This window comes from Arachis hypogaea, chromosome 14, assembly GCF_003086295.3.
Source record: "Arachis hypogaea cultivar Tifrunner chromosome 14, arahy.Tifrunner.gnm2.J5K5, whole genome shotgun sequence".
Taxonomy (NCBI): Eukaryota; Viridiplantae; Streptophyta; class Magnoliopsida; order Fabales; family Fabaceae; genus Arachis; species Arachis hypogaea.
In genome coordinates, this window is record NC_092049.1 from 130,402,679 (window position 1) to 130,529,971 (window position 127,293).

Here is a 127,293-nt window from a genome sequence, read left to right on the forward strand (position 1 = left end):
AAGGAAATAAAATCCAGGCCTAAGCGGCTAAATCAAACTGTCCTTAACTGTGTGCTTGTGGCATGAAGGTCCAAGTGAAAAGCTTGAGACTGAGTGGTTAAAGTCGTGATCCAAAGAAAAAAGAGTGTGCTTAAGAACTCTGGACACCTCTAATTGGGGACTTTTGCAAATCTAAGTCACAATCTGAAAAGGTTCACCCAATTATGTGTCTGTGGCATTTATGTATCCGGTGGTAATACTGGAAGACAAAGTGCTTAGGGCCACAGCCAAGACTCATAAAGTAACTGTGTTTAAGAATCAACATACTAAACTAGGAGAATCAATAACACTATCTGAATTCTGAGTTCCTATGGATGCCAATCATTCTAAACTTCAAAGGAAAAAGTGAGATGCCAAAACTGTTCAGGAGCAAAAAGCTACTAGTCCCGCTCATCTAATTGGAGCTAAGTTTCATTGATATTTTGGAATTTATAGTATATTCTCTTCTTTTTATCCTATTTAATTTTCAGTCGCTTGGGGACAAGCAACAATTTAAGTTTGGTGTTGTGATGAGCAGATAATTTATACGCTTTTGGCACTGTTTTTAGGTATTTTTAGTAGGATCTAGCTACTTTTTAGGATATTTTTATTAGTTTTTATGCAAAATTCACATTTTTGGACTTTACTATGAGTTTGTGTATTTTTCTGTGATTTCAGATATTTTCTGGCTAAAATTGAGGGACCTGAGCAAAAATCTGATTCAGAGGCTGAAAAAGGACTGCAGATGCTATTGGACTCTGACCTCCCTACACTCGAAGTGGATTTTCTGGAGCTACAGAACTTCAAATGGCGCGCTCTCAATTGCGTTGGAAAGTAGACATCTAGGGCTTTCCAGAAATATATAATGGTTCATACTTTGCTCGAGTTTTGATGATGAAAACTGGCGTTCAAACGCCCATTCTCTGCCCTATTCTGAAGTTAAACGCCAGAAACAGGTTACAAGTTAGAGTTAAATGCCAGAAACAGGTTACAACCTGGCATTTAACTCCAAGAGAAGCCTCTACACGTGAAAGCTTCAATGCTCAGCCCAAGCACACACCAAGTGGGTCCGGAAGTGGATTTCTGCATCATTTACATATCTCTGTAAACCCTAGTAGCTAGTTCATTATAAATAGGACCTTTTACTATTGTATTGACATCCATCTTTGATCCGTTTTATGCGATCTTAGACCTTTATGGAGGCTGGCCATTCGGCCATGCCTGGACCTTCATCACTTATGTATTTTCAACGGTGGAGTTTCTACACACCATAGATTAAGGTGTGGAGCTCTGCTGTTCCTCAAGTATTAATGCAATTACTACTATTTTCTATTCAATTTAAGATTATTCTTATTCTAAGATATTCACTCGCACTTCAACCTAATGAATGTGATGATCCGTGACACTCATCATCATTCTCACCTATGAACGCGTGCCTGACAACCACTTCTGTTATATCTGCAATAGCTTGAGTGTGTATCTCTTGGATTCTTGGCTCATGCGTGTTGATTGCCTCTCCTGACAATAGAGCCTTCAATTCCTTGAGATCAAAGTCTTCGTGGTATAAGCTAGAATCCATTGGCAGCATTCTTGAGATCCGGAAAGTCTAAACCTTGTCTGTGGTATTCCGAGTAGGATCTGGGATGGGATGACTGTGACGAGCTTCAAACTCATGAGTGTTGGGCGTGTGACAGACGCAAAAGGATTATTGGATCCTATTCCAACACAAGTAAGAACCGACAGATGATTAGCCCTACGTAACCCGTAGTTGGACCATTTTCACTGAGAGGATGGGAGGTATCCATTGACGCCGGTGAAACCCAACATACAACTTGCCATGGAAAGGAGTATGACTGATTGGATGAAAGCAGTAGGAAAGCAGAGATTCAGAAGGATTGATGCACCTTCATACACTTATCTGAAATTTCCACCAATGAATTACATAAGAATCTCTATCTTATTTTATGTTTTATTTATCTTTTAATTATCAAACTCCATAATCAATTGAATCTGCCTGACTGAGATTTACATGATGACCATAGCTTGCATCAAGCCATCAATCTCCGTGGGATCGACCCTTACTCACGTAAGGTTTATTACTTGGACGACCCAGTGCACTTGCTGGTTAGTTGTGCGGAGTTGTTAGAGATCATGAACGCGCATACCAAATTGAGCGCCGTTGTTAGAGATCACAATTTCGTGCACCAATGGTTGCTGTATGTTATCACTCAACTTCATTTTCTGAAATGTAGAGTAAAATAAAATATTGGCACTACTTCCTGGGTCCAACAATATTTTGCGAACTATAAGGTCTTTTAGTTGAATAGAGATGACAACTGAGTCGTCTAAGTTGAGTTCAGTTGAATTGAAATCGGACGGTTGGAACGTCATTTCAGGGAAGTTGGGAAAAGTTTGATGATTGTTGATGGTTCTCTCTACAGCGAGCATAGTTTGGTAAGTGCGTTTGCAAGCAGAGCTTGATGCTCCACCACCAGCGAAGCCCCAGATATGCAATTCATCACACCTCCGGGTTGATTGGGCTAAGCTGTATGTGCTTTGTCCTTGCCCCAAGAAGATTGACCCGCAGGAGATAAGTCAGATGGATGTGTGTTCCGCTTTTGGATATAGTCGCTGATGTATTTGTCTAGATGTCCTTGCCGAGCTAAGCACTCGAGCAAGTCTTTGACTACAACACACTCATCAGTAGTGTTCCCGTGTTTCTGATGGAAAGAATAATACTTTGTTTCTTCCACATTCTTCATATCTTGGTAGGTTCTAACCTTCCGAGGAGGTTTGATTACTTTCGAATTCAGTATTTTCTTGATGATTTTCTCCCTTTTGGTGCTGAATTGGGTATAAGAATTGTAACGCGGTGTCAATCGAAAAGGTTTCTTATTATCCCGAGCTTTATCGTCATCCTTATTGGTTTGATTCTTCTCGGATTTTCGAGCTTTGTGCAGCTCTTCAATCTCCATTTGACCCTTGGCTTTCTTTCAAAACTCGGCCAAGGCTCTGGATTTGGCCAATATAATGGCCTCTTGAAACTTTTCCGGGTGGAGTCCACTCTTTATAGCATATAGGTGTACCTCAGGGTAAAATTTTGGGATGCTCATTACTACTTTGGTGAAGCGGGTGACATACTCCCTTAAGCTTTTGTGCTGTCCTTGCTTGATAGTGTTCACATAGTCGGAATCATGTAAATAGATGGAAGATGCAATGAATTGATCTTCGAATTGCTTAGCGATCTCCTGAAAGCGTGAAATTAAACCTGCAGGTAAAGATGAAAACTAATCAAGTGCAGGACCTTCTAAAAAAGTAGAAAAATAATGACATAAAATTGGATCAGAAGCACCGTTCACTATCATTATAGATCAAAATTTTTTGACCTATTTTTTCGGATCTCCCGTGCCATCGTAAGGAGTCAAAGTGACCGGTAATGCGAAGTTTCTAGACAGTTTGAAATTCATGACGTTGGCCGTGAATGGTCCAATAGCGTTGTCCAATTCGTCATCATCATCGTTTTGTTGATCTCTCTCTGGTTGTTGAGTTTCAGAGATGTCCGTTGAATTAGAATTTTCTTCATCGTCCTCTGGTTGCTCATTGTGATTATCATTATTTTCAATCCAAGCATTAGTTAATTCGGCTATTTGATTTGTCATTCATTGGTTTTCTTCTGCCATACACTGATTAGCTTATTGTAGTTTCGTTATCATCCGAAGAAGCTCGAATGGTGTAGGAGGAGACTTGTCAGCCATGAACATGTATGAAAGTTTTGGGACCTAAAGAAAGAAGGGTTTTTATTTCTAACCCCCACTGTAGGTGCCAATTGTTCTTGTGGAGGTTGGCCGCTGTATAGCTCATCCGCTGATGAGTATCTGTAAACTTTCTGTCAGGATGAGTTATATGTCAGCAATGAGAGAACAAGGGGATGGGTACCTGCAAAAAAGGCACTCCGACGCTCAAGTTAATAAATAAATAATAGGCTTTGCAAATTGTAATAATCTGAACAATCTTCTTACCATTTTCTTTATATCTGAAATGAAGAGTAACGTTTATGTTTGCGAGTAATGATGCTTTAAACGGAGAGTAATAGCATATCTGAGCGTTTTGGTACTTGTTTTGATGACTGTTATTGACAACCGATCTATAATATTTATAGTTGAATTATAATGTATAACCAATTTATAACAATAATATCAGTTACAAAAATTTATATCAAAATCTAATGTATAAAATTTTTATTTAGAATATATATTTAATATATAATTTTTTTGTCCCATTTTTATATAGTCGATCATATCTTTTGAGTTTTTTTTAGGCAATTGAAACTTTTCGGTATAATTTTAGTAGTAGTATATATACTAGAATGAGACCCGCGCGATGCGCGGGACGGTAAATTAATGATAGTATATAATAAATATTAAAAATTATTATGTTTTGTAGAATTAAATTAAATATGTGTAAACTAAAGTTAAATTTAAAAGGTGTTTTATTTAAAATAATTTGTAGTACACAAGATTTGGATGTTGGAGTTGTACAAAGTAACATTTTATTTGGTGGTATAATTTTTTCATTTGTTTTAGTTGATGGACTTAGTCTTCTTATGTGACGCTCATCCTCCTTTTTCTTTATTGGTTGTGGTTAGAGCTGTTGCTTTTTTCTTTCTGGCGTAGGTTCTTACAAAGACATGTTCTTTATGAATTGTTGAGTTGTATGTACTTTCTATTGTGTTGTTTGTTCCATCTTTGCATGTATGTTCTTCTTCCGAACATATCTTGAATTTGTATGATTTTTTTTTCCTTCATCTCTTGATGGGTATGTGATCTTCGTCTGATGATATTAGTGTTGGCGAAGTTGGTTCCTAATATCAATGAATAATTTAAATTAGAAATAAAAATGATGTCTTGAATAAGTAATTTTTTTTAGTATTACATATTTTATTTGTTGTAATGGGTGTTGAGATTTAGTGTTTTTGGTTGGAATAAATGTCTTGGTCACAGTGTATTGTTGAGAATCTTCTGTGAGATTAAAATAATTTACTTTGACTTCAAATATAAGTGTGAGGTTGCACAAATTTTTCAATTGAGGTGGTACTTCAATGTCATTACTTTGCTAGAGTGTCATTAGATTTGAAGCAGTTGTGCCTAACAATTTGTCGCTTCACCGTTAAATAGTACAAAAGTTGTTATAGTACTTTGATATGAAACTTTTAAGTGAATTTTAAACCTGATACGGCCGTTACAAATCTGATATCATAATTCGGCATTATATACAATAACTCGGCATTATGCACCATAACTCGGCACTTTATGTTATAACTCGGCGTTATACGTTACAATCAGACATTATCACTTATTAAAACCTATTAATTGCTCTTCAATTCAGATGATCAATAGAAACGTAACCAACCTATTTTATCTCACCTATAAAGGTATGATATTTTATCTTCAAAGGGGACATGGAATTCTCAATACTGACTTAAGCTTCGGAGTACCTTTGCAGGTACACTCTCCCCTTGTTTCTTGCTCAAAGCTCTACGCGATTGGACATCCCCTTGGAGTAAAGCTCGGATTACCATAAGCTCAAAGGTCGGCACCGAAGATAACAACTCGGCGTCGATTCCCAGAGACCGAGCTCTCCCTCCAGGTATCCATACAAGAACAACGACTCCCAAGGACCGAGCTCTCCCTTCAGGTATCCATACAAGAACAATTGGCGCCCACCGTGGGCCTCGAAATAAACACCCTTCTTTCTATAGGCCCCATTTCCTTCCAATGGCTTCAAACTTACCTGCACCTTTGTAAACAAAGGTCATATAGTAAATCATTAAGACCCAAAAAAGGCTGATCTATATCTGTTTTTCCGATCTATATCTGCTTTTTCGATCATTATCTGTCATCTCTGTATTTTTCAAATCATCTCTGATATATTTATTTGCCGATCTATATCTGTTTTTCTTTTGATCAATATTTGTCATCTCTATTTTCCAATTCATCTCTGGTATATTTATTTGCCGATCTATATCTGTTTATTTGATCAATATATGTCATCTTTATTTTTCAATTCATCTCTGGTATATCTATTTGCCGATCTATATCTATTTTTCCAATCTATATATGTCATCTCAACTTTTCAATTCATATCTAGTATATCTATTTGCCTATCTATATCTGTTTTTCCGATCAATATCTGTCATCTTTATTTTTCAATTCATCTCTGGTATACTTATTTGCCGATCTATATCTGTTTATCTTATCAATATATGTCATCTCTATTTTTCAATTCATCTCTGGTATATCTATTTTCCGATCTATATCTATTTTTCCGATCTATATCTGTCATCTCAACTTTTGAATTCATATCTAGTATATCTATTTGCCGATCTATATCTATTTTTCCGATCAATATCTGTCATCTTTATTTTTTAATTCATCTCTGGTATATCTATTTGCCGATCTATATCTGTTTATCCGATCTATATCTGTCATCTCTATTTTTTAATTCATACCTGGTATATCTATTTGCCGATCTATATCTGTTTTTCTGATCTATATCTATCACCTCTATTTTTCAACTTATATCTGTCATCTCTATTTTTCCGATCTATATTTGTTATCTCTATTTTTCAACTTATATTTGATATATCTATTTGCCGATTTACATCTGTTATCTCTATTTTTCAACTTATATCTGTCATCTCTATTTTTCCGTTCTATATTTGTCATCTCTATTTTTCAATTTATATCTGATATATCTATTTGCCGATCTACATCTGTTATCTCTATTTTTCTGATTTATATCTGTCATCTCTACTTTCTTATTTATATTTGTTATCTCTATTTGTCGATCTTTATCAGTTGTCTCTAGTTGCCAGTTTATATCTGATATCTCTATTTTCCGATCTATATCTGATTTTTAGATCTACATGTTATATCTATTTGCCGATTGTTCATACCCTGGGTCGAGCTATCCGACTTGGGATGATTGGAGACAAAGCGACCGACCTGTTTAGGTCAAGCGGACCGACTTCTTTACGAAGAACTCGGCCAAATCAACAGGAAAGCCCAAAAAGGGCCCAACTCAAGGAACAACAGCCCAATCCAAAGGCAGCCCAAGCCTATAGAGAGAGGGGCAGTTCCGTTGAAGATAAGCTGACCTCACCCAAAGATAAGATAAGATAAGATAAGATAACTAACTTATCTTATCTAAAAAGGTCACTCCACACCATTATAAATACACTGGAGCACCCAGGTATAACTCATACTCTGATTCTACATAACACCTGTTTAATACCCATGCTAACTTAAGCATCGGAGTCTCTTGCAGGTACCCCCCCACCCTTCGGTTACAGAGGATCAGCAGTACGTTCAAATCCCAACAAATCGGACGTACCAGCTCCGGTCATCATTCGCCGGCCAGACACGTCGGTTCCGACCAGCACAGAAGATCTCGTCCGGGATCGACCTACAAGTTTCAGGTAACCCTCGGAACATTGGCGCCGTTGCCGGGGACCTGGAAGTCATCCCATCACCATGGCGGACAACCATGGCAACGACCACGATTCAGATCTAGAAAATAGAACGCCACACAAAAATGCGGACACCCCACTAAAAGACACCCCGAAATCCAATGGAGACAAAAATTCAGCTAAACCGGGAGCAATAGAAGCTCTTCAGGATTGCTTGAAACAGCTTGAAGAGGAAACCCAACAACAACAAGAAACCGAAAAGGATCTACAAAGAGAAGTACGGCAACGTCGAGAATTGGAAGACAAATTACAGCAATTAGAAGCCGACCTCAAATTAAAAGCCCCTCGGATCACTCCTGAGGAAAGCTCACGCAAAGAACAGGATCCGTTCACCAGGGAGATCATGAAAACCAAAATTCCAAAAGACTTCAAACTCCCGGATATGATTTTGTACGACGGCACCACTGATCCCAACCATCACCTCAGCAATTTCAGAAGCAGAATGTACCTTACCGACGCCTCAGATGCCGTTCGCTGCAAAGCTTTTCCAACAACTCTCACAAAGACGGCGATCAGATGGTTCGACAACTTACCTCCCAAGTCCATCTCAAACTTCGACGACCTGGCCAGAAAGTTCCTAGCCAGATTCTCCATCCAGAAAGATAAAGCTAAGCATGCCCCCAGTCTACTAGGGATCAAGCAAGGAGATCGGGAGAGCCTCCGCAACTACATGGAAAGATTCAACAAAACATGCATGGACATACAAAGTTTATCCACAGAGGCCGCCATCATGGGACTCATCAGCGGCCTACGAGAGGGACCTTTCAGCCAATCTATATCAAAAAAGTACCCGACCTCCTTAGACGAAGTACAGGAATGGGCAGAAAAATACATCAACATAGAAGAAAACGCTCGGTTAGGAGAGACCTCAAAATCGGAGGCCTCCTACCGTGACAGAGATAAGGAATCTAAAAGAAAAGAAGATCGACAAGGGGAGAAAATAAAAAAATACCATAATTACACTCCCCTCAGAGCATCCCTAGTCGAAATATACAAAGAGGTCTGCCATACAGAAAAAATTCCCTCAGCATGGCCCCTCAAAGGCAAAAGGGGAGGAGGAAATCGGAAGGAATATTGTGAATATCATCGGGTCAGAGGACACGCTACCAACGAATGCTTCGACTTGAGAAATATCATAGAAAAATTGGTGAGGGAAGGAAAATTAGATCGATTCCTGGCCACCCGAGATGATGATCAAAGAAAGAGACGAAGGGATGAAGATACCGAACGAACAGAGCGATCACCTCGGACACCAGAAAGACATGTCCACATGATACATGGCGGATTTGCAGCAGGAGGGATCTCCAAATCCTCTCGCAAAAGGTATCTCAAAGAAGTATATCATGTCGAAGGAGAGGAGGAAGCACTCAACATCCCAGCGATAACATTCACTAAGGAGGATGCGTCCGGCGTCATCACAGGACATGACGATCCCATGGTTATCACCATCATATTAGCAAATGCCAACCTACACCGCACCTTAATAGACCAAGGGAGTTCTGCCGACATCTTATTCAAAACAGCCTTTGATAAACTCGGCTTAGAAGAAAAAGAACTTAAAGCATATCCAAACAGTCTGTTCGGGTTAGGAGATACCCCAGTTCAACCACTAGGATACATACCACTACATACAACCTTCAGAAAAGGGGACCAATCCAGGACCCTCAAAATAGACTACATCGTAGTCGATGTAAGTTCAGCTTACAATGCTCTCATAGGTCGGACAACACTCAACCAACTCGGAGTAATAGTCTCGACCCCACACCTATGTATGAAATTTCCAACTCCAAAAGGGATAGCCACGATAAAAGGAGAAGAGTTCCACACAATCGAGCTGGGCGGAGTTCAACGACGGGAAAATCTTCGCCCCCAACCAGAGGGCGAGATAGAAAAAATTCAGATCGGGGATACCTCGGAAAAAACAACTAATATCGGTACAATCCTCAAAGATGATTTAAAAGAATTGCTAATACAATTCTTACGAGATAACGTCGACCTCTTTGCATGGAAAGCCGCAGACATGCCAGGCATAGACCCTAAACTAATGTGTCATAAGTTGGCAATCTATCCAGGATCTCGACCGGTGCAGCAGAGATGAAGAAAGCTTGGGCCAGAGCGATCCCAGGCTGTGGAAGAGCAAGTACAGGCACTGCTGGAAGCCGGATTTATAAGAGAAGTCAAATACCCACTATGGCTAGCCAACGTCGTCTTGGTGAAAAAGTCGAATGGGAAGTGGCGAATGTGCACCGATTACACCGATCTCAACAAAGCTTGTCCAAAAGATCCATACCCACTCCCAAGTATTGACGCCCTGGTAGATGCTTCCTCTGGATATAAATATCTCTCGTTTATGGATGCATATTCGGGATACAACCAAATTCCCATGTATCCACCAGATCAAGAAAAGACCTCGTTTTTAACACCAAAAGCGAACTACTGTTACATCGTGATGCCCTTCGGTCTCAAGAACGCAGGAGCTACTTATCAAAGACTAATGAATAAAGTTTTCTCGGATCACATCGGAAAGATCATGGAGGTCTATGTGGACGACATGCTAATAAAAACACAAAGTGAAGAGATATTATTGTCCGACCTGGCTCAAGTATTCGACATCATAAGGAAGCATGACATGCAACTCAATCCCGCGAAATGCACCTTTGCAGTAGAAGCGGGCAAATTCTTAGGTTTCATGCTCACCCAAAGAGGAATTGAAGCCAATCCAGACAAATGTCAAGCCATACTCAACATGAAGAGCCCAACCTGTGTCAAAGAAGTACAGCAACTCAACGGGAGATTGGCCGCTCTATCCCAATTCTTAGCAGGAGCCGCGATAAGATCTCTTCCCTTCTATGCTACTTTAAGAAAGGGAAAACAGTTCGAATGGACAATAGAGTGCGAACAAGCCTTCCAGGACTTTAAGAAGTTCTTAGGACAGCCACCTATCCTATCCCGACCACGAGTAGGAGAACCACTCATATTATATCTCGCAGTGGGAAGCAGGGCAGTAGCATCAGCACTAGTCAGAGAAGACGAAAATGGACAACAACCCGTCTACTTCATTAGCAAAGCACTGCAGGGATACGAGCTGAACTATCAGAAAATAGAAAAATTTGCCTACACTCTCATTCTAATGTCTCGGCGACTCCGCCCTTACTTCCAGGCCCACACCATTAAAGTTCGAACTAACCAGCCCATAAAAGGAATATTGCAAAAAATAGATTTAGCGGGCAGAATTCTACAATTGGCAGTCGAGTTGTCAGAGTTTGACCTCCAATATGAAGCTCGGACGGCCATCAAATCACAGTATCTGGCCGACTTTATCGCAGAATTCACAGATGTCCTAGAAACCCCCACAGAATGGAATCTTTACGTGGACGGTTCTTCAAACAAAACTGGAAGCGGCGCAGGTGTAATAATAGAAAGCAACCAAGGAACCCAAGTTGAGCTCTCCCTCAAGCCGGGTTCCCGGCCTCAAACAACCAAGCGGAATATGAAGCATTATTAGCTAGTTTGAAACTGGCTAAAGAGGTCGGAGCTCAAAAACTCAACATTTACAGCGATTCACAAGTGGTCACATCACAAATAACAGGAAGCTACCAGGCCAAAGATCCCACCATGAAAAAGTATATGGATAAAACCAAGGAACAGCTCGGACAAATTGGGGAGTATAAAATCTGCCACATACCCCGCGAACAAAATGCCCGAGCTGATGCACTCTCAAAACTAGCCAGCACCAAACCAGGAGGCAACAATAGAAGCCCCATCCAGGAAACGTTGCAGAACCCGTCAATCTTGGAAGAGGAAAAAGTCCTGACGATAACAAGTCGGGACTAAGGATGGATAACCCCCATAATCAACTACCTCAAAACAGGAACGCTCCCCACAGAAGAAAAGGAGGCAAAGAGGTTAAAAAGGGAGGTACAGTACTACACCATCATAAACAACATCCTGTACAGAAGAGGAATATCAACACCTTTACTAAAATGCGTGCCGACCTCCAACACAAGGGAAGTGCTAGAAGAAATACACGGCGGCATTTGTGGCAATCATCTTGGAGCACGAGCTCTCGCCAAAAAAGTACTCCGGGCGGGATTTTATTGGCCAACTCTACAGAAAGAAGCTACAGAATTTATAAAGACATGTCCACCATGTCAGAAACATGCCAACTTTCACATCGCCCCGCCAGAAGAGCTCATCAGCGTGACCTCGCCTTGGGCGTTTGCAAAATGGGGACTCGATCTTCTCGGCCCCTTTCCACAGGGATCAGGACAAGTTAAATTCCTCATAGTAGGGGTAGATTACTTTACAAAGTGGATCGAGGCAGAGCCCCTAGCCAATGCCACCGCTCAAAGAAGCCAGAAATTCTTATACAGAAACATTGTCACGAGGTTCGGGGTTCCATATTCAATAACCACAGACAATGGCACTCAATTCACAGATGCAGGCTTCAGAAAACTAGTAGCCGACTTGAATATAAGGCACCAGTACACCTCCGTTGAACATCCACAAGCCAATGGACAGGCCGAAGCCGCTAACAAAGTCATACTGGCCGGATTAAAACGGAGATTACAAGATGCAAAGGGAGCCTGGGCAGAAGAGCTTCCACAGGTCCTATGGGCATATCGAACAATGCCACATTCCACCATGAAGGAATCTCCCTTCCGATTAGCATACGGAATAGAGGTGATGATTCCAGTAGAGATTGAGGAAGGGTCGCCTAGAGTAATTCACTACAATGAGGAAGCAAACTCCCAACTTCAGAGAGAAGAGCTCGACTTGTTACCCGAAATCCAGGAAAGAGCTCGGATCAGGGAAGAAGCTCTAAAGCGCCGAATGGCTTCCAAATATAATCAAAAGGTAGTGCCGAGAAGTTTCGCAGAGAATGATCTCATCCTAATCCGAAATGATATCGGAACAACTCGACCAGGAGAAGGAAAGCTGGCAGCAAACTGGAAAGGACCCTACCGAGTTGTAGAAGTACTTGGAAAGGGCTACTACAGATTGTCTGAACTCGATGGGCGAGAGCTTCCCAGGTCATGGCACGCCTGCAACCTAAGAAGGTACTACAGTTAGAAGAGATAAAAGATCTCATCATTGGATGCACTCTTTTTCCTGAAAAGGTTTTTTAATGAGGCACCAAGTTGAGACTCAGACAATCCCATATGTATATATTTGCACTTTTCCTTTAAATAAAATACATTTTAGATATCCTACAAAGATTTCAAGATGCATTAATCTGAAACATTCATCGTCCGATTATAAAGCAACAGATCGGCAGAAAGTGAAAAACAATTTCACTGCATGATCACGATAAAGACAAGTCGTCCGATAAAGGTGAAAACGCGATTCACCCAAAGGACGATCTAGAGATGACAACCACTTTCTACAAATCGGCAAAGATGAACACAGAATAATGTAAGAAGTTATCGAAAGTGATCTAAAAAAGAACCTGACGAGGTCTTACGGATCGCTAAAATAATAACTTAAAGACTGGTCGAAAGAAGTCGAACCAAGTCAACCCAAGTTATAAGTAAACCCTGGAAAGAGGTCTAGTCAACCCTATTAAAGAGGATTACTTTAACTTAGAAGGGCCCGACATAACAAAGTCAGCCCAAAATGAAAAGTTATCAAAGTAGTCCCTGAAAGAGATCTGACAAAGATCCAAGAAAGAGGACTACAAAAAATAACTTAAAGGAGACCGATATAACCAAGTCGGACTCCTACTACTGAAAAGTTATCAAAGTAGTCCCTGAAAGAGATCTGACAAAGATCCAAGAAAGAGGACTACAAAAAATAACTTAAAGGAGACCGATATAACCAAGTTGGACTCCTACTACTGAAAAGTTATCAAAGTAGTCCCTGAAAGAGATTTGACAAAGATCCAAGAAAGAGGACTATAAAAAATAACTTAAAGGAGACCGATATAACCAAGTCGGACTCCTACTACTGAAAAGTTATCAAAGTAGTCCCTGAAAGAGATCTGACAAAGATCCAAGAAAGAGGACTATAAAAAATAACTTAAAGGAGACCGATATAACCAAGTCGGACTCCTACTACTGAAAAGTTATCAAAGTAGTCCCTGAAAGAGATCTGACAAAGATCCAAGAAAGAGGACTACAAAACATAACTTAACGGAGACCGACATAACCAAGTCGGACTCCTACTACTAAAAAGTTATCAAAGTAATCCCTGAAAGAGACCTAACAAAGGTCCAAAAAAGAGGATTACAAAAATAACTTAGAAGGGGACCAACGCAAAGGAATCGGTCACAAATACAGAAAACCGAGAAACAAGTTGGACCTATACAATCACAGCCTCAAAGGATCCAAGATACAAGCAATAAAACAAAGTAATCCAAGGAGGTCGAGCAGCAAGATTTCGAACATCAATAACAAAAAAGATGTCAAGTCAAACAACTACTTTTACTTTATAAAGTTATAAGGCCTAGAAGGGCACCAAAACCTACCGTGAAGAGATAGCAAGTTACTTTTTATTTTTCAAAATAAAAAGTTGATAGATAAGCAACTAGGAAGCGTTAGCAAATAAATAAAAAAGTTCTAAAAGAGCCCACAAGCCGGGCCAACTACACAAATTTTCAAGAAGAGATCAGCAAGCATCAGGAGCCTTCTTGGCAGCATCAGGACAAGGAGAAGGAGGGCGAGTCTGGATCGGCACAGCATCCACAGTTCCATCCTCCCGATTCAGGATCTGGCAATCCGAGTCGGGCACAGCAGGAGGAACCAAAGAGGTCGGTACTTTGGTAGAGGACACAGGGGGAGGAACAACATCATCATCATCACCCTCATCATCAGGGACAATCTTGCCATCCCTGACAATATTATCCAGGCTAAAAAGGGTGAGGTCGGCCTCGGGAGCAATGACCTGAACTTGCTCCCTCAAGTTCTCATAAGCAGCAGTCACGCTGCCAACGAGATGACTTTGGAGCTCAGCATAATCTTCCCGAACACTGTCGAGCTCCCCCATCAGGCGCATCACCTCCCGATAAGATGAAACGTAACTCTCCTTGTGCATCAGGACTGCATCCTCAGCCAACCTCAAAGAAGCCGCCAGTGATTGAGAACTCGCCTCCTCGTTCTTCAAGTCCTTCTCCAGCTTGGCTACCTTTATCTCAAGTTCCTCCTTCAACTCTTTCATCCGATCAAACTCTTGTTTTGCCTCCTCCATAAATGCTTTAGTAGCGTGGAGAGGGAGATTCTGAGCAGTCCGATATAGGGAAGCCGACATATACACCATCTTCACGTGATTTCGGGCCATAAATTCCAAGTGATGGAGGATAGACACATCGTCCATGGAGAGAGCGCTGTAGGGACCGATTTGTTGATCCACAAATTCAATGGCATTAAAATCAGGAGCATCGAGGTCAAAGGGCTCAGCAGTCTTTTGTTTTTTATTGGGAGGAGCAACAGAAGGAGCAGCAGAGGTGGCATGAGGATCTACCAAACGAACTCGGGGTGTAGGGATTACCTTCTTCACCCCGGGGGAACTCTACACCGATGGCTTCTCGCGCGCTTGGGAGGATCCCTCCCCAGCCGCCTTGGCAGCAACATTTCTGGCAGCAGTCGCCCTCTGCGCCCTCTTAAAAGCTTTCATGGATTCACTATTCTTCATTGCCTCTGCAAATAAAACAGAAATCCAGTTACAAGTCGGACAAGTCGGAAAGACAGCTACAAGCAACATAAACAGATAATAAAGAAAACACAAAGATACCCAGTTCAATTTGAAGAAGAGAAAGATTGGTTAGAAATTTCTTTGTGTCAAGATGGGGAGGTTGACCCCAACGTTCTTCCAAGATAGTCACAAAGGGTCGCTCAGCATCATCCAACATCTCCCACGAATACCTGGAGACCCTCACGTCTTTTTGCCATTCCAAGGGAAAAGCAGGTTCATCATTCTCATCCAGGAAAAAGGGCCGAGCTTCTTCAACAGCTCGGACCTTGAAAAAGTAGTTTTTAAAATCACGGAACGACTCGTCAAACATGGAAAAAACCTTCTTTCCTTGGGTAGAACGAAAGGAGACCCAAGCTGACTTCTTTTTTACCACACCGGGCTTAGTCAAGACAAACAGATAGAAAAAGAGAGATTGGGAAGCAGGAATACCAAAACCATTGCACAACAATTGGAAAATTTTAATAAAATCCCAGGAATTAGGGTGAAGTTGAGAAGGGGCAACATTACAAGACCATAACAGGTCGGTTTCAAAACGGGTAAAAGGAAGAGTGATACCCAGCTGACCAAAGAAAAAATCATAAGCATAAAAGAAAGGGCGACCATCAACAACCCGAGTTGAAAAGCAGACTCTCTCATCAGAAGAGGGAGGGACAAGTTCATAGTTCTTCTCATCACCAGAATTACTACAGACACTATGAAACTGCCTAAGCTGAGCACAAAATTCAGTGTCAACCAGCGAGACACACATGAGAACCATGGAGTCCACCCAATCGGCCATACCCGCGGGAACCTAGGAAGGCATCTCTACAACGTTATTTCGGGAAGACATGAGGTCAACTAAATCCTACAAAAGAAAAGAAGAATAGATTACTTAAAAACATCTCGGACCGGGGGCAAAACATCTCAACGGGCGGATCAAAAAAAAAGGGAAAACCCCAAGACTCAAGACAAAAGTCTCGGGGCATCCCTGAGAGGCAGTAAACAAGCAAGGTCTTTTTAATTATTTATACAGCCTACATCCCAACACTCATCAAAACAAAGGAAGCAAAAGTGCAAAAGGTCCACCCTCCTACAGTTCATCAGGAAAAGCATTGCTCCTACAGTTTATCAGCGGAAAGCACTATTTCTACAGTTTATCAGAAATTCCAAAAAGGACCAAGCGGAAAAACAGCAAAGGCGCAAACTTTTTCAAAATCAAGCAAAAAACCATTCCCAAATATCATCCACGCCAAACAGAGATAGTTAAAAATACAACCTTTTTCCAAAACCAGATAAAAGCAACCTTCAAATAAAGGACGGAACAGAAACTGTTTTGGCAAAATTCAAAACAAAAACCAAAGGAAACGGAGCACTTGAAAGCAATTAATGAGGGTATTAAAACCCTCGCATATTCCCAAAGCGTTGATATAAAAGTGCGCGCTTTTAAAGAAAAACATTTCACATTCAAAAGGGCTCTACAAGGAAAGGAATTGACAAAATGCTTGAGTTCGCTTCGCTAGACCGAAGTCAAGGACTCGACCTCAACAAAAAGACGGAGCTCAAGCAGGGGCACTGTTCATACCCTGGGTCGAGCTATCCGACTTGGGATGATTGGAGACAAAACGACCGACCTGTTTAGGTCAAGCGGACCGACTTCTTTACGAAGAACTCGGCCAAATCGACAAGAAAGCCCAAAAAGGGCCCAACTCAAGGAACAACAGCCCAATCCAAAGGCAGCCCAAGCCTATAGAGAGAGGGGCGGTTCCGTTGAAGATAAGCTGACCTCACCCAAAGATAAGATAAGATAAGATAAGATAACTAACTTATCTTATCTAAAAAGGTCACTCCACACCATTATAAATGCACTGGAGCACCCAGGTATAACTCATACTCTGATTCTACATAACACCTGTTTAATACCCATGCTAACTACCTGCGATAGGACTAGACATGCATCATCCTTGTTTGAACCTTTGCATTTGGTTGTGTTTGCTTGTATTACTTCTCTGTGATTGTGTTGTTTGACTTGTTTGTATGTTGGTCTGGATCTCTTTCTTGAGCTATTAGATTGTGAATGTATTGAGGTGTTTAAGAATTGATGTTGTGATTGTTGAGGTTTAATTATGTGGTTGAGAAATAGTTAATATGAAAGTTTTGTGAATGGGATTTTGTTTTAAATTCGGAAATTTAGAAGAAAGTATTTAGTTATCTAAAGTAAAATTTAAAAGTATTTTCAGGGGTTGGTAAAAATATAGTTCTCTTAAATAAATGGATTATTTGCATTTTAATTTCTATTTTTACGGCATTTCCGTTCCCTACTGAGAACGTGTGGTTTGTTCTCACCCCAAAATCTTCCACTCTTTCAGTGACAAGCTTGAAGGTTCAATATGAAACTGCGGATGAGTAGTAGATTTACTTGTGATTCCTGTTATTTTTATAGAGTTCTCTCGCCCTTGTTGCTTTAAGTTTTATTTTATCTAGAGGGATAGGTATTGAATTTATTTGTATAGCACTTATTATTATTAATAATTATGTGATTAATATTATTTGAAAATCTTTGATATGTAATTTTAATTACTAAAAATAATTTTCTGGAATTTTCTATAAAACTGAAATGCGATATCGAACTAAAAGCTCAATATTAAATAGTTAATAAGGAAAACAGGTTAGTAATGCCTTACTTTTGTCACGATCATGACATGCTAAAAGTTAGGGTGTTACAACTTTACGTTATAACTCGGCGTTATACATTACAATCAGACATTATCACTTATTAAAACCTATTAATTGCTCTTCAATTCAGATGATCAATAGAAACGTAATCGACCTATTTTATCTCACCTATAAAGGTATGATATTTTATCTTCAAAGGGGACATGGAATTCTCAATACTGACTTAAGCTTCGGAGTGCCTTTACAGGTACACTCCCCCTTGTTTCTTGCTCAAAGCTCTACGCGATTGGACATCCCCTCGGAGTAAAGCTCGGATTATCATAAAGCTCAAAGGTCGGCACCGAAGATAACAACTCGGTGTCGATTCCCAGAGACCGAGCTCTCCCTCCAGGTATCCATACAAGAACATAACCTAAAATAAGTATTGAATTATTAACTGATAATTTGATAGATGGAATTGTGAAAAGTATATAGAGTTACTTTATTGTTGGATATTGTGGTGTTCGATTATATGTGCCACAAATGTAGTTGTCTCCTTTTTTATATGCTTTTTTTTGACACTTTTCATATTCAATATAGTTTCATCCAAATTTATCATCAATTTCATTTATTGTTGTTAAAATTGTGAAGATCTTTTCCTATTCCAATATTCAATGATCTATGCTAGGGAACCAAAAGGGTATTAGCCAAAAACCAGCCAAATATCTTTGGGTGAATCCAAAATCTCTACGAGTTAATATATATAGATGTTTCTTCTGCTAAGTATCAGAATGTTTCTTTTTCATACTAAATGGATGTTCTTTTATATTTTTTCAAATTTTTTTGTATTGCAAATGTGAATGTCTCTATTTCTTTAAAAATTTCATATTTTTTTTAAATTTTATAGATATTTAATTATTTTTGCTAAAATATAACTAGATATTTCTTTTGTTAAGTATTCGGATGTTTTTTTTCATATTAAATGAATATTTTTTTATAATTTTGTAATTGTGTAGTTTGCAGTCTCTTTAATCATCAAAACAGCACCTAATATCCCAAAACGCAGAAAACAACGTCTGCAACAAACCCCTAATTACAAACATGTATGTTAAATACAAAATAAAAACTCCATCATCCACCATCCTTCTCACTAACATTATAGCACCATCCACCTTTGAATCCATTCACTTCCCTCCCCACCTTGCTTACCACCCCAACGATCTCGTGCCCCGGAACAACCGGGTACCTAGTGATTCCCCATTCATTTTTGACGTAGTGAATGTCCGTGTGGCAAATCCCGCAGTACAAGATCTCTATGCTCACGTCATTAACACCGTTCTCCCTGCAAACAAACTAACTAAGCTACAAATCCAAATACATTCAAAGTATGTATTAAATATGTATATACCTTCTTTTGAAAGTGTAGGGGGTTATGTTGCCAGAAGAATCATGAGCAGCCCATCCAAAAACGGTTTGTGTGTGATTGGGTGTGGTCTCAGCCATGATCCAAGAATGAATTCCTGATCTACTTGTTTCTACTTTCTACTGATGATGTGGATTGGGTGTGGTCTCAGCCATGATCCAAGAATGAATTCCTGATCTACTTGTTTCTACTTTCTACTGATGATGTGGAGCAGCATTGGTGAGAGAAAAAAGTGTGTGTGATTGTTAGAGGTGGGTAGGTTAATGTGAGAGAGAAGACGAAGGCTTTTATAGGTTTTAATTAGGTTTACTTAATTAATTTTAAATTTTTTAAATTTTGAATTTAAAAAATTTAAAATTAATTATTAATATAAATTAATGTGGTTTTGTTTAGTTTTTGGCTGATAACCTATTGGTTCTATATACTTTTCCATATTCAATTTATGTTATCATTAGGTATATGGTATTTGAGTAAGTATGAATGTATGATGCATGTTGTGAGTTTTTTTTGTAATATCTGATCATCAGATTCCTATTACATGGCCATTAGATTTTGGATAGTTATTCGATTTCTAATCATTCTATTCTGAAAATTTGTGTTGACATTGTCTTGGTTTGGTATCTCCATTACTTTTTTTTATGTTGATCACTTATGTTTAGGATTTTTTTTATATTTGTTAAATTGAATAATTAAATAAATGAATTAATTTTTGAAAGACTTTTTAGTTATGAAATACCCATAAGCTAGTTGTGTGGATTCTTCAGTTTGTGAATTAATGTAGTTTTTTGTATTCGAAATTGTACTATTCGAATAATCACCTAAAATATTATAATATAATATGTTATATAAAATAAGATTGTGTTGTATTTGTCTCATTTAATGTATTATATAAAATATAATTCTTTGAACTAAGAAAAATAATATATTTAAATTTTTTGAAACAGATCGTTTCTTTGTATTCACTAACCATTATTGATGTGAGTGTCATAATTTTTGGCCTTTTATTTGTGTTGTAATTTTTTTATTTATCTGATTTGAAAGATTTCTCCACAACGTGACTTTCAGCTCAATGTTCCTAAAATTATTAGTATTTTATTAATAATTATATATATAAATGAAAAATAAATTGTTTGTATATTTTTTTACTCTTTAAGTATCAATTCCATTCCTCATATTTTTGTGGGTTTTTTTTTAACATCTACTTATTTTTCTTCTCTTAGTGCATGCAGTTTTCCAATGACATCTACAATAAAAAGAACAAAATTGTGTAGAAATTTTTTTGAATAAATTATTTTTAATAAGAATAATTAAAATAGTATAAAGTAAAATTACTTGGTAATATTTTTCTTTGACCTACTCTATCAGACAATGTCTCAAGTGATTCACATTCAAAATAGTGTTGGAGAATATTCAAAATTGGATCTTTAATTTCTTTCATAATAGTTGTGAGTAAAAAGTTTGCTTTCATTGTACCTTTAATTGGTCTATAGTCTATAATCCTTCTTTAAATAGTCTATGGATTTTTTTATAATATAGATTTTTCCTTCTTGTAACAAATATTTGAATTTGTTCATCATATTTTTTTTCACAATTACATAAAGAAGTGTTCCCTGCAATGTTAGTAAATCATAGTTAATAATTAATTAAAAAAATTGATTACATATATTTTTTTAAGTTATTAGAAAAGGAACAATGAATAGCATATTGAAAGAAATATAATTTTAACGATATTAAAATACAATTATATATAAAGTATTATAAAATAATATAAAAAGTATAAAAAATAAAAATAATTAAAGTATTTTTTTGATAAATTCAATTTAAAAATATAATAAATATGTTTATTTTGTACATTTTCATCTAATATAATCATTTCTAAATAAAGATGCTCCTCTTTATTTGTATGTGTTAATGTTTTTCATAGATGAACCATGCGAACTTTGATAAACCAATTGTCTGTTTGTTTAGTGATATTGTCTAAAGAATGATGCTCCATTGAGTAAGTTTGAGATATTGTGTAGTTCGAAAATAAATTTTTTGTGTTAAATTTGATGTTGCTTGAAAGAATAGTGATAAGAGACTAATATAAGTAGTTCAAATATTATGAAATTTGAATATTTGTAACGTAAAATTTATTTTGATTAATAATATTATTATGACATTTATAATATGGATATTTATTATATTTAATGAATTATTTATAAAAATTAATAAATTAATTATTGGAGTTATAAAATTTTTTATATTGTTTATAACTGTAAGATATAATAAATATAGAGATATGGATTCAATGTCTTTTTAGTTTACAAATTTAGTTAGGCACTATTAATTTTAAATTATTATTTTGTATTTTTCTGTTAATTTAGAAATAATAATTGATTTGATAAAAATTAAGTGGTTGATTCTAAAATTTTGTTAAGTCACTAAGGCAGCGTTTGGTTTGAGAGACATAGACACTGAGACATATGTTAATGTTGCAACTGTGAGAAGTGTTGAAGTTAGTCCCACATCAAAGAAAGCATGGAAGAGTTGGGAGTTTATAAGATGAGAGACCCATTTACTTGACACCTTAAGGTTTTGAGTTAGATATGGTGTCTTCTCATCTTATGTTCTCTCACTTAATTCCTTCCCGAAGTCTCTCTAGTTGTCGAGAGCTCAGATTTTTGAAAAATACGGAAGGACACGGAGACACTAATACTGGTTTGGTAAAGCTTTTTCAGGAGGTGCTTGTGCTTTTAAAAAGCACAAGCACGTCATTTTGCGTTTGGTAAATTAAAAAGCTCAAGTGCTTGTACTTGCGGCTTTTAAAAGTTAGGGGTGCTTTTGAAAGCACTTAGGAGGGAGCTTTTCAAAGCTGGCTTATGCTTACCAAATTTTTTTCATTTTCCCGCACATATTTCCCGCTATTATATTGCCATTAAAATCTTCATATATTTCTAACTTCTCTTCCTAACCTTCATAAAATCTAACACAATCTTCATATATTTTTTTATTTTTCAACCTAATCTTCACAAATTTCAACACAAATACATTTCTATCACATATTAGGTATGAACTTCTATCTATTTATATTATTTTTTTTGTGTTAATTTTGTATTTTTTCAGTAGATCTATTATGTTTGTTTGTTTTTTTCTGTTCTTTGAAACGGAAAGAGGTTGACATGGTTTATGAAAACCAATCATAAAATTTTTTTTGCATGAGCATTAGTCCAAATTATAATAACAACATGTATATACATATGTAAATATAGATATATAATCATAAGAGTAGTTTATTTGAGATATGTGTCCCATTTTTTATGATCTGTAAAGGTGAGCCAATATACATAGGTGGGTAATGGACGTACCCAGTACTAACATTGGATTACATACAAATTTTATTATTGACTAATGATAAATCTATTTATATTAGTACAGAGAATAAATCAAGTAAATATGTTAATTATTAGTCTCTAAAATTTGAGTTAGTATCAAAATAAAGTGTTAATTGATTCAATTAGAACTCCAAAATTTGATTCATGAATCATATTATCAGTTTATTGTTTCTTGTGATTTTTTTTTCAAGTAATGTTAATTAATTATTCTATGATTCTTTTGTTTTTATAATATATCTGGTTCCTGTGTTATTATTGGCCTACTAGAATAGAATAATATTGTATGTTTATTAGTCTTATTAATTGATAATAATACTTTATAAAATTTATTATTGTGTACCACATAACAAGTATTTAGGTATACCTGACTTAAAATTTTATGATTTACTTTGTTTTCAATCTTTCAATTTTTGTATGAACTTATGGAATAATTTTTGTTATCATATGATAAGTTTGATGGATACAACAATGAATTTGATCACATCTGAAGAGAAAAATGATGGAAAAGAAATTGCACAATGGAACAAAAATCTAGTAGACATCTTTTGTGTTTTGTGTGTGAAAAGTATTGAAGCTGGTAGCAAACCGGGCACACATTTTGATACCAAAGGTTGGAAACAATTGATAGTTGAATTCACAAAAGCTACGGGAAAAGAATATAATAGAAAACAATTGAGAAACAAATGGGATCAGTTGAAAGTAGATTGGAAGAATTGGAAGCAATTGAAAGGGAACGAGACTGGACTTGGATGGGATTCTGCTAAAAAGACAATTGATGCAAGTGAAGAGTGGTGGGCTAAAAAATTAGCGGTTAGTATTCTTAAGCTTAGTTTAGTAAGCATAGTAGCATACATATTGATATATATAATTAGTACTAAGTATCAATATTTTATGTAGGTTATTCCAAAGGCTAAAAAATTTAGAAAAGAAGGGATTCATCCAGATTTTGAGGCAACATTGGATAGGATGTTTCAAAGAACAGCTGCAACAGGAGAAGACGCTTGGACTCCATCTTCCGGAATAGTTCCTTCTTCAATTAAGAAAGATACACAACTTGAAGATAGTGAAGATTCTGATATAGAGCCTGAGTCTAGTGTTATAAACATTAAAAGAAAAATGAAAAATTTCACTAATGCTAATACTTACAAGAAAGCAAAAAAAGTTGGAGGTGCTCAGAAATTATCACACCAAATTGATAGACTTTGTGAGGCTGTGGAACGTAGGAGCTCCAATAAAAATGATACTTTGGGACCTAGTATAACTCAAGCAATAGAAGAATTGGATGCTATACCGGATATAGATCCACTTGGACAAATTTATATGTTTGCAACTCGACTCTTCTTGGATAAAGATAAAAGAGAGCTGTTCGTTGCCTTAAAGCATAAAGAAGTCAAAATTGCGTGGTTAATGAACGAAAAGAATGTCCAAGAGGAGAAGGAGAATAATTTATTTACAAAGCTTTTTTAAGATTTGTTTACATTCATTTTATAGACCATGAGTTGTGTCTGCTGTTTACATTCATTTGCTTGGATTTGTTTATTTTATTTGATCTTCTTTATTGCAAATAAAAATTACAATACTTTTCTTTCTTGATATATTATTCTATTTTTTTTAATCTTTGTGTTCTTTCTTTTAATATAATTATTATACGGTGTATTGGAATATGGAAATTGATTATGATGAAGAGGAAGAGGAAGAATTTGATCGAGTTTTAACTTCCACAGCATGTTTGGTCTTCCAATATTATAATAAGTATATCTATAAAAGATCATGCATGACTTCTACACAAACAGGAAACAAATGGCTTAAAGAGATATTAGAAGGGAATAATAGCCGTTGTTGCAGCATGTTTAGGATGGAAAAAGATGTTTTCAAAAGACTATGCTATGATTTGAAAACAAACTATGGTTTATGTGCCTCAAGGAGAATAAGTGCTGCAGAAATGCTAGCAATGTTCCTATTTGTACTAGGAGGTGGAAACTCAAATAAGTCAACTAAGGAGTGGTTTCAACATTCCGGTGAAACAATAAGTCGAAAATTTGAAGAAGTGCTACAAGTTGTGTGCAAAATGGCCATAGACATTATACAACCAAAGGATCGTGATTTTAAAGAAGTGCCTACAAAATTAAAGAATGATGATAGATATTAGCCTCACTTTAAGGTAATTTATATATTATTTATTTTAAAAAATATTATAAATAATTACCAAAAAAAGTATTATCTTTCATTGCATGTGTTGGTATTAAATTTGCTTTATAGTATTTGTAAAATTAATGTTCTAATCATGTTAATCATAGGATGCAATTGGTGCTATAGATGGAACTCATGTGCCAATGATTGTGTCTACTGAAGACCAAATTCGATTTATTGGTAGAAAAGGAATTCCAACCCAAAATGTTATGGCTGCATGTAATTTTGATATGGAATTTATTTTTGCTTTGGCCGGTTGGGAAGGGACAGCTCATGACACAAGAGTATTTTTATATGCAATTGGTACATCTGAGTTGAACTTTCCAAAACCTCCACCAGATAATACTTGATTATCTTTAAGATTAAATTATATACTCCATATATAGATTTAATTTCTTATCATGTTTTCTTTCATTTAATAATATACAGGTAAATACTATTTAGTAGATGCAGGCTATCCAGAAAAGAAAGGTTATCTAGGACCATACAAAGGAGCAACATATCATTTGCCAGAATTTCGTCGTGTTAATGGACCTTCTGGATACTACGAAATATATAACTATGCTCATTCTTCACTTAGAAGCGTGATAGAACGTACATTTGGAGTTTGGAAAAAGAGATGGAAAATTTTACGAGATATGCCTAGTTTTAGCTATAAAAAACAAATTCAAATTGTTATTGCATCAATGGCTCTGCATAACTACATTAGACGTTATTCTACAAGTGATCGTAAGTTTAAAAAATATGATCAGATGGACGTTGAGCTTGAAGAAGAAGATGGATATAGCTATGAAGGTGAAGCTGAAAATGGAGTTGAAAAAGTTGGAGATGAGTTTCTTGGAACTATGGAGATGGTTCGAAATAATATAGCATCAAGTTTGATTGGTGGAAAAAATTAGATTATAGTAATTTAGGTAATTTAATATTTTTAGTAATGATGTTTAGGATAAAATAAATTTTTATGATACTTATATAAAATTTTAAAGTTAAAAAATAGAAGAATTTATTTATTATATTTATGTTTATTATGAATTTTTTATTTTAACATTATTTTATTTTAAAATATTATATAAAATTTTAAAGAATTTGAAAAAAGAAATTATTTTTTTGTTATAAACATGTTTATTATAATTTTTTCAACTTTTAAAAGCTGTTTTACCAAACACAATTATGGTGCTTGTACTTATTAAAAGCCATTTTTAATTTGATTTTACCAAACGTAAGTGCTGCAGCTTTTAAAAAGTTGTCTTTTAAAAGACAGCTTTCATAAGCTACTTTTAAAAAGCAAAAGCTTTACCAAACTAAGCCTAAATTTGTGTACCTCCAATTTGGTGAGACACTAAGGCACAACTTGTGAGACACTAATTTTTTACTCTTTTCCCCTTACACCTTAGAGTTTTGAGTTGGACACAGATTTTTGAAAAACACGGAAGAACACGGAGACACTAAATTTGTGTACCTCCAATTTAGTGAGACACTAAGGCACAACTTGTGAGACACTAATTTTTTACTCTTTTACCCTTATTGAAATTTTAAAATTTTTCCTCTTATCTCCCTAAACCTTTCTTTTTTCTCTTTCTCTTTTAGATTCTACAACTAAATTTATCTTTTTATTTTCTTCAAGAAAAAAAATTGTACATTTAATTTTTTATTTATTTAAATTTTGATTAATCTTTGATAAATTCTAAATTTTAGTTTTCTATTTTTTTTAGAAAAAAATATATATTTAATATTTAAATGATAATTTAAGATGATATTAGAAGAAATAAAAAATATTAAAAGAGATAAAAATTCAATGGTAATAACATGCAATGTTTAGAGTAATGGATGTACAGTAATAATAGTAAAATTTATAGTTGAACGAAGGATAATTTAATCTTTTTTAAATATGTGTGTCTTGTTTTTTATTTTTATCAAACACAATATATCAATACAAATATTTTATGTCCATATCTTTAATGTCTATATTTTTTTGTTTATGTTTCATCATATACATCTACTAACCAGAGAATAAAGTTGTTGACATGAAAAAGATGTCTTAAAAAGTATGGTAGATTTACTTTTATATATTAAGAATTATTAATATTAATTTCTAAAGCCAAGTCGCCGTTGACGATGAATCTTTCATCTCGTCATTATCTCTCAGTCCTACCAAGTTTTCCCTTTTCACATCTCACAATTTCGTTTTACAATTTTCTCCGTGTTAATTAGCGAAAACGAGCTAATCGGCACCATGTCGACGTCTTCCTCTGGCAAGAAGTACGATGTTTTCATTAGCTTCAGAGGCGAGGACACCCGTACCGGCTTCACAAGCCATCTACGCTCTGCTCTTGAGCGACAGAAGATAGAAATATACATAGATACCAAGATGAAGAGAGGAGAAGAGGTTTGGCCCGAACTCTCCCAAGCAATCAAGAACTCACACATGTCCATCGTGGTTTTCTCCGAAAACTATGCTTCTTCAAAATGGTGCCTGAGAGAGCTGGTCAAAATAATGGAATGCAGAAGCAAACAGGAGCAGGTAGTTATACCTGTGTTCTATAAGACAGATCCGTCACACGTACGGAAGCAGACAGGGAGTTATGGGGAAGCACTTGCGAACCTTGAGCCAGATCTAAGGAAAGATGTGCCCTTCCAGGTGGAGGTGTCTAGTTGGAAAAAGGCTCTCAACAAAGCTGCCAATTTATCTGGATGGGACTCTAATAAGTACAGGTAACTCTCACCTAACTTTTTTTTTAAGTTGATTATTTATAATTTAATTTGCGGAAGAACGATATATATGGTAACATTCTAAGTTTAATTAGAATTTGTGAGTAACCTGGTCGATGCTTATTGTTAAGGATGGGTGCGCGAGTGAGCCCATCCCCCTTTGGCTGCACGGCAATTTCTTTTTGAAGTTTGATCCGAAGATCTGCGGAAACTATAGAATTCTGCTCTCTACTTTATGCCAAAGTTTTTACAAAGCAAAGAATATAAAAAGACTTTAATTTGGCTTTCTAGCTTTTGCAGTATCCCCATTGAAGCTTTGCAATCGGATACTTTGTTGTGAGCTTTCTCTGCTCACTGATAGAGTGAGTTTTCACTGTTTAAGAAGGGTGGCAATGGAAGCGGCGGTGAGGGAGATACATAAAAAAAATTATTTACAAAAGTAACCCAGAGCATTTCTAATCAATTTTCATGTATTCAAATTTCAAAGAACTCGATCTCTTAAATTAGTGCATTTCAGATCAGTTTGTGTGTTAATATTATTTTATGAGTCATGTTAAATGGTCAGACATACGGGTGTGCATGACCCAGCTCGGTCCGAAGACCCGATCCGATCCCGAATACTTTAGGGACTAATTTAGTGTGATTTTATCAGGTTTAGAATCGGGTAAGGGTCTCAAAAATAGACCCGATCATTATTTCGGGTCGGGTCCGTGCCATAGTTCAGGGTCACCCGAAATCGGTCCGGTGGCTCGGTCATCATATACAATTAATATTTTATATTATTAGTGATGGATGATGGCTATTATTATATGGAATTTAAGTATTGTAAACCTTAATATTTTGTGTTATTAGTAATTATATATAAGACTATAAGTTAATGTTTTATGTTTAAAATGCATAAGACTTTAGACTAATGCATAATATTGTGTTATTTGTATTGATTTAAATATTTAGTGTTATTAGACAATATTAGTATTGATTATAGTTATACTTTAATTTTAGAGAAGAGTTGGTTTTTGTTATATTTTTCTAAAGTGAATTTTACCATGTCAAATAATGGTTGGAGTCTTGGAATTTTGATATTTTTACATGCTAACTTACACGAAGGTATCAAGGTAATATAATGTTAACGACCCAATTTTCACTTGGTTTTTACTCGGTATAATCGTGGTCCGAAAATGTATAGGTTTTATCGGGTCTTGGATCAGGTTCGGATCCAACAAATAAGCCCGATATATATTTCGGATCAGATCTGGATCACATCAAACCCGATTTTACCCGACTCATGCACACCCGCACGATAACAAGAAAAGAAAGTCAACAATGTTTTGGGCTTTTGGCCAACAATCCAACATATATCCATCCAACACGCATAAAACAAAGTTACAAAATATAATAAATTATGTATGCATGTTTGGCTATTATTATTACGATAAAATTTATAATAATTACTACTTTGGCTATTATTATTATTATTATTATTATTATTATTATTATTATTGTTATTGTTATTGTTAATAAATTTATTTTTAAAAGATTATCTTTCTTTAAAATTTATTTTTTAAATATTTTAAATTAGTCACTTTAGTGTTTTTAACTTTTTATACCTCCATCATTGGCATATTTCTTTGAAGGAAAGCACTCAATCCTTTATAGCCTTTTCTGTTGATATTTACATCCTTATATTTTTTTGTTTATTATTTATATAATAATATTACATCACTAATAAAATTTATGATTTTCATAATATTTAATTAATTTTGAATATTAAATATTAAATTTTAATAATATAAAATAAAATATTAGTAAAAAATATTAACTAATATTAATACAAAATATTGACCCTTAACAGTTAACATTTCTCTTATTTATATGTTAGGGAGGACGAGTCTCAACTTGTCGAGGATATTGTTAAGGATATTAGGACAAAGCTGTACCAGAAATGCCCCAATAAAATAGAAGGTGTCATTGGAAATGATGAAGTCTTTGAAGAACTTGAGTCATTGCTGAAACAGCATTCAGTAATTGGAATTTGGGGCATGGGTGGAGTAGGTAAGACAACCATTGCTAGAGCTCTGTTTGCCAAACACTTTCCCCGATATGACAGTTCATGCTTCTTGGAAGGTGTAAGAGAAAAATTTGACAGACGTGGGAAGACATACTTACTTGACAAGCTTCTCAGTTTGCTAAATGAACCAATTCATTCGTGTGATTTTGAAAAATCCTCCTCAATTAAGAAAAAGATCAGGAGTTCGAACGTTTTCATTGTACTTGATGATGTGAGTTGTGTTGACCAATTAGAAGTTTTACTTCAAGAGGTCGGTGACATACACCAACGTAGCAGACTCATTATAACGACAAGAGATAGGGACATACTTCAAGGATGGAAAGTTAATGAAATATATGAGCTCAAGGTGTTGAATGACTCTGATTCTCTAAATCTTTTTAGCTTACATGCCTTTGAGAAAGAACTTCCTGAAGAGAAATTTAAGGATCTCTCAGAAAAAGCAGTTCGTTATGCTGGCGGGCTTCCATTAGCTTTAAAAGTTTTTGGAAGATTTCTGCATACAAAAAATCTCAAGTTTTGGGAAGATGCATTGAGAAAAATCGAGAAGTATCCCCTTGATGGAGTTCAGAGGGTGTTACAAGTGAGTTTTGACGGATTGGATAAACAAGAGAAGGACATATTTTTAGACATTGCATTCTTTTTCAAGGGAGAAGATGCGGACCTTACCAAAAGGATGCTTAGCGCTAGTGGTTTGAATGCAGAATGTGGAATAGACACGCTTGTCAATAAAGCTCTAATAACAATATCATCCAACAATAAAATACGGATGCATGACTTGTTGCAACAAGTGGGTTGGAAGATAGTTAGTGAAGAATGTGAGGACCCCAGTGGACGAAGTCGACTAAGGGATAGGGAAGACGTTTCTGATGCGCTGCAATCTGAAAAAGTAAGAGATACCCTGACTTTTTTTTTTTTTTAAATTCATGTTTTTAGATGGAAATTATGGCTAATTTAGAGTTTTTGACTTTCATGTATCAGGAGGCTCCAATGGTTAAAGGCATAACATTAAACTCATTTGAAATTGATTTCGACTTGAGTGCTAATGCATTCAACAAGATGATCAATTTAAGATTTCTTAGATTCGGTAAATCAATATCATGGAATGTGTCCCATCTTGAACTTCTCAAGTCCATTTCCAATAAGTTGGTGTACTTTGAATGGAATGGATACCCTTTTAAGTCTCTTCCACCAAAATTTGGTGCTAAGCTGCTCTTTGAGATTCACTTGCGGGACAGCAATGTTGAAGAACTTTGGCAGCAAGTGCAGGTATGTAAATACGAAATGTGTGCGCGTATGTTTGTGTATACATACACACACTCTTTCTCGTACATGCACATGAATGTATGCATATATTTTTGGCGTTACTTAAGAGAGTTTCACATTGTGAATTTTATTTTGCATTGTCACAGGATCTTGAGAATTTAGAGAAAATTGACCTAAGTGGATGTAAAAAGTTGATGAAGCTTCCAAATTTGTCTAAGGCGCCTAAACTTAAATGGGTGTATCTCTCAGGTTGTGAAAGTTTATGTGCCATACATGTATCTGATTTATCTGTGGATAAACTTGTTACTTTGAAGATGGATGGGTGCAAAAAACTAGAGAGACTTGAATGTAAGAAGCATTTACCATCTTTGAAGGAAATCAATCTTGATGGCTGCTTAAGTCTTGAGGAATTTTCAGTGACATCAGATTTACTTGAAAGGTTGGATTTAAGCAATACAGGAATCAAGAAATTGTGCTCATCAATTGGGCGTCTTCACAAGCTTGTGTGGCTCAATCTTGAAGGTTTAGGACTTGAGAATCTTCCAGATGAATTATCTTCCCTGAAATCTCTTGAGGAGCTTAAAATATCTAGCAATGAATCGATTAACAAACAGAAGCTACATGTCCTATGCAGCGGCCTACAGGCTTTAAAAATACTACATTTGAAGCAATGTGATAAACTCTGTGAACTCCCTGACAACATCAGTTTCTTATCTCAGCTTAATGAATTAAGGCTAGATGGAAGCAGTGTGGAGAAGCTGCCGGCAAGCATCAAGAATCTTAAGGAGTTGGAGATTCTGTCCTTAAAGAATTGCTGCAAGATTCGGTCTCTACCAGAGCTCCCACCATTAATCAAAGAGTTTTGGGCAGATAATTGCACATCCTTGGAGTCGGTATCGACTTTGATGAGTTTTTTAGGGAAAATGAAAGGAAAGGACACACTCATTTCATTAAAAAAATGCACGAAACTGAGTGAAAATTCAGTTGAGATCATTGAGGAATGCGCCCAGTTAATAATGATGAACGATGCATTTTTTAATGCATCAAACTGCTATAAATACAATACAAGAGTTGGGGTTTGTTTTGCAGGAAGCAGAGTCCCAAGGGAGTTCGCATATCGAAGAACTGAGTCATCCTCCATAACCATTCAACTTCCTGAGCCTTCCAACTGTCTGGGTTTCATTTACTGTGTGGTTCTTTCAAAGGGGAAGAGTAATGTTAACATCCGATGTCAATGCTACTCGGCAGATAGCAGAAAGGTAGGATGCAGTGGTATATTAGATGGCAATATTATCAGTGATTCGGCGGATCATGTTTATGTATGGTATGATGCGTTCCATTGTCGCAGCATTCTTGAAAATCATGAAGTTCAACTTCGTTTTCAATTCTGTGAAACAACTGATAATGGGGATAACCTTGTTGGATTGAGTAGTGTCAAAGAGTGCGGGGTCCAGCCGATACGCATCTCAGACTTAGACAGTTGTTTACTGTCTCAGGGATTGAAGGAGGAGTTGACATTGGAGTTGGGAAAGAAGTTGGGATTGGTCTTGGATATTATGCAGAGATATGCAAAAGTAGAGTCCAGATTCTTTCTTGCATTGGAGAATAGATGTGATATAGAAATATCATTGATGTTAGAGTATGCAGAACGATTTAGTGCAATGTCAGCCTTACTGAAGAAGGAAAGCAATGGCGTAGGAACTCAGATACCAAATCGAGAAGGGGAGCAGAGTGTACATGTTCATGTGACCTTCTAGTTGGTATGAGAACACTTGCATTTACCATCCTAGTGTGCATTATTCTTCTTTTGTTGGTGCTTATTTCATAATTTCATCATAAATAAATGAAAAAATCATCTATTTTGTAATATGGATCCAAAAAACAAGACTACAAACCACTATTTTACTGAGAAGCATAGTTCTTATTTTTTATTTAGTAAAACATGTTTTTATCGACAATGTGAATTTTGCTTAATGTTCCCTTTGTGTACCAACATTGTATTACACATTTACACTGTTGCTAAGTTGACCTTATCGAAATCAAAGCCTAGATAATTTGGATAAAAAGGACATTAAGAAAAGAAATGCACTACTCTTATCATTGATATTCTTGCAAATCGAATAACCTTGTTCCTTCTACATTTTCTTTTCTTCTTTGAGCAGTTGTCTAGGAAGTGTGACAAATCAGTAATCAAACCTCGGAAATGTGACATGTGTCGGCTTTAATTTTGTGCCATTCCTAGAGATGAGGTGGCAAAGAGAAGGAAGCGGCTTCAGTAGTGATCCTATCCTAAAGAGAGCAGCGTAGTAGGTTGAAGATGAGCAGGTACTATTAGATTTAACGCCTATTGTTGATTTCTTGTTATATCATTTAAGTAACTTTCAAAATTAAGTACTGCTTCTGAAGTATTTGTATTGGTATGTGTATGTTTGGTTAAGGCTGTACTTGTGCATCTGACTTCTGGTTTGCTTGCTTTAAACTGTAGTTGTATTTAACCATCGTTGTCTCCTTTTTCTTTTTCCGAACGTAGTTTACGTTAAAGGTAGTTATTTATAGTGCATCTGCTAGTCTGCTAGTAAAAATTGAACTGGTTTTTATTGTGTAACAACTGAATAACCCTTGCATGTGGAAAGTATAATCCAAATAATTTACAACTCAATTATTATTAATTAACTAGTGTACACTTTATGGGATAATTAATAAAAATATATAAATTTTTTTTATTAAAAGAGATTAAACAAAAAATATATATAATAATTATTACTATAAATATTTTACAAAATTATAATTAAAATCAAAGTTTAATTATTTTTAATGTTAAAAATATTAAAAATAATTAGTATTTGTCTTAATCGATTTGAATTGATTTAGTGGTCATTTCACTCGTCTACCTAAGTAAGTATTAGAGTTTCGAATTTCGCCTTGTATATGTAATAACTCATTGGCTAGCGGCAGATCCTTAATAAATGGAGCTTCAATCCGTGGAGGATTAGTTCTCGACCTGCCAAGTTAGAAAATACAGTAAAAGAAAATAGTATTTGTCTTGAAAATAGAACAATTGTCATTGATGATAGCAATACATGTGGAGATTTGCCTTTGTTAAAATTGAACTGTGATAATTTTATTTATTACTATCATATTCATTCAGGAAGTCAAACAATATGATCAACGTTATTACCGGTTAAAATTTTATATTTTATGACATAATTTTTAAGCTTCTAAACTTACTTATGTCATTACAAAAACTATTAGATTAATTAATATTTTTTGGTAATATTACCAAAACACCATAGTTGAGTATATTAATTTGTGTAAAAAGAAACTATAATAACTTTTGTTATTCAATATATAATTTATTCTATTGAAAAATGAATTATTATTCCTAGATTGGAATATATTTTTTTCTATTTTTATATCATTTTATTTGACAATAATTGCCATTAAAGAAAAAAATGAATGACTACACTATTTTATAATATGATGTATAAGATATTTTTTCATTTTAAAATTAATTTTGGTTAGTGAAAAAAATTCAAAATATTTTCTTAAACAAATTTAAATTTGAATTCAGAATTGATTAACAACTCACCTTTTTTAAAATTTTAATAACAAAAACAAAATTAGTTAGCTGCAAAATATTCAGTATTTAATAATTTCAATCATTTAAATTTTAATTACCAAAAATTGAGTTAGAAATTAATTATAACTTAATAATTGATAATATATATATATATATATATATATATATATATATATATATTAGTACACAAATAATAATATCTAATTTATTAGTTAATTTTTTTTAACAGAGCTAATGTATAATTTATTGAGGATTGATTTATTGTCTAAATTTTTTTATAAACTTTTAATATGTGAAAATAGTGATATTATTTTTTATTATTTAAAAAATTATTCATAATTTTTTATTATGTAATTAACTTAATTAATAACCTTTATTATTATTTTTCTACCAAAAAAATCATGTTTATATTATTTGTATTTTTTTTAATACTAATAAATATGTAGGTATTTATACTATTATATTTATTATCTTAGATAATGGCTTAAGTTACTTATTTCGTATGTTAAATAATATAAATTATATTTTATATATTAAATTCATCAATTTATCCATATTAAGAGGAGAAAAATTATGCAATAGATCGTATGTTATAAAGATTAGTTAATTTACATATAAATTATTTTTAGAAAAATAAAGAAATAATTTATCACATATAATAATCTTTGATATATGTAGTGTTATGTATATATTAGGATGATCTATTTTAATTATGTAAATAATTATTATTATTATTCACTTTTTCAATAAAATAGTAAATAATATTTAAAATAAAATAAAAAAGATAATTAGAAATTTTTTTAGTTTGATTATAAAATCTATTGTAAGTATACCTAACTTTTATATATACTAAATATAATCATATTTAATAGTATAGTATTTATTACAGTAATGACTCAAAATATTAAGTTAAGTGAGTAAGATCAACCTAGGTCTATTGTTAGGATCCTAAATTCGAATTAGTTTTATTGTCTTAAATCCGACGCAGATAAAATTTACGTGTCCTATCTCAAATCGGTCCAAATTAAATTTTCGTTATTAGTTAGATGTAGTAATAGATACTCGTTATTAAAAATTTTTATTATTATTTTAAAATGTATTTTTAGAGTATAAATTTGCTAAATTCTATATATTATGATAATAAAAAATACTAAATTAACTACTAAAATCAGTTATTATATATTTATATATAAATACATATATTATTTAATTTGTTTTTATTATATATTTTGTATTCTAATATATATTTTATTACAACGTGTACTAAGCCTAATATCGTTATGATAATAATAATAATATAATAAATTGCTAGTGACTAGTCAGTATAAAAATAAGGGGAAAAAAAAACGAATTGAGCTTGGATCATTTTTTAAGTAACGGAAATTGTCGTTATTTTCAGTCATGGGAAAGCTAGGTGTTTTAAAATCTTAGTCAAATTTCTAAAATGATAAGTTCGAATTCAATTTGTGGGTGGTTAATTTTTTTTATTTTTATCATACGACAAATTAATGGGTCAGATTTACAAATAAAAAAAATTTAAATTGAAAATTAAAAAATTGACCCTCTAATTTCATCTGAACGAAAACTGACCCTCCAATCTCTTGGAATGTAACCTGCAGAGCTAGGTGAAATACACCAACTTTCAATAACAACTCAAAGCAGAACCATTTCTTCAATATTAAAGTTAAAAAGTGTTGACTCGTGTCTTCACTGTTTCGTGTCTCATTCATTAATATATTATTTATTCGCACCAAGCAGAAAGCAACCTCCACCTCACTTTCCTTTCTCTCTTGCACACAAGTCTTTCTTGAGTGATCTCGTTAACTCTGATTCCGTCTTCAACCACACACAACTCTTGGATCTTCTGCTACTCATACAATTCAGTTCTTGAAGCTTCTAAGCTCTAACATATGGCATCCGGCTCCTCTTCTGGTTCAATTCCACCACCAACAAGAGCATGCACCTATCACGTGTTCTTGAGTTTCAGGGGTGAAGACACTCGCAGAGGATTTACTAGCCATCTATATGCCGCCCTCAACAGAAAGGGAATCACAACCTACAAAGATGATAACAACCTTCACAAAGGCGATGTTATTTCAGATGAACTCCTCAAAGCAATTGAAGAGTCTATGTTTGCAGTCATAGTTTTCTCACCAAACTACGCTTCATCCACATGGTGCTTGGATGAACTATGCAAAATCCTTGATTGCAACAACAAATTGGGGCTACAGATCGAGACAGTGTTCTACCATGTGAAGCCTTGTGATGTGAGGTATCAGATAGGTACCTTTGAGGAAGCTTTCAAAAAACACGAACAGAGACATGACGGTGAGAAGGTTCAAAGATGGAGAGATGCGTTATCTCAAGTTGCTGCTTATTCTGGTTGGAGCTCAAAAAATCAGTAAGCTAACTAATCCTTGACTTCATTTGTTATTTCTACAATTTATGAACTATTCACGTTCAAACTTTTAAATCCATAATCCAACAAAACTATAGATTAGATCTCACTTCTTATCTCAAAGTCATCAACTATGTTATATATTCATAAAAAAATAATTATTGAATAAAATATATATTAAAGTATAAAGTATATAAATCTGTAAAATAACATGTTTAATTTATACACAAATGTTGGATTGTCTAATGACTGATTTGATATGCATGGGATTAAAAAAAAAAAAGCCTACGGCACCGTATTGTCCATATTTACAAATAAAAAATTTTACATCTTTACACAACAAATTCAAATGCTCTATATCGTCCTTTATATAACCATTTTGATGCTAATGCAGCAATGCTCCACTTGATAACGAATGCAGGGTCAATTTTATAAAGTCATTTTGAATCACTGTGTCAATTTTTTTTCCAAAAAACTTCTATAATAGATTAATCATAGAAAAGAAGTAAAATATGCTTAAGGGCTTTAACTATAGCAAATTGCATAATAAGGATAATGTTTATTACTTTCTTTCTATTTTTTATTATTTATTTATTTTTTAACTCAGAAAAAACGGTAAAGGCATTTATTTTAACTCAATAAATAAGAATTGTCAAAAATACTTTAGCAATATGTATATTGTTTTTAAGTAATTGGATTGGTGTGATATGTGGCTTAATTTTTTATATTAGAGAGACCCATGTGTGAATTGTCAAAATTACTTTAGCAATATGTATATTGTTTTTCGTTCTCTAATAATAATTTTTAAAATAGAAGTTGTTGCTTTATGATTCTTCTAATGTTTTGCAGTTTTGCGAGACTAACAAAAATTATCATTCCCTGAATAGAGATGAGGCAGTACTTGTGGAAAACATTGCTCAGCATATCCATGAAATATTGATTCCGAAGTTGTCCTCTTCAATGAAGAATCTTGTAGGGATTGATTCAAGAGTCGAACGAGTGATTAGTCAAATAGGCCTTGGATTGAATGATGTTCGCTATATAGGCCTATTGGGAATGGGCGGGATTGGTAAGACAACTATTGCTAGAGCAGTTTTTGAAACCGTTCGAAGTAGATTTGAAGTTACTTGCTTTCTTGCAGACGTAAGAGAGCAATGTGAGAAAAAAGATATTGTCCGTATACAAAAACAACTTCTTGATCAGGTGAATATAAATTCAAATGCTGTTCATAACAAGTATGATGGGAGGACAATAATTCAAAACTCTCTACGTCTTAAAAAGGTACTTCTTGTTCTTGATGATGTAAATCATGAAAAACAATTAGAGAATTTGGCTGGGGAGCAAGATTGGTTTGGTCCTGGAAGTAGAATAATAATCACAACTAGAGACGTAGAGGTGCTAAAGGAACAAGCGGTGCTTGAAACTTATATGGTTGAAGGGTTAGTGGAAAGTGAAGCCTTTAACCTCTTTTGTCTGAAAGCTTTTAAACAAGCAGCAGAACCTACAGAAGGGTTTTTGGATTTGTCCGAAGAAGTGGTCAAGTACAGTGGTGGTCTTCCATTGGCACTTAAAGTGTTGGGTTCCTATCTTAATGGTAGACCTATTGCGGTTTGGCATAGTGCCATTGAAAAAATAAAGAAGTCTTCACATTCTGAAATTATTGACGTACTGAAAATAAGCTATGATGGTTTAGATTCTATGGAAAAGGATATTTTTCTAGATATTGCTTGTTTCTTTAAAGGACATCCGCAAGATTATGTAAGAAAGATATTAGAAGGATGTGGTCATCATGCTGTAATTGGTCTTGATATTTTGATTAATAGATCATTGGTCACTATAAACGAATATGAGTTTGGGGATGCATGATCTGCTTGAAGAAATGGGCAAACTTATTGTAATTCAAGAATCTCCAAATGATGCTAGTAAGCGTAGCAGATTGTGGTGTTACGAGGATGTTGATTTTGTACTTACTCAAAAGAAGGTAAGTGTCGTTTTTTCTCAACTATAGGATGAATAGAATTAAAATAAGAATTTGACAATGTATTTAATATTCTATCCAGATAACTAAAACTATGTTTTGTTTTTATGGTTATCTCAATCAGTATAGTTTTTTCATTAGTTTTTTTAATTGTTTGTTTATTTACTTAGTTTTGTGTGTCTATAGGAAATTGAAGCAACTCATAGCATCGTTCTACATGATATGTACTGTGAGATTGAAGAAAATTGGAGAGACTTGGATATAAGATATTTATCTTTCTCAAATATATGCAAGTTAAACCTTCTCATTTTAGATGGTGAGAGATTTCCCATTCTTCTCTACGATATTCCTTGTGCATTAAAGGTTTTGCACTGGACAGATTGTCCGATGGAAACTCTGCCCTTTAGAGATCATCAACGCTATGAACTTGTGGAAATTGATCTGTCTCATAGTAAAATTGTACAGTTATGGGATGGAAAGAAGGTAGACCTTTTCATGAAGAGCTCTATCAAATGTTATGACATTAACATTTCCAGCAAAAATAGTAACCAAGTGATATTTCTTTATGTTTTTTCAGGTTCTAAAAAAGTTAGTGCACTTGAATCTCTCCTACTGCAAGGAGCTGAAGGAAATGCCAGATCTTTCTGGGGCTCCCAATCTTAAAACGCTTGATCTTGATGGATGTGAGGAGCTGAATTATTTTCACCCATCTCTGGCACACCACAAGAGCCTTGTTGAATTGAATTTAAGGGGATGTGAGAGACTTGAAACACTTGGAGATAAATTAGAGATGAGTTCACTCGAGAGACTAGATCTAGAATGTTGCAGTAGTTTGAGAAGACTGCCAGAGTTTGGAAAATGTATGAAACAGTTGTCGATTCTTATTTTGAAACGTACAGGTATAGAAGAGCTACCCACCACGCTTGGAAATTTGGCTGGCATGTCTGAGTTGGACTTAACTGGATGCTACAAGCTTACTAGTCTTCCCTTCCCACTTGGATGTTTCGTTGGCCTAAAGAAGTTGAGGTTGAGTAGATTGGTGGAGCTTAGTTGTGTTCCATACAGCACTCATGGGTTAGAGTCCCTCACAGTTAAGGATTATTCTGGCAGCCCAAATATTGTTGGACTTTTGTGTTCTCTCTCTCACTTGACCTCTTTGAGTAGCCTGAAATTACAAGGATGTTTTAGCACATCTAGAGAAGAGTCGACCGATTTTGGCCGCTTAGCGTCCTTGACTGATTTGGATTTATCGGAGAACAATTTTTTAAGGGTTCCAATAAGTATCCATGAACTTCCCAGACTTACACGTCTAAAGCTAAATAATTGCCGTCGCTTGAAGGTTTTGCCAGAGCTTCCATTAAGTCTAAGAGAACTACAAGCACGGGATTGTGATTCACTGGATGCATCCAATGCGAATGATGTTATATTAAAGGCGTGTTGTGGCTTTGCAGAATCAGCTAGTCAAGATCGTGAAGACCTCTTTCAAATGTGGTTCAGTAGGAAGAAAATTCCAGCATGGTTTGAGCATCACGAAGAAGGTAACGGAGTATCAGTCTCATTCTCGCATAATTGCCCTTCAACTGAAACCATCGCACTTGCTCTCTGCTTCCTATTACAAGGTTTTTTGTTCTCATCGGAAAAACCATCGGTGATCTGCAACGGTAAAGAATTCATCAACAAGAGTTTGTTGAAGGCGTCGTCGGGTATATCTTCTGAGAATGTGTACATTGTCTACGTGAACGGTTACTATCTTAGTAAGCTGTTATGCCAACACAATTGCTTCCAAATGCTATTTCCCGGTACTCCTAGTATTAATATCCAAGTACGGAGATCTAGTGCACGTTGGGTGCGTAAGCAAGACATTCAAGATTTCAAGAAACCAAAATCTGAAACAGGGAAAAGAAAAGCAACTCTTGAACTGGATATGGAATGATCTCAGATTTTTCACCTTGTAGGAATAACATCCTCGTGGTTGCTCTACACATGTATGATTGCCTAGCTTAGATCTCTTCAGCTAAATGGTTCCACATATTTGAAGCTTTTGACACAGCTCATTGCCCATCCAACTGCCATGTGATCCCAGAAAGAAATGAAAATCTTGTGTTTATCTAAATATGGAAAAAGGGGGATGAGGAAGAATATGAATTCAGCATTTGGAGGTTGTATTTGAATTCATGTGTGATGGCTTTCTACTTTTTTTTTTTTCCATAAAATATCTTGAGAAAAAAAATGATAATTTTGGTTTCATGTGTAAATTGTTGCAATGAGGTTATAGCGAATTTTTTAATGGGTTAGAGGGTTTTTAGGAAGATGGCTTGAGATGTCATGTTTTGAATCTTTTGTTGCAGCAGCAACACAAGAGATTTGGCAAGCATGACAAGACAGATTCAGATTCATTACAGAGTGAAGGAGAAAATCTGCACGCCATAGTGAGTACCAATGTCAACTTAGTTTCCATTTTTTTAAGTTTTCAGTTGTTTTGATCTGTGATTAAGATAAAGAATAACCTATGTGTTGTTTAATGTTTAGTTCTATGGGCTATATGTCTTGACGTACCAAATTAGAATTTTGTTTACTAATGTTTAACAGCTAATTTTTAATTACACCTTCTTTAAAGTTCTTACTTTTTTTTTTCCAAAATAGAAGACTCGAACCCGCAACCTCTTAATTGAGTATGGGGAGACTATACCATTAGAAAATAACAACACGGTCCTTATCCATTCTCTCGTGTGACCGAAAATACCCTCTTGTCGGTTTTCGGGTAAAAAGTAACCGGAAGAACCGGTAAGAGGGTTCTTTTGGTCACACGGAGAGAATGGTTAAGGATCGCGTTGTTAATTTCCAATGGTGAGGGGGGCGTCAGGTCAATTTCGTAAATGGTTAGGAACCGGGGAGGGGTTTTACGCTAATATTTATACTACATAGTTTCATGCTAGAAAAATGATATCTTTGCTTATTTTTTATAACGAGAAATCTGGTTAAACTATTTTGCTAATGTTTTCTTGGTCGACAAACAATAAGTATGACTTTTATTCGCTTTATGATTTTTCAGACATGAGGCAAGATTTGTGGAAAGCATTGCTGAACACATACACAGAAAGCTAATTCCAAAATTGCCATCTTGCACGAAAAATCATGTTGGGATTACTTCAAGGTTGCAGGAAGCGATAAAACTCATAGGCATTGGGTTGAATGATGTTTGCTTTGTAGGGATATGGGGCATGGGTGGCATAGGTAAGACAACTATCGCTAGAACAGTATATGAAGCCATCCGAGGAGAGTTCAAAGTTTGTTGCTTCATGAGAAATGTCCGAGAGTTGTCTGCAAAAAATGGTTTTGTTCACTTACAAAGAGGCCTTCTTGCATCTTTGAACATAACTAGTCATTTTCATGCCACAGAAGACGGAAAAAATATGATCAAACATGCTTTGTGAAATTAGGGGTTCTTCTTGTCCTTGATGATGTAAATGAGGTGAATTGTTTAGAGAATTTAGGCGAGAATCAAGATTGGTTTGGACCAGGAAGTAGAATAATAATCACAGCCAGAGATATGCACTTGCTAGATATGCATGGAGTCCATGGAACTTGCGGAAGTGTCATTCCCTCTTGAAAGAAATGTATGTGTCTGTATGATGTTTTTAACTTTTTATTATCAAATATAATCATATTTATTTTATGTAAAATATTACATTATTACATGTGATTGCTAAACATGAGGGTCCTGCTGTTAGTGGGTACTGTGCTTTGCGGTTATTACAGGTTTGGGATAGTTTGCTTCTAATAATATACTCTCTCTCTCAGAGACACACACACACACACACACACACAGAAACACACACATAAGTGATATCATTGATGTGGTTTGTCATACACAGGCAACACATGATGAATCTTTGTATGAGCTTGCTGGGGGAACTGGTATCGTTTTGAAACTGATAGAATCAGCACTAGCAGAACATGTAGACTTTATTGCTGCACAGGGATTGCCAATTAGCACTTCCTAAAAGATTCTACACAGTGAGAACTACCAACTCAGGGAGAGGAAGTCTCTCCAGTTCCTAACAGAATTCACAACAGAAAATGCATAGTAAACTAAACTAACTATAACTTAATTATTATAGGCAGTGAGAAATAGAGTCTAACTAATCTATCAGCCAGCTAGACCATGCTAACAACTCCTAAAACTAGCACTTAACGGCTACTTACCTCTCCTTTTGTAACACAGCCCAACCTTTTAGTAGAAGGCGTCTCTCTATCAGAAACACTTACATTGTTCCCCTTTAGTTGGTCAAGTAGTATTACACTGGCGATTGTGATGTTTTTCTTAACATTCTGTGTTGGGTGCTCAGGTGAGGTTCTTGCTCAGATCCGGTAGGGAATACGACCAGACATCAAGTGATTCAGATAAATTATCCCCCAGATTTTTAGGATGTTTTCTTTTTCGTTCTAGTGAGAGGAGGCAGTTATTGGATAAAAGGTTTGTGTGCATTTCAATAAGTTAGTGAATTGTTTTAACTGTCGCACCTCTGTTAAGAATATTTTAGAAAACCATGCTAGTTACCTGATGTCCGGGAAAGAGCTCTCCAAGCTTGTTGCATTTGTAAAAGGAACTCAGTTTGATTTAGTGGTAACATGATCTTGCATTTGTAAAAGGCATTCAGCTTCAGATGGAAACGTTACAGAGCCGGTTGGATGCAGACTTTCTCCTTGCTCACATGTGCTCTGTAAAGTTCAAAGAATGGATAGTTGTCCTTGCTACCCTATTAAGACGTTCTGAAGTATTGCATTGTGATATTGCTTACATGCATATAGCATTTTCTTTACTCCCATTGTGCTTTTTCTTTTGTAAAGGGAGGCATTTAGACATGGTTTTGGCATCTTTTCCCATTTTAGCAAAGGTTCACTTTGTTGGCAAGTGCATTCTTCTGATGAGATTTTATAGGTGCTTTTCGACTTGTTCCCACATGATGTTCGGCTATGGAAAGCATACAGCACCACGCTGCAGGTATATCTGATTTAGATTACTGTTGGAAATTATAGTATGCCATTATGTTCACTCAATAATAATCAATATAGCATATGTTATCTGTGCTTTACAGTCGCACCTAAAATTTGTTGAATATCAAGATTTACTTGAAGACCTTGAACATAAACTATCATCAATTTCAAATAAGGAAGAATAATGGAATCGAATCTCTACATTTCACATATGGAATGGGTTGGTTCCCTGTTGAAGTAAATTGCTGAGTGGGTTTCATCGTTCCCCACATGATTGTCCAACAAATCATGCACCCCAATTAAAGACCATGCATCATTTGCCTTGGAATCACTTGATTGAGAGGACTGGAAAATGTCGTGTCCGTGCTGGTTTACCATGATCTTGTTTACAAATCATATTGGTGGTTGTACATTGAATCTGGAGTAGTGCGCGTAGATAGAGGTTAGAAGTATTTGCAGGGAGGGTTGTGCATGTTTGAGGATTTCATTATTCTTTTTAACTTTTTAATACACATCTTGTAATATGTCTTTTATTGTAAAAGCATGAGCTGATCCATCTGTATATATATATTAGTTATGCTTCTGAATTTTGATAGGTCAACATTCATAGTGGAATTTATTGATTCTACAACTTGTACTTTTCTCCCTTGTGTGAGAGTACCATGGAATTTTTGCTGCTTTCATGTTTGGTACTTTTCCCCTGTAAGCTACCATTTTGAATTGGAAAGGCTTTCTCATTTACAGTGTTATTTCATGTGAATTAATCACTTTGCTTAGAGAAGGTGACTCATGTTGAAATGAGTATGATTTTCTCATTCATTACGGAGTATATACACGGCACTTACCGCATAACAGATTTCTAAAATAACTGACTTATAATTAACTTGCCACCATTAATTATCTTCTGTTCAGTGATTGCAAGATCCTTTCACGACCTTCGAGTCATTAGTTTTTACTTTTTAGTGAATAAAGAAAGAACTGGAAGTGTAAAATAAATCATGTCTTGCTAAGAAAAAATAAAGGGGTCTATACTCTATATCTGATGTCCAACCAAATTAATTTCCACGCGCTCTCTGTTGGCAGTGATGAAGGCACTTCCTATACGAAATTTCCTTTGCTCTTCAGTTTTCACAACTTGAATTGTGGAAACAAGAAAAAAAGAAACTTTTTGTTATATTCAGTATTATATTAAGTCAATTTTATAATGTTTTTAATTTGGTGTTTAATTTTTGTTTAATTTATTTTTATGATAAATTTTAAATATTTTAATTTTTTTTATTTTTAAATTAAATATTAAATATTTAATTTTTTTAACAATTAAATAATCATTTTTAAATACTATAACAAACACCGTTATATTATATGATAGATATGTGATGATTGTAGTTTATTTTTTACATTATTAAAAATGAGATCGAGTCAATTTAATTTAACTCTAAAAATTTATAAGATAAAAGATGCCTCATACTTATAAATTATTTAGAAACTTTATTCACAAAAATTGTAAGATTTATAATACAATTTTTTTATGTCTAGCAATAATAATCTAAAATGTGAATATTTAAAAATAAATAATTCAATAAAATTAAATCGAATAAATTTTAATATGATATTAAAATTAAAATTAAATAGATTTAACTCAACTCTCAAAATTATCTGCGAGAGAAATTTGTAATATATATTATATTGATGGTTGATTTTAGTATACACTTAAATTATAAATTATGATAATAATATAATTAAAGAGAAAGTATAGAGAGTCAATGATCTAAGCGTACAATGTGTATAATGGAGGTTTAAAAAGTATTAGAGATATTACTGTTAGTATTACATTGTCCTATCAACTATTAAGTTACATTTTTTGGATGAGTGGTTTGATGATATGGTATAAAAAGTTTCAGATCCGAAAAATTAAGAGTTCAAACCTTGAGGAACCCAAAATCAACTTTTTATAACATATGGTTATTATCCCTGATTTAGTCCATTATACGGTTAGGTCATTGCTTACGTCCACCTCACTTTCCTTTCTCTCTTGCACACAACTTTTTTAAGTGATCTCGTTAACTCTCTGAATCAGTCTTCAACCAAACACAACCCTTGGATCTTCTGTGCACATAGAATTCAATTCTTGAAGCTTCTAACAGATGGCATCCAAGTCCTCTTCTGGTTCAATTCCACCACCACCAAGAGCATGCACCTATCACGTGTTCTTGAGTTTCAGGGGTGAAGATGCTCGCGGACGATTCACTAGCCATCTCTATGACGCCCTCAACAGAAAGGGAATCACAACCTACAGAGATGATAACAATCTTCGCAAGGGTAATGTTATTTCAGATGAACTCCTCAAAGCAATTGAAGAGTCTATGTTTGCAATCATAGTTCTGTCACCAAACTACGCTTCATCCACATGGTGCTTGGATGAGCTCTGCAAGATCCTTGATTGCAAGAACAAGCTGGGGCTACAAATGGTGACAGTGTTCTACGGTGTGGAACCTTCTGTTGTGAGGCACCAAATAGGAACCTTTCAGAAAGCTTTCAAGAAGCACAAAAAGAGACACGACCGTGAGAAGGTTCAAAGATGGAGGGAAGCGTTAAAACAAGTTGCTGATTATTCTGGATGGACCTCAGAAAATCAGTAAGCTAACTAATCATTAACTTACGCTTGTTATTACTACAATTTATCTGCTATACACCGTTCAAACTTTTAAATTAATAATCTAATCAAAACTAAAAATAATTTGTACTATTAGATTGGGATTATATCTCATTTTTAACAAATTGTATAGACTAAATTTTAGATCTACCTTTTATTATTAGATTATAATAATAAAATAGTATTATTATAGATGAGTTAACCTGTCTCATAATTTAAAGTTATCAAATATGTTAAGTATACGTAAAAAAAATTATTTGTATGAAATATATATTGAAATATAGTATTTTTGTGAAGTAATATATCTATTTAATTTATTCACAAATATATAAATTGTGTTTCATTTTTTTTTTGTACACATAATGTTTTTGTAAATTTATTATAAGAAGTTTTTAAAATTTTTGTTTTAATAAATTCATAATAAATATATTAAAAATTTAAAATTTTGTGTGTTTTTCATAAAACTTTCTTAATTAATAACTCAATTTTATTAGATATACATAAAATATTACCCATCAAATTAGTGATTAGTATAAAATATATGTTAAAATATAAAATATATATTAAAATGAGTTAAATAATATATATATATAGAAAAAAAACTGATTTAGTAGCTAATTTTTGATATGCAAATAATATTTTTGTAGAAATTTTAATAATATGTCTTTAGCAAATATGTTAGTTAAACTTTTATTATTGCTATTATTATTTTATTAATATGATTAATTTATTATCTGTTTTAGTTTATTCTATTACTATACTCAATTAACATCTTAATATGAAATTTATTTATTTTATTAACTTAAGTTATTTTATTTTTTAATACTAAAGTTTAAATATTTTTTATACCTAATAGACCGCAATATTTAAAACATATTATTAGACACCTAGTTAGTATTCTTAAAATGCCATTTGTTAGAAAAATTATTTAAAAAAGAAAATTAGTAGTGTGGAGTTCAGTGTGGTATAATTTGTTTTCTAATTTTTTTTTTTTAACTTCTCAATGATAGTATACTATAAAAATTTACAAGAATATAACGATAAGAAGAATTACTCTTCTTCTTTCACACTGAATATAAAGTGTTTTCACAAAAATAAAAAATTATGATAGAAAATAATTATAGAGCATTTATCTCTTTTATATTTAGAAGAACAAAAACTGATACAGATAGAATAAGTCAATAGGCAAAATGGTTCGTCAAATTTCACTAGCTAATCAAATTAGTCTCTTCGAACTTTAAATTGAACAGAAGAAAAAGGGGTTGATGAGATTATTCATATGTCCTTCATGAACTATAAAAAATGGTTAGGTGTGAATCCTTCTTGTTATTGATAGTAATGCCAAAAATGACAATAGAATAAACATTAGTGTTATTTAGAGTTGGATAACTTACTTTATGGTTTACACTGGTTCTTTTTATTATTTTTTTTATTATTTTTTCGCTCCACTTGATGTGTTGAGCTTCTTTCTTTTAAAAAAAAATTGAAGTCGTTGTGTTCTAAGTTCTAATCTAACTATCAGAACGTCATCCTCTCATTCATACTTCCTCTTGATTCAAATTTTGTAAGAATAAGAAGTGGGAGGAGAAGAGCGTAGAGGGGTAACTTTGTAACTTTACAATTAGATTATAAGATTATTAGATAATTTGGATATGCCAATTAATCACTTATTAATTAACAATTGTTTGAAGACAAAATCTATAGGTCAAGTACTAATATAATTCATATTAGGTATTAGGGAGACTACTTTAATAGAGTACCAGTTTGATCAAGATCAAATTCATCCAAAATGGAAAAGTGGAAAAGTTTGGCAGAACTAAAAAAAAATTAAAATTTAATCAATGTCAAATTAAAATAATAGAAAAATTTAAAGAATTATTTTAATTATTTGATCTAAATAACACATTAATTTTACATGTGATAAATTGAAACAAATAAACCGTTGGGTATACATGTATTTTCATCAAATTAAAAAGAAAGACTACCGTAGCTTACACAACAAATTGAAATGTCAGTCAACAAACTGAAATGCCTCAGATCGTCCTTTATAAACCCTTTTGACTTGATGCTAATGCAGCAATGCTCCACTTTATACCTAATGCAGTATAGAGTCATTTTGTGTGTATATGTATTACTTCTAATCTAAGTAATTGTATTGGTGTGATTACGTGATCCACAGTTTTCTAGTTCGTGGGGAGAAGAGACTTTTTTTTTTATTATTATTAAATTGCTGATGGTTATCAGTGGCTAAGAGAAGGGAGGTTGAATTTTAGCCCATTTTCGCTTGATAACACTTGTTGGCCTTAAATATTGTTTCTGGAGACTTTTTGTCTTTTTATCTCGTCACTAGTCACGAGACTTTTTATTTTGTCTCATCCCCAGCCATGAGACTTTTCTTTTTGTCTCGTCAATCAGCACAAGATATTTTTAGTTTTATCTCCTGTTGCAACAGAAACAGAAATGGAGTAGAAGGAAGAGAATATTACACCCAGATATATCCTGATTTAGCTGCTAAGTGCAGTGCAGCCTACATCCAATCTCCATCACAACAATGATGGAATTTCACTATAATCATCCTTGATTACAAACACCAATTCTCCCTAGGAACTACCTTCCTATCCGGGATAAGTCCAGAATCTAAACCCAAACTGAACTTGACTTTGTCACGGCCCAAAATGAGCCATGATCGGTGCTAAGGAAAATAATCCCAAGCAAGCCTAACCGACTCAAACATAAGTTGAATAAGAAAATTACAAATATTTTAAATAAATTTACAATGTCTAAAATGAATAATTACATATTTTTAGCAAATAAAAAATAAAATAAATATGAGTGGATCCTGCCTGTGACATATGAAGCAGATGACGTCTAAGAACTCAACAACGAATAGATACTCATTGCAGATCATTACTCTTGAATAGAAAGGCTCACATAATCAAATATTTATTCCTGAAAAATATTTTTAGAAAAACAGAGTGAGTTTTGCAACCCAGTGACTAGGCAGTACATCTATAATTCACATGAGACCATATAAACATAATTTTAGTTAAAAGATAATAATTTATGTAAATAAGTGAATTAATAAGGGAGTTCTCATACAGAAATCAAATCAAAAGTCTACACTTGGGTGGCTCCACCTCTATGGGTAGTCCTTTCCTCTTGTGTGTCCTAACGGAATATCAGATCTAACGTGTGGCCTACACGTTAGGCTAGCAACACCCCTGCTAGCTGGAGTCTGAGTTAGATGCATCTAAGTTAACGTCATAACCGCCGTTAACTACGGTTTTCTAATACGAGCCTCCCAAACCAATTCAAAACATATAATTTCAAATACAACCAATCTTTGATCTTTCAAATATATACAGTATCGAATCAAATAATACTTTCTCATCAAAATCATTTTCAATCATATGAAATGTCGAATATACTTTACAAATTCAGAATATATAAGTGAGTATCAACAATATCTCAATGTTCTAGAAACATATTCAGATAAAATCGAATATTCTAAAATAATACAAAACTTTATCAAACATGTATACAGTCTCATGTGCAGATTGAAATTTTGAATTTCACAAAAATAAATATTTAGTACTAATAAATCCATTATTAAAATCAAATTCAAATCCTTTGTTGGTAACTTGTAAGTATAGTCATAAATTCAAGCAGCATATATCAAAATAATTATCTGTAAAGCCAAATAATTATAAATATAAAGCCTACTCACAAATTGGTCCCAAGGGACCAAAGAAACCAAACCAGAGTGCCAAGGAAGGTTGAAGTAGAATGGAATGAAAGAGCACGAAATTTGGACCGAGGTAGTAGCAATAACTTCGATTTCTCACTGCAGCAACCAAAGGAAATAAGAGGATGGAGCATCAGCAGCTCCGGTGACCCCCCACCGGCAAGGACAGAACAGGCAGAAGCAAAGTTGAGCTAGGGCAAACTTGTAGAGTTTCCAACAGCAGCTTCTGGCGACGTCAGCGCGATTCCCAGTGACCGGAGGCGCGGTGGTGCAGCTTGCGACAACGGCAGAGGCGTACCAGCTCTCCCTCCTCGCGAGACTCTCCTCTCTCTAGCCATTGTGTTTCTCTCTCCTCTGCGAGCTTCTCTCTCTCTTCGAAGCCCCATACCTGCAGCCGCAACAGTAACAACGAAGCTCCCCTTCCAGCGGCAGGGACGGTCTCCAGGGGCGATGGCGAGGACAGCACCTCCTCTCTCGCTCCTCTTCCTTTCTCCTTCCTCCATTCCCTGTTTCGAACTCCTTCTCTCTCTCCCTACTTGATCCGCAGCAACGACGGCGACGTCCAGCTTCACCGGTGTCAACTCCTTCTTCCTTTCTTCTCCCTCTCTGTTTTCCCTCGCTATTTTTCTTTCTTTCATTCTCAGCAGGGGGTGTGTGTGTTCGGAGAGGGTTAGGGTTTAGAAAAGGGGTAAATGGTAGTTTAGGTATTTTGATAAAATTAGAAGGTATATGTAAAATGTTTCAAAAAAACTTGAGATGTTACAGACTTGGTTACTGCCAAGCTTTCAACTGGTAAAGTGCTAACCCAACTTACAAGAAGATTCTCACAGAATCATGATACACAACACAGATGTACAAAGGAACTCTAAGGACATCTATGGCTTTTTCTTTTAATTTTGCACTCTCTGCCTTTTTCCGCTCTATGGCTTTTTCATTACAAACCTCACTGTTTGCCTTTTTCCATGAGACTCAAGACATGACAAAATTAAACAGAAAAATTACAAAATGAAAACATTGAAGGAGAAGAAATTCTGTCAGCTTGTGCTGCTATGAGAACTCTGTGCCTTGCACTCTCACTCCTTGAATCAACCCTAACTGTTCACCCATACTTATAGGAAGAACCCTTCAAGGTTGAAACCAAACAAACCAAGCCAATCTTCTTCTTCTTCTTCAAGTCATAACCGATTCGGCCAGAGAGAGAAAAAAGATAAATCATGCAAACCCAACATGCAATTACCTCTAGTCCTTCCTTGGTCACCACTCTTCATCAATCCGAGCCCTTCATCTCTTCCTTGCTCTCCAAGATGAACTTCTGGCCGTTGATGCTTCATGATGATGATAGCTTCATCTGATCCAATCTCTGCCTCTTCCATCACGTAGCCACTCTAGTTACTTCCTGTGATGTTAGAGCAGAATCAGAGACAAGCCATCTTCTCCAAGATCTTCTCCTAGCTGGCCGAGATCTTCTTCTTGTTTTTGGGTATGAGGAGCCCGAGATTACCTCACCAAATCTTACCATTCTTGGTGATAATATCAGCCACTACATACTTTTAGTTTGCTTTTTCTTGCCATCATTGTGATGGTCTTTTGGTGTGTCTTTCCTTCTTTTCGGTAGCTCAATGTAGCTTCTATGGTTTGCTGGGTAATATCCGCAAAAGAAGAAAGAAAGAATGAGAGAGAAGAAACAATTGGATGAGAAGCAATTAAATGAATTAAACAAATTAATTGAATAGAAGTTGCTTTTCCTTCCCTGAGTAGCGTGTAGCCTTAATGCCATCAATCATATCAATGACATTCTCTCTCATATTTCCAATGCTAGCAAATTAAATTTTGAAATCCATTCCAAGAGAAGGATTGGGATCCGTTGGAGGCATGAAGCAATTTTACTTCCTTTTATAATAAGTTTCGTATCAAGCATTGGGTCATGTAGCAACAATTATTAATTTGAGTTTGTAGGAATAATAATTCAATTTTGGCCAAGTAAAGTTACCATTAATTCAACAATGTGGATCAAAAAGATTTTTGTATCAATGCTGAATGTTAGCTTTAATTTGGGCTTATGATGATATTTGAATTCTGGCCCAAATAATCACAAATTACTTCAGCCACATAATATAGGAATCATTAAACAAGGCTGAATGTTTTTAAGCATATTGGGCTAGCAATAATTCTTTTCCTGTTCGGCCTAATAAGAAAACCTGCATTACAACATTATTAATTAACATATGTTAAATGAAAATCGAATTAATAATTTTATAATTAATTTAATTAATAATGTTTAGTCATCATAAATATTAATTTAGAGTTTTCCAAACTCATCAATTGCCTTGTTCTCTTTTGTATAGTTTTTCTTTCTCCAATAATTTTTTAATTTATTTTAATAAAATTAGTTGTTTTGCTTTATTTTTCTTTTGTCTTGCTAGACTTACAAAGAAATTATTTTTCCCTGAATAGAGATGAGGCAGTACTTGTGGAAAAAATTGCTCAACATATCCATGAAATATTGATTCCGAAGTTGCCCCCTTCAATGAAGAATCTTGTAGGAATTGATTCAAGAGTCGAAGGAGTGATTAATCTCATAGGTCTTGGGTTGAATGATGTTCGCTATATGGTTATATGGGGAATGGGAGGCATAGGTAAAACGACTATTGCTAGAGCTGTCTTTGAAACCATTCGAAGTAGATTTGAAGTTAGTTGCTTTCTTGCCGATGTAAGGGAGCATTGTGAGAAAAAAGATACTGTCCACATTCAAAAGCAGCTGCTTGATCAAATGAATATAAGTTCATATGCTGTTTATAACAAGTATGACGGGAGGAGAATAATTCAAAACTCTTTATGTCTCAAAAAGGTACTTCTTGTTCTTGATGATGTAAATCATGAAAAACAATTAGAAGATTTGGCTGGGGAAAAAGATTGGTTTGGTCCTGGAAGCAGAATAATAATTACAACTAGAGACGTAGAGGTGCTAAAGGGACCAGAGGTGCATGAAATTTATAAGGTTGAAGGGTTAGTGGAAAGTGAAGCCCTTAACCTCTTTTGTCTGAAAGCCTTTAAACAGCAGGAGCCTACAGAAGGGTTTTTGGATTTGTCTAAAGAAGTGGTCAAGTACAGTGGTGGTCTTCCATTGGCACTTAAAGTATTGGGTTCCTATCTTAATGGTAGACCTACTATTGCGGTTTGGTATAGTGCTATTGAAAGAATAAAGAAGACTTCACATTCTGAAATTATTGATGTATTGAAAATAAGCTATGAGGGTTTAGAAGATACAGAAAAGGATATTTTTCTAGATATTGCTTGTTTCTTTAAAGGAAGGCAGAAACATCATGTAACAGAGATGTTAAAAAGATGTGGTTATCAGGCTGAAATCGGTCTTGATATTTTGATTAATAGATCATTGGTCACATTAGAGGAGGTTAAGATACTCGGGATGGTTACTCTGGGGATGCATGATCTGCTTGAAGAAATGGGCAAACAAATTGTAATTCAAGAATCTCCAAATGATGCTAGTAAGCGTAGCAGATTGTGGTGTTATGAGGATGTTGATTTTGTACTTACTCAAAAGAAGGTATGCCTCGTTTTTTCTCAACTATAGGATGCATAGAATTAAAATAAGAATTTGACAATGTATTTAAAATTTTATCCAAGTAACTAAAAACTTATTTTTGCTTTTATGGTTATCTCAATCAGTATAGTTTTTTCCTTGTTTTTTTTTTAATTGTTTATTTATTTATGTGTATTCGTAGGAAAGTGAAGCAACTCATAGCATCGTAAGTAAGGTGTATTATTGCGAGACAGAAGAGGAATGGAGAGAGTATCGGGAGATTAAAGAGAATTGGAGAGATTTATCTTTCTCAAATATATGCCAGCTAAAACTTCTCATTTTAGATGGCGTGAATGCTCCCATTCTCTGTGATATTCCTTGTACATTAAAGGTTTTGCACTGGGAAGGTTGTCCAATGGAAACTCTACCCTTTACAGATCAATGCTATGAACTTGTTGAAATTGATTTATCTCATGGCAAAATTGTAGAGTTATGGGATGGAAAGAAGGTAGACCTTTTCATCGATAGTTCTATCAAATTTTATTACAATAGCATTTCCAACAAAAATAGTAACCACGTGATATTTCTCTATGTTTTTTCAGGTTCTGAAAAAGTTAGAACACTTGAATCTGTACTTCTGTGAGAAGCTGAAGCAAACGCCAGATCTTTCTGGGGCTCCCAATCTTAAAACACTTAATCTTCATGGATGTAAGGAGCTGAATTATATTAATCCATCTCTTGCACACCACAAGAGGCTTGTTGAATTGAATTTAGGTAGATGTAGGAGTCTTGAAACACTTGGAGATAAATTGGAGATAAGTTCACTCGAGAAACTAAATCTATATGAGTGCCGTAGTTTGAGAAGACTGCCAGAATTTGGGGAATGCATGAAACAGTTATCGATTCTTGATCTGGAAAAAACAGGTATAGAAGAGCTACCCCCAACGCTTGGAAAGTTGGCTGGCGTGTCTGAGTTGGACTTAACTGGGTGCCACAAGCTTACTAGTCTTCCCTTCCCACTTGGATGTTTCGTTGGCCTAAAGAAGTTGAAGTTGAGTAGATTCGTGGAGCTTAGTTGTGTTCCATACACCACTCATGGGTTAGAGTCCCTCGAGGCTTGGGATTTTTCTAACAGCCCAATTTTTGTTGGACTTTTGTGTTCTCTCTCTCGCCTGACCTCTTTGAGTAGCCTAAAATTACATGGAGAGTATAGCAGATCTAGAGAAGTGTCGACCCTTTACTATGATCTTGGCCACTTAACGTCGTTGACGGATTTGGATTTAGGGTACAGTGATTTTTTAAGAGTTCCAATATGTATCCATGCACTTCCCAGACTTACACGTCTGGATCTATGTTATTGCTATAATTTGGAGGTTTTGCCAGAGCTTCCATCAAGTCTAAGAGAATTACAGGTAAAGGGCTTTGAACCACTGGTTGCATCCAATGTAAATGCTGCTATATCAAAAGCGTGTTGTGGCTTTGCAGAATCAGCTAGCCAAGATCGTGAAGACCTCTTGCAAATGTGGATCAGTGGGAAGGAAATGCCAGCATGGTTTAAGGATCAGAAAAAAGATAACGGAATATCAGTCTCATTCCCCCATAATTGCCCTTCAACTGAAACCATCGCACTTGCTCTCTGTTTCCTATTACAAGGTGTCATCATGGACTTGCCGGAACAGCCATCGGTTATCTGCAATGGTAAAGAATTCATCAACAAGAGTGTATTTCATGTGGTTTTGCCTCTCAAATCTAAGTATTTGTGCATTGTCTGCGTGAATGGTTACTATTTTAGTAACATGTTATGCCAAGACAATCGCTTCCAACTGCAATTTCCCAGTGATTATCGTGGAATCCGAGTACAAAGATCTGGAGCACGTTGGGTGTGCAAGCAAGACATTCAACATTTCAAGCAGTTTGGCATCTCGTAGAAGCTCTGACCCACCTGAACTCTTACCTTTCTTCCCTTTGCATTCCCACAGCACTTGGTTCTCATAGCTCATGACACAGCTTTCTCAATATATTACTTGTATGATTGCAAAATTTAGATCTCTTCAGCTAAATGGTTCCCCAGATTCGAAGCTTTTGACAGAGCTCATTGCATCCATCCAACTGCCATGTGAACCCCAGAAAGGAATGTAAATCTTGGGCACAATTAGAACAAGCAAAGGGAATATATATATATTTGGGGATGATATTGGTTGTTCTTTAGGGGGTGTCACAAATGCAGACAGGTTCTTGTGCTTATGACATTCGGGCATTTGTTTTTGATGGAGAATTATATCTACTGAAGCTCTCCTTTCACTTTTCATGTTGCTTCAGTTAGCCCTCAAAAATCAGGTAATTGATTCTATTTTTTATGGATCTATCTCGCTTGGCTTCATTTAGTTGAAATTATTCAAGCCCAAGATCAATTCAGTTTGTATAAATATGGGCATTTGAAGTTTGTTATTTAGTTTGTAATTCTTTTTCTTTCAACTTTTGTAAAAAATATGTTGGGTTCTGATAGAGGAGAATTTGTATTCTGTGATTACTGGGGAATGTGCACCTGTGTTGAATTGCGTGTTTCAAATTGTGGATATGAGAAAAAGGGGGATGGGGAAGAATATGAATTGAGCATTTGGAGGTTGTATTTGAGTTCACGTCTGATGGCTTTTCTACTTTTGTTTTTCTTTTTATTGAATATCCTGAGAAAAAAAAATTTAATCTTGGTTTCATGTGTAAATTGTTGCAATGAGGTTATAGCGATTCTTTTATTGGGTTGGAGGGTTTTAGGAAGATGGTGCTTGAGATTGACAATGTTTTTTCGTTGCTGCAGCATAGAGTGAGATTGGCAAGCATAATGTGACAGATTCAGATTCATTACAGAGTGAAGGAGAAAATCTGCAGACCATGGTGAGTACCAATGTCAACTTAGTTGCCATTCTTGCAAGTTTCCAGTTGCTTTGATATGCAATTATTAATAAGGAATAACCTCTATGTTAACTAGTTCTGTGGGCTATGTCTTTGATGTACCTCATTAGAACTTTGATTACTCATGTTTGATGAACAGCTAATTTTTAATCACACATTCTTTAAAGTTCTTACTTGATAAGCCTTTAATATGCTGTCTCTTTCCTTAAAAGGATGTGTAAATCCATCATATTCCACTAAAAATTACTGTATAACTTGATAGCATTTTGATCCATCATCTTAAATGTGAGTAATCATTTTGATCCTTTGGTTTTCAATCCATCTTAGTCAGGATGGTTTATAGCAACCTGTCACTGAAACTAATAACATAAGATCAGTGGGATCTATGAGTCGATAAATAAATTCTGTTTATACTTTATAGTTAAATTCTGTTGGGATTCAAGTTTAAGTGGTAAAAAATCTCCCGTCAATCAAGAATTGAGTATTTAATAGAAGGATCCATTAACTTGTTGCCCTAAGGTTTTGGAACAAGATACGCATGTTATCTAATTTGCTGCTTGTTAATTAATCCATGTAGCGGCTTAGTTTGTCCATATACTTAAAAGGCTATTCAATGATGTAAGTAGGAAAAAAATTACCCCTGTTCAGTGCGGATACAGATTCACCCAGCATTGCTGAATATCAAGATTTGTTGGAATAGAAAGTAGTACTTTCATCTGTTGTAAATGTCAACGATGAATGAAAGAAAGTGTGACACATTACTTTCCAATGCTTGATAGGACTTCACCCTGGTCCACATGAATACACTTGTGCTATGAGGACTTTTCCTCTGTATTTGATTATGCACATTGCACACAACAGAAACTCGTTTAGGTGGTGATGGCAGGTGCATATGTATGTTAAATTCACATTTTGTTTAACAGCTCAAACAGTTCCATCTATACACATTCATTGTGCTGGAAGCAACAAAGTGAGATCTGTTCCTGTTTTTGTGTTTATTACCTTTTCTTTATACACTGCAATTTTCTCTCTTAGGGTGTTATATAATTAACATGAAGTTCAAAGAATGGATAGTTGTCCTTGCTACCCTATTAAGATGTTCCGAGGTTTGCATTGCAATATTGCATACATGCATATAGCATTTCTGTCACGGCCCAAAATAGTCATGACTGGCGCTTCGGGAAATAATCTCCTAACAACCCTAACATATTGGAATATGAGATAAATAAGGTTACAAATATTATTATTTTTCTTTTAAATTTACAAGTTCTAAAATAAATAATTACATATTTTTAATAAAAAATAAAATAAATAAACATAGAAAGATTCTGCTTGTGATATATGGAGCAAATAACGTCTAAGAACTTAACAAGGAATAAGTACCCATTGCAGATCATTAGTCTTTAATAGAAAGACTCACATATTTAAGTATTTATTCCTGAAAATTATTTTTTCAAAAAAAAGGAGTGAGCTTTGCAACTCAGTGACTAGACAGTACATCTATAATTCACATGAGACCATATAAATATTATCATAAAAATAATTTTATTTAGAACATAATCATTTATATGAATAAGTGAATCAATAAGGAAGTTCTCATACAGAAATCAAATCAAAAGTTCACATTTAGGCGGCTCCACCTCTATGGGTAGCCCTCTCCTCTTGTGTGCAGTGGCGGAACTTGAAACAAAATTTTGGGGGGGCCAAATAGAAAATAATTGTCAAAATATTTTTTTATATAGATCTCATTTAAGATAAGCTCGTCTAATCTCATCTCTTTGATTTGGGTGATACTGTCAAATTTAAAGCCTTTTTTCAAGATTTCGTTCCAAAAAGTTAAAGTTAAAGTCAACAGATATAACTTTTTGAACTTTTGAAGGTTATATCTCACTTTTTTCGTGATTCATTAAAGTAGAAGAACTATCTACATGTGTTGATATTGTAAAAGTTATATGTTCTCCTTCTTAAATATTAGCCTTCCTCTTAAAAAATGTATCAATTCTTTGATTTTTCATTATTATTTTATATAAAAATTTGAATATATATCCTGTAAAATATATAAAGAAGAAGTTAGAAGGATAAATATTAAAATTTATAATATTTATTGAATTTTTTTATCAATTTATACAAATTCAATAATATTAATACTTATTGAATATTCTATTATTTTTTATCATATAAAAAATTAAATTAAATAAATAGTAAAATATAAAATAATATTAAATTAAATAAATAAAAGATATCTAATTTTTTATATTTGAACCTAAAGATAGAGAGAGTGTTGTTTATTGAACTTATTAGATACTTTAAATCATAGTAAAGTATTTAAGTCAAGTGAACTATTTTTTATCTTTTGAAAAAATACTACTAAATTTTTTATAAAAAATTTGGGGGGGCCATGGCCACCCCTTGTCTGAACTAAGCTCCACCACTGCTTGTGTGTCCTAACAAAATAACAGATCTAACGCGTGACCTACATGTTAGGCTAGCAACACCCCTGCTAGCTGGGCCTGAATTGGATGCATATAAGTTAACGTCATAACCGCCGTTAACTACGGTTTTCTAATACGAGCCTCCCAAACCAATTCAAAACATATAATTTCAAATATAACAAATCTTTGATCTTTCAAATATATAAGGTATTGAATCAAATAAAATCATATTATACTTTTTTATCAGAATCTCTTCCAATCATACTTTTTCAATCATAAGACATTTGAAACATATTTCACAATCTTTAAACTAAGTGAATACCAATAAATACTTCAATGCTTCAAAAACAGATATTCAAGTAAGATCAAACATTTTAAAACAATGCAAAACTTCATCAAAAATATATATGGTCTCATGTATAGTTCCGAAAGTATAAACTTCATAAAAACAAATTATTTAATTTTAATAAATTAATTATTCTAATCAATTTAAAACCGTTCAAGGCAAATATAGTGAGTATAATTCAAAGATCATAATAGATATATGTCAAAATAATTATAGATGCAGAGTCAAATAATTATAAATGTAAAGCCTACCCACAACGTGGTCCCAAGGGACCGAAGATACCAAACCCAAAGTGCCAAATTCAAGGTAAGGAGGATTGAATTGGAATGGAATGAATGAGCGTAGAATTTGGATCGGAGAAGCGAGAAGATGGAGCTGGCGATAGTTCTCGATTGTTGAAACTATAATCCAAACGCATCAACGGAACCTTTCCTCTCAACCCGAAACTGCGGCAGCCGCAACATCAGCTTCAAACCACTTTCTTAGCAACCACAACGACTCGGACTTAAGGGAAACAAGTAGCGGCAGCACCGGTGGTGGTTCTGGCAACAACAGCGCCATGCCCATTGACCAGAAACCCCGGCAGCGGCAGCGGCAGAAGAACAGCGACCTCAATGTGACTTCTCGGCGGCCAGAGGTGCGGTGGCGCTTGCGGCAGCGGCGAGCCACTCCAGCAACCCCTTGTGCAAGCTCTCTTCCTCTGGCAGTGACCCAGACGACGACGGGCCTTCGGCGGCGGTGAGCTCATCGCAGCAGCTCCCCCGACAGCCAGCCCTCCAGCACGACGACAACAACACAAAGGCTTCCCTCTCTCTTCTCGCGTTCGCCTCTTTCTCTCTCCTCCATCGTTGCTGATGACGGCGGCAACTGGTAGCGAGGTGTGGCGGGTTCGGCGGCTCAGTGGGAGGACAGCGGCAGGACACGCAGTGGCGGTCCTCTCTTCTCCCTCGCAGCGCAGCTCTCCCTCCATTCTTCTCTTCTTTGTTCATGTGATTTGTGTGTGTGTTGTGAGTTTGTGTCCATGTGTGAGTGAGGAAGGGGGGTTTGGGGAGGGTGACGGCTAGTGAGAGACTGAAGGTTGAGAGAGAGTGTTTGTGTGTGATTAGGGCTAGGGAAAAAGAAAAAGAAGAGTGGCCCACAATTTTGTTTTATTTATTTGCATATCTTTTTCTTTTTTTTTTGAGTTATTACATTCTTCCCTCCTTTAGAAATTCGGTTTCCGAATTTCAAACCAACTTACTATTTATATTATCTCTTTGGCAGTACAAGTCACATCTATTTCATACAACTAGACCCTGATGCAAGAAATGATGCATTTAGGAATGAGTAAACTACCATTTCTACCCAAAAAAGTTAAAAACGCTGACATATTTATCCATAAAAGATTAAAATTACCATTTGTATCCACAAAAGATTGACTTTTGCAGCAAAATTATCCAAACCCTAAATAATTACATAAAATTCCCAAACTACCCTCTTCTCTTCTCTCACACACCCACCCTCACTCACTATCTGCAGCAGTGCTGCTGAAACACCATCCCCTTTCCACTCTCTCTCTCTCTTCCTTCTCCTTCATCTTCTTCAATCGTTCTTTCTCTCTTTCTCTCCCCCCTCTTCGCACTTTTCTCCTTCCTCTTCTTTTTCTATTGATGATTCTCTCTTCTCTGTTGTTCTTCTCTCTCTTTTGTGCATTAATGGTGGTTCCTCCTTTTGCCATCGTGAGCTCCATCTTCTCCTCCCCTCCTCCTCCTTCGGGAGGTTTCTGACTTCAGGAAGCAGCAATTTTGAATTCTCTATTTTCTGCAACCCCAACTTCTTCAGCGTTGAGTTCCTTCCTTTTCCAAATGTGGTATCTTCGTCTTTTCCTTCTCTCAGAATCACTTTTCTCTTCTCCTCCTAGCAATGCGTCTTCGTCATCTCCTCCCAGTGTCGCCAAAATCAAATTAGTGTTCTATGTTATTTGTAATGAAAATGGTGATCTGAAATCTGAGAAACTGTCAATTTTTTGTGAAAGTTCTAAGAAATTAGGGTTTTATTTTTGAATCTGTGCATGTTCTATTCTTCAATTTGATCTGAGTTTGTTTTTTTGTGATTTTGAAGAGGATAGTGACTGGATTATGTTGATGTTCAAGAGATGAGAGAGAAAAAGTGAGTGAGTGAGTGATAGAGAGAGAGAGAGAGAGTAAGAAGGGAGATGATGCTACCGTAATGGTGGTTTAGGTGCTGCAGATAGCGAGTGAGGGTGGGTGTGTGAGAGAAGAGAAGGGGGTAGTTTGGGGATTTTATGTAATTATTTAGGGTCTGGATAATTTTGCTGCGAAAGTCAATCTTTTATGGGTACAAATGGTAATTTTAATCTTTTATAGGTAAATATGTCAGCGTTTTCAACTTTTATGGATAGAAATGGTAGTTTACTCTTTAGGAATAAGGAAAGAAAACAACATTGAAACAACCTTAATCAAAAGAAATATAACCACATCATGATACTATAAGTTTAATAATTTGCACGAATAGTTAGTAAGAATAAGGCTAAAAATCAAGCTATCTAAGCAAAGTTGCAGGAAAAAACTTAAGCACTTCAACTATATAATATTACATCTAGATACAAATTGAACTCAATGCATAAAGAAAAACATTTTGCGGATATTGTGCAACGATCAAATGTTAGACATTTTCTTAATATTCACATATACAATGTAGCAAAAGGAATCGATATGAAGCACCATCTATCTCAAAGAACAGATGGCATAATTAGATTGATATGAAAAATCTCAAAAGCACACTACAAACTCAAATTAAAGACCAAATAACATAGCCAAAAGTGTAAAACATATAGAGTAACACAAATTCCAACAATACACCCAAAACATAAAATAATAATTAAAAAACACGGTCATATGAGATTCCAAGAGTTCGAGTGCAATTATGTGGTGGATAAGGATGACAAAGGAGAGAGGCAAGGTGAAGAATTAAGCAGAATATACATAGCCAGATTCTAGATTTAGGGACAAACATAACCAACACATCAAACCAAGCATGCAGGATATAGCCAATAAAACATTTTCAAATCATATTATACATATTAACCTTAAATGTTAAGTGATAAGGGATAGGAAGGTTAAACAGACGAAAGAAATTTAATCGATCTACAAGGCTCTTTAAGGACATTGTGAGAACATCATATTAGGATGAACAGTTCCGTTTACTCAAATATAACATTAGCCCTAGTCATCCTTCAGGTTAGCAATTGACAATCTCAGATAATAAACTAACAAATGTGCTACATATACACCAACTGATAAACTAAAGACACAAAGTGGTTCATCATCAACCAGCTAAACAAACAGAATCTCATTAATTGGGAAACAATACCACCAATTTAGCGAAATTTCGAATATCATTACTCAATCACCATTACAATGCAGGGCACTCAAGGAGCAATAGAACCACAGATTTAGTGAAGCTCACGAATATCGATAAGGCAACAACATATTCTAATTAGTTGCAATGCTGAGCAACTTGAAACCAGCAAGGTGATGTCTCAAAAAGGTCATATAGCATAGGATCAATTAAGCAACGGACAAATGAATCAATATAATTGCCTCAAAAATTCGATCATGTTAAGAGCTTTGCAAAGCCTATATATCTTTGGAAGAAAAATGGTTAATACAACAATTTAAAATAGATTGTACTTAGATCATGATGTGTGAATTTAAAGAATAACAGTACAACTGATATCAAACCCTTAATGTATGAAGAAATGTCAAGCTAAGATGTGGACTATGAACCACGACGAAAGCACTAGTAATGAAATAGTCAATTTTCAGAATTTTCTAACAGACAATATTCGAAAAATGGGTATTGCTAGGGAGACAAAAAAAATAGCCAGAACTTGCCTTATTTAGCATTCATTAATTGTTGCAACAATTAATGAATGCTAAATAAGGCAAGTTATGGCTGTTTTTGGTTGATTTTCTTTGGTTACCAAACATTTCCGATTCGAAATACACTATAATTGTTACGGAAAGAAATTTGGCCAAAAAAGAACAACTTAACACAAAACCCTCAATGTAAGGACTCATTCACTATCAAAAGCAACCTTCATACAACAAAGACAAGAAGTGAAACCTACCTCTCGTCAATGGCGTCGCGATGATGCTCGATGCTCCTTGCAAGCCCTTGCACTCGAAGATCGCCAATCAACAATGTCTTCCACATTGATTGGTTACCGTTGGTGCCAAAATTCACTTTGAGAGCAACATTTCTCCACCTCTGTGACCATTGAATTTAACTCTCAATAAAAAAATGAAGTGAATTAGAAACAGTAAGTATTAATAAGGATAACTTAATAATTCTAAGTATGAAATTAGGACAACATTTGGTGTGATTAGGAATTTTTCATATTGACTTTTAGTTTAATTTACATGTTAATTATAGCTAAGTAATTAGATTAACAAAATAGCTAAATGAGCAAAATATGGTGGCCACATCAATATCATGTTGATTAGAGAAATATTCCAGTAAAATCAGGGGTACCTTTATTAAATTTTAAAATTATTTAGATATCATTTTGTTAATAACAAAAATGAAATATTATTAGAATGAGACCTGCGCAATGCGCAGACGGTAAATTAATGATAGTATATAATAAATATTAAAAATGATTATATTTTGTAGAATTAAATTAAATATATGTAAACTAAAATTAAATTTTAAAATTTTTTTTTTAAAAATAATTTGTCGTACAAAAATTTTGGATGTTGGAATTGTACAAAGTGATATTTTTATTTGGTGGTTTGATTTTTGTACGTATTTGTTTTAGTTGATGGACTTAGTCTTTTTATGTGACGTTTGTCATCCTTTTTTTTTATTGGTTATTGTTAGAGTTGTTTTCTTCTTTCTGTCGTAGGTTCCTGTGAAGGCATGTTCTTTATGAATGGTTGTGTTGTATGCACTTTCTATTATGTTGTTTGTTCCATCTTTGCATGTATGTTCTTTTTCCGAAGATGTGTCTTGAATTTGTATGATTTTTTTTCCTTAATTTCTTGATGTAGTTTTTCAATGATATCTACAATAAAAAGAACAAAAATGTGTAGATTTTTTTTTGAATAAGTTATTTTTAATAAGAACAATTGAAATAGTATAAAGTAAAATTACCTGTTAGTATTTTTCTTTGACCCACTCTCTCAGACAATGTCTCAAGTGATGCAAATTCAAAATAGTATTGAAAAATATTTGAAATTGGATCTTTAATTTCTTTCACAACAGTTGTAAGTAAAAAATTTGCTTTCATTATACTTTTAATTGGTCTATACAAATTATTTATTTTTAAATTTTTATAGTATAGATTTTTCCTTTTTGTAACAAATGTTTGAATTTGTTTATCATATTTGTCTTCACAATTACATGAAGATGTATTCTTTGCAGTGTTAGTAAATCATAGTTAATAATTAGTTAAAAAGGAACAATGAATAGTATATTGAAAGAAGTATAATTTTAATGATATTAAAATATAATTATATATAAAGTATTATAAAATAATATAAAAAGTATAAAAAATAAAAATAATTAAAGTATTTTTTTTTGTAAATTTAATTTAAAAATACAATAAATATGTTTGCTTTGTACCTTTTCATTCAATATAATCATTTCTAACTTCTAAGCAAAGAGACTCTTCTTCATTTGTGGGTGTTAATGTATTTTATAGACAAACCACGCAAACTTTGATAAACCAATTGTCTGTTTGTTTGGTGATATTATCCAAAAAATAATGCTCTATTGAGTAAGTTTGAGAGCGAAAATAAATTTCTTGTGCTAAATTTGATGTTATCGGAAGAAATAGTGATAAGAAACTTATATAAGTAGTTCAAATAGTATGGAATTTGAATATTTGTAAGGTAAAATTTATTATGATTAATAGATTATTATAGCATTTGTAATATGGATATTTATTAAGAATAGATTGTTTATAATGGTAAGATATAATAAATATAGGAAAATAAATTCTTGTAGGTTACAAATTTGGTTAGACACTATTAATTTCTAATTATTGTCATTGATAATTTTGCAGCCTAATTTGCATATATTTTTATCATTTGTATTTTTTTTTTTTTGTATATTTTATTTTTCAGAAAAGCTCTGCATACAAGCCATTAGGGCTTGTATGCTTTACAAGTTCATTAAGGAATAAACCCAAAAAATGCGCTGCTACACATACGTCCAATACACGCGCTATATAAAGATCCCGCGTATATATAACTACCAAATTTAAAAGATTTGTTTCCTTCTTCGTTCTCCTTATTTTCATATTTGCTCGTTCTTCTTCTCGCGCGTCTTCCCTCCTTCTTCTCGATCGTTCTTTTCCCCTCATTTCTCACTGGTATGTTCTTTGTCATTTACGTTAGTTCCTCTCTCTGCAACTCCAGCTTCGTTTTCTATTCGATTTGTTGTTTTCTGAAATCAAAGTTTGAACTCGTTTTTGAAGATTGTGGATGATTCAACCTCAGATTGTCAGCTGAATCAGGGCAAAGTGGATTATGAATTTGAATCTAACGAAGTTCCTGAGATTTGGTTTACATACGATTACTCTGAATTCTGTTGCAGTCATTTGAATAGCATTGTGTAGCTGAATAATTCGTGAACATTGACTGTGAAACTAACACGTTAACATGAATCTGTGTTAGTTTTGATTAATTATCTGGAATTTATAGCAGACGCTCGGGTGTAGATTAGAACTTTTTTCGGTGTATTTTTGCGAGAAATGTGGGTGTATTTACAGTTTATGGCTTTTTCTGTTATGTTAGCTGAGTTGTTGTCGTTCGGGTGTATTATATCAGACATGACTGGGTGTGTTTTTAGTTTTTGACATGGTGTATTCTGCAGCCTTTGTATTTACAGTTTATGGTTTTTTTTATTATTTTAGTTGAGTTGTTGCGGTTCGAGTGTATTATATCATCAATGATTGGGTGTATTTTTAGTTTTTGACATGGTGTATTCTGCAGCCTCTCTCTGTTGTTGATGACCAATTTGTTCCGAAGGTTGGAATGACCTTTACCACCCTTGAAGATGCTGGAAAATTTTACAGGAACTACGCCAAGACTGCAAGTTTTTCTACAAGAGTTCGAAGCAAAAATAGGGAGGGAAACGACATTAAGAATCAATTGATTACATGTAGCAGAGAGAGAAAATGGAAATCTAAAATATCTCCGACCGAGAAGACCAATCCGACAGCCGGTTTAAACTGTCCTGCAAGAATTTATATACACACATTGAAGGATGTTAGTGCTTGGATCATTTCAAAGGTTGTGCTGGATCATTCACACCCTTGCTGTCCAAGTAAAGCAGAGATGCTCAAACAGCACAGGGAACTAAGCATGTCCATTCGTCGTACAATAGAGAATAACGAGGAGGCCGGTATTAGACCAAGCAAAACCTACCAATCATTTGTTGCGGCTACCGGGGGTCACCGTGAGTTAAATTTTATTGAAAAGGACGTGAGGAATTACATTACGAAAGAAGTGCAGAATATTTCCGAACAAGAAGATGCAAAGGAATTCGGGAAATATTTGTTAAGAATGAAAGAGAAGAATCAGAATTTCTTTTTTGAGCTTGAACTCGAGGAGGATCAATCGATTAAGCTGGGTTTTTGGGCCGATGCAAGAAGTAGAGCTGCATTTGAGTATTTCGGAGATGTTATTTCATTTGACACCACCTACAATACAAACAGGTGACAAACCGTTGCTGTTTATGATGCTAAATTAATGTATTTTTATGAATCCACGGCAGAGGTGTATATTGGGTGTTTTTGGGTGTATCTATTGATTTTCCATTCTGCACTATGTTAATTTGTTTCAGGTATAACTTGGTTTGTGGTTCTTTTGTCGGGGTGAATCACCACGGTCAGTCAACACTTCTCGGATGCTCTTTGATGAAAAACGAAGAAATTGAATCATTCAAATGGTTATTTCAATGTTGGCTTCGTTGCATGGGAGGAAATAGGGGTGTTCATGGCCCGGCCCGGCCCGAAGACCCGGCCTGGTCCCGAACCTTTTAGGGGCTAATTTAGTGTGATTTCATCAGGTCTAGGGTCGGGTAAGGGTCTCAAAAATAGACCCGGTCATTATTTCGGGTCGGGTCCAGGTCATAGCTCGGGTCACCCGAACTCGGCCCGGTGGCCCGGTTATCGTACACAATTAATATTTTGTGTTATTAGTGATGGATGATGATTATTTTTATGTAAAATTTAAGTATTGTAAACCTTAATATTTTGTGTTATTAGTCATTATAAGACTATAAGTTAATGTTTTATGTTTAAAATGCATAAGACTTTAGACTAATTCATAATATTGTCTTATTTGTATTGATTTAAATATTTGGTGTTATTAGACAATATTAGTATTGATTGTGGTTATATTTTAATTTTAGAAAATGGTTGGTTCTTGTTATAATTTTTTAAGTGAATTTTACTATGTGAATTGTGAAATAATGATTGGACATTAGGTGATTTTTACATGTTGAAGACCCGGTTTTCATCCGGTTTTTACCCGATTTTCACCTGGCCCGAAGATGCATAGGTTTCATCGGGTTTAAAGTCGGGTTAGGGTCATGAAATTAGGCTCGGTCTATATTTCGGGCCGGGTCTGGGTCAGGCCAAACCCGGTGTGGCCCGGCCCATGTATACCCCTAGGAGGAAATGCTCCGAAAGGGTTTCTCACCAATCAATGCGCATCAATGAAAAGGGCTTTAGAGGCCTGTATGCCAACAACAATTCACCGTTGGTGTATTTGGCACATCATGAAGAAGATTCCAAGCAAATTAAACAGGTACAAGGGACATGCAGAAATCGAACAAGAAATGGGCCAAGTTGTTTGGAACTCTCATAGCAAAGACTCATTTGATAGGAATTGGAATGATTTTCTGCTGAATTTTGGTCTTGTGGACAACAAGTGGCTTTCAGGTAATGTTTGTTTAAAATATGCAGCAGAGGTGTAAATTGCATGTTTTTTGGGGTGTATTCATAGTGTATGTTTGGGTGTATTCTGCAGATCTCTATGAAGACCGTCATATATGGGTTCCAATCTATCTGGATCTCCACTTCTGGGCAGGGATGAGAAGCACACAAAGGAGCGAGAGCATGCATTCATTTTTTAACAAGTTTATTACCCGGAACAGCTCGCTTATTCAATTCGTCAAACAATACGATAATTGCCTCGGAAGCAGGGAGCAAGCAGAGAGAGAATCAGATGCTGCAGATTTCCATACGGTCATACCGTGTGCAACCAAATCCTCTGTTGAAGCTCAGTTTCAAGATGTGTACACTCATCAAAAGTTTAGGGAAGTGCAAGCACAATTCAGAGGAAAGGTGAATTGTATCACTAGATTAATGAATTCCGCTCTAGGCTATTCAGTATACGAAGTCGGAGAACAAGTTTCCAGCTCAATATTCAACAAGTTTGTGGTTACTTACGACTCAGTAGTAGCTGAGGTAAAATGCCAATGCTTATTATTCGAGTTGAGAGGGATACTGTGCCGTCACGCACTAAGCGTGTTAAGCTTTGAACGAGTAAGCCAAGTGTCACCGAGATATATACTGGAACGATGGAGCAAGAAGGTAAAGAGGCGACACACACACATCAAAAGCAGCCATGACGAGCCACTGTTGGAGCCAAGAAGCAAGAGGTTTGACCAATTTGTTTTTCGTTCGCAAAATATTTGTGAATTTGCATCCGAATCTGAGGAGCTGACTGCAATTCTGCACCGTGCGTACGATAACGTAATGGCTGAGATGGAATCATTCAAAGCCAAAAGGAAGGGCACATATTCTTTATCTCACGAAGACGCCAACTTGGAATCCGTTAACGAGCTTCAAAGCCCCCCAAAGATTTGAACAAGAGGACGTCCAAAAAATAGGCTAGGTTCAAAATTGGACAAACAGATTGCAAATGCCACAAAGAAGAAGAAAACAAAAGTTTTAACCGAGGTAAAAGTGATGTTCTTTAAATTTGTGGTGATTGAGTTTATTTTTCTTGTTAATAGTTTAGCTAAAATGTGAGTTTGTTATATTTAGATAAACCTGTTTGATGCTGCATCAGTGGTGTATTCAAATTCCAGCCAATATCAAGGACATGTTATGAATTTATCAGTTCAGGGTACCAGCAGCAGGGGATAACTCTTTGGGTATATAGTTATAGAATATGGGTGTAAAAATACTGTTCGTTTGGGTGTATTTCTGAATTTTCTTGTATTTCACATTTTACATATATATACATATCTATACTTCAGAACCTTATTTTTATGTTATAAAATACTGTTTTTTTTTTACAACGTTTTATGGGTTTTATGTTATAAAATACAATTTGCATATGGATGGTATTAAGTGTTTAAGGTTCAGAGTTTTAGGGATAAAGTATCAGGGGTGATAGATTTCAGGGTGTATAATCAACTTTCTTTGGGTGTAAAAAATGGCAAGTTATGGGTGTATATTTGATTTGATGTTTTCCTTCATATTAAAGTACCTGTAATTCATACATTTTAAATACAGCAGACAGAGTTTAATTATTGAAAGAAATTTCACAATAAACTGTATTATAATTGTCAAATATTTACAACATGTCTTCGATTTGTTACAACATGTCTTCCATTTGTCATACATTTACATTAAGCAGTGTCAACATCCTGAGAATTTATCTGACAATATGGACTCAATAACAACGAGGATGGCTTGGACAGTCTGATTGCATTACTTCCCCTAATGGCTTCATCTTTGTCTAAATTCATGTCATGAAATAGAATCCGGAAAGCATATTCTACCCTAAAGTGGTCCACCTCGTCCTACAGTAAAAAAGAATATTCTGTTTAATCAACCATGTTAATTGAGTAATGTAATACAGAGTTATTTAGTTTTAAACATATTTACCTGAGTCCAATTGTCCCACTCATACTTCCGCCTCTTATGGTTTGCGGGCTCAAATATCTCAAGCCACTTCATTACATAGATAGCACAGTCATAGCTGAAAACAGAATACACCCAAACTTGATAAAAAACATACACCCAACTTAATAAACAACATACACCCAACTTAATAAACAACATATAGGAAATTTTAATTTTCAAATTGAAAGATTTATACCTTGTCTTTTGGCCCGAGATGTGAAGGTATGGTGCTACAATTTCCCTGTCCTTGTCCTTTGATTTCAGTGGTGCCCCCAGCATATACTTTAATTCGTGAAATTACGTATCCCTTAAAATACAAAACAAAATTTCAATAAAAGGATACACCCAAAGGAGTTAACAGTTACACCTTATATTAAACAGAAACACACCCAACTATATATATATACAGAATATAGAACCAACTTACAACAAATGTATTCAGCGCAGTTCTCTCATCGGAAGGAGATTTTGTGTGATATGGGTCGACTATATAAAATTTCCTCTTTCTTGTATCAGTGAACCATAACCACCGATGTTGTGAATGGCAAACAAGTGCAAATATCTAAAATATGTTCAGATTGAACACTGTTTTAGTTTATTTGGCACATAAGTAAAAAATGGTAATGAGTAGTTTTAGAAATGAAAACTCACATAACGATGTGATTTTAATTTTTGAAGGTCCAAGAAGGGTATGAACATTGGGTAGTCTTCCACCCTGAATGGCTTGTTGTTTTTAGGCTGTAAGAATACGCCGTCTGGATGATTTGAAAGGGCCATGTTCTGCAAAAATTGAGAACAACCAAATAAATACAGAAAATACACCTAAATGAATAAACAGAATACACCCAATGAAAGAAAAAAAATACACCCAAAGATATGAAGAAAATACACCCAAAATTCGTTGAAGCAACCCTTACCACAATATCAGGGGGGAGACAGTATACTTCTTCTTGAAACCTTGGAATATTTTGTTGGTTTATGATAAAGCACATGACAGTGACAATCTAGAAAAAGATGCCGAAATCAATTTTACATCAATCAGGATTGTAGTTAATTTTGGTGATAAAAAACTTAATGTTGTTGTAATATTACCTCAGCTTCTATATGCGATTTAGGCGCGAGTGATGCAAGGTGGAATTTTCACAGAGTGTATATATCTTGGGCTTGGAGTTTACAGACGTCGTCAAACTCATTAGTTCGCCCATTTGAGTAGGTCTTCACTCGTATAGCCCAGTGGTAGCATTTCTGTTTCATGTCAGTAGTATTTAAATTCGGCCTGACAGGAGTTTCAAACTCCTCGAAACTCTCTGCCCCACTCTCCTTTGGAATCGGCGGACTTTTTTCTTTTTTTGTCACCCCACCACTTGCAATTTTATGTACCAGATCCTCTAACTGTTCCAGCAGTTTTGGGGTTTCTGGAGTTTTTGCCCTTTGTTCATCTTGCGTTGACGGTCCCTCCTGCGTTGTTGTTTCTTCTTGGCTGGAATCAGTAAAGCCAAGGCTGAATGATGGCATCAGATCTTTTTTAGGAACGTACAATGCTGTCCGTGCCATCATCATCAACGCAGCAGCGTCTTTTGGGGCTGGATTACTGCGTGATCATATATAACATATTATAACAATAAGAATATACGGATGATAACCGAAACATTGATTTTACTCTGATGAACTTACGTTTTAGATGGAGCTGGGGGAAGTGTGGGTGTGCTTTCTTTAAGTTGTTGGGGGGTTTCAGGAGTACTGCACGGCACATAAAATTAATCATGACATAAAAAAAACTATTCAGGGGCAATATACACCCAAAGGGTAACCCAATATACACCCGTACATTGATTTTACTCTAATGAACTTACATTTTAGATGGAGTTGGGGGAAGTGTGGCTATGCTTTCTTCAAGTTGTTGGGGGGGGGGGGGGTTCAGGAGTGCTGCACGGCACATAAAATTAATCATAACGAAAAAAAACTATTCAGGGGCAATATACACCAAAAATGTAAGCCAATATACACCCAAAGTGTAACCCAATATACACCCATACTGTAATAAAATATACACCCAATACTATTTCTTACGTTATTCTAGGTCCTTCAATTTGTAGCAGAGGGGTTGGTTCATATTCTGTCTCAGGTGTTTCTTCAAATTCCGGAACAGTTGTTGTTTGGGACACTGGCAGACAAACTTGAATCGGAACTCTAAACAAGAAGAAAAATGAAAGGTTAACAATGCTTTTGAAAATAAAAAGGTTATAAGGTTGAAATATTCTTGAAAAACTCACATTGCAAGCCCTTCGGACGGTGTCTCTTTCCTCACAACCATCATATTTGAATCAGCCGGCTCACTGGCTGACTCTTCAACGAGACTCAACCTAAAATACACCCAAACGAAGTCAAAAATACACCCGAACAATTTAAAAGAAAGACAGGCTTTGCTTTTTTGAGAACTTACATACTTGCAGTTTTTGCTTTTTTTTTTCCTGCCTTTTTTTTCTCGAATAAAACAATAAAGGGCTTTTTTTCTAAAAAAAAATATATACAGAATTAGAAGTAGAAGTTAATAAAAGAACAAAGGTAATGGTTATTTTGAAAGAGAAATTACATGCTCTCAGCTGGTCTGTTTACGCTACTTTGTTCTGTGTCCTTGAGAGGAAGGATCATTACTTCCCAAGTTTACGTCCGGCATTCTAAACAGAGTTCATGTTATTTAGACAAAATATCATACAGTTAAATCATTATAACAAGATTTTATCAAATAAAGCTTCTTACGTTTCAGAGGAGACATAGTGACCTTCCGTCGATGGCAGGTCAGCTTCCTTCTCCCTGCGAAACAAGAAACAATTATTAGCAAAGAAAACACCCTAAAATCTGAAATATACACCCCAACAAGACATACCCCTGTGCAGCAGAATTTTCATTGTTTTCCCTTAACAATTCATCTAGATCTTCACTTCCTATTTCATATCTGTCACTACATTCATAAAAGATGTTAACAAAAATAATCTTGATGATAGACGGTAATACAACTTACAAAGTACTGTACCCATGATAGGATTGATCTTCTTCAGGAGATGAATGCTTAACAACAACCTTTTTCTTTTTGGATTGTGTTTTGGGTGAAAAAAACAAGTATGAATCAGAAATAAAAAATTAATTTTATCACAAAATATTATCGAAAGAAGTGCTTACTTTTTTGGTGTTCTTTGTGTCTTTTTCTTTCTTTTTTTTTTTTTTGCTTCTTCACCGATGATGATTCTTCACTTCTATAAGTTAATAAGAGACACTTCTGTTAATACATGAAATCTTGATAATAAATAAAGCCAAAAGAAAGGAGTAATAATTCAAGAACATTACTCATCAGTTGATTCAAATTCTGAATTAGAATCCTCTTGACTCTTCTTTCTTTTTTTGGAGTCCATTCTGGAAGGCAAACAATCATTATTTAAAACATACTAAAGATATAAAATACACCCAAATGAATGCACAAGATACACCCAACTGAATGTACAATATACATTCAACACAATAAACAAAATAAACCCAACTTAATAAACAACATACACCCAACTATATAAACAAAATACACCCAAATGGTTCAACAAAATACACCGAACTTGATGAAGAAAATACACCCAAGTATGGTACTTACTTTTTTCCTTTTTTACTGGGTTGTTTTCTTGGTGAATCCTCTGAGTCTTCTTGAGTCTCAGACTCAGAGGTAGAACTGTCACTATCAGTTGTTTCCGTCTCCGAAGACGATGTTGAACTTGCCTTCCTTTTTTTGTTTTTTTTATTTCTTTTTTTTCTTTTTTCTCTATTTTTTTCATTTTTTCTCTTGTTTGTGCCATCTTTACAATCCCCTGAAACATTAGAAATTTTAGTTAGCAGCATTCAGGTAAATAAAATACACCCAACATATTATGTTCACTTACCATATTTTCCTCTATTTCCGCACTCATTCTTTCGATCAACTGCTCCTTACTCCAGTTGGCAATCCATGGTTTTGGAGGTCTTTCTGCCCTCTTCTTGTCTTTATTTTTAGAAAGATGAAAGTAAATTATCATCGGGGCAAAGAGGCAGCCATCAATTGCCTTTTTCTTTTTCTCCTTATAATCGGTTATGCCCTTGATGATAAAACTCAAAACATGCCCTCCCCAGTTTCGCTCTGTTATGGTGTCCATCTCAAAAATTGGGGCCAGGTGCACAGGTGAGATTTTGTTTATTGTCGTTGGTAAAAGGAAGTCATCTGTATATAGAGGATGAAAATCCTCTTGAATATTAGGCGATCCTCTTCGTTACCAACGCCAATATCCATCATCTCATCTGTAAGATTTTTCAGGGTCTTACCCTGGAATCTTCTAAAAATTTCTTTATCATCCTCAGAAAGTTTCTTATAATTGACTTTTTGAGGAAATAGATCTCCTACAAAAAGGATAACAACAGAGTATGAAAATCAGTTCAAATACACCCAAGCATCAACATAAATACACCCAATCATCAGTTAATATACACCTATAATTTTTAGCGAGTTACCTGATGCATTGATGCCAAGCGCATCACCTATTGTTTTTAGTTTTATTTTAAAAGAACCGTATCCGGTTTCCAGTATGTTCTCCCCTAATTTGAAGTTGTTAGCCAATTCCCTTAATAGTTGGTGATGCACCCTTAGTGCTGGGATGTGCATCAAGCCACCGAATCCCAAATCCCTCACAATCGTTTTCTTCTTCTCACTCATGTTTATGAATTTCTCACTTAGTAAATGTGTTGCACATTTAAGGTCTTTGGTTTGCTGTAAACAAAAACAAAATTATAGTCAGATATATTTCTATTATATAAAACTGATTTCATCTAAGACATATATTTGTTCTTACATTTTTTCCAGCTTGATTTCTCGCTGCCATTTTTTCTGAAATAAAAAATACACCCATAGATATCAGTAAGATACACCCATAGATATGAGTCAGATACACCCATAGATATCAGTAAGATACACCCATAGATATGATTCAGATACACCCATATATATCAGTCAGATATCACTCAAACATGCATTAATATACAATGTCAAGCAACATTACAAGGTCAAGCAACATTACAAGGTCAAGCAATATACACCCATGGACAAGCAAATATAAGAACAGTTGCAACTGCTGACTATTACAATATATCAGTTCAGAAATATACACTCAACAATTTATGCCATATATACCCAACAGATTACTCCATATACACCCACCAAACTACGGAATATACCCCCAAAAATCAGTTACCAGAATAACTACAACAACAAGAACAGTAACAATTAGAAGAACTAAGAAGAATAGTGTAACATAGAACCAAGAATAACAGTAAAACCTAGAACAAGTAGAACATTATAAACTGTAAAATGAGACGTAGAACAAGAAGAACAGTAAAACGTACAACAACGTAGAAGAACAGTAAAACCTAGTTCTTCTATTTCGAAATGTGAAAAATATACAGGATGACTAAAATAGTAACGTAATGTACCTTCAGTATTATAACTTCATTTTTTCTGGTGATTCTCGATCGAGAGTTCTATGTTGTGTTGATGGAATTTTCGAATGTTAGCGACGAGTTGTATATCTTCGCTTTCGAATGTTGCTTGAAAATGGAACGGTTGTGTTTTCTTTGAATGGCTTTGAGAAGTGGAAGAGTGCGCCATTAAGGAGCGGTTTACGCAAAGTGCAACTGTTTGAGTAGAGCGCGTGTAAATGACGCTCCATTCAATGTTATTCACTGCGCGTGTTGAAGGTTTGTAGGCTGGGGGCTTGTATCACTTGTAAGGCCTTTTTGGTTATATGTGTAGCAGGCCCCTTTATTTTTTTGCTGATTTAGAAATAATAGTTAATTTGACAAGATTTAAGTAGTTGATTCTAAAATTTTGCCAAGTAAGCGATGCTGCTGACATAACGTTAATAATAAAAAAAAAAGCTTAAAAATAATGTGGGTAAACTTATGTATCTACTTTTATATATTAAGAATAGATTTTATCAATATCATCATCTTTCAGGTACCCATTCATTATTTAACAATAATATAATAAATTGCTATTAAATATAAAAAATTAAAAATAAGAAACATTAATTGTGAAAAGTCCAACCTTATTCCGATTAATTGTGATCGGATGTGGGTCCGGAGGATGTGTCGGTTGTTGGGGTGCAAGGAGGCATCACTGCCAGTAAGATATTTGGGTATTCCCCTGGGAGCAAATCCGAGGCTGGTAAAGACATGGAAACCGGTGATTGACAAGGTTGAAGACAAGCTCAGTTTGTGGAAAGCAAAGACTCTTAACAAAGCAGGAAAGCTGGTCCTGATTAAGTCGGTTCTTAATAGCTTGCCCATCTACTACCTCAGCCTATATAAGATGCCGAAGACGGTGGCGGAAAAGCTGATTTCCCTACAACGCCGATTCTTGTGGAGTACAGAGGATGGGAGGCACGGGGTACCGCTTGTGAAGTGGGAAATAGTTATGGCTCCGAAGCAAGTAGGTGGTTTGGGAGTTGGGGATGCGGTGATTCGAAATACAGCTCTGTTGTTCAAGTGGTGGTGGAGGTTCTCAAAAGAAGATTGTCCTTTATGGAAGAAAGTTGTTTGCTCCTGCAACAGCATGAATCCCACTGTGATGCTGCAAGGCCAGCCGGCGCCCATAAGAGGGGGTCCTTGGCGGGATATATGCCAACTACAAATTAGTGAGTTGCAGTTGCGAGAAAAGATGATCAGCGGGTTGTCTATGGAGCTCGGTAATGGCAGAACAATCTGATTCTGGGAGGATAGCTGGTTGCCGTCTGGGGTGTTGAAAGATATGTTTCCTAGACTATTCTCGGTCTCGACCTTGCAAGGATCCGTTATAGGGGATTGTGGGTTTTGGGATGGGCTAGAGTGGATTTGGAGTTTTCAGTGGAGGAGAGAGTTGTTCCAATGGGAGTTGGATTTAGTTCACCAGCTTCATGAGATGCTACAATCGGTCAAGCCCACCAATGAAAAAGAGGATGGCGTGGTATGGAAATTTGATAAAACAGAAGTTTACTCAACGGCTTCCTTTGGGAAGGTTTTGCATGCGGAAGTACTACCAGAGGAAATCACTAGCTATAGCTTCACTCGTACTGTTTGGAAAGGTCTGGTACCTCCGAGGGTTGAGCTGCTTACTTGGTTTGTCTTAGTTGGAAGGGTGAATACTAAGGATCGACTATGTAGATTCCGGGTTATTCCTCAGCAGGATAATAGGTGTGTGCTATGCGATAAGGCTGAGGAAACTGTTTTTCATTTGTTCCTTGAGTGCGAGACCACATGGAAGGTGTGGTGTGCTTGGCTGCGGGCCTTGGGACGACAGTGGAGCCTTCCAGGTACACTAAAGGATCACTTTGAAAGCTGGACGAAGCTATCTGTAAGGAAGGTAGACAGAAAGAGGTGGTTCCTTGGGTTCTTTGCGGTTATTTGGACAACCTGGCTAGAAAGGAATGGTAGGCTCTTCAGAGATCATACTTCCAGCATGGAGGACATCATAAACAGGTCGTTTAGGTACTCTGAGGAATGGAGTGGTGTTGACCCATTTGGTTGTTGATAGCAATGCAGAAGAGGATTAGGAGTTGGTTTCTCGACTTTGCTATTTATTGTATCTCATTTAATTGCTCCACTCTATGTGTTGAGCTCCCTTTGATTTAAAAAAAAAAGAAACAAACAAACTTCTCTTTGACTCGGGTCTTCATTGCATAGTGTCTCTCTCCTTCATTATTCCCACAGAGCAGCGTCCACCTCACTTTCCTTTCTCTCTTGCACACAACTTTTTTAAGTGATCTCGTTAACTCTCTGAATCAGTCTTCAACCAAACACAACCCTTGGATCTTCTGTGCACATAGAATTCAATTCTTGAAGCTTCTAACAGATGGCATCCAAGTCCTCTTCTGGTTCAATTCCACCACCACCAAGAGCATGCACCTATCACGTGTTCTTGAGTTTCAGGGGTGAAGATGCTCGCGGACGATTCACTAGCCATCTCTATGACGCCCTCAACAGAAAGGGAATCACAACCTACAGAGATGATAACAATCTTCGCAAGGGTAATGTTATTTCAGATGAACTCCTCAAAGCAATTGAAGAGTCTATGTTTGCAATCATAGTTCTGTCACCAAACTACGCTTCATCCACATGGTGCTTGGATGAGCTCTGCAAGATCCTTGATTGCAAGAACAAGCTGGGGCTACAAATGGTGACAGTGTTCTACGGTGTGGAACCTTCTGTTGTGAGGCACCAAATAGGAACCTTTCAGAAAGCTTTCAAGAAGCACAAAAAGAGACACGACCGTGAGAAGGTTCAAAGATGGAGGGAAGCGTTAAAACAAGTTGCTGATTATTCTGGATGGACCTCAAAAAATCAGTAAGCTAACTAATCATTAACTTACGCTTGTTATTACTACAATTTATCTGCTATACACCGTTCAAACTTTTATTTCCATACCCATGTAAACAAAACTGCAGTCAATATTATACATCCCACTTTTAACAAATAACGTAGAAACGTAGATATGGTTTGGGAAAATTTAGTAAGAGCTTGTTAGAGTAATACATTAAATCAATTTCTAAAAGTAATTTTAGTTGAATATTTTAATTCTTAGAAAATATTAATTATCAAATTTGCTTTTCTATTTTTTTTTCTATTAGACAAATCAATTAATAGATTTTTAAAAAAATTAAATATTTGAATTAAAGTTTATAGTAATATATGGAATACGTTCTTTTCATCTTCAATGTAGATACAATCACACTATAAACGAATCACTATAAAATTTAATTCAGATGTAATAATTGAATAATAATTATAGTTCGTTATTTTAATCTACCACAATTTCTTTTCCTGAATTACATATGAAATATAGCTCTCGTAATAGAATTAATTAGCTAATAATAGAATAAGAAAAATATTTAGGAGACATTGTTTTAGAGCCATAACTTGCTTTTTTGGATGTTTATTTAATTCATTTATTTTCTTATTTTATATTTTTTAATTATTATTAAAATAAATATAAATCTTAAATATAACAAATATATAATTATAAATAATATATGTATATATATGTAATTATAAATATTAATATAAATAAAATAATTTTGTACTATTATCCCTTCAGCATTACTCCAAAATAATATGATAACACCATGGAATCAATCACGATAGAATGATGTTGAAAATGAATGCTAAAAATATATATTTCATTGTCCTTTTCTCCCCATTAATAGGCATAACTATATATCAAGAGTTATTAATTTTATGATGATTTTTATCTATTCTTAATATATAAAAGTAGGTACATAGGTTTATCCACATTACTTCTAAATTATTTCTCCTCTTTTACTAATGCCATGTCAGCACCATCGCTTACTTGGCAAAATTTTAGAATACACCATTCAAATCTTTGCCAAATCAATTTTTATTTTCAAAAAAAAAAAAAAACACAAAAAACAACTAAAAAACACAATAAAAATCAATAACTTAACTTTTTCCAAATCAATCCTTATTTCTAAAACAACAAAAACACAAATTAACATTTACCCAAAAAAAAAAAGCTTTGAAAACTAAAGAGCTTATTACCTTTCTCATACTTTTCGAAACCCTCTTCCTCTTGGCACCTCTCCGTACCAAGATCCTATTTCCTCCATCCTCTTTCGGTTCCATGAGCCATTGTTTTTTCCTCAAAACAAATTGTCCATCACGATGTCTATCTCCGACGGAGCTGCATTGCATAAATTGCAGAAACCAGGGCAAACTCCATTCCTCCTGTTGCGATTTTTCTGTCGGAGCTCGATTCTGGGTCTCAGACCAACATCACCATTCAGCGGCGCCAACGTAGGAAATTCGTCCCAAGTATCTTCCTAAAGATTTTTAACTTTGCCGTTTACTTTTCTTATTCTATTGTTCAATATCATTTTCAATAGCCCTATTTATTTGTTATAAATAATAACATTTTAATTGTGAACTCATTGCAAGTAGCACAAGTTTATGTATTCCTCTTTTTTAAATGGTTCTGTCCAACAGTCACAACCAAAATTAGGTTTACCCACGTTACTTCTAAGTTATTTCTCTTCTTCTACTAACGCCATGTCAGCACTATCATTTACTTGGCAGAATTTTAGAATCCACCACTCAAATCTTGCCAAATCTATCTATCTATTTATAATTTATCTATTCATAATATATAAAAGCTGATACTAACTTTCTCCACAATGAGTTTAAGCCATCTTTTCTTTACTAATAATGCCACATCAACAATTCTAATGACTTGGCAAAAGATAAAAATCAACCAATCACTATTTAGTAAAATATTTTAAAAAAATTAAAATAAAAAACTCTTATCTATTATTATTCAAGTACTAATTAAATGAAATAAACATACATTAAAAGTGTCATAATAATAATTATTATAAAAAATTTCAGTTACAAATATTCAAATTCTATAACTTATACATATTAAGACTCTTACTACTCTTCATTTCTTAATCTCTTATACTAATTGTCAAAAATTTCTTAAATTTAATTTAACATTTTTATAATATATAAAAGCTTATACTAACTTTCTCCACAATGAGTTTAAGCCATCTTTTCTTTGCTAATGATGTTACATCAACAATTCTAATGACTTGGCAAAAGATAAAAATCAACCAATCACTATTTAGTAAAATATTTTTAAAAAATTAAAACAAAAAATTCTTATCTATTATTATTCAATTGAAACATCAAGTACTAATTAAATACAACAAACATACATTAAAAGTGTCATAATAATAATTATTATAAAAAATTTCAGTTACAAATATTCAAATTCTACAACTTATACATATTAAGACTCTTACTACTCTTCATTTCTTAATCACTCATACTAATTTTTATAATATATAAAAGCTCATAGTAACTTTCTCCACAATAAGTTTAAGCCATCTTTTCTTTGTTAATACTAACTTTTTTCACAATGAGTTTAAGCCATATTTTCTTTGCTAATGATGCCACATCAACAATTCTAATGACTTGGCAAATGATGAAAATCAATCAATCACTATTTAGTAAAATATTTTAAAAAAATTAAAACAAAAAACTCTTATCTATTATTATTCAAGTACTAATTAAATGCAATAAACATACATTAAAAGTGTCATAATAATAATTACTATAAAAAAATTCAGTTACAAATATTCAAATTCTACAACTTATACATATTAAGACTTTTATTATTCTTCATTTCTTAATCTCTCGTACTAATTGTCAAAAATTTCTTAAATTTAATTTAACCTTTTTATAATATATAAAAGCTGATACTAACTTTCTCTACAATGAGTTTAAGCCATCTTTTCTTTGCTAATGATGACACATCTGCAATTCTAATGACTTGACAAAAGATGAAAATCAGTCAATCACTATTTAGTAAAATATTTTAAAAAAATTAAAAAAAAAAAACTCTTATCTATTATTATTCAATTGAAACATCAAGTACTAATTAAATGCAATAAACATACATTAAAAGTGTCATAATAATAATTATTATAAAAAATTTCAGTTACAAATATTCAAATTCTACAACTTATACATAATAAGACTCTTACTATTCATTTCTTAATCTCTCATACTAATTGTCAAAAAATTTTTAAATTTAATTTAACATTTTTATATGTTTTTCATTCTCATTCATTCATTTTTTAATTATTTACAAACAAACAAAAAAACGCAAAAAAACAAAGTATAGCAATTAATGCAAATCGAAAAATGAAAATCCAGTTTTATATAACTCTAATATAAATAATCTATGTCTTTTTTAAAAAAATAAATTCAAAATATATTTATAATATGTTCTCTAAAATATTTTTAATATAAAATTTATTAAAATCTATTTATAATATAAGTAATCTACCTCTCTGCGCATTGTGCGGTCTCACTCTAGTATAACTTGAAATTCTTTCGTAGAATACGGTTTGACTAATAATAATTCAATTAATCAGGTATTAAATATTTTTTTTATAAAAATCTATATCGAATGAATAAATTATCTGGAAAATACATATAGCTTAATGCAAATGAATTGTTTTTGTAAACTTCTGTTGTACTTGTTTTGTTTTGTATTGTTTTTCTTTCTCTTATTACAATTTTTTTAAATAAAATTTGTTGCTTTATTTTACTTATGTATTGGTAGACTTACAAAGAAATTCTCTTCGATCTCCTGAATAGGGACGAGGCAGCACTTGTCGAGAATATTGCTCAACATATATTTGAAATATTGATTCCCAAGTTGCCATCGTCAATGAAAAATCTTGTGGGGATTGAATCAAGAGTGAAACAAGTGATTTGCCGAATAGGCCTTGGATTGAATGATGTTCGCTATATAAACATATGGGGAATGGGTGGCATAGGTAAGACAACTATTGCTAGAGTAGTCTTTGAAACTATTCGAAGTATATTTGAAGTTGCTTGCTTTCTTGCTGACGTAAGGGAGCAATGTGAGAAAAAAGATATTGTCCACATACAAAGGCAACTTCTTGATCAAACGCGTATTAATTCAGCTACTGTTTTTAGCGAGTATGATGGGAGAACAATAATTCAAAACTCTTTACGTCTCAAAAAGGTACTTCTTGTTCTTGATGATGTAAATCAAGAAAAACAATTAGAGAATTTGGCTGGGGAGCAAGCTTGGTTTGGTCCTGGAAGCAGAATAATAATTACAACTAGAGACGTTGAGGTGCTAAAGGAACTGCATGAAACTTGGAAAGTTAAGGGGTTAGTGGATAGTGAAGCCTTTAATCTCTTTTGTCTGAAAGCTTTTAAACAACCAGAACCTGCAGAAGGGTTTTTGGATTTGTTCCAAGAAGTGATCAAGTACAGTGGTGGTCTTCCATTGGCACTTAAAGTATTGGGTTCCTATCTTAATGGTAGACCTATTGCGGTTTGGCATAGTGCTATTGAGAAGATAAAGAAGTCTTCACATTCTGACATTATTGATGTATTAAAAATAAGCTATGATGGTTTAGATTCTATGGAAAATGATATTTTTCTAGATATTGCTTGTTTCTTTAAAGGACGGAAGAAAGGTTATGTAACAAAGATATTAGATGGATGTGGTCATCATGCTGTAATTGGCATTGATGTTTTGATTAATAGAGCATTGGTCACTATAGATAAATATGATGAATTGGGGATGCATGATCTGCTTGAAGAAATGGGCAAACTTATTGTAATTCAAGAATCTCCAAATGATGCTAGTAAGCGTAGCAGATTGTGGTGGTGTGAGGATGTTGATTCTGTACTTACTCAAAAGAAGGTAAGTTGGTTTTTTTTCTCAACTATAAGATGCATAAAATTAAAATAAGAATTTGGCAATGTATTTAACATTCTAACTAAAAATTATTTTTTGCTATTATGGTTATCTCAATCAAACTCCGCCTATGTTACACTTGCGGTACATAGCCGGTCCCAAGCCCGGATAAAGGAGGAGGGTTGTGTTAGGTCTTCGGCAACCAACATAAAAATATAGCCGAACCCCCATGACATGAATCAAAGACATTATTGCGCTAAAGCTAGGTCGTTGCCCGGAAGCAACGCGCCGTATGGCTCGAGTACGGTGTCGAAGCAAGAGCCGCTGCATCGGTGCCCGGATGTAGTGTTAAATGAGCAAGGGTTCTCGCGTTTTCGTGAACGGACGAGGGTAAATAAGCTAGTTCACAAAGGAAAAGGTAAAGGTCGAAGCGACAGAAGGTTGAGATTTGGGACATGGAACATAGGCACTCTAACAGGAAAGTCCATGGAGGTGGTGGACACCATGACAAGGAGGAAGATTAACATTATGTGCCTACAAGAAACGAAATGGGTTGGTGCAAAGGCTAGGGAGTTGGATACTTCTGGTTTCAAACTTTGGTATACAGGAAAGGTGAAGAATAGGAATGGGGTTGGAATAATTGTGGATAAGCAGTGGAAGAAAGACGTAGTGGATGTCAAGAGGGTGGGAGATCGGATCATCTCTATCAAACTTGTGGTGGAGGGAGGTGCTTTCCATGTGATTAGCGCCTATGCACCGCAAGTGGGTTCGGACGAACAACACAAGATAAGCTTTTGGGAGGATCTAGAGAGTTTGGTTCAAGGCATACCTTTGGGAGATAAGATTTTCTTAGGAGGAGATTTAAATGGCCATGTTGGGAGAGAAGTGACTGGATATGGGAGTATTCACGGAGGCCATGGTTTCGGGGTGATCAATGCCGAGGGTAAAACTATTTTGGACTTTTCCTCAACTTTTGATCTTCTCATCGCAAATACATGTTTTAAAAAGAGAGACGAACATCTTATAACCTATAAGAGTGGCATGACAAGCTCTCAAATCGACTTCTTCTTGTTGAGGAGAGTCGACCGGAAATTTTGCATTAACTGTAAAATTATCCCGGGAGAGAGTTTGACAACACAACATAGGGTGCTCGTCCTGGATTTTCGCGTTGAGCAAAAGTTGAGGAAAAGACATCATACGAAGAACCCAAGGACGAGGTGGTGGCGGATGAAAGGGGAGGAACAAAGAAGCTTCCTAAGACGGGTAGGAGAAGAGGCAAAGTGGGATGGGAATGGAAGCGCGGAAGAGATGTGGAGGGAGATGGCAGAAGTTATTAGAAGAACAGCAAAAGAAAGTTTTGGTGAATCTAAAGGAATAGGACCAAGAGACAAGGAGTCCTGGTGGTGGAATGCGAGTATACAAGAAAAGATAAAGATAAAAAGGGAATGCTTTAAAGAGTGGTCTTTATGCCGCAATGTAGATAACTGGGAAAAATATAAGGCGGCTAAGAAAGAGACAAAAGTGGCTGTAAGTGAAGCAAGAACAAGAGCATATGAGGGTCTTTACCAGTCTTTGGACACGAAAGAAGGAGAAAAAGGTATATATAGAATCGCAAAGAGTCGGGAAAGAAGAACGAGAGATTTGGATCAGGTTAAGTGCATAAAGGATAAGGATAGAGAGGTGTTGGCTCAAGAGGAGAAGATTAATGAAAGGTGGAAGAGCTACTTCTACGAGTTATTTAATGAGGGACAGAAGACTCTTCCGAGCCTTGGTCGATTATGCACAAGGGAAGAAGATCAAAACTTTAACTACTATCGAAGGATTCGAGACTTCGAGGTAAAAGAGGCTCTAAAGCAGATGAAAAATGGCAGGGCAGTAGGACCTGATAATATCCCGATTGAGGTTTGGAAGGGTCTTGGAGGAAAAGGCATCAACTGGTTAACCAAGCTTTTTAATGAGATTTTAAGGTCAAAGAAGATGCCTGATGAGTGGAGAAAGAGCACCTTGGTACCTATCTACAAGAATAAGGGGGATATACAAAGTTGCGGAAACTATAGAGGGATTAAGCTTATGAGTCATACTATGAAGTTATGGGAAAGGGTGATAGAACGGAGGTTGAGAAAAGAGACACAAGTAACAGAGAACCAATTTGGATTTATGCCAGGCAGATCTACCACTGAAGCGATATACCTATTAAGAAGGATGATGGAGAGGTATCGTAGTAATAAAAGGGATCTACACATGGTGTTTATTGATTTGGAAAAAGCGTATGATAGGGTACCAAGGGAGGTTTTATGGAAGGTTTTAGAAAAGAGGAGAGTAAGGATCGCATATATTCGGGCAATTAAAGACATGTATGAGGGGGCCACAACTAGTGTGAAGACTCAAGGTGGTGTGACAGAGGAATTCCCTATTGGTATAGGATTACACCAGGGATCATCCTTAAGTCCATACCTTTTCACATTAGTCTTGGAAGTACTCACAGAGCACATCCAAGAACCCGTGCCATGGTGCATGCTTTTTGCCGATGATATCGTCCTTATGGGAGAGTCAAGGGAAGACCTAAATAAGAAGTTGGAGTTATGGAGAGAAGCTCTAGAAGTGTATGGTCTGCGCATAAGCCGTAGCAAGACGGAATATATGGAATGTAAGTTCAGTCTGAGAAGGGAAAACTCCAATATAGAGGTGAAGATTGGAGAAAACATCCTGCGAAAAGTTAAAAGTTTTAAGTATCTTGGGTGCATCATACAGGATAATGGAGAGATTGAACAGGATGTAAATCATAGGATCCAAGCAGGTTGGTCAAAATGGCGGAGTGCATCTGGTTTTATATGCGACAAAAAAGTGCCTTTAAAACTTAAAGGTAAATTCTATCGCACCGCTATAAGACCGGCTATGCTGTATGGTACGGAGTGTTGGGCGGCTAAAGGGGAGCACGAACATAAGTTGAGTGTGGCAGAGATGAAGATGTTGAGATGGATGAGTGGTCATACGCGATTGGATAAAATAAGGAATGAAGATATAAGGGAGAGAGTTGGAGTAGCACCCATTGTGGAAAAGATGGTTGAATCGCGTCTCAGGTGGTTTGGACATGTGGGAAGAAGACCGATAGAACATCTAGTCAGGAGGGTGGATGAGATGGAAGATGGACAAAAGGCGAAAGGCAGAGGAAGACCTAAGAAGACCATCCATGAGGTGGTCAAACGAGATCTACATGTAAACGGTCTCTTTGTAGACATGATACATGACAGAGCACAATGGCGTCGTTTGATTCATGTAGCCGACCCCACTTAGTGGGACAAGGCTTTGTTATTGTTTGTTTGTTTGTTTGTTGTATGGTTATCTCAATCAGTATAGTTTTTTCATCGATTTTTTTATTTGTTTATTTATTTATGTGTATGTGTAGGAAACTGAAGCAATTCATAGCATCGTTCTACATAAGGTGTATAGGGAAACTGAAGGAAAATGGAGAGATTTATCTTTCTCAAATATGTGCAAGCTAAAGCTTCTCGTTTTAGATTTCGTGGAAGCTCCCATTCTCTGCGATATTCCTAGTACATTAAAGGTTTTGCACTGGAAATGTTGTCCAATGGAAACTCTGCCCTTTACAGATCAACACTATGAACTTGTTGAAATCCATCTGCCTGATAGCAAAATTGTACAGTTATGGGATGGAAAGAAGGTAGACCTGCTCATCAAGAGCTCTATAAAATTTTATTACATTAACATTTCCAGCAAAACTAGTAACCATGTGATATTCCTTTTATGTTTTTTCAGGTTCTTAAAAAGTTAGAGCTCTTGAATTTGTCTTGCTGCTACAAGCTGAAGGAAACGCCAGATCTTTCTGGAGCTCCCGTTCTTAAAATACTTAATCTTGAGCATTGTAGGGAGCTGAATTATGTTCACCCGTCGCTCGCACTCCACAAAAGCCTTGTTGAATTGAATTTAACGGGATGTTATAGTATTGAAACACTTGCAGATAAATTGGAGATGTGTTCACTCGAGACACTAGGTCTAGACTGTTGCACTCGTTTGAGAAGACTGCCAGAATTTGGGGAATGCATGAAACAGTTATCGATTCTTATTCTGACATATACAGATATAGAAGAGGTACCCACGACGCTTGGAAATTTGGCTGGCGTGTCTGAGTTGGACTTAACTGGATGTGACAAGCTTACTAGTCTACCCTTAACTGGATGTTTCCTAAAGAAGTTGGAGCTACATGGATTCGTCGAGCTTAGTTGTCTTCCACACGAAGCTCCTAGGTTAGAGTCCCTCACAGTCACAGCTTATTATGATGAGTTTGACAGCCCAAATATTGTTGGATTTTTTGCGTTCTCTCTCTTGCCTGAGCCTGACCTCTTTGAGTAGCCTGAAATTAGAAGGATGTTTTAGCACATCTAAAGAGTCGACCCTTTACTGCGATCTTGGCCACTTAGCGCAGTTGACGAATTTGGATTTATCGGATAACTGTTTTATAAGAGTTCCAATAAGTATCCATCAACTTCCCAGACTTACATGTCTAAAGCTATCTTTTTGCGATGAATTGGAGGTTTTACCAGAGCTTCCATCAAGTCTACGAGAATTACACGCACAGGGTTGTGATTCACTAGATGCATCAAATGTTGATGATGTTATATCAAAGGCGTGTTGTGGCTTTGCAGAATCAGCTAGCCAAGATCGTGAAGATGTCTTGCAAATGTTGATCACGGGGGAGGAAATTCCAGGATGGTTTGAGCATCAGGAAGAAGATGAGGGAGTATCAGTCTCATTCCCACTTAATTGCCCTTCAACTGAAATGGTCGCACTTGCTCTCTGTTTCCTATTTGAACGTACCAAAGGTTACAGAACATTCACATTCTATCCTTCTGTGATCTGCAACGGGAAAGAATTCATCAACGCGAGTTTATACGTGGTGGATAGTTCAGATTCTTTGCTCATTGTGTGCGTGAACGGTTACTATTTTAGTAAGCTGTTATGCCAACACAATCGCTTCCAATTGTTATTTCCAGATGATTACTATTCTGATATCCGAGTACAGAGATGTGGAGCACGTTGGGTGTGCAAGCAAGACATTCAAGATTTCAGGAAAACAAAATCCCAAACAGGGAAAAGAAAAAGAAACTCTTGAATGGAACATGGACATGAGGTCACATTCTTCAACTTCTAGGAATAAGATGTTGGTGGTTGGCCCTCCACTGTGTGACGAAGAGGAAAAGCATGGTGCCACAGCAGAGGGTGCTATTGGCGGTTTGGCATCTCGCAAAAGCTCTGACCCACCTGAACTCTTACTTCTCTTCCCTTTGCATTCCCCACAGCACTTGGTTCTCATACTTGATAAGCCTTTAATATGCTGTTTCTTTTCTTAAAACGGCTGCATTTTTCAATTTTAGACCTCTTCCCTTCCAACTATGTCAAGGTCCAGCTTCAGACAAAAGAATACACATTGGTCCAGCTTGAATTGTATCAAAGGATTTGTCAGTGCACGTGCCTCTCTAATTTTGATTTGGGTATCCTTCTTTATTTTGACAACTTCTAATCTTATGGTTGTTGAGAATGAATTGTGGTCTTAATATTGGTTAGGATTTTCCTTTCATAATTATGGTATGAATGATACAAAAATAAAATTTCCATTTTGTGAAATTACTAAAACATATGTTGATGTTGATGTCATAATCATAAATGTACCATGGCAGTTACTCGTAAATTACAAATTCAGATAGAAGTATGGGATATAGGTATCTTATAAAGTAGAGATTTGGGCAATATATTTTTCTGAAAGATAAGATACATTGACCGAAAGACATGGATTTATTGTCAATTCAAGCTGATAAATGTGATCAATTACCTTTATAAAGTCTCATGCATTGGAGGAATCATTGCATTTTTTCCTCCTTTTCTGTAACTTCTTTTCTAATAAAACATCATGTGACATTTTCAGGAAAATGAGATATAAATTCAAAATATGTATGATGAAGTTCTATGAAGGGTTAATGCAGATAATTAACTGAATTGCTGAAGCCAATTTATGTCCTGGTGCAATAACTAGACAGTTAAGTGCTGAAGCTTGGATAGCTATATTCTAATATTTCTTTGATTAGTTTCTTTGCTGTTTACTAATGACATTATTTTGTATTATCAGCTTCAAATTACAGAGGCAGTTGGATACTTACTTTCTCCTTGCTCACATGGGCTCTGTCAAGCTTAAAGAATGGATGTTTGTCCTGCTTACTCTGTTAAGAAGTTCTAAGGTATGCTTGGATTCATTGACATGATTGCAACAGCCACAGTGTTAAAATAAATGGTAAAAATGTAATAGATGATGAAAAATAGAATCCTTAATCATTTCATTATATAATATGAGGTGACAACAGCAATAACACTGACATGATATAATTATGTTAACTATGTCGAACTGGTACAAGGCTAGCCAAATGGCATTGCTATTAGACTCCTAACATGAGAATAGTTCCAATGTCTCAGCAATTAGCGCCGTCATTTCCCTCTTATCTTTGGTTCTACATTATTGTTAAATGATTTTTATAACATGCTTGGAATTAATCGTGCAAATCAGAGAGGACATTTTTAAGCACACACAGCAATAAGCCAGTAATCATTGCATTTCTTCACTGTCATTGCGATTTTCCTTTTGTAAAGGGAGTCATTTAAACATGTATTTGACATCTTTTTAATTCCATTCTGGCAAAGGTTCACTTTGTTGGCAAGTGCATTCTTCTGATGAGATTTTACAGGTGCTTTTTGACTGGTTCAGACATGATGTTCGGCTGTGAAAAGCATGCAGCACCACGCTGCAGGTATATGTAATCTAGATTACTGTTGAAATTATAGCATGTCAGTTTGTACACTAAATTATAACTAATATAGCATATAACTATTATTCCTGCCTATTATGTGTGCACTACAGTTACATCCTATATTTGGGGACGTTGTTGTCAAATGGAAATGTATTTACTTTGTATAGAAATGATTACTTGCAGCAATGATTTTTGGGTTTATATATTATTAGCTAGAGATTAGGAGCTAATGTTTGTTGGATAGTCAATTTATCTTTTCATAAACAGAATCAACAAAATCATTTTCCACTTCAGCTAGCTGAGACCTCACTAATTTTATTTTTTTGGCTGAACATTAGTGTTTTGAACCATTGGCATTAGTATGCTTTTACGTATTCCATGAAATAAGCACATTGTAGTGGCTTTGTTATATTTGATGTTTTTTGTATCCTTTTTCTTGGAAGGCATATTCAATTCTGAACAACTGAAACCATTATTTTGAGTGAAAAAAGGTTAATTATAAACAGTTTCAGTAAACAACTGTAGTAGAAAGTATAAACAAAGGCACATATGGGGCACCATTATTTATCTGTGGAAGATAAGCAGCCAAAATAAAGATGCATTCATGAATTGTGTCTGTGATTATGGTAATTTCTTCTACTCTACATCTCTACTTTTCTGTAAAACAAATACAATTTAAAAAAAAAATGAAAATTGGAAAAGAAAAAGAAAAACCTAAAGAGTGTCTTAATTTTTTATTGTCTTGTGTGATAATATGCTCAAACGCCTAAGACTATTTTTATCCCTTTTATTTTTAATTATTTTTCCTCATATTTGATTTCTCATTTGAAGAGTACCACATATTTTTACGGTTCATAAATCTTTTGCTATTTTATAAAAAGGGTTCACTTTCTTGACCTGTGCATTCTGCTTTAGCTCTTTTTCCAATATTACAGATTCTCTCTTACTTTTTCCCTCACAATGTGCATTCTCATGAACAAAATATATAATTAGTTCCTGCTATCTGTCCATTGTAGACTCATTCAAGATTTATTGGAAGGGAAAACTTTTGCAATGATGGAAGATATATGAGGGTGAATGCAGACTTCATCTTTGCTCGATATACATATGTTTTCTTGCTGACAAAGTTATATGTTCGAGTGGTTTTCTTCACCTTGATCTGCTTGAAAGATCTGATGGGTTCTATTTCAAACATATGGACCATGCATCACTTTATATTTGATTGTGGCGACAATTAAACATTGTTTATGTTCTGGTTAACCATGGTTTTCATCACAAGTCATTTTTCTGGTGCTAATCTCATGAATATGCCATAGTTTGGGCGGCCAGACAAGTGCATATATTTTTGAGGTGTCGATTATGCTCTTCACTTTTCCATCCAAATTTTGTAATTTTTTTTTTCATGCTGATTTTGTAAAATATGAACAGACCCATTTGTATATAATATATTGGTTATGCCCCTGATATGTCAGCATTCATAGTGAAATTTATTGCTTATGCAAAACCACTACGTATTTATACTGGTCCATTTCCTGTTTATGAGTGCTAGAGTTAAGATGCACCTTAGCTCAGTCCTTTTGAATTGGAAGACCGTTTCACTTAGTGATCTAATCTCTAAAGAGGCATCCCTTCTTTTATCTGTTTTGGCTCTATTGTGTTTTTGTGATAGATTCCCAATTCATAAATAAAAGGAGGGGGGGCTGACTTGGTTTGTTAATTATTGTGATCAATTCTTTGTAACTTGTAAGGAGTAACTCAGTTAAATTTACTGTGTGCAAAAAAATAAAAAATAAAAAAGGTGAAGTACAGAAGAGGTAAAATATGACCATACTTACAATATTTTGTTCTTTCTAATGTGTATATCACAAAATCTCTTGGTGGACAGAAACAAGTCAATAAAGTAAGGTCTTTGTGCCAAGGTCGAAGGTTCCTCCCATATTTGTTTCCTGTAGTGTAGGCCATAGTACATTCATTAACCAATCAGATTCCACAAACTTCCTATATTCACAGTTTCACACACACATGTCATGATCTTATTTCTTGATCCTTAGTCTACAAGCACCCAAGAAACCATACTGCAGATTTCACTTATAGACATCATAACCCAAGCTACTTTGGCTTAGATACACAATTGAACTGAAGCATATGGAATCTGCTATGGCCAGAGCCTCTTCTAGTCCATTCCCACCACCCCAATCACGGACATATCATGTGTTCTTGAGTTTTAGGGGACAAGACACCCGCAAAGGAGTCACTGATCATCTCTATGCTTCACTGCAAAGGAACGGAATTACAGCTTTTAGAGATGACATGAACCTTGAGAGAGGTGAAGTTATTTCACATGAACTTCTCAGAGCAATTGAAGAGTCTATGTTTGCGGTCGTCGTTCTGTCTCCAAACTATGCTTCCTCTGCTTGGTGCTTGGATGAGCTCCAAAAGATTGTGGAGTGCAAGAACAACCTGGGGCTACAGATTGTGCCAGTGTTCTATGGTGTGGACCCTTGTGATGTGAGGCACCAAAAAGGAACCTTTGAGGATGCTTTCAGGAAACAAGAAGAGAGATTCGGAGGAGACAGTGAGAAGGTCAAGAGATGGAGAGAAGCCTTAATACAAGTTGCCAGTTACTCTGGATGGGACTCCAAAAATCAGTGAGTTCACTGTCCATCAGCTTCAATTGTTTTATACTGATTATGTGCCTTACATAAATATAAAGTAATTGTCAGCAAGTTAAGGTGATTTAAGATTCCAACATTTTAAGTAGTTGTCAGCAAGTGTAGACTGATAACTGAGAGGGCCAAATGACCAATCTTATTATACCTTTGATATACAAAACATAAAATAAAACATACTTGGAGCAAGGTTAAGCAATTCCTCTTGTCAAATTATGCTCTCCACATGCTATAGTAGTTGAACAAAACGTTCAAGTCATTCATATTCAGCCAATAATTTGAGAACTTTATTTATACTCTTCCTTCTATCCTAATAATTCTAATTTGTTTTTTCAAATAAGAAAAAATGTTACCTTATTTTGTATGTGTTTCATTTTAGACCCAATAAAAAGTTCTTTCTTATATAGGCATGAGGCAACACTTGTGGAAAGCATTGCTCAACATGTGCATACAAGGCTAATTCCAAAATTGCCATCTTGCATAGAGAACCTTTTTGGTATGGCTTCAAGGGTGGAGGATGTAACTACACTCATGTGTATTGGGTTGAGTGATGTTCGATTTACAGGCATATGGGGCATGGGTGGTGTTGGTAAGACAACTATTGCTAGAGCAATCTATGAAGCCATTGAAGATCAATTTCAAATTAGTTGTTTTCTTGCTAACATTAGAGATACATGTGAGACAAATGGGATACTTCAACTACAAAAAATTCTTGGTGAACATATTCATGTGAGTAGATGTACTTTCAGTAATTTGTATGATGGAATGAGGATCATAAGAAATTCTTTATGCAACAAGAAGGTTCTTATTGTTCTTGACGATGTGAATGATGTAAGCCAATTGGAGAATTTGGCTGGGAATCAAGACTGGTTTGGCCCCGGAAGCAGGGTAATGATAACAACTAGAGATATGCATCTACTAAAGACACATGAAGTGTGTGACACTTATGAGGTTGAATGTTTAGATAAAACGGAAGCTCTTCGTTTCTTTTGTTCAAAAGCCTTCAAACGTGATGTTCCTGAAGAAGGGTATTTGGAAATGTCCCATGAAGTGGTCAAATATACTGGCGGTCTTCCATTGGCACTTAAGGTTTTAGGTTCTTATCTTTATGGAAGAAATATCAGTGCTTGGCGTAGTGCTGTCAAAAAATTAAGAAGTGTTTCGGATGCCAAAATTCTTGAAACACTAAGAATAAGTTATGATGGTTTGGATTCCATGCAAAAGGAAATATTTTTAGATATAGCCTGCTTTTTTAAGGGAAAGCCTAAAGACAAAGTATTAGATTTATTTGAAAAGCGTGGTTATAATCCACAAATTGACATTGATGTTTTGATTGAGAGGTCTTTGGTTACAGTAAAGCAGGACATTGATGTGTTTAAGAAAAAGTTTGATGTGTTGGAAATGCATGATTTGCTTCAAGAAATGGGGAGAAACTTTGTCATTCAAGAATCTCCAAATTATCCTAGTAAACGTAGTCGATTGTGGTCTCCAGAGGACCTTGATCTCATGCTTACACAAAACAAGGTATGTGCCAACTCTTTCACAATTATAAGATGTTCTAGCACTTTATTTATATTTCAACTTACTCCATAAGACTTTCTCATATTTTAATTTTCTATACAGGGAACTGAAACAATTCAAAGCATAGTTCTACCTCCAATAGGAAATGGGACATACTATGTGGAAAGTTGGAGAGACAAAGCTTTTCCAAATATGAGTCAGCTAAAATTTCTCAACTTTGATTTTGTGAGAGCTCATATTCATATCAATATTCCAAGTACCTTAAAAGTTCTTCACTGGGAACTTTGTCCACTGGAGACCTTGCCCCTTGTGGATCAAAGATATGAACTTGTTGAAATTAAAATAAGTTGGAGTAACATTGTACAACTTTGGCATGGATTTAAGGTAAGACTCTTTTTTCTTTACAAATTCTCAGGAGCTCTTTCAAATTCTGTTACATTAGCCTTTAAAAACTTGGCAAGTTTAACATATTTCTAATGTGATCAGTTTCTAGAGAAGTTGAAGCACTTGGATCTAAGCTGTTCAGGCTTGGAGCAAACACCAGATCTTTCAGGGGTTCCTGTTCTTGAAACACTTGATCTTTCATGTTGTCACTGCCTAACTCTTATTCACCCCTCTCTCATATGCCACAAAAGCCTTCTTGTGTTGAATTTGTGGGAGTGCACAAGTCTTGAAACTTTTCCAGGTAAATTAGAGATGAGTTCGCTCAAGGAACTGAATCTTTGTGACTGTAAGAGTTTCATGAGTCCTCCTGAATTTGGAGAGTGCATGACAAAGTTATCAAGACTTTCTTTTCAGGACATGGCTATATCTGAACTACCCATATCACTTGGATGTTTAGTTGGCCTATCTGAATTGGACTTAAGAGGTTGCAAAAAGCTTACTTGCCTTCCTGACAGTATTCATGAATTAGAGTCCCTCAGAATTCTGCGTGCTTCTTCGTGCTCAAGTCTTTGTGATTTGCCACATTCTGTGTCGGTTATACCTTTTTTAAGCATCCTTGACTTACGAGATTGTTGTCTAACTGAGGAGTCGTTCCCTTGTGATTTCGGACAGTTTCCATCGCTGACGGATTTGGATTTATCAGGCAACCATTTTGTTAATTTGCCAATAAGTATCCATGAACTTCCCAAGCTTAAATGTCTTAGCCTAAATGGTTGCAAAAGGCTTCAAAGTTTGCCCGAGCTTCCTTCAAGTATAAGAGAACTAAAGGCATGGTGTTGTGATTCACTGGACACACGCAGTTTCAATAATTTATCAAAGGCATGTTCTGTTTTTGCATCAACTAGCCAAGGCCCTGGTGAGGTCTTGCAAATGGTGATTCCAGGGACGAATATTCCTTCATGGTTTGTTCATCGACAAGAAAGTAACTGCTTACTAGTCCCCTTCCCACATCATTGCCATCCAAGTGAAAGGCTAGGAATTGCTTTATGTTTCCTAGTGCGGCCTTCCGAACGTTGGTTTTCCCTCTCACTCCGTTTGGCCGTTGGCAATGGTGATAGAGTCATAACCAACAGCATTCCTATTTGGTATCATCAAGGTTATCACCTGTGTATGTTTTGTATGACCAATGATTGTTTAATTGATCAAGAAACTCGGAAAGCCATTCATTTTGAGCTGTCATTTGAAGATATCAATGTTGAATATCCGCCAGAGATATTGAGCTCTGCTGCATGTTGGGTGCATACTGATGAAATTGAGCATTTGAACAAAGGCGAAACTGAGAGGCCCAACAAGAAAAGACAAAAGATGCTAGAAGAGAAACATTGAGGAAATGGGTTTATAACTGAAAAAAAAGATATTGGAAGCTGATATGGTTGGATATTGGAAGTAGAATCAACATTTCCAATGATGAACATGGAGGAGATGCATAGATGCAGTCTCAGAAATGCATATAAAATTTTGACACTCATTTGAACAGCAAGTTATCTTGTTAAGTTGTACATTAGTTGAATTTTCATGTTTCAACTTTGTACTAAAGTAAGATTTGTTTGTCTTCAGAAGTGAGTAATCAATTCTACTCTTTTGGATATTTTCTATCTTCAGTGGTATGGTTTGTTATTGAGCTTGAAACTATTTAATTGAAATCAACTCAAATAAATAAATTATAAAAGTAATAACCATTTTGTCACGATTATCTTACTGAAATTTTTTATTCTATGGAAACTGCGCATACGTCATATACCAAAGAAAGTTAGTACTGTCCACCTTTTCTAGCTAAGTTCAACAATTCAGTTTCTAGTAGCAAGGCACACTGAAAATAAAATTTATGTTTTACACAGTTTGACCGAAAAAAAACAGGAGTAAATCTGTGTATTTGGTAATTTGGTAGCTTTACAGTCTCTTGCTTCAATTTTCATATATGCCATTTTAAAAGGGATCTACTTTTAACTAATTTATTTATTTTGTAACGTAAATTATAATCATAGCAGTATAGTTACAGAAGGCAAGAGTGTATCAGTTCCAACATTGCTACTAATGATATGTCAAAGAATATAACTAAGTTAATAACAAAAGTAGAGAAGTTACATACGAGCTTTAGTTGCTGAGCCGCCGGTATACATGGAGGACTTGGCCAATACTTTGTTAGCTTTGTTTGTGAGACACCGATGCCTGAACCTCTCATCGGCCCAGTGAACGTACATAGCCTTCTTGATTTTTGGGCGAAGCCAGGAAGTGAGGTGGTTGCGCCTCACGTACATCCTCCAGCATCTATTGCAACTACCTACCCATTCGATGGTCGTATATCTTCCTGATGAGGGCATTGTGCTCCTTGTCCTATATAAAGTTTAGCTACACAAAAAAACCTTTAAAATTAGTTAATCAAAATATATCATACATAGCTAAGAAGGTTTGACTATATTAAGCTTTTACCGTCCACTTCTAAAACCACCACTCTCTGGTCTCAAAGGAGATCTTTTTGTGGTTCAGCCATGGATGGTCGTATATCAGGTTGATGATATTAGTCATCTCGAGTACATGCGTTGATGTTTGGTGCAAACCTATCAACAATTCACAAACAAACCAATATGGCAATATAAATTAAAACTTCAGAAGCAAATAACCATAATATATAGAGAGTTTTTTACAAATTTTGGCAAAGTTTCATCTATAACTGGAATGCGCCACAAACTCTGTCCATCAACAATTAACTTATACAGCACCAATTGTCAACAATCATTGAACAACAATCAATAATCAAGAAGCAACATCCATAAATCCACTAAATTCACTAAACTAGAATCAATAATCAAGAATCAATAATCAGTATATATCAAACACTTTCATCAATTCAAACCTACAACCCTAAATCCACTAAAACTATAATCAATAATCAAGAATCACTAATCACGACTTATCAAACACTTTCAGCATATAAAAGACTTAAAGTAGTACTTACGTCGTCCGCCATCAGGTCAAATCGTCATCTGTATGATGTGAGGTGGTGAGGGGCATCAGTTGACTGGCTTCCATGAAAGGATTCCAGCGCCGCAGTGTCCGTTGCTGGAGGCAGCGTCGCCGAGACAGTGAGCTACTAAGCAGATGGAGGCGGCTGCGTCGCCGTAGGACGCAGGGACGTAGTTGGGATTAAAGACCATGATGAATGGCTGGTCCAATGCACCCGCAACATGTGACATCACCGGGTAGTCAGACTAGAGGGAGAGGATCTAGAATACACAGGGATACCAACAGAAACTCTCCCTCTACCACGACTACTAGGCTGATCTGCAATACCTCTACCTGTCGTCATGTCTGCAAAGAGCATACCAATTAAAAATGTGCTAAACATATTCACAACATCATTCAAAATGCTTAATCAAAATAAACTACGTTAAACTTAGTTAAAGAAATATATTATCCGTTGAGATCAAATAAAACAAAAGAGGTAAGTGCATATTCCAACTTCACAAATATTTAGCAATATATATTACTACATGTATAATTTTTTTCATATGAAAATAAAAAGTCATTCATAAGTAATTTAAAATAATCTCATATTTAAATTTTTTTTTAATTTACTAGCATTTTTACTCTTAAAACATTGAAAATTAATGTGATTTACTATCGGAGTCTTTAATCAAAACCAAACAAAGAGAACAAATCAACAATAATCAACATAAATCAACAATAGTCAAAAAATCAGAACAACAAATTAACTTTATAAATTATAATAACTAATTCAGAACAAATCAACAATAATAAAACATATTTTAATTAGAATCGGAACATGTTCTAATTAAAATTGAAACTAAACAAGTTCAGTACTCTAAGTTCAGAATTTTAAAAAATCTTAAATTCAAAACAAGTCTAGTACCCTAAGTTTAAAACTAAATAAGGAATAGAAATAAGAACATGCTTTAATTAAAATTCAAACTAAATAAATTCAGTACACTAAATTCAGAATTTTAGAAAATCTTAAGTTCAAAACATGCTCAGTATACCCTAGGTTCAAAACTAAATAAGGAACACAAATCAGAATATGTTCTAATTAAATTAAAACTAAATAAGTTCAGTACACTAAATTCAGAATTTTAGAAAATCCTAAGTTTCAAATAAGTTCAGTATTCTACGTTTAGAACTAAATAATCAACAATAATCAGAAGTCTCAAAACAGCAAATAAACCTTATAAATTATATCAACAAATCAAATTTCAGATAACCCTAAGTTCAGAAGCATTACCTAAAAAAGAGCACTAAAGATGAGAAGAAGAAGCGACATAGACGACAGCGGTGTAGGCGGCAGCAGCAGCGACGTAGATGGCAGCAGAAGTATCGACGACGGCAGCAGCGGTAGCAACTCGTTTAGAATTCGGTAGCTACAACAGCAAAAACGACGAGAAGTGGCTCTTGGAGAGGAGGGGGTTGTCGGGGAAATGAGAGGGGTAGAGAGAGAGGGAGGCGAGAGAGTTATAGAGAGAGAGAAATTCGAATGAGGGGAAGACGGTTTGCATTTCAAAATTTATGACACAGTTACCATCGGTTTTACCGTCGAAAAAATGCAACGGCCACGTATTGCGAATCGCCAAAATGAAGCGTTTCATTAATTGGGTTTACCATTGGATTTTTCCACCGATAAATCTGACCCTAAAGGACACGCTAATTTTTTTTTTTTGTTTTACCTTCAATTATTACCGGCGACTTTATCATCAGAATCATAAATCCGTTGAAAATAATTTGACCTGACGAATTTGATGCCCAACTCATTGATAAATTCGCCGGTAAATTCGCGGCTACTCTGCGACGTTAGATTCAACAGTAAATCTGATAGTACTCGACATTTTTTTTGTAGTATGACAGAAACTGTAATTAACGGTAGTAAACGCTAGACTTTGTGTACCTTGATCGAATATAATTACATTTTTAAGACCATGTAAAATAAAATGGTACATGTCTATTTATATCTACAAAACTAGTAGAACATGTTTGTTTTAGATTCACACAAAGAAATCATCTAAGTGTGATTTTATGTCTATTGTGCTGGTGATTTTATGTCTATTGTGGTGATGATTTTTTGGGTTAGATAATCTTTTGTTTATTTTTGTATAAAAGAATATTAAAAATTTGAATATTTAATATCTATCACTAATCATCTATGTGTTGGAATATATTTCAATCACTATTATTATAATAAATTTATTTGAATATATTTTATTTACTATTACTATAATTGATTTATTTTAGGCAAGCTAATAAGTGTACAATATTATTTGTATAATTGTTTCGTGTGATTATAACTGCTTTGTTTATCACTAGGTTACAAAACTTATCCTATTGTTCTTTTTTCTTTTTCAGATAAGAACCTTGATCGATCAATTATTTCACTCTAGTATCACTTGAATTGGTGGACCTTTATTGTTTAAGAATATGATGTTTTATGTGTAAATATTTTCTTTAGATTTGTTAAAGTGTTCCATATACATCACAGGCAGTGTATAACTATCTTGATAAATCTTTAGATTTGTTAAAGTATTCCATATACATCACAGATAGGATCCAACCACAGTGACTTGAGATTGTTTATTTTGTAAATATTTTTATATATAATCTTACTTACTTGAAAATTATATAAAACGTTTGTTAATTCTTATAATTTCACCAAATTTTTAATTAGGTTATTATATTTTTTTTCTTTTTCAATTGGGTCAAATCCTTACACTACTTTTAATTTTATAATTACATTATTTTTTTATTAAAAATGTTAAAATTAACATAATATTTTTACCAAAATACATGTGGTCAAAGATTTAATTAAGTTTTTAATTACAAATACCTTCAATTTGCGAAAAAAATATTCAGTTAACTCTAATATTTTTTACACTAAAAAGAACTTAATTACAAAATTAAAGCCGTATAAAGACTCAATTGAAAGAAAAAAAAGTATAGAGATCTAATTAAAAGTTTGATAAAACTATAGGAACTAACAGAATAATTAAATCTATATGAAATTATTAGACTATGTTTGTAGTAAATCTTAAACTAAATTTGTGCTAAATTTGAGTTAAATCTGATATCTAAGTATGTGGTGTTAGTATTGTAGAAAATTTTATTTAATGATTTTTTTGTAAAATTTATTTTTGAGGCTTGTTGGGAATAACTTTTTAAGTGCCAGTAATAACTTATTTTGGACGGTGACAAATAATTTGTAAAAAAATGAAACTAAAAGTTAAAAATAATTATCTAATATAAGAAAATGCTACTAAAATGCTATTAGAAAAATTATGTCTAGAAAAAATTAATTATAACCTATATAATTGTAAACTACCCAAAAATAATTTTTTCCGAATTTTTTTTTACATAAATTTTTTTTTTTTGTCCAATTTGTTATTTTTAAAGATACAACTCATTAGACTGATCATAAATAATTCTAATAACTTGAAAATTGAGATCTATAACAAAAAAAAAATTACACCAATTATTTTTATAATCCATATACTTAGACGAACTTGATCTGAACGGATCGTGCTGACCAAACCCTAAATAGTTTACCCATACGAACGATTTTGCAATAACAAAGTCCAGTCAATGAATTATAATAATTCCCTTTCTCCTTTGTCGCATACGGAAGCTGTCCAAGCAAGTTTCCAGCCAACTTCCTTAATCCACAAACACGCGCGATCACTCTCATTTAGCCTTTGTTAATTGAAGTAATTAGTCATAATTAATTAATTAATTATATTCCAAATTGTGTGACTATAATTTCACCCCATTATCAGAAGCTGCGGACATCAAACCTCAATACACATGACTATATTGTTGTTCAAATGGCATTGGTGGTAGGTGAAGCCTCTTCTTCCTTAACTCCTTCACCAAGATCATACACCTATCACGTGTTCTTGAGTTTTAGAGGAGAAGACACTCGCACTAGATTCACTAGTCATCTCTATGCTGCTCTTAACAGGAATGGAATCACAACGTATATTGATGACAACAATCTTCGCAAAGGCGATGTTATTTCCGATGAACTCCTGAAAGCAATTGAAGAGTCTATGTTTGCCGTTATAGTTCTCTCACCCAACTATGCTTCTTCCAGTTGGTGTTTGGATGAGCTCTGCAAAATCCTTGACTGCAGCAAGAAGCTGGGTCAACACATCGTGACGGTCTTCTATGATGTAGAGCCTTCTGATGTGAGGCATCAGAAAGGAGCCTTTGGAGAAGCTTTCACCAAACACGAACAGAGACAAGATGGTGAGAAGGTTAAAAAATGGCGAGATGCGTTAACACAAGTTGCTGCTTATTCTGGTTGGCACTCCAAAAATCGGTAAGCTAACTAATACTTGACTTTTTATTCTGTGCATGTTCAAAGTTTTGTGGAATTTTTTTTATTCGTTTTTTTAAATATTTTTATTTTCAATGTTTTATGTTTTAAGAAATGTAATTATTGGTTTGTTGAGAACTGTGTCTTGTTTTTAAATAGAAAAAACATTGAAAATATGTTGTTTAATGTTTTAGCCATTTTCACAATTTGTTTTCAATTTCAAAATTAAAAATAATATAATTATATTTTTAACTGAATTATAAAAAAAGTTGTGAATATATTTAGTTTGCTAATTTAGTTAATCCGCTACAGATAATATAAATAATTATATATGTTTGTTTGATTGTGCAAGATTTATCCAAGGAAATAATAAGTTAAGAAAAAATGTCAGTAAGAAAATTTATTATTTATATCCAGTAATATTGTTATTTTGAAAAGCTATTTTATTATGCTTCAACATTACTTTGTCTCACGTGATTATTTTGTTGGTATTTTTTTATTATTTTATATATGTTTATAACATCCAAAATAATAAGATAATAATAATACACAAAATATTTTTGGTACATTATTTAAAATTTATGTTTATAATTTTTTAATATAAATAATTTTTTAATAGATCTAAAATAATAAGATAACACATACAAAATATTTTTGATACATCTTCAAAATTTGTTTAAATTTGTGCTTATATTTTTTTAATATAAATAATTTTTTAACATATCTAAAATTATAAAATTGTTAAATAATTTTTTAACACATTCAAAATTTATCCAAAAATAATTGTATTTATTACTCTTGTCAAATAATTATATACCACACTTAGAACCGAAAAAAAATATGATTTTGATAGTATTATTTTAATTTTAATCTAGTTAGAATTTTATTTTAGTTTGTTATTTTTATTTTATTAGGTTTAAATTTAAATTTGAATATTCTAAACTTAAGGGGATATAATTTTGAAGTTTAAAATTTAAATGTATGACTGAGAATATTTGAGATATAATATATAAAAATAATTATTATAATTATTTTGTTAAATTTTATAGATAATAACTAATTAAAGGATAAATTTTGATAGGATATCTAGTGGCACCAACATCTAGGTGAGTGTACTTTTCCTATAAAATAGGAGACTAGATTTTAAAATAAGATAATTAGAGAGATTTTAATTATAAAAGTTAAATTAAATTGTGCTTACCTAAAAAATGGGAGGTGACTTAATAAAAAATTAATTTAATTATATTATTAGATTCAAAAGCTCAGAGATAGTTGAAACTAAATGGCTTAGTTGTTTTACTCTTTTTCAGCTCTTTTTTTTTTTATCTAAACATATAGCCAACAATCTTATTTTAATTGACAGTCTACTTTTCTTCTTGAGTATCTTTTTCACTTAATGTTTAAGTAAACATAAAAATACTAATTATATGTTAGCCTAAACACTGTTTCCTGTGTTTTTTGTTTTTTATTTGGAAGGTTTGATAGAATATCTTGATTTAAGGATTTGAGACATAATATAAAAGTTTAATAATATGGCATCTAATTGAGGGTATTAAGAAATATCAAGATATAAATAATTAAAAATATTTAACAATATAATATACATAGAATCATGATATTAACTATTTTCAAGTAATAATTCAATTTAAATTCTGCTTTCGTTATAACTGATTTTCTTGAGACTAAAACTCATGGGGGAATTTTAGACAATAAGGTGAGAGTGAGACTCAGTTTGGCAATATGAGCGAAGGATAACACTATTGTAACTGGACTGGACTGGTGTGATTCACAAGTTTCTAAAGAAAAAGTTGTTTCTTTATTCTCGTTCTTTGTCTAACTAGATTTATAAAGAAATATCTTTCCTGAATAGGAATGAGGCAGAACTTGTGGAAAGCATTTCTAAACATATACATGAAATACTGATTCCAAAGTTGCCATCTTCAATGAAGAATCTTATAGGGATTGATTCAAGAGTGGAACAAGTGATTTGTCAAATAGGCCTTGGATTGAATGATGTTCGCTATATAGGCATATGGGGAATGGGCGGCATAGGTAAGACAACCATTGCTAGAGCAGTCTTTGAAACTATTCGAAGTAGATATGAAGTTGCTTGCTTTCTTGCTGAGTAAGGGAGCGATGTGAGAAAAAAGATATTCCTGACATACAAAAACAACTTCTTGATCAAATGGGTATTAGTTCAACTGCTCTTTATAGCGAGTATGATGGGAGAGCAATACTTCAAAACTCGTTACGTCTCAAAAAAGTTCTTCTTGTTCTTGACGATGTAAATCATGAAAAGCAATTAGAGAATTTAGCTGGAGAGCAAGATTGGTTTGGTTCTGGCAGCAGAATAATAATTACAACCAGAGACCAACATTTGCTACAGGAACAAGGGGTGCATGAAACTTATGAGGTTGAAGGATTAGTGGAAATTGAAGCCTTTAATCTCTTTTGTTCAAAAGCTTTTAAACTGCCAGAACCTACAGAAGGATTTTTGGATTTGACCAAAGAAGTTGTCAATTATAGTGGCGGTCTTCCATTGGCACTTAAAGTGTTGGGGTCCTATCTTTATTGCAGATCCATTGAAGTTTGGCATAGTGCTATTGGAAAAATAAAGAATTCTTCCCATTCCGATATTATTGATGTATTGAAAATAAGCTATGATGGTTTAGATTCTATGGAAAAGAACATTTTTCTAGATATTTCATGTTTCTTCAAAGGAAGATCAAGAGATTATGCAACAAAGATATTAAAATTATGTGGTCATCATGCGGAAATTGGTATTGATATTTTGATTAATAGATCATTGGTCACAATAGAGCAGGATAAGTACGGGGAGGATACTCTGAAAATGCATGATCTGATTGAAGAAATGGGCAAACTTATTGTAAATCAAGAATCTCCAGATGATGCTAGTAAGCGAAGCAGGTTGTGGTGTGAAGACGATATCGATCTTGTACTTAGACAAAACAAGGTAGGTGCCGACTCTTTTTCACAATTATAAAATGTATAGAATTAATATACTACCTAAGTAACTAAGGACACAATTTATTTAGTTGTTTTCAATCAGCATAGACTTCTCAACGGTTTCTTTGATGTAGGAAACTAAAGCAACACGTAGCATTGTTCTATACGACAAGCGGGATGAACTGTATTGGAATGATTTAGCTTTCTCAAACATATGTCAGCTAAAGCTCCTCATTTTAGACGGCGTGAAATCTCCCATTCTCTGCAATATTCCCTGTACATTAAGAGTTTTGCACTGGAACGGTTGTCCAATGGAAACTCTACCCTTTACAGATGAACACTATGAACTTGTTGAAATTGATCTGTACCTCAGCAAAATTGTACACGTGTGGCATGGAAAAAAGGTAAACCTTTTCATCAAGAAGCACTATCAAGTTTTATTACATTAACAGTTACAGCAAAGATAGTAATGCTCTGATATTTCTTTTGTTCAGTTTCTAGAAAAGTTGAAGTACTTAAATCTGTCAAACAGCCACAACCTGAAGCAAACGCCTGATCTTTCCGGGGCTCCCAATCTTGAAACACTTGATCTTTCATGCTGTTCAGAGCTGAATGACATTCACCAATCTCTCATACACCACAAAAACCTTCTTGAATTGAATTTAATCAAGTGTGGAAGTCTTCAAACACTTGGAGATAAATTGGAGATGAGTTCACTCAAGGAACTAGATCTATACGAGTGCAATAGTTTGAGAAAACTGCCAAAATTTGGGGAATGCATGAAACGGTTATCCATTCTTACTTTGAGTTGTACAGGCATAACAGAGCTACCCACAACGGTTGGGAATTTGGTTGGCCTATCTGAGTTGGACTTACAAGGATGCAAAAGGCTTACTTGCCTTCCAGACACCATATCTGGATTAAAGTCCCTCACGGCTTTGGATGTTTCTGACTGCCCAAATCTTCTCCTTCAATCTTTGGATTCTCTTTCTACTCTAACCTCATTGCTTTTATCGTGGAACAAATGTGTGGAGGTTCCAATAAGCATCCATGAATTTCCCATGCTTAGGCATCTGGACCTAAATGATTGCCGTAATCTGGAGAGCTTCCATCAAGTCTGAGAGAATTGCAGGCATCGCGTTGTAAATCACTGGATGCATCCGATGTCAATGATGTTATATCAAAGGCGTGCTGTGCCTTCGCCGCATCAGCTAGCCAAGATGGTGATGACGTCATGCAAATGTTGGTTGCAGGGGAGGAAATACCATCATGGTTTGTCCATAGGGAAGAAGGTAACGGAATAACAGCCACATTTCCACATACTGAAACCATTGCACTTGCTATCTGTTTCCGATTGAGATCAACATCAAGGCGCATCAGAGGAGAGCCTTCGGTTATCTGCAATGGCGAAGAATTCATCACCGAGACTTTACTTGCAATGCCGCTGATTGGATATTCTCCGCATTTTTTCCTTCTATGCTTGAGAAGTGACTATTTTGTTGACCAATCTTGCCAAGATTATCTCTTCCAAATGTTATTTCCTAACGATTATTATGGAGATATCACAGTAGAGAGTTCAGGAGCCCGCTGGGTATGTACGCAAGACATTCAAGATTTGATGAAAGCTGGAACTGAAACAGCAACATGAACATCATCTCACCTTCTCCTCCTGTTATTTATTTTGTAAAAGGTTAGCACCTAAGATAAAATGCACTCATGATAAACGTAATTTCTTCCCTAAAATAAAATTATATAATTTTCCATTTGAGGAGGTGGCCAAGCTTATCTAATAAAAGAAAGAATGTCGCATATTTTTGTGGTTCATGGATCTTTTGTTGAGATTACAGATTCTCTTTACTTGCTCTATCAAGATATGCATACTTTTATAAATTATAACAAAACATGTATCTGTCCACTGATTCAAGCGAACATCTTCCTTTGGAAATTCAGATGGATTGTCTCAAATATAAGTACCATGCATCATATTTCTTTGGATTTGATTGTGGCAACAAGCAAACATGAATTTCTTCACAAATCGCTGCTGGTCCCCTGAATCTGCAATAGTTTTTGCATACAGAACATAGAACTTTATGTCGGGTTGTGCCCCCGACTTGCACCAACATCAGGTGGGGATTAGAGGCGGAGCTAAATAAAATATTAGAGTGAGCTAAAAATATTTATACAATAAACTAAGATTAAAATAAAATTTAAGGGAGGGTTAAACTGAAATTTACATATAATTACATGTAAAAAATTAAAATTAGGGGGCGATGCCCCCTTTCCTACCACCCGGCGCCGCCCCTGGTGAGGATACTCCGATTTCCCTTCAACAAAAAAAAAAGAGGATGAATTTGAGTATATAATGTCTTTTTTATTTGTTTTGCGAAAAACTTTTTGTACTTCTTTGACTTACTTTGCTGATAATGCTGCTTTTTCGTTCTAGAATTGTTAGTTTAATTTTGTTAGATGTTAGTTAGTCGCATTTTCAATTTTGAAAAAGGTTAGAGTAAACTACTAAAATAGTACGCGAAAGTTTGTAGCACTGATAAAATGAACCTCAAAAATGCTAACGACAAATAAACCTTTGAAAAATTTAAAAACACAATAAAAAAATGTGTATAAAGTTATTACGCTTTTTTCAATTCAAAGTTATAATATAAATACAGATTGAGGAGGTGTATAAAACTATGAATCATTATCTAGGGATTAAAAATCATACTTGGCTGCCATGAAGAAAAACTCCTGGAAAGCGTTGTTGAACACATACATAACAAGTGGTCAACTATACTCTTCCATTGGCAATTGAGGTATTAGGTTCCGACCTATGTGGAAGAAATGATGATTTCTGGCATGATTCTATTAATGAAATAAAAAGTGATCTGCATATCAAAATTTTCATGGCATTGAAAATAAGTTGTGGCTATTTAGTGCCAGTAGAGAAGAACATTTTTCTTGACATTGCCTTTCTTTTCAAAGGAGAGAACTGATACGCACATTAAAAATGTGAGTCTTGGGTCTGGAATCAATCAATTTATCTATCTATTTTCATTACATAAAAATTGATGCCCCTAAAATCTTTATACATTAAAATTAACCAATTAAATTTTAAATTAAAAAAATTAAAACCATAACTCCCACAATTAATTAGTTTATTATATATTATTCAATAAAAATATAAAGTATTAATTAAATACAATAAACATCTACATTAAAAATGTCATAATAATATTATCATAATAAATTTTAAATTACAAACTATTCAAATTCCATACCATTTGACATACTTATATAATAACTGCTATTACTTCATTTCACAATTCGTGATTCGCCCCCGAAAAATATTTATACCAATAAATAAAAAAAAGCCTATTTATTTTAAAATGATTCTATTAGATGATTAGGTACATAAATATTTTTAAAATAAATTTATAAAAAAATACTCTTATTACCTTTACTATTTATACTTTTTTTTTATTATTTTGTAATACTTTATGTATAATTATATTTTAAGATCTTTATAATTATACTTATTTTAAATATATTATTTAAATTAAAGAATCAATTTTAATCATTTTTTTAGTACTATTTTAAGTTTGTATCACTTGAAACATTGTATGACAGAATGAGTTAAAAAAAAATATTAACAGATACTTTTACACAACACGTACACACAATACATATTCTAAACATTTTTGAAAAACTGATGTCAAAGGAAAACCACAAAAAATATAAAAAAAAATTAAAATTTTTGTGCTACAACATAAAATATTATTAATATGTAATTTTATTTTATACTATTTAAATTATTCTTATTACAAATAGCTTATTCAATATATTATATATACACACAATAAATATTCTAAAAATTTTTACTTTTACTATTATAGATGTAGTTAAAAAACTGTATACATTATGCAAAGAAAAATAAGTAGATGACAAAGAAAAAATCCACAAAAAAAAAAATACAAAAAATGAAATTTTTGTGCTACAACATAAAAAATATTATAGAGTCAAATTATAAAAAAATTTAATCAAATTCTATCAAATTATAAATTACTAACTCAATAATTATTATAGATTCAAAATTAAATTAAAAATTTTAGATTAAAGTGCTACAATAACTTTTATGCTATTTTATAAAGAAGCAAAAAATTATTGGATACAACTACCTTAAATCTAATTACACTCTAAGATAGCAATGACACTCAAGTATCATCTCAATTGAAAAATTTATACAACTTCACACTTATATTTAAAATCAAAGTAAATGATTTTAACTATGCTCTCAATAATACACTATTACCAATACATTTGTCCCAACAAAAAAAAAAAAAAAACTGAAACTCAACTCCTATTACAATAAATAAAGCATGTTAACATTGTCCTAATTTTTTTTTAAAAAAATAAATGGAACAAAACCACTAATTGAATGAAATTAGAATCATAAAAACAAATACCAAATTTTTTTAACCCTCACAAACAGAACTCAAAAATTTTAAACAACCAAATAAACAGAACAAAATCACTAATTGAATGAAATGAATGAAATAAATTCATACAAAAAATCTTAACAAAAAATAAGTAGAACAAAAAAAACTATTGAATGATTTCAACGAAACAGATTCATATAACAAAACATAAAGGGATTAAAAAAATGAGCTAAATGAAATAAATTCATACCTAAGGCTGAAGTTCCATTGGAATTCTGAAAGTGTAGCGATGAAGGGGGAGAGGGGGAGACGGAGCATCACGGAAATGACGACAATGCTGACTCTCTGAGACCTATGCCATCGCTACCTGCTCAGGACGAAGCAGTGAAAACGACAATACTAAACGGCGACAAAATGACGTAGTGCACGATGATAGCAAAGAGAACAACAACACTCTGTTGCTGAGGACAAACGGCAAGAAGAGAGATATTGAGAATTAGTAATTACAATAATATGCAAAAACCCCGTTAAGTTTTAGCTGGCTATCATAGGGCCTTGGTCCAATAAAGATTTCCATTTTTTTTTAAGAGCAGTAGGTTAAAGATAACCTCCTTTGAAGTTCCCTGTGTGGATCCAGGCTTCTGCGCTGGCTTTGCTAGCTTGCTTGACTGGCTGTAAGACGCTCAATCAATCGGGCGCTATCCCATAGCTCCCTTCTTGCTTGATCTACACATTCACGCCCTTTAGAGTTAAGGAATGATGGTTAAAAGTTCTTGCTTTTGAGTTCCCACTCTTACTATTTAGATAATAATTCCTTATTGAATTGAAGCGGATAAAGCTCAAATTTGTCTCATTTGAATAGAAAGTCGCTTTTTTCTCCTCCGCCTTTGAACGCCGGTTTGGGGAAGTTAACCTTCAATTTAATAGAACGGTGAAAGAGTAAGCGCTAAGGCTTTGAATGCCTTAGCTAAATTAACCTGTACCTAAAAGGAAAGATCTCCGCATAGGGCGAGGGTCAAGCTCAACTACTGGGCCGGGGGAAGAGTCTGCAACAAAATCAATTGAATAGCTCGAAATACAGAAATGGAAGTCCGGTAAGCGTATTGATTCAAGCAAGGGAATTGATTTAGGTAGGGCTAGTTAAGGCGCCGCCTTCTTCATAGAAGTCGCCGGGTGGTATGAACTCCAGAGCCCTATTCTGGTTACAGAGTGCGAGTATCCGACAAGTAGGTTAGCAAACAGGTGAATCAATAGGCTTTGCTCCTGCCTTCGCTTCCAGTAGAGAAAGAGTACTGTCCTTCAATCGATTTTTACACAAGCTAGGATGTCTGGTAGGTAGTTCTTTCATGGCGAATCCCTGTATTGAACTCATACCCGTCGGTAGTCTTTCTTCCCGCTTAAAATAGACCCGATTCCAGTGTATCGTCGAAAAGGAACTTCGCTGCTGGTTTGGAACCCTTAGCAGACTCCGGTGATATTGAATCAGCCAGAAGGTTAACTCCTCACCTTTGAAATGGAGCTTGAGCTGCTAATAAATCCCTCTGTTCTTATTTCACAGAATCCAGGAACTTCCATAAATAAGGTAAGAAGTTTGTAGGAAGCTATCCGAAGATAGGACATTCTTTCATCTAAGGCAACCAAAGCCTTTAGCTACTCAACTACTTGAGCTCATTTGATACCAGACAAGCGCTCATTGGCTATCAGGGCCAGAACCACTCAGATCAGAAATGGGCTTCCTAACTCCTTTTATAGGAGTGCGTATGAGAGAATCATGTTCCAGAGAACTATGAGGAAGCATAACCCAGTAAGAAGAAGAGCTAGCTACAGAGAAGATCCCAACAACGGCTATTTGAACACCGCTTACAGTACCAGCGGTTGCTGATTCAATTGGCTTAGATTCAATAGCTGCCGAGTCGATAACCGGATTCTTCAATACGGATACAAAAGCTCACTCATTCCGGAATGGCCGAGTAGATTCATGAGAGGCAAGAGCAGGAACCACTGCTTGACTGGAAAGACGAAAGGCGGAAAAAGGAAAAAGGCTCCTTAACCCACTCACTCTGAAACCCAGAGAAAGAAAATGAGCCAAGCCCGTAGGGTGTAAATGGATAAGACCAATAGAGAATCAAAAGGCAAGATTGAGAAATAGAAGGCCAGGCTTGTCGCTTAGAGAAAGGGGGGGCTCACTCTGAAAGAGGACATCGACTACCAGGTCTCTAAGGAAAGAGGACCTTCTCCCCGCTTTCTATTCCTTCCCTTATTCTACTTCCTTGGTAGTGCTAACTAATCAAAAATCTCCTTAATCCTTTCCCTAGGTACTGCTCCACGGTACCTGATGTCAGTAAAAGAAGTGCTTCGGGTCTATCTGCTCCAGAGAAAAGAGATGTATGGTATGCCTCACCACTTTCAGATTAAAGCAATGATGAAATAAAACAAAACACACACAAACATGGAAATACCCTATCAGAAGGGTTCTCGGTAAGACCATACAGAAGTAGCCAAACTATAGTTCCATGGGTTGATCAGTCATTAGGGAAACCTTCCTCTGCCTTGAGGAATGGGACCGAAATTGCATCATAGAAGAAAGAGTAGTAGCCGAACCAACTGACATAGCTAGATCATCATCAAAAGAGGAGGCTTCTGTTCGCTCAACCATTGCAGAACCACCGGGGAAGGAAGGTTCCTAGGATGCGCACAGTTGCTATGTATGTGAATGCTGAGCCACATTCGACCTCCTCTGTCATTCCGGTTTCCTGGGATCAAGTTCATGCCTCCCTAAGCAATCCATTTAGGGAATTTGCACTAGCTAACTGGAATGTTGAGTCTCAAGGAAAGGCGCAACGGATCTGTACACTACAGACGACCAAGTGTGTGTTTGGATTACAGTTATAGAATTGATTTTGCAAACTTGATTTTGATGAAAAGTAAGTTTGTATTAACGTGATTTATGTTTGGCAATTTTTATATTAAAATGGATTATAATAAAATAAATGTTGTTTGGATTTTGCTACTCAAAATCACTTTTAGAGAAAAAATTACTAAAAGAGACATCAATTTAAATAATTTTTTTATATTATCCTATCATTTTACTTTAGATATTTGAATAGATCTTAGTAATTCATTTTATAATAAAAATATTTATCATATAAATAAACATTATTATTTTATAATAATAAAATAATATCTATCTTTTGAGGAAAAAAATACAATAAAAAATAAAATTATAAAAGAGAGTATGTACTATACATTCTATAATGTCAAACAAAAAGAAAATGTTCTATAATCTTTTTAGTATTTTATTACTCTTTAATTTATATCATTTTGGAATATACATTTTTATTATTTATGACTCTTTTGTTACTTATATTTAGTATATAATAAAAAATAAAATAAAATACAATAAAAAATACAATAAAAACAAAAAAAAGAAAAAAATTTCATATCAAACATAGTATATAATAATTACAACCAACAATATGTATCATATGAACAAAAAAATTACAATAAGAAGTAAATAAAATTGATATGAATAAAATAAAATAAAAAAATAAAAAATTTTATACACAACATAAATATAGTACAATAAAGGATAGAAAAAAAAGAATTTATATAAACAAAAAATAATAAAAATTAATAAAAATAAGAATTTATATCAACAATAGTTGTCATATGAATAAAAAAGTACAATAAAAATATAATAGAGCACTAAAAAATAACATCAAAATACTAAAAAAATAATATAAAAAATATTTATCGTATAAATAAAAAATACAATAAAAAATATAAAAATCAAAATATGAAAGAGAGTACTAAAAATAATAAAAAACAATTAAATTTTTTATCTTGGCAGTGATTGAAACAGATCTAAAAAATTTTGATAGAAAAAAAAATTCAAAACAAAGAACATACACAACAAATGAACGAAAAACTACTGTGAAAGTTATGGTTACTTACATCTTTTTTATAGAAGAGAATAGAGGGTAGGATTGGTAGAAACAGAATAAATTTTCCACTTAATTCCTCCAACGACAATCAACTTTCTCAACGTGAACGCAGAAGCAAGAAATTTTAGCTTCACGTAAACGTACGTTCAGAGCTGAAAGTGGGTTTAGAATTCTAACAAATTGCCAAACATAAAAGTGGGACGTTCAAAACACTCAAACGGACTTCTCTCTTCTCCAAAGTGAACCCCAAACACACCCAAGTCATTTGGAAGGCAACATGGATGTCCCAGACACCGGTCTTTTATCGTTGTGGTAGTTACCCATGGGTCATTTTGCTGGGACTGTTGGATAGTATCAGCTACGCACCCGCGAGGGCTTGTTAAAGAAGGCGGCAAGGGGTCCCTCATCCCCATGACACATGGCCTAATGAAAGAAAGAGGTTATTTGTTTGGCGCCTAAAAATTCTTTATGCTGGTGTAACCCTGTAACCTTTACCTACCTAGCCCTTGTTTTTGTTCTAGACTCGCTCGGATATGAATGTGCAACAGAGCGAGCAGGGAGAAAAAATCTGAAGTTTGATCCAGTGCAGAGTAACCTGTTTCCCTTCAGACAAAGGCGCCGGAAGAGATTGAGAATGGTAGCCATGAAAAAGAGAAGAGTAAAAGTGGGTTCTGTGAAATGGAAAAAAAAAAAAGTAGAGTATGCTAATCACTGAGTGAAGGTAAAAAATCTAGAGTTGCTCAAATGAATTTTAAAAATATTTGTGATAAAAATAAAAAATTAATAATTATTATTAAACCTCAATGAGTTATATTTATAAATTATTTGTTGTGCTCATCATAAAAATTCAAAACACTTTAGCTTACTAAAGACAAACCCTAATTAATAATACCTTTACCGTTCACTTTTTCTCCATAATTATATCCTTGTCCGTTTGAGTTACACTTTCAATACCCACTCTGATTACTTTATGAAATTCTTCAAAAATTATAATTCTTTTTTCTATATTACGAATTGAAGTATCTTGTTGTAGTAATTTCAGTACTAATTTCTGAAAAAGATCATTTTCTTTTCTAACTTGCGTCATTTAGAATTTCTGGATATATAATGTTATCCATGCATCTTCTGCTTACTTTCCTCTCAATTCACACGCACTAAACCATGATATTTATTTGCTATCTGTTACGATGGGTAACCGGAGATTAATGGGTTGGATCAATTTGGCTGGTCCAATCGTCTGAAAGAAGAAGCCTTCAAGTGAGTTTGTAATCCAAGGCCTCCGTCCGACTTGTGTGTGAGAAAATGGGGTGGTACCTACAAAGACACTCCGATGCCAAAGTCAACAAGGGAGTAAAACAGGTCTAGAGAATATTGGACTTCTTAGATACCTGAGTGTATTTATAGGGGTAAACCCATAACCACCGTTGGAGTAGTTCCGCCATTTAAGGTGGATAATCGTCCCTTTATCAAGTTGAGATACGGCTCCTGGAAGTAGGTAGAGAGATTTTAGGAGCAGTTACTGATCTGCTAGCTAATCTTCGTTCCGACTTCTTCAGAGCAAGTCGTGGTAAGAACCGACTTCGTAGGAAAAAGGTCGTGTAGAGTGAGGCTCAATCCTTTGGATTGGGTCTTTCGTTTAGACTTGGGCCTTAGCGATGGTCAGGTATGAACACTATCTAATCTTTGTTAACATAACAATTATTACTAAACACAACAATGCTAAAAAGTAAAAACAGCATTGCATAGTAAATAGTCATTTTCAAAAACTGTAAATACCCCTCTCTTTTTCTTCTTTCTTCCTCCTCTTTCTTCTTTGTCTTCCATAACTATCACCATTTCCCCTGCAAAATTCACCTCTCTCCTCTCCAACTAGGCAACTACCACCATTACTGCCGCCATCACCATTACCACTACCGCCTCCACTACTCTCGGACCGGTTCCAAAGCGCCAATTTCTTCCCGGCGCAAACCCAATCAGTTGTTTTGAACACCACATACTCAAATCCTTCATTCCCGGCTTGCTTACCCAGAGTGAAGTTCTGCGGCACCAGCAGAATCTGTCCTTCCCATATCACGTGGATGTTTAGTTGGCCTATCTGAATTGGACTTAAGAGGTTGCGAAAAGCTTGCTTGCCTTCCTGACAGTACTCATGAATTAGAGTCCCTCAGAATTCTGTGTGCTTCTTCGTGCTCAAGTCTTTGTGATTTGCCACATTCTGTGTCAGTTATACCTTTCTTAAGCATCCTTGACTTACGAGATTGTTGTCTAACTGAGGAGTCGTTCCCTTGCGATTCCGGACAGTTTCCATCGCTGACGGATTTGGATTTATCAGGCAACCATTTTGTTAATTTGCCAATAAGTATCCATGAACTTCCCAAGCTTAAATGTCTTAGCCTAAATGGTTGCAAAAGGCTTCAAAGTATGCCCGAGCTTCCTTCAAGTATAAGAGAACTGAAAGCATGGTGTTGTGATTCTCTGGACACACGCAGTTTCAATAATTTATCAAAGGCATGTTCTGTTTTTGCATCAACTAGCCAAGGCCCTGGTGAGGTCTTGCAAATGGTGATTCCAGGGACGAATATTCCATCATGGTTTGTTCATCTACAAGAAAGTAACTGCTTATTAGTCCCCTTCCTACATCATTGCCATGCAAGTGAAAGGCTAGGAATTGCTTTATGTTTCCTAGTGCGGCCTTCCAAACGCTGGTTTTCCCTCTCACTCCGTTTGGCCATTGGCAATGGTGATAGAGTCATAACCAGCAGCATTCCTATTTGGTATCATCAAGGTTATCACCTGTGTATGTTTTGTATGACCAATGATTGTTTAAGTGATCAAGAAACTCGGAAAGCCATTCATTTTTAGCTGTTATTTGAAGATATCAATGTTGAATATCCACCAAAAATATTGAGCTCTGCTGCATGTTGGGTGCATACTGATGAAATTGAGCATTTGAACAGAGGGGAAACTGAGAGGCCCAAGAAGAAAAGATAAAAGATGCTAGAACAAGCATTCATTGAGGAAATGGGTGTGTTGAGTTTAGGAAACAATAATTATATTTTTTGTGATGATAAATATATATTTGGTTGGGTTGAAAACTTAAAAAGTTTGTTTGATGTGAGTGTCGATTGTGCAATGTGCAGGCTCATATGATAGTTGAAATTGACAAAATGTACTAAACTATTTTGGACTAATTGAACACTGAATGGAGCCATAAGTTTGCTGTCTTTTTTGATCCAATAAAAACATACATGGAGACTCATTGATGATATACACAGTGGCGGAGCTTAAGTCAGACAAAAGAGGGCTATGGCCCCAAACTTTTTATAAAATAATTAGTAGTAATTTTTTAAAAAATAAAAAATAGTTCAACTGACTTAAATATTTTAATTTTATTATAATTTAAAGTATCCAAATTCAATTTCTATCTCATACTTTTGTTACATAATAATTTTTGGTGAGTGGGTCACAACATATCAAAATTTTAAAATAAAAAATAAAAAAATCATTACCCACGTGTGTATAACTTATTACCCCTGCTTATTTCAATTTTGATTTTCCTCTTTTTTTGGGCAACACGTCAATTCAACTTTGATTTATTAGATAATTTTTTGGATTTGATTTGATTTTAAAAAAAAAAGATAAAAATAAAAAAAATCATCTAATAATAAAATAAAATCAAATCAAAAAATTATCTAACCAAAAAAAATTATTTAACAAAAAAGATAAGAATAAAAAAAGATGATCTAACAAAATAAAAAATAAAAATTATTATTATAAAAATACTATAAAAACACATTGCTTGCTGCTTTGCCTTTCATTATGCAAAATACGTTGCTATTTTGCTTCTCATTATAAAAATTCATTGCTTAAAGAATAATTATATTTATAAATTTTATTTTGATATAAATATTATTATTAATTTTTTATGTTAAATTTATGGCCCTCCCAAAATTTTGTTTTAAGTTTTGTTACTGGCTACACTATATTCAAATCAGTTCCGATAGTGGTAATTTTGAGAAACAAAGTTGCTGATCTTTAACCAAAGAAAATAAGAGTTCCACAAACTATTGAAATTAGAGCCTCACCATCTCAGGCCCAAATTTTATTGTGCAACCCAAACAAAAAAGAGCAATAAGCCCGTTGTGTTGCTATTTGGACAAAATCAGCTTAGGCCTGGGTCAGATGGCAACTTTGTTTGCCTCACATAGAGCTGCACCGGGTTCAAATTCTCATGGAGGAATATAAAACCATGTTAATGGTGTGTACCCATGTAATGTGTGTAAGTGTGTTGTGTGAGTGTAATACATGGGTGTAATGCCTAAAATTAGGGGATGTTCAATTCACTTGACCAAAAAAAAAAAAAGGAAGAAGACTGCTGGTAAGTGGATCAAACCTATCTTCATACATAACCTAGTCCATTAGCATCATGAAAAAGAAAAGATAATGTGCTACTGCTGGTGCACAATTCGGGTAAAGCAATTAACCAAGAAAAATGGTGCTTTACTTTTTCATTAAGCACCAAAGCAGAAAAAAAGAAAGTAAATCTTCAACTTAAACTAAATCAAAAGAAAAAGGTTTCCATTAACATGCAAGTTAATTACTTATTGAATCCACCTTCCTTCTGCATAAGCATTTTGGGTAACAAAAGAAAAATGGAGTCTACTTTCTTCTGCCGTGAATCAATGGTTAATATTGAAACTTGCGGTCAAAGTACAAGATTAATAATTTTGATTCGTCAAACCCATTGAGGATCTATTACCAATGAAGTCGGCACCGTTCACCTCTGTTTCTCAATCCCTGATTTTCTGGTCTGATTGACGAAAGAAAGAAAAGACCTCATCAGGTTCAAGATTCAACGTGTTGATTTAGTTCAGCAAACCCTAGAGTTGGTAACAGTACTCCATACAAAAGAAAAAATTAACTTCAGTTTGTCCAAAGAGAGTGAACCAAAATCAAAGTTTCATTTAGAGCTTCTCTATTGTTCTTGCTCAACGTTTTGGATAGTGTTTCTTGTTGAGTTAAGAAATTAACTAAATTAATTAATGATGACAAACATTATTTTTAGGCAATTATCTAAATAATGTTAATTATTTATGATTAAATATTGCAGGCCAAAATTGATATACAAAGCAGCAGCCCAAAGTGAATGGAAAATATAAACAAGGCTGGTAGGCTACAAAAACAACAATAGCCCAAGGAAATCAAAGAAATGAAAATAGATAGGCCAAACGGGTTGCATGAATCAAAACCAATCTAAGCCCGTATCCATCACTCCAAGCTGATCCCTCTCATTTGCTTTTACCAAAAGCAACGTTCACTTTTCATCTTGGTCAGAAATCACATAAGTGAGAGAGAGCTTCTTCCCTAAGCTATTCACTAAAGAAGCAAGAAAGAGAAGGTTAAGCAAAAAGAGGTTGAGGTCTAATCAACCATATCAAACCAAATCAAGCTAAAGCAAAGGTCAAAGGTAACCCATTTTTAATTACATGCATTCTGCATTCTTCTCTTCTTCCCATCTCTCTGCCAGTCCAAAAATGGAATACATGAAAAAGTTGATCTCTGTTCTTCACTGCTGTGCATCTACGGTTAAAAACTATGTCTTAGGGACCAAGTAGTTTTTTCAATGGCCAAGATCTTTGTTCACCTTTAAAAGACTTTGTGTTTGCAATCTTGAGGCTTTCGGTCAACAAAGAAAGTCAGAACAAAAGTACCTAAATTGAGGATTAATGGAAGAAAGTGAATGGCTAGATTGGTGAAGCACACAGCTCAAGGGTTGTCCTAGGGGAGAGTGATTTAGCAACATGCAAGGAGATACAAAAGAAGTTGGTTCACCATTCAGAAGCCAAGGAGAGATAACCAGTGTTCTTGAGGTGTATGTTCTGAGAAGTTATCTCTGAGAGAGTTCATCAACTTAGACAGTGCTTTCTTTCAAAGAGGCATTCCGCCAGAATGAAGAACTAAATCAGAGTTGTGCTAATCTGGTTTATCACATATATATAGCAAAGAGGCTGTTGAAGAAGTCAATCTCCTTCATGTTTTACATATTGTAATTTACTTTTCAATGTTTATCTTTCTGTAATTTCTTGAGTGAAAAGGCATAATGAGAGAGCTCAAGTAAAAGCCAATGAGTGGAAAGAGGCTAAGTGATACACTTGAGAGAAAAGCCTAGAGTCATTTCAAATTTCTTTAGGTAAGTCTGTGTCTTGTATCTTGTACCTGTGAGGTATCCATTTCTTAGTTGGGTTAGCACTAAGAGTGAAGAGTTAAGTATTAGCATAGCCAAAGTCAAGTTAGGTTAGAACTTGAGTGTGAAAGGATTGTGTCAATCCTGTGGAATTGGTGTATGTAATACTTTAACTATAGTGGAAATTCCACCACTGTTGTGGGGAAACTGGATGTAGGTTGCATAGCACAAGGCAACCGAACCAGGATACTTGATGGTGTCAGCTTTTCTCTTCCCTGCTCTGTTCTGTTTTCTGATATTCATGAGACAAAATGAAATTGTTTCATAAATTTTTCGTTGCTGAGTTCAAACAGTTTCAGATTGCAAGTTTGTTTTAAAGGGTTAAGTTTATTAAAGTAAAAGAAGGTCATAGATTCAACTTCCCTTCTCTAAACCTTCTACAACCTTCATTTCTACATCAAAAGAACATTCTACCAAGATGAAGAACTACATATGAGAGTGCTGAATCCGGTTCATCCTATAGTTTTAGAGCTGTTCAACATCATCTCCTTCATAGTTTATCATTGAATATTTTGTTTATATATTTTATCTTCCTTTGCTTCACTTCAGTGGAAAAAGGCATTTAAGTGAGACATTAACAAAAAGCAATAGAGAGAAAAGGTAAAAAGAGGTACCTGAAAAGAAAAGCCAATGTTTATGTCTAATCTCTTTTGAATGTATTTCTGTTTTAATTCTTGTACCTAGAGGTATTCCTTGTTAAGTTGGGTGAGCACTTAATGCGTTGTGAGTCTAGGGAGTGAACCTAGTCAAGTCAAGTTTAGATAGAAGCTTGATTTATCCTTGATAGGATTAAGTTGAATCCTTGAGAATTGGTGTGTATAATATTTAAAAAGATAGTTAAAATTCTACTTCTGTTATGGTAGAGACTGGATGTAGGATGTACTGCACAAGATAGCTAAACTAGAATATATGGCTGTATTATTTTCTTCTTCCCTATTCTATTTTTATTTTCTATCGTTATAAGACAAAATGATTGTCTACTGCATAATTAATCTCGCAGTCTAAACAGAGGCACTGTTTTATTTTCTAATTTGAAGATTAATTAATCAAATTTAAAAAAGATTATAGATTTAACCTCTTTTTTCTAAATCATAAAAAACTTTCAAAGTTTATAATTGAGAAAAAAGATATTAGAAGCTGATATGGTTGGATATTGAAAGTAGAATCAACATTTCCAATGATGAACACGGAGGAGATGCATAGATGCAGTCTCAAAAATGCATATGAAATTTTGAAACTCATTTGAATAGCCAGTTATCTTGTTAAGTTATGATTTAGGTTGACTTTCATGTTTCAATTTTGTACTAAAATAAGATTAGTAGGCTGTTGGATTTGCTATCATTGTTATCGTAGTTGTCCTATGTTGTTGTCATTAGGATTGTTGTTGATGTTGCTGTAGTGAGAATTGAAATTGTTGCTATAACTCCAGTTTAAATTTTGTACTTTTTTATTTCATTTTACTTCAACTTTTTTTACCTTTTATCTTGACACTCTAGGTTTAGTTTTTTCGGTCTCTTGGGACCAATTATGAGTAAATTTTATATTTATAATTATTTTGATATAAAGGGTTTTGAACTTATAATTATACTTACAAAGATTACTATAAAAGAATTTTAAATTAGCTTGAATAATCGATTTATTAGAATTAAATATTTATCCTTGTTAAGCTCATTTTAATATACACATGAGACTATATGTTTTTATGAGATTATATGTATATTTGATGAAGTTTTATATCATTTTAAAACATTTGATTTTACTCGAATATATATTTTTGAAGCATTGAAGTATTTGTTGGTACTCACTTACTTTAAAATTGTGAAATATGTTTGAAATTTCTTATGATTGGAAAAGTATGATTGGAAAGAATTTTTTATGAGAAAATATCATTTGATTTGATTCGATACCTTATATATTTGAATGATCAAAGATTTGTTATATTTGAAATTATATGTTTTGAATTGGTTTGGGAGGCTCGTATTAAAAACCGTAGTTAATGGCGGTCATGACGTTAACTTAGATGCATCTAACTCAAACCTCAGTTAGCGAGGACATTGCTAGCCTAACGTATAGGCCACACGTTAAATTTATTATTCCGTACGAACACACGAGAGGAAAAGGACTACCTTTTAGAGGTGGAATTTAGAGGTGAAGCCGTCCAAGTGTGCATTATTTGATTTGATTTCTGTCTTGAGAACTCTCTTATTGATTTGCTTATTAGTATGAATTATTATTTTTTAATTAAAATTATTTTAATAATAATGTTTATATGGTCTCATATAGATTATAAATATATTGTCTAGTAATTGAGTTACAAAATTCATTTCGTTTTTTTTAAATATTTTTTAAGAATAAATACTTGAGTATGTGAGTCTTTTTATTTAAAAATAGTGATCTATTACTTTTTAAGTTTTTAGACATTGTATATTCTATATATCCAGGGACGGACATACCGGGGGAGGAGAGGGGGCGAATGGAGGTCTCCCCTAGCTTTTTTAAAAGAAAATTAATAGTAATAAGTTATTAAGTATGATTTAATTTCTTAAAAAAGTTATTTAATATGTAGTTTAATATAAATAAAAGTCTAATCTAACTTAAATATTAATGATTTCTAATATCTAAAAAGTAAGTAACAATATTTAAAAAAATCTGAAAAGATATTATTACTAATATTTTTAAATTAAATAAAATTTTTCAAATCTCATAAAGTGAATTTTTTTCTTCTTGTAAGCGTCATTCTTGATTCATTTGGTATTGATTCTCCATGTTTCAACTACTACAACTGAGAGATCTTTTTCAGCTATAAATATTGTGAAAAATAACTCAGAAACAAAATGAAAGATGAATTTCTTGCTAATTGTCTTTTAATTATATTAAAAAAATTACAAAAAAATTTGACAAAAATTCTATTATTGATGAATTTTATGATACGAAAAATTGACTACTTTGTTAATAAAAAATACATACATATTTTTTGTATTTTAAAATATATTCTCTATCGGTATATTTTTGTAATACATTTTACATTATATAATTTTTTGTATAATTTTTTAATATTATATATGTTATTAACCCATGATAATATTTCTGGATCCATTCTTATATATATCACAGACAAAATTCAATCATATTAATTTATTTTATATTTTTGTTAAAATAATATATAACTATTCATTTTAGTACTCGCAAAGTTATTAAAAATATTTATGCTCTTTTATTTAGTTTATATTTAAATACAATTTCCCTGTACATGAACACCAGTCATAATTCATTTTGGGTGTGATACTTATAGACCTCATAGCATTTCAAATGGCCAAAAAAAAAAAAAAAAAAAAAAACTAAACTCAACTGCTTATAGTAGTTTCATAAACAACTAACAGTTAAACGATGCCTGATTCAATGCTTCTTGAAACTTTAGAGTATTAAAACTCTTTTTAAAGAACTAAACAAAAGTTACCATTTATATTTCTTTTTGTCTTTTTTATTTAAAATTTATTTAGACTAAGATTATTATTTTAATTTGGGCCATTTTAAGCCCATTATAACATTATTATAAAAGATTTAAAAAACTGAAAAGTCAAGTATTAATTTTAAAAGATTAATTTTTTTTTAAAATTAAAGTTATTTAATTTGAATCAGAAATTTAATTTAATTTTAAAAAGAATAAAAATAAAAAATTATATTTAAACTTAAAAAGATAAAATTATCTTTTTTAAAAATTAATTTAAAAATAATAAAATATTTATTTAAATATTAATAAAAAGACAAAAATATCTTTTTGGTATTGACATTGTTTACATGCATAAAACTAGAATTTAAACAATAAAAATTATTTTAGGATTAAATTTGTTTAAATGAATTAGAAAATATGATTTTAAATTTTAATTTATCAAATATTCTTATAGATAATTTTATAAAGACAAAAATGTCCTTATAAAAATTAACACCGACTTACAAGCTCAAACAACCAATTTAACAACAAATTATATAACTTTTATCTAACCCTAATCTTACTTTAATTGTCATTCACCTTTTTTTTATTTATATTTTTTCCGTTGCAGAAAATTTTTTCTTTTTTTTTTCTTTTATTTAAAAATCAAATTCTAATTTAGATTGATATTATTTAATAAAAAGTAAAGTATCATTTTTGTCCTCAACGTTTTGGATAAGTCTCAAAATTGTCCCTAACATTTTAAAATTGGCTCAATATTGTCCTGCCGTTAGAGATTTATTGACAGAATTGACGGTGGGACAAAATTGAGACGATTTTGAAACGCTATGGACTTAAATAAGACGAAAATGTTAGGGACAAAAATGATACATAATGATGGTTTCAGTGGCTAAGAGAAGGGGGGTTGAATCTTAGCCCCCTTTTTGCTTGCTAACACTTGCTGGACTTAGAGGAGACTTTTCTGTTTTTTTTTTTTTAGCTCATCACTTCACACGAGACTTTTTCTTTTGTCTCGTCCCTAGCCATGAGACTTTTCTTTTTGTCTCGTCACTTGACACGAGATATTTTTTGTTTTTGCTCCTATGCAGTAGAAACAGAAATGGAGTAGAGAAGGGAAGAAAATTACACCCAGATATATCCTGGTTCGGCTGCTAAGTGCAGTGCAGCCTACATCCAGTCTCCATCACAAACATGATGGGATTTCACTATAATCAATCTGATTACAAAGTGTAAAGTGCTAACCCAACTTACAAGGGGATTCCCACAGAATCATGAAACACAACATAGATGAACAAAGGAACTCTAAGACATCTATGGCTTTTTCTTTTAATTTTGCACTCTCTGCCTTTTTCCGCTCTATGGATTTTTCATACAAACCTCACTGTTTGCCTTTTTCCATGAGACTCAAGACATGACAAAATTAAACAGAAAAATACTAAATATAATACATTGAAGGAGAAGAGAAAACTGTTAGCTCAGGTAGCTCTGAGAATTTTGTGCCTTGCACTCTCAAACTTTCTCCTTGCTCCAAACAGTGGCTGTTCTCCCTTTTTATAGAAGAGAGAAGCCTCCACACTTGAAGCCAAAAACCCAAGCCAACTTCTTTTCCTTCACACATAACCGGTTCGGCCACACAAAGAGAGAAGAGATAACCATGCTAAACCCAACATGCAATTACCTCTAGTCCTTCCTTGGTCATCACTCTTCATCAATCTGAGCTCTCCATCCTTGGCTTGCTCTCCAAGATGGATTTCTGGCCCTTGATGCTTCATGATGATGATGACTTCATCTGCTTCAATCTCTGCCTCTACCATCATTTCGCCACTCTGGCTACTTCCTGTGGTGGTTGAGCAGAATCAAAGACAAGCCATCCTCCAAAGATCTTCCTTGCTGGCCGAATCTTCATCAACCATTTTTGGTATGAAGAAGCCAAGATCTCATCACAGAATCTTACCAAGAGTGATGTAGATCTTAGCCACATCATACTTTTCTTTTGTTATGTTTTCTTGCCATCATTAGTTCGATGGTCTTGATGCATGCTCTATCTTCTTTTCGGTGAGTAGATGTAGCTTCCATGGCTTCCATTATTTCCTTGTTAATGTCCGAAGAGAAGAAAGAGATGAGAGAGAATGTAGAGTTAAAGTAAAAGCAACTTGTTGAAATAAAACAAATTAATGTGATTTGCTTTTACTTCGCTTTGCTTGAGTGGCGTGTTGCATTGATCACATCAATCATGTCACACATATTCTCTCACTTATGTTTCCAATGCTTGCATATTAAAATTTGAAATCCATCCCAAAGTGAAGTATGGAATCCGTTGGAAAGCATGAGGCAAATGATAACATTTGCTTTCCTGATGCATTTTGGATTCGGATCATGCAAGGAAACATTCATCAAAATTGAAATTGGACTTGGTAGCTTAATCTGACCCAATAAAATTTTGATTCAAACTAATTGGGCTTATGATAATGTTTGAGTTTTGGCCCAATTATTTTAACAACCAATTCAGCCATGTGAGGTAAGAAATTTTGTATTGATGCTGAATGTTGCTTTTAACATGGGCTTGCTACAATTTCTTTTGTTTTTCTGGCCCAAGTAAATCTGCATAACTAAAATCAATATTAGCATATGTGAATTAATATTTTTGCTATTTATCAAAGTAATAATGTTTGTTCATCACAAATATTAGTCTTAGAGTTTTCCAAACTCATCAATCTCCCCCTTGATGACAAACATTATTAAAATTGAAATGGAAAGAAATTTAAAAAAATGAGTATGAGTACTCCCTTTGAAGATTGAATTTCTCCCCTTTCAAAATGTCACATGGCTCCCCCTTGATATATGCTATTCTTACCAAGGGAAGCACTAACCTGTAATAATTTAATCAAGCTTCAAAAAAAAAAACAATGTTATTCAACATATTAATTTTGAAATGTTGAATGCTTGATTCATGAGCAGATTTCAATGATATACAAAACTTATTTGCTATCACAGGTTTGATTTTCTGCTCAAACAACACTGGAAAATGATTTTGCTGTTCAAATATTTTTCACTAAATCAGAGCAATCATGGTTAGGGTAGAAAAATATTTTTCATCAATATGATATATTCTTTCCAAACACAGCAATTTTCATCATTTCAAACTAAAGGAACTGCCAAAAATAAATTCAATCATCAATCAAGATAATTCACATATTTCAAGATAATCATCAAGTAATGGCAGTAACAACACATCATCAAACATAATCCTAATGCATTTTCACAATGCATTATCTATCATCAACAAGGGTGATCATGAATTCTCAAAGAGAATTTCATCCCCTGTTTTTTTTTTTTTTAGTTTCAATTTTGGATTTTTCTCCCCTTTTTGGCATCAAGGGGCATTATGTACCTGCAGCAAGAAAGCATTGACAATACAACAAAATATTCATAAGATGCCAAATAAGTCAAAGTGTCAAGAAGCAGTGAGTATCAAGTCATGCTACTACAAAAGAAGGATTGAGCCTAATCATGTCAATTAGGGGTGGAAAAAGGCCAGGCGGCCTGCCAGGGGCCTGCAGCCTAGCCTGTGTTTGGCCTGGCCTGGCCTGGCCTGTTATAAAATAGGCACAGGCTCAGGTTGTTATAAAAGCCTTATTATGTTAATAGGCCAGGCCCAGGCTCACTAATTAGCCTGGCCTGGCCTGTCAGGTCTGTTTGGGCCTTTTAATATATAATTATATATATAAATAATTTTTTTATTATTAACAAAATAATGAGATATTTTAAATTTACTATATTTAATTATAA

At 34.4% G+C, this 127,293-nt stretch overlaps 12 protein-coding genes, 1 long non-coding RNA gene and 1 pseudogene across 38 annotated transcripts; 13 read left to right on the forward strand and 1 right to left on the reverse strand.

The window, feature by feature from the left end:
- The first annotated feature begins 23,131 nt into the window (after positions 1–23,131).
- LOC112743202 (L10-interacting MYB domain-containing protein-like) lies at positions 23,132–24,130 on the forward strand. Its single transcript, XM_025792408.1, has 2 exons — positions 23,132–23,473; positions 23,561–24,130. Exons 1-2 carry the CDS (start codon positions 23,132–23,134, stop codon positions 24,128–24,130), a joined length of 912 nt encoding a protein of 303 aa, XP_025648193.1.
- A 196-nt stretch (positions 24,131–24,326) lies between these two features.
- On the forward strand, positions 24,327–25,752 carry LOC112743203 (uncharacterized). Its single transcript, XM_025792409.1, has 3 exons — positions 24,327–24,776; positions 24,961–25,072; positions 25,283–25,752. Exons 1-3 carry the CDS (start codon positions 24,327–24,329, stop codon positions 25,750–25,752), a joined length of 1,032 nt encoding a protein of 343 aa, XP_025648194.1.
- Positions 25,753–26,937: 1,185 nt separating this feature from the next.
- Positions 26,938–36,366, forward strand: LOC112743204 (disease resistance-like protein DSC1). Of its 3 annotated transcripts, none has more exons than XR_011871374.1 (6): positions 26,938–27,565; positions 29,442–30,516; positions 30,609–30,896; positions 31,040–32,653; positions 33,056–33,218; positions 36,232–36,366. XR_011871374.1 is itself a non-coding variant. In XM_025792410.3 (5 exons), the coding sequence occupies exons 1-4, from the start codon at positions 27,087–27,089 to the stop codon at positions 32,648–32,650; spliced, it is 3,453 nt and encodes a 1,150-aa protein (XP_025648195.1). In that variant the 5' UTR covers positions 26,938–27,086; the 3' UTR covers positions 32,651–32,653; positions 33,056–33,388. The 3 variants fall into 3 exon arrangements, 1 of the variants encoding a protein (XP_025648195.1); XR_011871373.1 differs by having other exon boundaries at positions 36,093–36,255; XM_025792410.3 differs by lacking the exon at positions 36,232–36,366 and having other exon boundaries at positions 33,056–33,388.
- A 17-nt stretch (positions 36,367–36,383) lies between these two features.
- Positions 36,384–38,633, forward strand: LOC140173156 (disease resistance protein Roq1-like). The gene is made up of 4 exons (XM_072215974.1): positions 36,384–36,874; positions 37,266–37,293; positions 37,721–38,536; positions 38,613–38,633. Exons 1-4 carry the CDS (start codon positions 36,384–36,386, stop codon positions 38,631–38,633), a joined length of 1,356 nt encoding a protein of 451 aa, XP_072072075.1.
- On the forward strand, positions 36,734–44,596 carry LOC112744164 (disease resistance protein Roq1-like). Of its 14 annotated transcripts, none has more exons than XM_072215016.1 (9): positions 36,734–36,874; positions 37,721–38,852; positions 39,036–39,332; positions 39,427–41,008; positions 41,198–41,278; positions 41,902–42,466; positions 43,199–43,326; positions 43,792–43,854; positions 43,949–44,596. In XM_072215016.1, the coding sequence occupies exons 2-4, from the start codon at positions 38,718–38,720 to the stop codon at positions 40,780–40,782; spliced, it is 1,788 nt and encodes a 595-aa protein (XP_072071117.1). In that variant the 5' UTR covers positions 36,734–36,874; positions 37,721–38,717; the 3' UTR covers positions 40,783–41,008; positions 41,198–41,278; positions 41,902–42,466; positions 43,199–43,326; positions 43,792–43,854; positions 43,949–44,596. The 14 variants fall into 14 exon arrangements, with proteins under 14 accessions (XP_072071117.1, XP_072071107.1, XP_072071114.1 ...); XM_072215015.1 differs by having other exon boundaries at positions 36,735–36,874; positions 37,759–38,852; XM_072215012.1 differs by having other exon boundaries at positions 36,735–36,874; positions 37,759–38,852; positions 41,201–41,278.
- A 1,234-nt stretch (positions 44,597–45,830) lies between these two features.
- LOC112744166 (disease resistance protein Roq1) lies at positions 45,831–67,889 on the forward strand. 11 transcript variants are annotated; one of them, XM_072215019.1, is made up of 7 exons: positions 45,844–46,482; positions 52,700–53,810; positions 53,989–54,294; positions 54,389–56,123; positions 56,602–56,678; positions 66,476–67,200; positions 67,329–67,889. In XM_072215019.1, exons 1-4 carry the CDS (start codon positions 45,992–45,994, stop codon positions 55,712–55,714), a joined length of 3,234 nt encoding a protein of 1,077 aa, XP_072071120.1. In that variant the 5' UTR covers positions 45,844–45,991; the 3' UTR covers positions 55,715–56,123; positions 56,602–56,678; positions 66,476–67,200; positions 67,329–67,889. The 11 variants fall into 11 exon arrangements, with proteins under 11 accessions (XP_029148152.1, XP_025649476.1, XP_072071120.1 ...); XM_072215021.1 differs by lacking the exons at positions 66,476–67,200; positions 67,329–67,889 and adding an exon at positions 57,274–57,694 and having other exon boundaries at positions 54,389–55,198; positions 55,272–56,123; XM_072215022.1 differs by lacking the exons at positions 66,476–67,200; positions 67,329–67,889 and adding an exon at positions 57,476–57,694 and having other exon boundaries at positions 54,389–55,198; positions 55,272–56,123.
- A 54-nt stretch (positions 67,890–67,943) lies between these two features.
- Positions 67,944–69,494, forward strand: LOC140178360 (protein FAR-RED ELONGATED HYPOCOTYL 3-like). The gene is made up of 2 exons (XM_072215025.1): positions 67,944–68,430; positions 68,519–69,494. The coding sequence occupies exons 1-2, from the start codon at positions 68,079–68,081 to the stop codon at positions 69,358–69,360; spliced, it is 1,194 nt and encodes a 397-aa protein (XP_072071126.1). The 5' UTR covers positions 67,944–68,078; the 3' UTR covers positions 69,361–69,494.
- Positions 69,495–77,221: 7,727 nt separating this feature from the next.
- On the forward strand, positions 77,222–77,980 carry LOC140178741 (uncharacterized). Its single transcript, XM_072215975.1, has one exon. It carries the CDS (start codon positions 77,222–77,224, stop codon positions 77,978–77,980), a length of 759 nt encoding a protein of 252 aa, XP_072072076.1.
- Positions 77,981–78,301: 321 nt separating this feature from the next.
- LOC140172982 (toll/interleukin-1 receptor-like protein) lies at positions 78,302–78,796 on the forward strand. Its single transcript, XM_072215976.1, has one exon. It carries the CDS (start codon positions 78,302–78,304, stop codon positions 78,794–78,796), a length of 495 nt encoding a protein of 164 aa, XP_072072077.1.
- A 1,331-nt stretch (positions 78,797–80,127) lies between these two features.
- On the forward strand, positions 80,128–83,789 carry LOC140173076 (TMV resistance protein N-like). Its single transcript, XM_072215977.1, has 3 exons — positions 80,128–80,277; positions 82,592–83,713; positions 83,763–83,789. Exons 1-3 carry the CDS (start codon positions 80,128–80,130, stop codon positions 83,787–83,789), a joined length of 1,299 nt encoding a protein of 432 aa, XP_072072078.1.
- Positions 83,790–87,059: 3,270 nt separating this feature from the next.
- LOC112744167 (disease resistance protein Roq1-like) lies at positions 87,060–91,986 on the forward strand. The gene is made up of 6 exons (XM_072214991.1): positions 87,060–87,389; positions 87,485–89,217; positions 89,649–89,759; positions 89,850–89,958; positions 90,460–90,522; positions 91,539–91,986. Exons 1-2 carry the CDS (start codon positions 87,198–87,200, stop codon positions 88,076–88,078), a joined length of 786 nt encoding a protein of 261 aa, XP_072071092.1. The 5' UTR covers positions 87,060–87,197; the 3' UTR covers positions 88,079–89,217; positions 89,649–89,759; positions 89,850–89,958; positions 90,460–90,522; positions 91,539–91,986.
- Positions 91,987–92,463: 477 nt separating this feature from the next.
- Positions 92,464–96,744, forward strand: LOC112743207 (TMV resistance protein N). Its single transcript, XM_072214992.1, has 4 exons — positions 92,464–93,170; positions 93,599–94,715; positions 94,815–95,096; positions 95,199–96,744. The coding sequence occupies exons 1-4, from the start codon at positions 92,668–92,670 to the stop codon at positions 96,480–96,482; spliced, it is 3,186 nt and encodes a 1,061-aa protein (XP_072071093.1). The 5' UTR covers positions 92,464–92,667; the 3' UTR covers positions 96,483–96,744.
- A 5,172-nt stretch (positions 96,745–101,916) lies between these two features.
- On the forward strand, positions 101,917–107,200 carry LOC112744170 (TMV resistance protein N-like; annotated as a pseudogene).
- LOC112744171 (uncharacterized) lies at positions 105,830–109,766 on the reverse strand. Its single transcript, XR_003172688.3, has 3 exons — positions 108,155–109,766; positions 107,410–107,759; positions 105,830–107,104 (listed from the first exon to the last, which is right to left on the reverse strand). It is a non-coding gene; the product is annotated as an uncharacterized lncRNA (long non-coding RNA).
- Between the last annotated feature and the right edge of the window lie 17,527 nt (positions 109,767–127,293).

Coding starts and splice junctions, on each gene's coding strand:
- LOC112743202 (XM_025792408.1), top strand. CDS start 23,132: ATGAATTTGATCACATCTGAAGAGAAAAATGATGGAAAAGAAATTGCA. Junction 23,474..23,560: donor GGTGGGCTAAAAAATTAGCG/GTTAGTATTCTT, acceptor TATTTTATGTAG/GTTATTCCAAAGGCTAAAAA.
- LOC112743203 (XM_025792409.1), top strand. CDS start 24,327: ATGGAAATTGATTATGATGAAGAGGAAGAGGAAGAATTTGATCGAGTT. Junction 24,777..24,960: donor AGGATCGTGATTTTAAAGAA/GTGCCTACAAAA, acceptor TGTTAATCATAG/GATGCAATTGGTGCTATAGA. Junction 25,073..25,282: donor CCAAAATGTTATGGCTGCAT/GTAATTTTGATA, acceptor AATAATATACAG/GTAAATACTATTTAGTAGAT.
- LOC112743204 (XM_025792410.3), top strand. CDS start 27,087: ATGTCGACGTCTTCCTCTGGCAAGAAGTACGATGTTTTCATTAGCTTC. Junction 27,566..29,441: donor TGGGACTCTAATAAGTACAG/GTAACTCTCACC, acceptor TTTATATGTTAG/GGAGGACGAGTCTCAACTTG. Junction 30,517..30,608: donor ATGCGCTGCAATCTGAAAAA/GTAAGAGATACC, acceptor TTCATGTATCAG/GAGGCTCCAATGGTTAAAGG.
- LOC140173156 (XM_072215974.1), top strand. CDS start 36,384: ATGGCATCCGGCTCCTCTTCTGGTTCAATTCCACCACCAACAAGAGCA. Junction 36,875..37,265: donor GGTTGGAGCTCAAAAAATCA/GTAAGCTAACTA, acceptor ATGCTAATGCAG/CAATGCTCCACTTGATAACG. Junction 38,537..38,612: donor CACATTCTGAAATTATTGAC/GTACTGAAAATA, acceptor GTTTCTTTAAAG/GACATCCGCAAGATTATGTA.
- LOC112744164 (XM_072215011.1), top strand. CDS start 38,718: ATGAGTTTGGGGATGCATGATCTGCTTGAAGAAATGGGCAAACTTATT. Junction 38,853..39,035: donor TTGTACTTACTCAAAAGAAG/GTAAGTGTCGTT, acceptor GTGTGTCTATAG/GAAATTGAAGCAACTCATAG. Junction 39,333..39,426: donor AGTTATGGGATGGAAAGAAG/GTAGACCTTTTC, acceptor ATGTTTTTTCAG/GTTCTAAAAAAGTTAGTGCA.
- LOC112744166 (XM_029292319.2), top strand. CDS start 45,992: ATGGCATCCAAGTCCTCTTCTGGTTCAATTCCACCACCACCAAGAGCA. Junction 46,483..52,699: donor GGATGGACCTCAGAAAATCA/GTAAGCTAACTA, acceptor TTCCCTGAATAG/AGATGAGGCAGTACTTGTGG. Junction 53,811..53,988: donor TTGTACTTACTCAAAAGAAG/GTATGCCTCGTT, acceptor GTGTATTCGTAG/GAAAGTGAAGCAACTCATAG.
- LOC140178360 (XM_072215025.1), top strand. CDS start 68,079: ATGAAATTAGGCTCGGTCTATATTTCGGGCCGGGTCTGGGTCAGGCCA. Junction 68,431..68,518: donor GGACAACAAGTGGCTTTCAG/GTAATGTTTGTT, acceptor TGTATTCTGCAG/ATCTCTATGAAGACCGTCAT.
- LOC140178741 (XM_072215975.1), top strand. CDS start 77,222: ATGTTTCCTAGACTATTCTCGGTCTCGACCTTGCAAGGATCCGTTATA.
- LOC140172982 (XM_072215976.1), top strand. CDS start 78,302: ATGGCATCCAAGTCCTCTTCTGGTTCAATTCCACCACCACCAAGAGCA.
- LOC140173076 (XM_072215977.1), top strand. CDS start 80,128: ATGTCTATCTCCGACGGAGCTGCATTGCATAAATTGCAGAAACCAGGG. Junction 80,278..82,591: donor ACGTAGGAAATTCGTCCCAA/GTATCTTCCTAA, acceptor ATGTATTGGTAG/ACTTACAAAGAAATTCTCTT. Junction 83,714..83,762: donor CTGTACTTACTCAAAAGAAG/GTAAGTTGGTTT, acceptor AATTAAAATAAG/AATTTGGCAATGTATTTAAC.
- LOC112744167 (XM_072214991.1), top strand. CDS start 87,198: ATGTGCAAGCTAAAGCTTCTCGTTTTAGATTTCGTGGAAGCTCCCATT. Junction 87,390..87,484: donor AGTTATGGGATGGAAAGAAG/GTAGACCTGCTC, acceptor ATGTTTTTTCAG/GTTCTTAAAAAGTTAGAGCT.
- LOC112743207 (XM_072214992.1), top strand. CDS start 92,668: ATGGAATCTGCTATGGCCAGAGCCTCTTCTAGTCCATTCCCACCACCC. Junction 94,716..94,814: donor TCATGCTTACACAAAACAAG/GTATGTGCCAAC, acceptor TTTTCTATACAG/GGAACTGAAACAATTCAAAG. Junction 95,097..95,198: donor AACTTTGGCATGGATTTAAG/GTAAGACTCTTT, acceptor TAATGTGATCAG/TTTCTAGAGAAGTTGAAGCA.